Here is a 135518-nt window from a genome sequence, read left to right as displayed (position 1 = left end):
CCCCCTGTATGTCCCTTGCTGTGCCCCAAATAGTTTTAAAGTCCCTATGTCCCCATATAGTAATAATGTCCCCTGCTATGTCCACATATATAAATAATGATTCTGCTGTACAGCCCATATAGTAATAATGCCTCCTGCTGTGTCCCCATATAGTACTATTGCTCCCTGCTGTGCCTCCATATAGTAATAATGTCCCCTGCTGTGCCCTCCATATAGTAATGTCCCCTGCTGTGCCCCCATATAGTAATAATGCCCCTGGTGGCTGTAGTCAACCCCTAGTGGTGTCCTGGTAGCTGTAATTGCCCTCCCCCATCCCCAGTGGTGTCCTGTTGGCTGTAGTTCTCCGCGTATTCTCCGTATTTAGAATTTATGCTGCCCTAGGCACTTTGCATGCTGAGGTGAAACCCCCCCCCAGGCACCCCATCGTGGTGTATGCATGGTGTGTACCCCGTCACGGCTGGCACCCCAGCACCGAATACTCAGCACCCAGTACTACTGAGCGGCATCCCCCGGCTCTCAGTAGTGCTGGGTACTGGGGTGCCGCTCTGCTTGATGCCCGCTCTTCTCATCAAACAGACGTGAAGGAGGTCGGGACGTCTTAGTTTGGGGTCCGCTTCTGTCCAGTATCGGACTGGGGTACCTGGGGCCCACCAGAGGAAATGATCGTTGGTGCCCACCAATATAGAACCAGTGAGACACGACAGGCCGCTGCTTTCCTGGATTCATCTGTATCTGTGACAAATCCTTCCTTAAAAACATTTTCAGTCAAAGTGAAACTCTCAGAACACCCTCCATTTATTCAGCTCTCAGGGTATGCTGGGAGTTGTAGTTTCTGAGAGGACAACCCTTTAATAAATCACTGTATGCAGAGTCTCCTGGTGGCTGCAATCTGTGGGTGACAACCATCAGCCCTGATGGTCCAGCAATACATCTGTCCACACTGTCCTACAACTCCCAGCATATCCTGGGGGCTGCAAACTGTCAGTACATGCTGGGAGTTTTAGTGCCTGCAGCTGTTGTAGTTGGGTCCTATACACTGGATGCTTAGTGGGAGATCAGAATACATATATCTGTGGGGGTTCAGTGTAGGGAAGTGACCCCAGAACATCACTAAAAGGGGATAGGGGGAGATGTTATTAGTGATGTTCTTGGGTCACTTCCCTGCACTGAGCCCCCACAGATCTATGTATTCTTATATGCCACAAAGCATCCAGTGTATAATGCACCTAGGACCCAACTACAACAGCTGCAGGCACTACAACTCCCAGCATGTACTGACAGTCTGCAGCCCTCATGATATGCTGGGAGTTGTAGTGCCTGCAGCTCTTGTAGTTGGGTCCTAGGTGCATTATACACTGGAGGCTTTGTAAGGGATCAGAATACAGAGATCTGTGGGGGATCAGTGCAGGAACGTGACCCCAGAACAGCACTAATAGGGGATAGAACAAAAACATCTCCCCCTATCCCCTATTAGTGATGTTCTGGGGTCACTTCCCTGCACTGAGCCCCCACAAATCTATGTATTCTTATATACCACAAAGCATCCAGTGTATAATGCACCTAGGACCTAACTACAACAGCTGCAGGCACTACAACTACCAGCATGTACTGACAGTCTGCAGCCCTCAGGATATGTTGGGAGTTGTAGTGCCTGCAGCTGTTGTAGTTGGATTCTAGTTTAAAAGTTTGCGCTAGTGTACTGTAGTGACCGCGGGGCTGTGTCAGTACACTACCGCAAACCATACACTGACCTATTTAGACCCCAATGGTACACAGGCTCTGCACACTATAGAAGTGATTACAGTGCAGTTACTAATGACTCACGGGTGACGTCTTCTCCGATTGCTGTCGCTCACTCTTTGCTTTCCTCTCCATCTGGCGCAGCCATCATGAAGACTTCTCCGAACACAACTCAACGGCAGAGGGGCGGGCTGGCTGGCAGGGAGAGAAGCTGGGGGGCAGGGAGAGAAGCTGGGGGGGGCAGGGAGAGAAGCTGATGGGAGCAGGGGGATCGGCAGAGGGGCGGGCTGGCTGGCAGGGAGAGAAGCTGGGGGGCAGGGGGATAGGCAGAGGGGTGGGCTGGCAGGGAGAGAAGCTGGGGGGCAGGGGGATCGGCCGAGGGGCGGGCTGGCAGGGAGAAAAGCTGGGGGGGCAGGGGGATCGGCAGAGGGGCGGACTGGCTGGCAGGGAGAGAAGCTGGGGGGCAGGGAGAGAAGCTGGGGGCCAGAGAGAGGAGCTGGGGGGTGGGCTGGCAGGGAGAGAAGCTGGGGAGCAGGGAGAGAAGGTGGGGGGCAGGGGGATTGGCCGAGGGGTGGGCTGGCAGGGAGAGAAGCTGGGGGGCAGGGAGAGAAGCTGGGGGGGCAGGGGGATCAGCAGAGGGGCGGGCTGGCTGGCAGGGAGAGAAGCTGGGGAGCAGGGAGAGAAGGTGGGGGGGCAGGGGGATCAGCAGAGGGGCAGGCTGGCTGGCAGGTAGAGAAGCTGGGGAGCAGGGAGAGAAGGTGGGGGGGCAGGGGGATCAGCAGAGGGACAGGCTGGCTGGCAGGGAGAGAAGCTGGGGAGCAGGGAGAGAAGGTGGGGGGGCAGGGGGATCAGCAGAGGGGCAGGCCGGCTGGCAGGGAGAGAAGATGGGGAGCAGGGAGAGAAGGTGGGGGGCAGGGGGATTGGCCGAGGGGTGGGCTGGCAGGGAGAGAAGCTGGGGGGCAGGGAGAGAAGCTGGGGGGGCCGGGGGATCAGCAGAGGGGCGGGCTGGCTGGCAGGGAGAGAAGCTGGGGAGCAGGGAGAGAAGGTGGGGGGGCAGGGGGATCAGCAGAGGGGCAGGCTGGCTGGCAGGGAGAGAAGCTGGGGAGCAGGGAGAGAAGGTGGGGGGGCAGGGGGATCAGCAGAGGGGCAGGCTGGCTGGCAGGGAGAGAAGCTGGGGAGCAGGGAGAGAAGGTGGGGGGCAGGGGGATTGGCCGAGGAATGGGCTGGCAGGGAGAGAAGCTGGGGGGCAGGGGGATCGGCCGAGGGGCTGGAGGGGCGGGCTGGCAGGGAGAGAAGCTGGGGGAGCAGGAAGAGAAGCTGGGGGACAGGGGGATCAGCCGAGGGGTTGGAGGGGCAGGCTGGTCAGGCTCCGGATCCCCCCACCCCTGTTTACTTGCCGGCCAGGTGAGCTTCCAGCAGACAGCCTGTTACACACAGGCACGGAAGCTCATCGCAGCAGCCCGCGGTGGCCGAACTTCCTGCTCGGCGCGATGACGTCACTGTGCGCCGCTGCCGAACAGGAAGTCCGGGCACTGCGGGCTGCTGCGGTGAGCTTCCGTGCCTGTGTGCAACAGCCTGTCTGCTGGAAGCTCACCTGGCCCCGAAGGTGACACCGCTAAGCCCCCCAACCCCCCCCCCCCCCCCCGGGCGCAGACATTACCGGTGGGGGGCGGCAGAGGGGGGTTGAAGAAAAAAAAAGGAACAACCTGAACCCGGAACCCTGCTTCCGGGTCCGGGTTGGTGGGGGCCCCTTTGTGGTGGGGGCCCCGGGGCACGTGCCCCTTGTGCCCACTCTTTAATCCGGCCCTGCTGGGGGGCGTCAAGCTCGCTTTCGATGCCCAAAGCCGGGCCGGTGCACAGGAAGAGAACGGCGCCAAGCGCAGGAACCAGCAGTGTTTTGAAAAAAAGGGACCAGCCACCGTGAATTCCGTCCCGACCAGGCAATGTAAAAAAAAGTAAAAAGTATTGCATCTGATATCTGGTATATTTGCTTTAAGTTTGCCATAAATTATACTGCTAAACTGTAAAACAAAAATAAAAATACAATGATGACAATTTGGAGTTGTTTTTTTTAATGAGCTGTTAATTCTGTCGTAAAAATGATATGTTATGTGTAGGTACAATTACAATGATACCCAATTTGTATAGTCTCCATCATGTTTTACTAATTTAAAAAAAAAATTCAACTTTTCTTAAAAAAAGAAATAATTAAATTGCCATTTTCTGATTTCCATAACTTTTTTTTAGAATTTCCCATCTACAAAGCTCAATAGGGGTAAATCATTTGGGCCATGATCTGTAGTTTTTATTGGTACCACATTTGCATCTTTTCGATCACCTTTTACTCCATTTTTTGTGGGATATGATGGGATAAAAAATGCAATTTTGGTATTTAGAATTTTTAATGTTTATGTGATTGACTGTGTGCTTTTGATAACATTAAAATGACATTTTTGGGCTACATTCACATGCTATATAAACTGCTGTTCCCCGTGAACGGCTGTTGTTTAACGGTACCTATGGCCGGAATTAATTATCATGATCTTCATGTTGTTTATACAGCATGTGAACATAGCCTTAAAAGTAAAACAGACATTTCCACATGGGGCGAAATAAAAAATGTTTATTTATTTATTTTTTGTAAAAGGGTGGTGATTATATATATTTAAAAAAAAAACATTTAACACTTTTGTAGTCCTCTTAGAGGACTTCTCTGAGTAATAACTCGATTGCTCATTGGAATCAGTACAGTATTTATTTACTGTACTGATCCATCAGCTCAGCACTCTATTGGTACACCCTACTCCGCTGGCTGCACTGACAACAGATCGGCTCCCCACAATTGTGTTCTCAAGGCAAAGCCACCAGTGTGGGTCTCTTCCTCTCTTGAAGGATGGCATTATTTATATCTCCCTTGATACATATGTTTTTTTTTACTTTTCTTCATGCACATGGTCACATTTCTGTCACTCTCTTGAAGCCTCAGAGTTTCATGCATGGTGTTACTTTTACTCGAAGGATATTTCATCAACATTTAAGGCCCTATTCACACAACAGCAATACTGTCCATTATTGTGGACCCACAACTACGGACACATTGCAGATGTGTATGTGTAGCTGTCTGCATTTGCACTGACCCACTAATTTGAATGGGTGGATCCATGCTGCAGAAAATACTGGGAAGCCATAATATGTACAGATAAGTAAGGATCGATTTTACTCATCAATAAGTACGATACTGTCTTCAATTATGGATCTGTAATTACGCACAGTATAATACTGTTGTGTGAAAAGGCCCTAAGACTATATAATTGTATAGTTACAGAGAAACCTGGGACAGGCTGAGTGGAATCAGAGCTTAGGAGGGGAAAGTCTTCTGTAAATGTAAATTGCATTCTAGATCCCTTTCCCACCACCATTACTTTTGACAGGAAGCAGTCCAGTGGTGTCCCCTTCTCATCCTCCCCACCATGGCCAACGCTAGTGGGCCAATGCTGCTACATGTAAAATTATGTCTTTAACATAGTGGTGTGCATAAACAAATTCTCTATCTATCTGTATATACAGTATACCAGTGTAAGCTAAACTGTTACATATAAATTTGGAAACTTTTAAACTTCTGATTTATAATCTTGTGTAGATACCTGACTGCTGGTTTTATGTGTCATGTGTTTTAAAGCAAAGTATGTGAATATTTACAATCCTAAAATAATTACACTCAGGCTTGGGATAATAAAGAAAGTATGCTTACCAGTCGCTGTGCCCCATAGCGCTCTTCTCTGGCCTTTTCCAGAGCAGCCAGAAGTCATTTTGACCGGGTTTGGTGTATGCCATGGCCAACTTCTCCAGCTGCAATGTCACAGACCGGCTGATGGATTGCCTGCTTAGCCAGTCAGTGAGAGCAGCAGTCTCCTGCCCTAGTCAATCATTGGCTGAGCGGGCGATCCATCAGCCAGTCTGTGACATTGCAGCTGGAGGAGCTGCAGTAGGCCAGCAGCTGTCAGATATTGTTAAAGAAGTGCCTTGGGGACACGGGGACAGGTAAGTATACTTTTTTATGTTCCTGCAGCGCGCTCAGCGGGATGATTGACAGGAAGAGATGCCAGTAACGGACCTCTCTGCCTGTCAATCATCCCCTCTGAGCACGCTGACAGGCAGAGCGCAGTGACTAGATACGAGCGGGGAGCCGCCTACCATGACTACTTCCCAGCTCGTATCTAGTCACGAGCTGGGGAATAAAAGTCATTTTCTCCGTTAAAAAGCACCTGCTGCGGCCGCGGACGGTACGTGCCGGGGCCGCTCCAGGTGCTTTATACAATGCTCAAGGGAGCCATATCAGCCCAAACGGGCTGATTGGTTCCCTTTAAGTAGCACCTTATGCTGTTTGCATAGAGTGACTGACAAGTTACTAGCAGTGAGCTGGCATCGCTGGTCACATACACAGCTCTGTGCAAAATTGTAAAAGGTTTGCTGCTAGTGTATCTTGTGTATGTAGGGTGGGCCCCTAGAATCACTGATAACACTGAAGTAACTAAAATAATCCATCTGAAAAACAAAACCGGGATTTTTTTTTCAGTAGTTACATAATGCAACAGTAGATGTCACTATGGTTCTGTGTTTCACTGCCAGGTATACAGGCCTAGACAATATAAGAGCACAATGGAGTGCTGACTGTCAATGAATTGGCCATTGCTCCCATAACTAGTAACAACATGGGTTGCTTTCTTTCTTTCCTTCTATTTCTGAAAAAGGGTGTGTGGCTTTTCTTTTACAAATGCTGCAGACTTGGTGGCATGATGTCACCTATACAGCCACCATTATAACTTTATAACTCACATAGACACGGTCAGAGCAGCATACAGCTCACAGCATACACAGCTATTAGCATATTTGCTGTGACAGTGGGCAAATTTCAGTTTTCATGTTTATGTGTGTGAAACAGCCATAATAAAGCCCAACACTGCAGTTTGTCAGCATGGGGCCTTTGGTGACATGTCCTCCGTCAGCAGACACTTCTTACAGCAGGAGCAGGCTTTTCTTTTAGAGAAGATTGGAGACAAGAAATGTCAGTGTGGCAGCTGCAGGGGCTCAGGGTTGGTAAGTATAGGTTTTTATTTTATTAACCACTAGACAACCCCTTTAAAATGCCCATACACATTAGAGAACAGTCAGTCGAACTTGTCAATTACAGTGGTACCTTGGTTTAAGCGTAACTTGGTTTAAGAGCTCACAGTTTTTCAAAAATGTGACTTGGTTTAAGAGCATTGTTTTGGTTTAAGAGCTCCCTGTACCGGGTGGGAGCGCAAGTGGGGGAGGGGCATGATCTGCACAGCCTGGTCCCTCACCTTCCAAATCATAGCAGATACACTTCAGTTTGGGGCTTACATGAGGGGACAGGACTGTGGAGGTAATCTCTCCATAGCTGTAACCCCTCTCTCCCCGAACAAAGAGCGCTGCATGTATGTGCCCACATGTGCCCTGCTCATTCCTTCCTGCTCCCTGCAGTCTCCGTCAGCCCTTGTGTTTCCCATCCTCTCCATTACTGTACAGTAACTTATACTATCACATATTCTGCTGTTTCTGAATGTTTGTTTTATTTGTTTTATATGTTATTCAGAATAATAAAGCATTATTTTTGGGGTATGGAACCAATTGTCTGCATTTCTATGATTTCTTATGGGAAAATTTGCTTTGGTTTAAGAGTGGATTTGGATTACAAGCACGGTCTTGGAACAGATTATGCTCGTAATCCAAGGCACCACTGTATGGCTAAACAAGCTGGATACCTAATGTGTATGAGGGCCTGACAAAGAAACAAAGAATGTTGGACTTCAACTGCCTGATCTGGATCCAGTCTTGGGAAACTTTCCCCCGACTGAATCCAGCTTTTCCAGGCCCTCGGGGTGGAGCAGCAGGGAGCAGTACAGCTATCATAGGCAGCCAGCTTATAAGCCGAGCAAATGAAGCGATTTGCTTTGTTTGTAATGCAAATTCACTTATCTGTAGTAAATAAGGAATTATGTTTTACATCTACAGTTATAAAAACACAACATAGTAACAAACAGCATAATAGCACACACCACACTGAATAATTTATTATGTAAACAATACAAACACAATACATAACAAGATCTTTAGTACATTATGTGCTTAACTACATAAATGCCACCACATAACAATCACTTTGCTCTTACTTGTCCTATATGTGTTGTAGTATAATGCATCTTTTTCTTATTAGCATTTTATTTCATAGTTACACACATTATAAGGCTAGGTTCACACACAAAGTTAAATAAAAGCTAAATATGACCATCATTTTTATTGAAAGTAAAACAATATGTGAACAGATAATAAAGGCAGTATTTTGCAAGAGCAGGTTGTAAATAATGGCCATGTTTATTGTTTGGATGGTCGTACTCAAGTATGGATGTTATTCTATACGGTGTGCACTGCCGGCCAAGTTCCCATTGATTTCAATAAAGTGTAATATTACATTGAAAATGTGGCTTGGAGTAAATATTAAATTCAGCCTTCCATTACATTCCACTCTGGAGAAAATAGTTTTTCAGTTAATTCATAAAGTGTCAGAAAGTTATACAGATTTGTAAATTACTTACATTACGATAGTGCTGATATAGCTGCCAGGTGCAGCAAATAGCTCCCCTACCATATCTGCAGTGTCTTCATCAGTAAGGACGGGTTCACACTACGGAATTCTCGCGGACAATGTCCGCGGAATTCCGTCAGCTGTCCGCCCGCACGGACACGCGCTTTTCCACCGCCTCCATAGACACCATTCTATGGGCCGGTGTATTCCGCGACCCACTGAAAGAAGTGACATGACACTTTTTTCAGCGTATAGCGGAATACGTCGGCCCATAGAATGGTGTCTATGGGGCCGGCGGAAAGGCGTCCAGATGTGCGGGCGGGCAGCTGATGGAATTCCGCGGACATTGTCCGCGAGAATTCCGTAGTGTGAAACCGCCCTTATGGTGTGTTTACACAGAGAGATTTATCTGACAGATTTTATTAAGCTAAAGCCAGGAGTGGATTTGAGAAGAGGAGAAATCTCAGTCTTTCCTTTATTACCTGTTCTCTTTTTATAGTCTGTTCCTGACTTTGGCTTCAAAAATCAGTCAGATAAATCTCTCTGTGTAAACACACTGTTAGTGTAGTTCCTAAAAAAAACATCCTTTATTCTGGGACGCAAGGCGGAGACCAGGCCATAACTAGTCACGGCTCTCTGTCAGCGAGCTCTGTGGGGATGATTGACAGGCAGAGACCCATTGGTAGCTTCTTTGGCTGTCAATCATTCCAGCAGAGTGAAACTGACAGGCAGAGAGCCGTCACTAGTTACGGCCTAGTCTCCACCAAGATGACTGTTGCCAGCCTCTCTCCCTGCCTTGCGCACTGAACTTACCAATGAAGAAACCACAGATATATTCTTTGGACAGTTCCTGTCACGAAAAGAGGTGGCAGCAGAGAGCACTGTGACCCGAAAGAATAAACTGCTTCCTGCAGGACATACAGCAGCTAATGGATGGTTCTGGATGGTTTCAGATTTTTAAATAGAAGTAATTTACAAATCTGTATAACTTTGTGACACCCGTTTATTTGATTTTTTTTCTAGGGAATATCCCTTTAGGGTGCGTTCACACGTACACAATCTGCAGCAGATTTGATGGCCCAGAATTGATGTGCTTTGAATCTGCAACTTCAAATCTGTGCCATCAAATCCGCTGCAGATCTGCTGCAGATCCTGTACATGTGAACGCACCCTAAGGCTATGTTCACACTACGTAAATCTACGGCCGTAGTTCTCGCCGCAGAACTACAGCCGTAGATTTGTGGGGTGAAACATAGCATTATTTGCTATGGGATCCCGGTCGGAGCGTACACACATCGTATACGCTGCAGCCGGTTCCCATGCGGCGCCGCAAACAACTGACAGGTCCATTATTTGCGGACGGAATTCAATGAATTCCGCCCGCAGAAGGACCTGGCAGTTCACACAGTGAAGCGAGCGGCTCCGGACGCTTGCTTCACTCTGTGCTATGGGAAGCTCTGATGCGGGCGTGCGCTGATGCGCCCGCATCAGAGCTCCATGGAGGAAAGATCATCCGGCCGGTACTTAAGTGATGATCCGGGCTGAGACTGGCCGTTCCGTGACCCGGCCGGAGTCACGGAACGGCCGGTCTCATACGCAGTGTGAACATGGCCTTAGGGTGCATTTACACGTACAGGATCTGCAGCAGATTTGATGGTGCAGATTTGATGCTGTTATTTAGATCAAATCTGCTAAGGATCTGCTGTGGATCCGCAGCAGAAAATCCGCTGTGATACGGTGTGTGTGTGCGTAAAGCTAGCCTTAGGGATTTTTTTCAAGCAGTATATTGTATGTTTTCCTGTGGCCTGCTTAAGTTCCCCAGAAGTACTCTAGTTTCCATGCATACTATACAGACTGAGGCTAGGTTCACACACAATAAAATAAAAGTAAAATAGGGCCATAAAATAAGAAAAACATATAGCCATTTTTGTTATGTAATAATATTCTACATTAAAGTCTATGAAAAAACAGCGGTCTGTGCACACTGCCATGTTTTGCTTTTATTTTACTGTGTGTGAACCTGGCCTAATAGGTATTCGTTTTTTATTTTCTACATATCCCAAAGTACAGATAACCAAACATGTGCAGAAACAGAGACAGAAAGGTATAGGTGGAGATCTGAGCTATAAAGTCTGAATAATTGTGAATTCAGCTCTAAACTCAGCTCTTTATTCAGATCTTTAACCAGGCACGCGGTTCAGGAAAAGAGTCCTGACTAGTCATCTGGGCAGTGTCCTAGTCACAGCTTTCTGCCTGTCAGCACGCTCTGCGGCCAGGGCCGTATTTACCACTAGGCACCCGTGGTCCGGTTCCTAGGGCAGCACCTTGCAGGGCAGCACCAGGGAGCAGGGGGACAGAAAAAACTAATTTTTTTGTTTTTATTTTTTTAGTTTCCCTCCTCCCGTTCAGACTTGCCAGTAAATCTGGTGTCTTTTCTAGGGGGGTGGGGGGTATGGTGGTATTGGTCAGGTCTGGTATCGCCAATAGGTGCGTGTGGATGGGGCGTGTTCAGGTTGAGTGCCTAGGGCAGCAGCAGCTGTTAATACAGCCCTGTCTGCGGCAGTGATTGACAGGCAAGGAGGCCCATTTGAAGCTTCTAATAGTATTACACAGACATATTTATCTGACAGATTATTAAAAACAAAGCTAGGGATGGGGTTGAAAAGAGGAGAAATCTCAGTCTCTCTTTTACAACTTGTTCACTGTTTAAAGACTGTTCCTGGCTTTGGATTCAATAATCTAATCTCTTTTCTTTTTTTGCAGAAATCAATAGTACAAGTGATTTAAAAAAAAAAAGCCCTGTAATATGTTTTATTAGGCAAAATAGCCTCTTTCTGTACTCAAGAAGCAGTTTCCCAGACTCCCCCCTCACTTTTTATCTGTTTGTTATGAGGCAAATTCATCTTCATTAGGGTGCGTGCACACTACGGAACGACCCGCGGCGGATTCCGTCACTCCTACCCGCACACGGTGGCGTGCATCTCCGCCCGTGCCATAGATACTATTCTATGCATGGGCAGATTCCGCATTTGGCTGAAAGAAGTGACATGTCAATTCTTTCAGCTGAATGCGGAATCCGCCCCTGCATAGAATAGTGTCTATGGCACGGGCGGTATGAGCGACGGAATCCGCCACGGGTCATACGCGGGAATTCCGTAGTGTGCTCGCACCCTTACAGAGAAGAAAGTGAAGACGGGTTCTGCTGTGTCCATTATATCCTATGGAGGGAGGAGAGGTCGAGGGAGGTGAGTGGGCAGAAAGAAGAGACATGAAGGTCAGCTGTGTGTAGACTGTCTAGGCATCGAAAAGGTTCAGAGGTCAGGAAAGGTCAGTGCTTATCTAGGAACTTGTTAAGAAAAGATTGAAAGGTGTTGTGCTGTGCAGGACTGCTATTTCTCTCCTCCGTGCTCTCTTACTCCTCTCAACCCCTCCCCACCATAGAGCATAATGGACACAGAAATCCTGCTTCTCCTGAAGTGAGGGGGGAGGTAAAAAAAAACTGTTTTTCAGTACAGAAGGAAACACTTTTGCTAAATAAAACCAATACAGAGTTTCTTAAAATCGCTTGTACACCTGGAAACAGGTATAAACAGGCAAAAAGTTACACCTGCTCTGGAGCAGGTGTAATTTTTTTGCGCAATTACTGTGCCAAGTGCAGGTCTTGCTAGTTTGTCAAAAGATTTAACAAACATTATCTACACTTTAACCCCTTAACGACGCATGACAACTATACTCACAGCGCGGGCCCTCTCTGCATCGCTCAGGTCCCAGCTGCTATCAGCAGCCGGGGACAGCGTGTATTAGCCGATGCGGCTGATTGCCACTCCCGGCTAATTAGTCGTTTAAATGCAGCTGTAAAAGCCTGTGTGCCCCCTCCCTGGTGTCTAGTGGGGGGTGGGGGGATCTCCCCCTCGTGATGAGATCGCGGAGGGAAGATCCCTTGATCTCACCCAGCCGGGCTTCAACGTCGCACCAACGCTGATCCCGGCTCGGCAATCTATAGATCTGGGCTGCAGCAGACCAATACAGTACTGATCTAATGGATCAGTACTGTATAATGTATACATATACACTTTATGAGAGATAAGTGCAGTTGTATTAGAAGTCCCACAGGGGGACTTCAAATTAATATGTGTTTAAAAAAAAAACTAATTATTAATAAAAAATCCCCTAACCTAATAAAAGTTTAAATCACCCATCTTTTCCCATTTTATAAATAAATAAATAAAAATAAATAAACACATTTGGTATCGCTACGTGCGTAATCACCCAAAATATTAAATTATTACATTCCTGATCTTGCACGGTAAATGGCATGCAAAGCGCAAAGACCCACCAAATTGCAAAATTGCTGATTTTTGGTCACATCAAATACAGAAAAATTGTAATAAAAAATGATTAAAAAGTCGCATATATGCAAGCAAAAACACAGCCCCATAGACCAAAAATTTAAAGCGTTATAAGGATCAGAGTAGAGCAATTTGAAGAACTTTTAATTTTTTAAAAGCCACCAAATAAAATCAAAGTTATACAATTTCGCTACACAAATAATTTTTTTGAAAAATTTTATTGAAAAATTAAGTCTGTCATTGCAAAGTATAATTGCAAAAATAAGGGCTTGTGTGGGTATGTAGGTGAAAAAATACAAGTGCTATGGCCTTTAAAACACAAAGAGGACAAAATGAAAGCGCACAAATTAAAATTGGCTATGTCCTTAAGGGGTTAATAGCACAAGAAAACAAAAACTTAGAACATTGTCAGCAGATAAAGACTACTTAGTCCATCTAGTCTGCCCTTTTAGTATTTTTTTTTTATCTTAGGATAAATATATGTTTATCCCAGGCAGGTTTAAATTCAGTTATTGTAGATTACCAACCACTTCTGCTAGAAGTTTGTTCCAGTCATCTATTACTCTTTCAGTAAACGAAAATATTTTTATGGGTTGTTTCTGACCTTTCTCCCTACCAACCTCAAACTATGCCCCCTTGTTCATGTGTACCATTTTTTTTTAACACTTCCCTCTTGAACCTTATTTAGTCCTTTAAAGGAGGATATTTAAAAGATTTGATCCTGTCCCTTTTTCCCTTTTTTCTAGACTATACAGATTTAGATCCTTAAAGCGACTCTGTACCCACAATCTGACCCCCCCAAACCACTTGTACCTTCGGATAGCTGCTTTTAATCCAAGATCTGTCCTGGGGTCAATTCAGCAGGTGATGCAGTTATTGTCCTAAAAAACAACTTTTAAACTTGCAGCCCATGCAAAACGGAGTATCTGTGCCCTAACTTTGCACCACCCCTCCGTCCCTCCTCCCCACCCTCCTCATCATTAAGAATGCTCCAGGCAGATTGCCTCCTATTCCCCACCTGTGTCAGCCTGGCACATGGGCTGGATCGTTAAGCACCTGTACAATGTTCAGCATATAGAAAATGTTCCAGTGGCATTACTAATGATGAAGAGGGTGGGGAGGAGGGACGGAGGGGTGGTGCAAAGTTAGGGCACAGATACTCCCATTTGGCACGGGGCTGCAAGTTTAAAAGTTGTTTTTCAGGACAATAACTCCATCACCTGCCAAATGGACCACAGGACAGATCTTGGCTTAAAAGCGGCTATCCAAAGGTACAAGTGGTTTGGGGGGGTCAGACTGTCGGTACAGAGTCACTTTAAGTCTTTTCTGCGTTACCTTTCTCAGTTCAATGTAAGTAATGATTATATTCTCCTTTCTTACAGACATATGTAAAGAAATGTCGATGATTAGTGACCAGGCTAATTTGGAAGGAAAACACCTCTATCAACTTACAGGCTGCATACCCACAGCAGGTAACAATACGATAGATAGATAGATAGATAGATAGATAGATAGATAGATAGATAGACAGACAGACAGACAGACAGATAATTATAGTAAGTCCAACGGCACTCCAATTGAAGTAAAAAAAAATCAGGTGTTTAGTGTGATGGCAAACTAATTTTTCAGCCCAGCAAACAGGAGAAGGCAACGTTTCTGTGGCCTCACGCCACCATTTTCAAGTCTAAAGGCCCTATTCCACGGGTCGTTTAGAGGAGTAATATCGTTCGTATTCGGCCGATATCGACCGCTACGAACGATATTCGTCCCGTGGAATAGAGTGCAACGATCAGCCGACATCGTTCATGTCGGCTGATCGTTGCAGTCGCTTGTTTTTAAACATGTTGAAAAACAAGCGACTGATATAGCAGCGATCTGCTGCCGTCGCTCCGTTGAATAGGAGCATCGGCAGCAGACGCTGCTATATCCTATGGGCTGCCCGGAAGATCAGCGATCCCCCGGGCAGCCCCCCCAGCAGCTCCCCGCCGCCCCTCCCGCACTCACCCGCTCGCTGACGCCGCGTTGAATAGCGGCGGCAGCGAGCGGGGAACGAGGAGCAAACGAGCGCTAATAGCGCTCGTTTGCTCCTTCAAACGACTCGTGGAATAGGGGCATAAGTCAGTGAACAATCCACTCATTTAAATATAGGTGATAGATAGATAGATAGATAGATAGATAGATAGATAGATAGATAGGAGATAGATAGATAGATAGATAGATAGATAGGAGATAGATAGATAGATAGATAGATAGATAGATAGATAGGAGATAGATAGATAGATAGATAGATAGATAGATAGATAGATATCGAGAAAATCCGCAGCACACCAAAGTCGTGAAGGTTTGTAGTTTATTCAAATCATAAGTGCAGCAATCCAACAGACGCAACGTTTCGGTGATCACTTATCACCATTTTCAAGCGTGTCTTGTGAGACATTCAAAGGCTTTTTAAAGCCATACAAACAGTGTGATTGGTTTACAAAAAATTGGCAAATACTTTACACATGTGAAAAAAGCAAATCATTGGAAGGTGTCCACGTACTGCCCTCTTGGGGGCGTATTCAATCATATTGGTGATCTTGGGTCACAAGGGCCGATTTTATCCTGCCCACTGTGATGCGTGCATAATTAGTGAGAAAGTCCGTGACAGAGTCCGTGCATCGCACACAGTGAATAATAAAAACAGTGACCACTTGAAGAGAGAGGGTGATAAATCACCGTTAAACTAATAGAGAAAATGTAACTAAATAAATATATGCTTTCGGATCCGGGCTCACCACCTTCTCCAATGTCTGTATAGTCATGTTAGATCATCCGTCGCGTCCTGTGTTGTCATGACGACCGGAGCGGAATGCAGCCAGGAGCTCCACAACAGCAGCTAACTGTGGCAATCGTAGAAACATGGCCCGGGGATACTGCGGTCCAATTAAGGATCGCTGTAAACCCACGTCCCCAGGATTCCGGTCACTTACCCAGGTAAGGGGAGGATCTCTTCATCCCGGAGACAAGGCCAATGTAACGGACCCCTCCAGGTCCTCATTAGGAAAACGCTTCAATGCCGCTTTGTGTGGATTGCTCCAAATTGAGACCTATTGTGCTCCACAGGATCGCGAAGTGGGGGTGAAAATTCATGACATCAGATTCCAGAAGGTAACAGTGAGTCCTGTCCTCCAGCAAAATACTCAAATCTGAGAAAAGAGAAAAAAGGTAAGTATACAATTGTATTAGAATGTTTCACTAATGCTTACTCAGTAACAGTAGGTGGAAAAATAGGGCAAGTGGATATGATGCTCATATTCTTCATTTTAACATCTCATTTTTAATTTTGTATTCAACATTGAGACCCTGTGGGGTTAGGGATTTTAGCCTATAAATCCATTCCAATTCTCTTTTTTTCAAAAGCATATGTCTGTTACCCCCATATTTAAGAGGTGGTACTCTATCTATCGCCATGACTTTTAGGTCACTCTCTTGGTGATTCATGTCTACACAATGCTTGGACACTGGTAGATCTAGTCTTTTTTTACGCACCGAATATCGGTGTTGTCCAAAGCGTGTTCTTAAGTCGTAAGTGGTTTCGCCTACATATATTTTTTTACATGGGCACCAAATAACATAAATTATCCAGTCTGTAGTGCATGTCAAGAAATATCTGATCTTGTAGCTACATTGTGTCTCAGGATGGATAAAGTGAGTACCCTTAACTACCTGCTTGCATGTCACGCAGCCAACACAGGGGAAGCAACCTAATCTGGGGACAGTGAGAAATGTTTGTGTATTATCTTTTTTCTTAGAAACGTCTGATTTCACTAGTCTGTCTCGTATATTCTGGTTACGTCTGTAAGAAAGTAGAGGTGGAATTTGGAACTCACTGATGTTGGGATATGAGTCTCTCAGGATACGCCAGTGTTTCTGCACAATTCGGCCAACATGAGGAGAGCAATCTGTGTACGTTGAAATGAATGGTATACGTTTGTTCGTGTGTACTGATGTTATCTTCTTTTGTAGTAATGTGTCTCTCGGGGTATCTATCACTTTGTCTCTACATTCATTTAGCAATGTGAGAGGATAGCCCCTGCTGTGAAAATCAGTTGTCATCTTCTGAAGTGCTGGTATGAGTTTGTTATCCTCATCAATAATGCGTCTAGCTCTCAACATTTGACTATGTGGCAAAGATCTTATCATCCTTCTGGGATGACAACTAGAAAAATGGAGAGTAGTGTTGGAATCACTGGGTTTTTTATAAATGTCAGTACTTAATTTGTTACCCTTACGTGTAATCATGACATCCAAGAATTGCATATGTGTTTCAGAGTAATTGATAGTAAATTTAATTGTTCTGTCGATATTGTTTAGGTATGTGACAAAGGCTAGTAATTCATTAACCCCTCCCCCCCCCATAGCAGGAACACATCATCAATATACCGCTTCCATATCAGTGCATTCTGAAAATGAGGTGTCACATAGATACTGTGTTCTTCCAAATAGGCCATGACGATGTTTGCGTAAGTGGGGGCGACATTCGCACCCATCGCCACGCCACGTGTCTGTAGATAGACCTTGTCATTAAAGGAGAAATAGTTGTTGGAAAGAACTAGGGTAAGGAGCTGCATGATGAAATCCCTTTCTTTGTTAGTAAGTGTAAGTTGATGTAGAGATGAAGCAATAGCTGTTAGGCCCATATCTTGCTCTATAGATGTATAGAGACTTACAATGTCTAGTGTTACTAAAAGCGTTTTATCAGGCAATTCAATATCTTTTATCTTATTCAGAAAGTCTGTAGTGTCTTGCAGGTATGAGCTAGCCCCCATGGCTAGAGGTCTTAAAACTTTGTCTAAAAAAATGGAAATGTTACTGAGGATGGAATTTCTTCCGGAGACAATAGGTCTCCCTGGTGGATTCATAAGATTTTTATGGATTTTTGGCAAAAAATACAGTAGTGGCATTTTAGGATATTCAACAGTGAGAAAATCTGCTACTTGTTCATCAATAACATTGAGACCAAGTGCTTCCTGCAAGACACTATCTATCTTTCTTTTTATAGTAAACTTAGGGTCACTCAGTAACTCTCGGTACACTTCAACATCACCTAGTTGTCGATATGCCTCATCAAGATATTTTTTACGATCCATGACCACAATCCCCCCACCTTTATCGGCAGGTTTGATAATCAGACTGTGGTCATGGATCAAGGAATTCATGCTTGCAATATCATCACATGTAAGATTTGGTTGAAATACATGTTCAAAAAAATCATTTTCACCCAACATTCTTATATCCTGTTTAATCAGGTTTTGAAATGTTTCTACTGCTGCGGGAACCTGCGGGGGAGAAAAGTCACTCACAGTTCTAAGACCCAAGTTTTTTAGATCAAAAACCTTTTTACATGTAGCAACATCACTAGTGGAGGTTAGTTTAGGTAAATTGTCAAACCAGATAGTCAGATTAACACGTCTAATAAGTCTAGATATATCTAAGTCTAATTCAAACCAATCTGGCTTTGAGCTAGGACAAAAATTAAGACCTTTAGAGAGCAGATTAATATGCTGTTTAGATAAAGGTACAGAAGAAATATTTACCACTACTACTTCTTTTTGTTCTTCCCCATTTTTGGGGTGCTGCTCTTGCTGTTGAGCCTCGTACGTCTTTCTTTTGCAGGATCTTTTTCTATGGCGTCCTCCTCGTCTGGTTTTGGAGCATCTCTGGGGCGCACATCTAAAAAAGCGTCAGAATTATTTTCCGATGTAGCAGGTATAGTATCCCTCTTTTTGTTGTTTTTTTTAAAGTTGGTATTTCGTTCTGGCTGTTCTGTCCACAGATATACTCGTCCCGTCTGATAGTCCAGTGTGTCCCTGTACCATTTATGTTTCTTCTCTTCCTCTATGTCAGATCTGAATTTGGCCAAGAAAGTTTGTTGTTTGTCAATGAATTTATTATAATTTTCCACAGATAGCGTATTCTTGAGCATGCTGTCCACATCAGAGAGTCTCGCTCGTGCTTGATTTAATTGTTTTTGTAAACACTCTACATGTAAAACAATCACCTCGAAAGCATATTTATCAGATATTTCTTCAAATTTTTTTCGAAAAGACGCATCCTCTAGTAGCATGTTTGGTCTCAAACGTGTTCTCATTCCTCTAGGGATGCGTTTCTCTCTGTAGTAGCGAGCAAGAGTGCTAATATGTAATTGTAAAGTCACAGTCCGTTTTGAGAGATTCTCATAGTACCTCTGTATGTCGATGGCGGCAGGGTTGTCCAAGAAGGGAGCATCATCTTCCACCTCTCCCATAATTTTTTCCACTTCATGTATCGAGTAAGCAAATGGATGTGCTGCCGCAGTAGAAATTGGAACAAATTCAGCGTCAGAACATCTGTTCTGTGGTTCCATCTTGGAGGAAATAGCGTGCCTGCTTCGGTCCAATAATATAGATAGAGAAGTGAGCGGCACAGCAGCGTGGATATGGGTGCCAGCGGCCTGGGTCCTGACTTCAGACCGATTGGATATATATCGAGAAAATCCGCAGCACACCAAAGTCGTGAAGGTTTGTAGTTTATTCAAATCATAAGTGCAGCAATCCAACAGACGCAACGTTTCGGTGATCACTTATCACCATTTTCAAGCGTGTCTTGTGAGACATTCAAAGGCTTTTTAAAGCCATACAAACAGTGTGATTGGTTTACAAAAAATTGGCAAATACTTTACACATGTGAAAAAGCAAATCATTGGAAGGTGTCCACGTACTGCCCTCTTGGGGGCGTATTCAATCATATTGGTGACCCAAGATCACCAATATGATTGAATACGCCCCCAAGAGGGCAGTACGTGGACACCTTCCAATGATTTGCTTTTTTCACATGTGTAAAGTATTTGCCAATTTTTTGTAAACCAATCACACTGTTTGTATGGCTTTAAAAAGCCTTTGAATGTCTCACAAGACACGCTTGAAAATGGTGATAAGTGATCACCGAAACGTTGCGTCTGTTGGATTGCTGCACTTATGATTTGAATAAACTACAAACCTTCACGACTTTGGTGTGCTGCGGATTTTCTCGATATATATCCAATCGGTCTGAAGTCAGGACCCAGGCCGCTGGCACCCATATCCACGCTGCTGTGCCGCTCACTTCTCTATCTATATTATTGGACCGAAGCAGGCACGCTATTTCCTCCAAGATGGAACCACAGAACAGATGTTCTGACGCTGAATTTGTTCCAATTTCTACTGCGGCAGCACATCCATTTGCTTACTCGATACATGAAGTGGAAAAAATTATGGGAGAGGTGGAAGATGATGCTCCCTTCTTGGACAACCCTGCCGCCATCGACATACAGAGGTACTATGAGAATCTCTCAAAACGGACTGTGACTTTACAATTACATATTAGCACTCTTGCTCGCTACTACAGAGAGAAACGCATCCCTAGAGGAATGAGAACACGTTTGAGACCAAACATGCTACTAGAGGATGCGTCTTTTCGAAAAAAATTTGAAGAAATATCTGATAAATATGCTTTCGAGGTGATTGTTTTACATGTAGAGTGTTTACAAAAACAATTAAATCAAGCACGAGCGAGACTCTCTGATGTGGACAGCATGCTCAAGAATACGCTATCTGTGGAAAATTATAATAAATTCATTGACAAACAACAAACTTTCTTGGCCAAATTCAGATCTGACATAGAGGAAGAGAAGAAACATAAATGGTACAGGGACACACTGGACTATCAGACGGGACGAGTATATCTGTGGACAGAACAGCCAGAACGAAATACCAACTTTAAAAAAAACAACAAAAAGAGGGATACTATACCTGCTACATCGGAAAATAATTCTGACGCTTTTTTAGATGTGCGCCCCAGAGATGCTCCAAAACCAGACGAGGAGGACGCCATAGAAAAAGATCCTGCAAAAGAAAGACGTACGAGGCTCAACAGCAAGAGCAGCACCCCAAAAATGGGGAAGAACAAAAAGAAGTAGTAGTGGTAAATATTTCTTCTGTACCTTTATCTAAACAGCATATTAATCTGCTCTCTAAAGGTCTTAATTTTTGTCCTAGCTCAAAGCCAGATTGGTTTGAATTAGACTTAGATATATCTAGACTTATTAGACGTGTTAATCTGACTATCTGGTTTGACAATTTACCTAAACTAACCTCCACTAGTGATGTTGCTACATGTAAAAAGGTTTTTGATCTAAAAAACTTGGGTCTTAGAACTGTGAGTGACTTTTCTCCCCCGCAGGTTCCCGCAGCAGTAGAAACATTTCAAAACCTGATTAAACAGGATATAAGAATGTTGGGTGAAAATGATTTTTTTGAACATGTATTTCAACCAAATCTTACATGTGATGATATTGCAAGCATGAATTCCTTGATCCATGACCACAGTCTGATTATCAAACCTGCCGATAAAGGTGGGGGGATTGTGGTCATGGATCGTAAAAAATATCTTGATGAGGCATATCGACAACTAGGTGATGTTGAAGTGTACCGAGAGTTACTGAGTGACCCTAAGTTTACTATAAAAAGAAAGATAGATAGTGTCTTGCAGGAAGCACTTGGTCTCAATGTTATTGATGAACAAGTAGCAGATTTTCTCACTGTTGAATATCCTAAAATGCCACTACTGTATTTTTTGCCAAAAATCCATAAAAATCTTATGAATCCACCAGGGAGACCTATTGTCTCCGGAAGAAATTCCATCCTCAGTAACATTTCCATTTTTTTAGACAAAGTTTTAAGACCTCTAGCCATGGGGGCTAGCTCATACCTGCAAGACACTACAGACTTTCTGAATAAGATAAAAGATATTGAATTGCCTGATAAAACGCTTTTAGTAACACTAGACATTGTAAGTCTCTATACATCTATAGAGCAAGATATGGGCCTAACAGCTATTGCTTCATCTCTACATCAACTTACACTTACTAACAAAGAAAGGGATTTCATCATGCAGCTCCTTACCCTAGTTCTTTCCAACAACTATTTCTCCTTTAATGACAAGGTCTATCTACAGACACGTGGCGTGGCGATGGGTGCGAATGTCGCCCCCACTTACGCAAACATCGTCATGGCCTATTTGGAAGAACACAGTATCTATGTGACACCTCATTTTCAGAATGCACTGATATGGAAGCGGTATATTGATGATGTGTTCCTGCTATGGGGGGGAGGGGTTAATGAATTACTAGCCTTTGTCACATACCTAAACAATATCGACAGAACAATTAAATTTACTATCAATTACTCTGAAACACATATGCAATTCTTGGATGTCATGATTACACGTAAGGGTAACAAATTAAGTACTGACATTTATAAAAAACCCAGTGATTCCAACACTACTCTCCATTTTTCTAGTTGTCATCCCAGAAGGATGATAAGATCTTTGCCACATAGTCAAATGTTGAGAGCTAGACGCATTATTGATGAGGATAACAAACTCATACCAGCACTTCAGAAGATGACAACTGATTTTCACAGCAGGGGCTATCCTCTCACATTGCTAAATGAATGTAGAGACAAAGTGATAGATACCCCGAGAGACACATTACTACAAAAGAAGATAACATCAGTACACACGAACAAACGTATACCATTCATTTCAACGTACACAGATTGCTCTCCTCATGTTGGCCGAATTGTGCAGAAACACTGGCGTATCCTGAGAGACTCATATCCCAACATCAGTGAGTTCCAAATTCCACCTCTACTTTCTTACAGACGTAACCAGAATATACGAGACAGACTAGTGAAATCAGACGTTTCTAAGAAAAAAGATAATACACAAACATTTCTCACTGTCCCCAGATTAGGTTGCTTCCCCTGTGTTGGCTGCGTGACATGCAAGCAGGTAGTTAAGGGTACTCACTTTATCCATCCTGAGACACAATGTAGCTACAAGATCAGATATTTCTTGACATGCACTACAGACTGGATAATTTATGTTATTTGGTGCCCATGTAAAAAAATATATGTAGGCGAAACCACTTACGACTTAAGAACACGCTTTGGACAACACCGATATTCGGTGCGTAAAAAAAGACTAGATCTACCAGTGTCCAAGCATTGTGTAGACATGAATCACCAAGAGAGTGACCTAAAAGTCATGGCGATAGATAGAGTACCACCTCTTAAATATGGGGGTAACAGACATATGCTTTTGAAAAAAAGAGAATTGGAATGGATTTATAGGCTAAAATCCCTAACCCCACAGGGTCTCAATGTTGAATACAAAATTAAAAATGAGATGTTAAAATGAAGAATATGAGCATCATATCCACTTGCCCTATTTTTCCACCTACTGTTACTGAGTAAGCATTAGTGAAACATTCTAATACAATTGTATACTTACCTTTTTTCTCTTTTCTCAGATTTGAGTATTTTGCTGGAGGACAGGACTCACTGTTACCTTCTGGAATCTGATGTCATGAATTTTCACCCCCACTTCGCGATCCTGTGGAGCACAATAGGTCTCAATTTGGAGCAATCCACACAAAGCGGCATTGAAGCGTTTTCCTAATGAGGACCTGGAGGGGTCCGTTACATTGGCCTTGTCTCCGGGATGAAGAGATCCTCCCCTTACCTGGGTAAGTGACCGGAATCCTGGGGACGTGGGTTTACAGCGATCCTTAATTGGACCGCAGTATCCCCGGGCCATGTTTCTACGATTGCCACAGTTAGCTGCTGTTGTGGAGCTCCTGGCTGCATTCCGCTCCGGTCGTCATGACAACACAGGACGCGACGGATGATCTAACATGACTATACAGACATTGGAGAAGGTGGTGAGCCCGGATCCGAAAGCATATATTTATTTAGTTACATTTTCTCTATTAGTTTAACGGTGATTTATCACCCTCTCTCTTCAAGTGGTCACTGTTTTTATTATTCACTGTGTGCGATGCACGGACTCTGTCACGGACTTTCTCACTAATTATGCACGCATCACAGTGGGCAGGATAAAATCGGCCCTTGTGACCCAAGATCACCAATATGATTGAATACGCCCCCAAGAGGGCAGTACGTGGACACCTTCCAATGATTTGCTTTTTTCACATGTGTAAAGTATTTGCCAATTTTTTGTAAACCAATCACACTGTTTGTATGGCTTTAAAAAGCCTTTGAATGTCTCACAAGACACGCTTGAAAATGGTGATAAGTGATCACCGAAACGTTGCGTCTGTTGGATTGCTGCACTTATGATTTGAATAAACTACAAACCTTCACGACTTTGGTGTGCTGCGGATTTTCTCGATATATATCCAATCGGTCTGAAGTCAGGACCCAGGCCGCTGGCACCCATATCCACGCTGCTGTGCCGCTCACTTCTCTATCTATAGATAGATAGATAGATAGAGCCGCACTAGTCTCTAGGGGTGGGTGGCAATACATTCAGTCCTGACAACGGACCATGATAACTTCCAATATAACATATCGTCCACAGCACATCCAGACAGTGTAGTAGATCAAAGTGGATAGTTTATTCTATCAATTCTTCAGATGAAAACAAGTGCAACACAGCAAAACAAATGATACAGGTGCAACGTTTCTGCTTCCTCATACACTTGAAAATAGCGGTGTGGGCCTTAGAAACGTTGCACCTGTATTGTTTGTTTTGCTGTGTTGCACTTGTTTTCATCTGAAGAATTGATTGAATAAACCATACTCTTTGATGTACATCGGGATATGTTGTAGGCAATTTGTTATATTAGACAGATAGATAACAAAAAGAGGCACTCCAATAGATCTCAAAGAAACAGTGACGGATGCTTATTCACCCAAAACCGCAATGTTTCAGCCTGCCATCAAGGCAAAGCAATATATTGTATGTTTTCCTGTGGTCTGCTTAATTCCCCACAAGTACTCTCATTTCCACACATACTGTACTCTGAAAACAACTGAGGCTAGGTTCAGACACAATAAAATAAAAGCAGACTAGGGCCATAAAAAAAGCATCTAACCTGCTGATATGTCCCTAGAGGATGAAGGTTATGGTCCTTTTACACATACAGTGAAATCACTTAATCACTTTTATAGCGAATGGCAAGTGATGATTTTTTTTCTGTTAAACAATAATCAATTAGACAACAAGATAAATCGTTAATCCGATCGTAGTGTGAATATTTGTAATTGCGTTTGTATCTATACAGTGGGAACGATGAGTGTTTACACTGAAAGACTTGAGAACTGTTAACAATGATTTTAAGGGTCAGCTCAAAAGATTCAATCAAAGACATACGAAAGAATTTTCGTTCATAGTTTGATCTTTGCTGCATTTACACCAGAAAATTATCTCTTAAATTGGAATAATTTAGCCCATGTAAAAGGCCCTGAAAGTGTCACTGCCATTATAACTTTCAATAATCTAAATCAACAGTAGATGTGATATAAAGCAAGTTTGCAATTTATATTCATAATTTTTTTGTTATCATGCTGTAAAATAAAGCTATACTTACTTATATCCAGGTCCATGCTAGGGACATATAAAAAAGTTAGATGTGTCTAACCTGATGATAGTTTCTTTTTTATTACGTTTTTTATACATATAATTAACGTGTAATTAAAAAAAGCAATCTCTGCGGTTTTTTTACGCTTTTTGTTCACGCTGCTCACCGTGCGGCAACAATATTGTTTTATTTTATTTTTTTATTTTTTTACACTTTTTAAGTCCCCTTAGGGGGACTTTTACATACATATACAGTGGTACCTCGGTTCTCAAACTTAATTGGTTCCGGAAGGCAGTTTAAGAACCAAGCAGTTTGAAAACCGAGCAGTGTCTTCCCATAGGAAATAATGTAAATGTGATTAATTGGTTCCAGCAGCCACCAATAATTACCTACTATACTCATTTATTACACTGATAAGTTCTCAGTATAATCACTACAGTACAGTACAGAACAGCACTATACTGTACAGGACATTAAACATAAGAAATGTTCATCAGAACCTGCAATTATAGTACAGTAGTCACCAACTCCTCCCCCATCCTTTACTGTATAGCATCCCCCCATCCAAGCACTGTAATGTATGGGAGATGGTGGTGCACTGCCTGTACTACTACTGCACTGTATATGCACTCCAGCAGTCTTATACAGCACTGTACTGTATGTGAAGCCTCACCACTGCTTAACTCGCCAGGTACAACCCACCATCCACGCTAGCAAAAACGTTTGAAAAACTTTCAAAAACCGAGCAAAGTTCGAATTCCAAATACTACTTCTGGGTAAATTTTCGTTCGAATACCAATCAGTTCGAGTTCCAAAGCGTTCGAAAACCGAGGTATTACTGTATTAAATTGAACACACTGATCACTGCTATGCCAAACAGTGTTATCTGTGATCTTCTGATAAAAGACTGAACACCTGACTGCACAAAGGAAAGTAAGGGTACTATTACACGGAACGATAATCGGCCGAATTTGGCCGATTACACAGGTCAACAAAAAAAAAAAAAATTTACTGGTGTCCAAAATATTTTAATGATTTTGGGGTATTCTTGGGGTGCTGATTCTGAATATGCTATCAGTTTTGCCAGATTGGCTCAAGTTTTTTTTCATGTCTTGTTCATTTTTGAAGATTACTTTCTAAAACTAGTTAAAATAAACTAAAATCAACATTTACTTTGTAAAATTTATTGTATTCATGACAATAGCAATAAAGTTAATGCGCGTGTAGCAAATTACGTCTTTTTTTTTTACACATTTCACGAAAATTCTCAAAAACTTGAGCCAATCTGGCAAAACTGATGATATATTCAGAATCAGCACCCAAAGTTACCCTAAATTCGTTGAAATATCTTTGGCCCCCAAAATGCTGTTGACCTGTGTTATCGCTCCATGTAATAAATACAACGATCAGTCGATGAGAACGATCATCGGCTGATCGTTGATATAGGTTTGGACCTATTTTCGTCGGGTGCCGACCGCGCACCGCTACGTGTAATAGCGGTGTGCGACCGGCGACTGACGATATACATTACCTATCCATGTTCCAGGGCTGCTGCTGCGGTCTTCTTCTCCCCGGGTCCTGCGCGCTCTAGTTTCAGAGGTCCCGGCCCGCGGCGGTCCCAGCCTGTGATTGGCTGAGCGGCCTGTCAGCTGACAGGCCACTCTGAAGTTAGAGCGCGCAGGACCTGGGGAGAAGAAGACCGCAGCAGCAGCCCTGGAATGTGGATAGGTAATGTATATATAGTTAAGCAAGGTAACAATGTCTTTGCAGCCCTTGTTTAACAATTATCAGGCCGTGTAATAGGCCCAGTAAACGAGCACCGATCTAGCAGATCGCTGCTCGTTTACAGGTATTATCGGGCCCCCATCGGCCCGTGTAATACCACCCTAAGAGACCTCTGGCAATCACAGCGTTTAATTGCTTAATGGTGGGCAGCCGCACAATCATGTGGCCTGCCATTGAGGGTGAGGGCCTGGCTGCAGATAGCAGCTGGTCCTCAATGGTTATGGAGCGAGCTGAGCTCGCCCCACAGCCCAGGACCCTGGCAGGGCATATATTTCCGCCCTCCTGTGTTAAGGCCCAGGCAGCAGGGGAGTAAATGTATGCCCACGGTTGTTAAAGGGGTTGTCCAGCGAAAATCTTTTTTTTTTTTTCAGATCAACTGGTGACAGAAAGTTATATAGATTTGTAATTTACTTCTATTAAAAAAATCTCAAGTCTTCCCATACCCACATATGTCCTGCAGGAAATGTTTTATTTTCAGCCTGACACGTTGCTCTCTGCTGACATCTCTGGCCAAGAGAGGAACTGTCCAAAGGAGGAGAGGTTTTCTATGGGGATTAATAGAAAACCGAGAAAACCAGAAGTCTATGGGAAAACAGCAGTCTGTGCACACCGCCATATATTTGATGGCCATATTTAGGTTTTATTTTACTGTGTGTGAAACTAGCCTAATGGGTATTGTTTTTCCATAAATTGGTCTTGTGTAGAAAGACATTAGAGCATTAGCCCCATTGGAAAAAATGTTGCAAATATTTGAATTACGAAGGGTCAGATCAGTGCAGTCTTTTCATAGACATAAATAGTAAATATATATTCACACACAATGTGTTTCCACAAATGAAAATAAGTTGTGCTTAAACTGTTCCTGCAGGAGATAGATGGGTTTCTGTAAGCCCCATTCAGACGAATAGAACAGTCACAGTAATAAGCCTGCATAGCTCAATTATAGTATTGCATTACAGTCATTTACAAACAATAAAAAAAACATATCTGATCAAATGATGTGACAGGATGTGTTGATGGAAGAACCATAGGGTCCATTTACACAGAAAGATTATCTGACAGATTATCTGCCAAAGATTTGAAGCCAAAGCCAGGAACAGACTATAAACGGAGAAGAGGTCATAATGGAAAGTCTGAGAGTTCTCCTATTTTCAAATCCATTTCTGGCTTTGGCTTCAAACCTTTGGCAAATAATCTGTCAGACAATCTTTCTGTGTAAATGGACCCATATAAACAGCAATTCTGTATTAATCAGGTCTAATATATTATTGACCTCTATCTATTATCTATCTATTATCTATCTCTATCTAAGTTTTAATTGGAGATGAGCGAATCGTTGATATAAATGAAGCGAAACGCTTCATTTGATCTGCACTCCGCTTCTCAAGCAGGCAGACATCTCAGTGCTGCTTTGCTCCCTGCCACTCCTCTCAGGATGCCAGGAAAAGCTGGATCCAATCCTGGGAAACTTCTCCAGCTTTTCCCCAGCTCCCAGGGTGAAGCGGCAGGGAGCAAAGCAGCGCTAAAAGGCCAGCGGCTTGATGAGTGGAGTGCAGATCAAACAAAGTGCTTTGCTTTATTTATATCAGCGATTTGCTAGACTCTAGTTTTAATCACTGATACATTTAGTTGTTGAAAAAGTTTACCTCTTTAAGAAGATACCATAAAATTCTATATATAGGGAAATTTATGTGACACAAAACAATCTAGGCCTGTCAGCTTGATTTGGTCCCAGATCATGTGACAGCCAGCTGGGAATACAAATACTGGGGACATGTCAAATACCAATGTCGTCTGCAATAATAAAAAGAGGATGTTCAAAGAAAAATCCATGTAATGAACTAGCAAAGAGGAGGAAGAGAATACAGAGATTGGATGAAGAATGAGCCTGCAACCATTAGTTATACAGCTGAATCTCCAGTGGTATATACCAATATCTCATGATTAAACATTGAGTATATAAATAATGTGACTTTTATAAACGTGGCTTAACCTTAGATTTTTTTCCTTCTATTTATTCTCTATCTAGAACTACGACAAAAGCAAGAAATTATGATGAGAAATCAGATGATGTCTGTCAACCCTCAAGTTGTTGTGCCAGTCCAGCAAAGGATGCCAGTTATCCCAACACAGTTTGACTCAAGGCTTTTAGACAGGTGCCAGCATTTATTTGCTCTGTTAATAGCATTTACTAAATTTATTTCTAAGGGCCCTATTACACACACAGATATCTGACAGATTTTTGCAGCCAAGGCCAGGCACAGACTATAAACAGTGGACAGGTCATAAAGGAAACAAACACTGAGATTTCTCCTCTTTTCATATCCATTTCTGGCTTTGGTTGGAAAAATCTGTTAGATATCTGTTGTTGTAACAGGGTCCTAAGGCTATGTTCACATACAGTATTTTTGCAACCAAAATCAGGAGTTTGTTCTCACACTGTTGAAATTTAGTGGCAAATAATTGCTGTTATTTTAAAACAACGGCCGCTATTTGCCATTAAATGATGACCATCCACTCGAATAGTCTGGAGGAAAGAAGAGAAGTGGGGGAACGTGAAACCTTCAGGAAAGTGTTTTTAGAAAAAAAAACTGAACTCAAGAACAAGGGGACACAGTAAGAGGTTAGGAAAGATCAAAAGCAGTCTGAGAAAATATTATGTTACTGAAAGAGTAGTAGATGCTTGGAACAAACTTCCAGCAGATGTCGTAGGTAAATCTACAATAACAGAATTTAAACATGCCTGGAATAAACATATCTATTGTAAGATAGTAAGAAGGGAGATACTAGAAGGGCAGACTAGATGGGCCAAGGGGTCTTTTTCTGCTGACAATCTTCTAGGTTTCTAATTTCAACAGAGTGTGAACATAGCCTTTCTGTGTTTTCAATCCACTCCTGGTTTTGGTAACAAAATGCTGATTAAAATACTGAGCAGAAATCATAGCCTAAGGATAGCTTCACACGTACAGGATTGCAGCGGATTCCACACTGCGAATTCTGCAGCAAAATCCACTGCGATCCTGTATCCTGTAATTTTCTATGGGCTTACATGCTCACAGCTGATTTTTTATTAAGCTGCAAGTATGTTAAGCCCCACTGATTGCTGAGCAGGACATCAGGGAGCCACATAAGCAGTCCGGAGCTCAGACAGGTAAAATATTCACAGAGCAGCGGTGGCTTAAGGGGGACGGGGCTTTACATACTGGCAGCAGAATGGATACTGTACGTGTGAAACTGGCCTAAAGATGGAGTTGTAAAGCAGAAATTACACATGTTACGGTCTATAGTTGGTCAACAGTACATATTTCTTATGAATAGTGTAATGGATATATAGACTAAACAACCTTTCTCCTCCATAAGGCCTCCTTCACATGACCATGAGTGCTTTGCGGACTAAAATAAAAAACATTTTTTTCTTTAGTGACCTGCAAAAAAAAAATCCTTATTTGCAGATCCACTAAAACAAAATAAATGCCCTTGGATATGCTTGGAATGATATCACAAGACTTGGGAACTATCCACAAAAACAGACAGCATACGGATGGAATCTAGATGCTGTCTGCACTTTTCACAAGCCCATTGACTTCTAAATACAAGTCTGTTCCATAATGAGGACTGTTTAAGTGCATGTTGTATTTTTATGAAGGAATAGAAAATTTATGGAACCTGAAAAACATTCATGTCGATTGCCACATAAAGATTAATAGGTTCTATGCAGTCTGTTATTACGGAAAGTATTTGGATAGAAGTACACGACTGTGTGAAGGAGGCCTTACTGTTAGCACCCACTGAAATTAGCCTATGTTAACTTCTTAACTGAGTAACGTGTTCTAAAGTCATGTACTTGGAAATACACAGCTTTATTGTTTCTCTGTAGATGTCATGCCTCCCTTAAAATTTAGACCAGCATTACTTTCTGGCCCATCCACTACATACAATACAAGGCATGCACTATAAAATCTTATACAAAAACGAATGTTATTTTTTATTAGAGGAGAATTGTTACCTTCAAATGATCTGATCATTCCTAATGACACAAGACAAATGCATCTGGCCTCCCACTTTGGATCATCAGTTCCTGGCCATTCAAGTGTCTTGTCCAACAGACCTTTCTCGACTCCAGGTAATTGTATAATGACATTTATGCAACATATTCTTATTCTGTAATAGACAGCTATTTACTGACACAATATGAGATTCTCTTATCATTCTTGAGGAAAAAATAAAACCACCATAAGTTGACTTTAATGTGTAAAATCCTTTTAACTGTTTTCCGCCTTTATTCATAGGTTACAGCAACTTCTTACACACAGAACCTTTGGATTTTGTGGCCAGGAGACAGGAATTATTACAGAAACAAAACATGAACAGGTATTTAAAGGTTTCAGATAATGAAAAATATAACCATTAGTGTTGAGTGGACCTGTCAAACTGTTGGGTTTCGGCAAGGTTCTCCGAACGCTCTGCATTTGATTGCTCGCAGCTGCAGAAGATGCATCCCTAGGGAAGGTTGCTGAACCCGAACACTTTGAGAGGTTTGCTCAACACTGATCACCATTATACAAACTTAGAGAAGTATGGAAAAAGGTGTTATAGAATATTTATAATAGACATATTGGTATAACAAACTGAAACTGGCTCACCTTCCAAGTGCATGACCACAGGACTTCACAGTCCTTGGTGAAAAATTAGAAAAACACTGGAGGGAGGTCAACACTTCTAAAATAAAATTCTGTTTATTGAAGATCCATTAACATTCCATCACAGAATGTCCATTGAAAATATAAAACACACAAAATCTGATGCGTTTCAGGCTGGCTGGACCTTAATGGGATGGCCCTATGATGTAATTTTATCCCCTTAGTGACAGGCCCATTTTGGCTCTTAAGGACCAAGCAATTCTCGTACTTTTTTCATTGCTACCCTTCAAGAGTCATAAAGATACTGTGTAGAATCATACACATGGCAGGCCTGGGGGCCTATACAAGGCCACTGGGAACCCCATGGAGACCGATAATCAGAAGTCAGACCTTATTGCCATACTTTTGATCTGTAAGTAGACTGAATCAGACCCATTACATGTCATTGTAATGGGTTAAACTGAAATTCAAAGCTGATCTAGCGTCACTTTGAATCAGTTTACAGTTAAAAAAAAATCAATAATGGTATTCTTCACAATGCTTCACAATCACAGGATGGTTGGACACAGCATTGCCTCCAGTTATATGGGTTCAGCTCCAGTATTTTCAGAGGCTGCAGTTGCAGAGGAACTTGCTCGTTTAAAGCTGAATAAGGCGATGGGTCCATATGGCATCCATCCCAGGGTTCTTAAAGAACTCAGATCTGTGATTGTTGCCCCCTGACAGATCTGTATAACCAATCCCTGCTAACAGGATATGTCCCCGATGATTGGAGAACGGCCAATGTTATACCAATCCACAAGAAGGGGAGTAGAGAAGAGCCTAGTAACTACAGGCCAGTGAGCTTAACATCTGTAGTAGTGAAAATGATGGAAACTCTTCTAAAAAAGAAGATAATGGATCACCTAATGGTGCGTTTACACAGACAGATTTATCTGGCAGATCTTTGAAGCCAAAACCAGTAACAGACTATAAACAGGGATCAGGTCATAAAGGAAAGACTGGGATCTATCCTCTTTTTAAATCCATTCCTGGCTTTGGCTTCCAAAATCTGTCAGATAAATCTTTCTGTGTAAACGCACCCTAAGAATTAACAATTTGATGGATACAAACCAGCATGGCTTTACTGAGGGCCGATCATGTCAGACTAATTTCATTGATTTCTTTGATTATGCCACAAAAGTGCTGGATGAAGGTGGTGCTGTGGATATCGCCTATCTGGAGTATGCAATAGGGTTGATATTCCTGGAGGTGTCAGTAATATGGAAAATAATTTAGCTTTGCTAGATAAGTGGTCCAAATAGTGGAAATTGAAGTTCAACGTTTCCAAATGTAAAATAATGCACTTGGGAAGGAGGAATCCTCTATCCGAGTATCACATCGGCAGTACTATGTTGGAAAAGACTTCAAAAGAAAAGGATTTAGGGGTAGTGATTTCTGACAGCCTTAAAATGAGTCACCAGTGCAACCAGGCGGTGGGGAAAGCAAATCCTATGCTGGGGTGTATAGCTAGAGGTATAACCAGTAGGAAGAGGGAGATTGTGATCCTGCTGTATAGAGCTCTAGTGAGGCCACATCTGGAATACTGTGTCCAGTTCTGGAGACCTCATCTAAAAAAAAGGACATTGATAAAATAGAACGGTTCCAAAGACGGGCTACAAAAATGGTGGAGGGTGTGAGGAATAAACCATATCAGGAAAGACTTAAGGATTTGAATCTGTATAGTCTGGAGGAAAGAAGGGAAAGGGGGGACATGATTGAAAACTTAAAGTATGTTAAAGGCTTAAATAATGTTCAAGAGGGAAGTGTTTTTAGTAAAAAACTGAGCTCAAAAACAAGAGGACACAGTGAGAGGTTAGTTGGGGGAAAGATCAGAAGCAATGTGTGAAAATATTTTTTTTTTTACTGAAAGAGTAGTAGATATCTGGAACAAACTTCCAGCAGAGGTGGTTGGTAAATCTACAATAACAGAATTTAAACACGCCTGGGATAAACATACATCTATCCTAAGATAACAAGAAAGAAAATACTAAAAGGGCAGACTAGATGGACCCAGTGGTCTTTTTCTGCCGACAATCTTCTATGTTTCTATGTATAGCAGTGTGCAAAATAAGTGTGCAAAAACTCTTCACTTTGCACACAACTAGTGACAAGTCCGAGCAACCAGTCAGGGAACTATCACCAGTTAGTGTGTGTGATCTTCTTTACCAAAATAATGCTGACATTATGCCTACGTTTTGGCTTAAAGTGACTGTACCACCAGGCCCAGGCTGAAGCACTGGAGGCGACCCAACACACTCTTAGTGGGAGGAAACCCCAGCCCCTCTATGATAGGGTTCCATTGATTCTAATAAAGTCATGTCATGGAGGGGTTGGGGTTTCTTCCCACTAAGGGTGGGTCGGCCCGCCTCTAGTGCTTCTGCCTGGGCCTGGTGGTACAGTCACTTTAAAATATTTTTTCACTATTTTCCCCCCCAAAAAAACCTGGGTGCATCTTATCACCAGGTGCATTTTATAAAGCGAAAAATATGTTAATTAGGAAAATCAGTTTACTATTGAGTCTTCTGTACAGAACTATACAGACCTAAGTCCTCCACTCTTTTGTTCCCCTTACACGTTACACAATAGTAATTATTTCTGCTTCCTTGTTGAAGTCCCTTAGGCTCCAATAAAGAGGTAGTAATTTGTGTAGCACACATAGAGCCATAATATTACTGTAATTCATCACCTGCTCCAGGACGCCACAGTTTTAGCTCTGATTCCTACACCAGCTCTTCATTAAAGGTCTGTTTTCAGCCCACCCCTCGGCTGCCATCACACTTCTTTTATATTCATAAAAAAGAACATAAAATATTGCTACTCTAAATCCTAATATTCCACACTGAGTTTGTAATGGGAAACATTGTAAGGGTGCCAATAAGGGTCTAAAACTAATTAAACTATGCACAGTCATTTCCTGTATCCTCAGAAAATTTGCATACATTTAGAATTGTAATAGTCATGCTGGTTTCTTGCTGGAAGGATTACATTCAACCGCAGAGAAACTGTCATAAAAATATCAGCTGGTTCACTTTACACACATATTAAATAATTCATGCAATAACAGTTCCTCATATCAACCTCAGAAATAAATATTAACTTACTTTGTGAGATCAAGCAAAAGTTTTCAATTTGAATCATTTCAAGACAAATGCTTTGTCTAGATATTGCTGTTACATACTTGTTATGGTGCCCCCTACTGTTGTTTTGAGTGTTTAGCAATGTATGCAGTGGTCATTCATGCTCAGTAGCTCAGTCCCATCACCAGGAACCTCTTGCACAAGGGCGGGTGATTTATGTGTGCAGCCAAGTCAATAAGAATCTAGAAGCAACTTTTTTCACTAGCACAAAAAACATTAAGGGTCTGTTCACACGTACAGACTCGCTGCGTATTTATCGCTGTGAGTTTCTTGCACATAAATCCACAGCGATACTGATTGCTATCAAGTCAATGTATGTGTATTCTCGCTGCGTGTTTGGTGCGATTTTTACATGCAAGTTTTGATTCACATTATTTTAACAGGCAAGTTCAACACCACAAAAAACGCGTCTACTTTCATGCGAGTTTGATGCGAGTTCTGTGCTAGTTTTATGTAGCGAGTCTGTACGTGTAAACAGACCCTTAGTGGGAGTTCTGAGGTCAAATGAAAAGCACTACAGAGGGCACATCACAAGTATGTAACATTAAAGTGACTGTACCACCAGGCCCAGGCAGAAGCACTGGAGGTGGACCAACCCACCCTAAGGGTGGGTCGGCCCGCCTCCAGTGCTTCAGCCTGGGCCTGGTGGTACAGTCACTTTAATATCTACACAAGATTTAAATATTTGAGTTTGAAAATGTGTTATGTTTTGAATACTCAATCCAGCAATGTATTTTATGGATGGTTATTTATTTGAATGGTTGCACATAAGATGTTGCATCGTAAAAGCAGGGCCACTTCTGTCATGGGGCACAGTGTATGGCACTATTATAGTCAGAGGGCACAGTGTATGGCACTATTACAGTCAGAGGGCACAGTGTATGGCACTATTATAGTCAGAGGGCACAGTGTATGGCACTACTAAATTAAGTGACCATAGTATGTGGTATCATTTTCTGGGGGCTCAGTATGTGGCAGTATTCAGGGGCACAATGTGTGGCACTCTTCTTTCCAAAGGGCACAGTGTGTGGCACTATTATATTCCCAGAATGTATGAAGCTATGAGGATTTTCTCTAAACACTGTGCTGAAAGCTTTACAAGTTTTATAAAGTTCAATAAATTGTATGGCCTATTAAAGGAGTTGTCAGGGCTTAGAATAATATGGCTGCTTTCTTCGAGAAGCAGCACCACTCCAGTCCTCAGTTTGGTCGTGGGCTTTGCTGCAGAGTTCACTTAAAGTGAATGGAGCTGCACTGTAATACCACACACAACCTGAGGACATGGATGGCACTGTTTTTGCAAAAAAAAAAGTAGCTGTGCTTTTTTAATTCTGGAAAACCGCTTTAAATTTATGATGGGGGGGGCACCTTTTCAATTTTCGCCTCAGGCAGCAGAAAAGCTAGAATCGGCCCTGGGTAAAAGAACAGTTGACAGTATCTTCCCCGGCTAATTCATTTGTGACAAGACATTTGATTAATGATCTTGTTTGTCTTTCATTTTCCATTAAATTACCTGTATTCATTCTGCTCTATAGGATGGATATGGAAATTAATGCAATGTATCACCAGAGAGAGATGGAAAAATCTCACAGAAAAAGTTTTGTCGACATAGACACACCATTTCTCTACCATGGAATGCCATCCAACCAGGTAGCCTTCAGAGGTCGGCAGATGTGTCCAGAAGGCCAGCTTCCTTCAGATTTGTTTGTCCATCGCAATGCCTTGGACATCCTTCATGGTAGCACAATTTTAAAGACCAGTCCATATGCTCCAATAAATAGTTTGCAAAGAGAAAGGGCACGTAGACCAGGAAGAAGAACTGGCAATTCAAAACTTACGGAGAACAACATGGGTATGCCCAAGATCCCAACAGAAAATAAACCCCAGTCTTCACCTTCTGCTACTGAAGAGGAAAAAGAGGAGAAAAAAGAAGATGATACAGAGGCACTTAACAGAGGTATCCAAGGAAAAGTAAATCCCGAGTCTGCAACAGGCAAGACTGTGATGGAAACCCAAGACAACCAGGAGAAGACAAGTAATCCAATTCCTTCTATGTCCAACAGAGGCCGGACTGTGGCCGACAAAGAACTTACCAATCCAGGACCAACATTTGAAGACAGATATATTTACCAGTCTCCAGTTCACCTGTCAACAAGTCCATTCAGTTTTCCAGTAACAATGAATCCTTCGCTTCTTTCAGGTGTGACTTACATTCTCTTGTTTAATAACTTATCCAGTGCATCTATACAAAGATAAAATCAAGAGCACCTGACATTCGTATTTAAGTACAACTATTTAAGTACAAGTGTCCCTTAAATAGTACGAAATGGCTACTTATAGGCACTCTAAATTAGCGAACAGGGGTCAAAGGAACCCCATTCTCTCTAAAAGGTGGGGCCCCAATCTATTAGGTATTTATGGCATATCCTCTGGAATGAGATTAAGCCTTTAAGCTGGCTTTACACAGTGGATGAAAAAGCATCTTTCACTCAACCGATCATACAGTCACACAGAGGACCATAAATGTATTACCGCCAGGTAGCGACCAATGCAGAAAAATAAAACAATGAACTTTTTGGGTTGTTTTTTTAAGACTTTAAAAATGTCTGAAAATGGCAACGTAGCCATACTAGTCATTGTTTCAGAACTTCCTCCCACAATGAAGGTGATGGTAATTTCTATATTTTGGGTATGAAAAGCAAATCAGCAACATACAGTATTGTGTTAAATAAAAAATATTATCAGTTTTATAATACCCCTTATATATTTTTTCTTATGTTTTTAAAGAAGGACATAGCCTTTTTCTGAATAGAGAAGAGATTCCCACTCTTCAGGATATCCACAAATGGTCTTCTCAGGATGTCTATAACTTTGTGTCCAACCTGCCTGGCTGTTCCACTTATGCACAGGTGAATATTTTTGTACTTGTGTTATCTGTGTTGGCTCAAACAGTACATGTGAGATGGCAGCCTATGAATTCATAAGTAACTCATTACTGGGGTAGAATATTTACTCGAAAAACAAATTAAGATTATAATGTAACAAAATGATCACATTTTACAATTGTTTTTCCACTTAGAGGCAACTGGAAAATCTTACAAATACTCTAGTAACTATACATGCTGATCAGCATACATACATACATACATACATACATACATACAAGATCTTGACACTCTTTTCATTTTTACTTGACCACTTTGTATAATAAATCATCTACAAAGAAATAACTTTGAGTGCCCAGTAGCAATTTAGCTATTTATTGAACACCAATATACAATGATATAAAATTAGTTTAAGAATCAAACATGCATTCTCCACATACATTAGCCTGATGGCGAACCCAGAGAATATATCAAAGAGTAATAAAACATGTGTACATGATTGGTTAAATACAAGCAAGGAAAAACCTTCCCATAATGTATAATCCCTGCTTATTCCAAAAGACCTCTACTACTGTACGTACTTTTGTAGTATCTATAAAGTCTTATACCTACATGCAACAGAGTCACAAAACACCACACAAAGTATATTTACCACTGAAAGGTCACACAGGGCGCCACCAGAGAAGCAGGGAGAAATCCCAGAGAAGCTGGTGTAAGTGTAATCAAATTAATGGTAATACATTTTTTGGTGTTAAATAAATGTATAAATTGTTAGGCGATATGCTAGTATAAGTTGAGGTAGCTTTAAAGCTTGTATACACACTGGGAGTAAAATAAGGTCTCATGACCATCACTTGATTATAATCCAGTGTGTAATAGAATTGATGCTTTATTGGTTTAACATGATATAATAATAATAATAATAATAATAATATTAAAAGGGTTATTCGGGTAACAAAAACAATATTCTAAATAATCCCCCTTCCCGATACCACCCTATGTCTAATATTCATGTATAACCGATCTTGCATCCTCCATGTTCTTATCGGCTTTGGACATGTAAAATCCTCTACTCTCGGTCCACTCTGACCACGCTCAGCTCCCTCTCCCCCCTACCTTAGTAGTCACAGGACATGTGATCTCCTCTCTGGGGGCTGGGTTTTCTGTCTATTGACTTGGTAATGTGCTTGACACAAAATTTTTTGCATTAAGCACAGTATCTGGATAGGAGTCGGACCACTTTTTACTTGCCCCACCGAAGGCATGTGGTCTTGATGCACACAAGGGTGAGATGAAAGTTTTTGTATTTTTTTCTGCTATTGACTTAGTAACCCGACCCCAGAAGACATTATCTGCAACATCTCCATGCACCTGTGCTGATTCTATACACTTACATGTGTCCCTGAGCCTAGGTTTCTGTAATATGAAAAGTTATAGTTCTATCTCTGCTTGCTGTCAGCGTATGCAGGCATATGTATCACAGCTCTGTATACTGTAATGGATGTTCTTAGAGTCTGGATTGAACTAGAATGTTTTCATTTACAGTCAGCAAACAGAGATCTAAACCTCCACTACACCCCCACCCCCTGGTAAACAGATGCCCATTATGCAGCACATAGCTTCACCATGCGCACGTCAGCTCTGCTACATCAACAGCTAGTATGGAATACATATTGGGGTGATGTGATGCAAAATCAGTGAAAAAAACTGTTGTGTGTTTACTATGCAATAGTAATGACAGCAATAGGCAGGAAAGAAAGCTAAGGGGGCGAGAACCAATCGGAGACGCATGATGGGAAATGTAGTTTCCTATCTTGGTTATAGATTGGCTTTTAGAAAAACTTGTGACTCAGGAACGGCAGCAGCTAGAAAGACAGGAGATGGCTCAAAATACTCAGGGGGACTTGGTGAGTAAGACCAGCTAGCATTTAATTTTTTTGCTCTTAGGTGGATAACCCCTTTAATAGATGTGGATAGTTAACGTTAACTGTAGCAATTACAAGTCCTCCTAGTCAAAGGTCCAGGCTGTGAAGCGTGGGGAATAGAGCCCCGTTAGGGACCTTACTAAAACTTTGCTTTTATTCAATTAATTAAAAAGTTTGGTACTAAGTTTAACAAAAATATTAAAAACACATACTCCAGTGCTCACAGGTGCATTAAAAATTTTTTTTTGATACTTCAGTTATTGTCACTGATTATGTATAGAATATACCTGGAGCAATAGGGGTAGCAAAAGAAAAACATAGCCCCTAGTGATCTATTATATTATATACACAATCAGGGCAAAAATCACTGCAAAAAGATCCCACCTGTGTAGTCAGGAGACATGAGTACACTACATGTACAAAAAAAACACACTATCACCGAAAACATGTAGACTAAAACTTAACCAATTTTATTAGATATGCATTATAAAAGACAATTAAAAACGTGGTCCAAAGATAGAGGTCAATAGTTAGTGTAGAGCCACTCACGATCCCCTCAGACCGATGTCTGATCTCATGCTGTAGTGCCGAGAAAAGCCTCGGCACTACAGCATGAGATCAGACATCGGTCTGAGGGGATTGTGAGTGGCTCGTTTGAGCCTGTTTTCATTATTGCACTGGTTTGTCGATCGCGACACTTGCAACTTGATGGATAATGTGTATCTTTTCACATATACGGGTTGATATATTACTTTTTCAGTACTTTATTACTCATTGGTCCGACATTGTCCTTAGTGACATTGGAGAGTGGCAGCATTAACCCCGATGCTGACCTGTTTGTTTTTGTCTTTGTTTGGTCTCCTGATGATCCCGGAGGGGAGAAACGCGTAGAGACCGGGGTGGCAGATAGGTGCCACTTTATTATATTTAGGACAGACTTATTGTGGGGGGTGTAGTGTGTCACTGCACAGATTGATAAACACACTACTTTACATATTCCTGTATATAAGTGCTGTATCCTACACTAACTATTTGACCTCTATCTTTGGACCACGTTTTTAATTGTCTTTTTTAATGCATATCTAATAAAATTGGTTACGTTTTAGTCTACATGTTTTCAGTGATAGTGTATACACAATCAGGGCCATTAATATATATAAACGTGCATGAGTACTGAAGTATATGTTTTTAAATTTCTCACCAAACTTTTTATATAATTAAATAAAGGCAAAGTTTAATGCTGCGTTTACACAGAGTGATAATTCGCCGATCATACGATTAACGATATTGAAAGAACAATCAGCGTTTAGACGGAACGATATATTGTACGGAAAACTTGTTTTGCGAACGCTTAAGTCTATCTTGCACATAGGTAAAATCGGTGAACGACTGCTTACACGGAACGATCTGCGACTTTTTTGCGAACGACGATAGTAGAACATGTTGTAAGATTAAAATGAACATTTTCTCGCTCGTCGCTTTATCGTTCGCTGCATTTACACGTACGATTATTGTTCGAATTAGATCGTTATCGTGCAAATTCGCACGATAATCGTTCTGTGTAAACGCAGCATTAGTCAGGTCCCTAAGGAGGGCTCTATTACCCGGGCCCAGGTGTTAGTTAAATAAACACAAGAGAATGAAATTTTCTCTCAAATTACAATCGAGGGCAGTTTCAGATGAGCATTACACAGAAGAAAGTTATGGCCTGGTCTAATGACTAGCATTGAGCAAATTTTTCAGAACAAATGGTATTTTTTGTAGATTTTTAAAAAATTTTAAATTTGTTTGAAATTTGAAATTTTGAGGATTTTCTTTGGTGATTCTAGTGCTGTCAAAGACAGTGGGGGACATTTTCTAAGGAGTCTAATGTGTGCGACTCTTCCAATGAGGATTGGTGAATTTGTTTCAATACATAGTGAATGTATTTAAGAAAAAAGTTACAAAAAAACAATAATTGTGCAAGCATATTCACCTGGTACTGACCAGATGTAGGCCTGCACCTGTTTGTGCGACTTTTTAAAAAGTTGCAAATGATAACTTGGGTGCTAATCCCGGATTATGTGAACTTTTGGTTGAATACTCAAAACAGGCTGATTAAAAAAAAGTTTCATCTAAAAAATATTCGCCCGTCGAATACTGGCTCATATATAGAACTTCAAATCCAATTATTCACCTAAAACCACTTACCATTTAGTGATCACTAGAGGCTTCAAGGATGCACATTTTATCACCGAAATAGACATTGTTTAAGGTCCTGGCCCCCACTGACACAAGTGCCCAATGGGTGGGTTCTTTTGTGCCCAGGGTGTTCTGCACTGAGAATGTTTCTTAGCCCCGCCTCTTAGCTATGACTAATAGCTGGAGCAGTCTACCAACTGGAAGAAATGGTTTGGCCGACAACTATCTAATGTATATAACCAGCTTTAGGTTGAATGTATCTTTATTGCAGGACTACTCACACTGCCCATCAGTGGTGAGGAATAGATCTAACGTAAAAATATGAAAATATATACATAAAGAATGGAAATCAAACAGTAACATATTTACTTTAGCTCATATTAAGCACATGCTAGGTTTGCCTGATAAATGTTAAATCTATACTATACAGTAAAATCTATATACAGAAAGCTTAATAAATGTTTGCTCAGTTCACACTATCATACTAAATCATCGGAAAGTGTTACATGTTACTAAAATATGCAGAATTCAGTGTTGCTTTGAGGAGTAGTACATACATTAGGGATTGTCCAGCTACTTTAGATTCACAGTGAGTGCAGAATAACCAGACTGAATTCAGTAGTGAGCATTCTGTCTGTGAGCTGAGGGAAGCAGATTGCTGATTCACAGTCTAGTGGTGTACCAGATGTACTTCCAGCATTAGTTAATATATCTAAGAGACTTCACTGGCCATAAGAAACTACCTCTGCTGACTACTGTCTAACCAGCAGCAATTAAATATTCACACCCCCCCCCCCCAACCACTTGTACCTTCGGATAGCTGCTTTTAATCCAAGATCTGTCCTGGGGTCCGTTCGGCAGGTGATGCAGTTATTGTGCTAAAAACAACTTTTAATCCAGCAGCGCTGTGTCTAACGGCCGGGGCTTACATTTGTATATGCATTAGGCTGGCACACCCTCTCTGTCCTTCCTCCCCACCCTCCTCATCATTAGGAATGCTTCAGGCAGATTGCTTCCTGTGTGTATAATGAACATGGACTGGATCGTTAATACACCTGTGCAAAGCTCAAACAGCAGTAAATGTTCCTGGATCATTCCTAATGATGAGGAGGGTAAAACTATATTGTATATTATATTGTAACTACACCTGTATATTAGACAGAAGGACACTATAATGAGTGCACAGTAATGGGAACACTCTGGCTCACAGGTAAATAACTTCTTACACATATGCTTTGCAATGGCTGTCACTAACATGAGGGTTCTGTGACTGATACTGTAATTTAGGCACTGTATAATGGTTGTATAATCCGGTACCGGAGATGATTTTGCTATTGGGGGCACTCTGGCTGTCGTTGCTTAGGATTTCTGTGGCCACTGTTACATGTGAAATATGTCTACAATATTTCCACTTCCTCCATATTAATGTGATGTATAGACAAAAAAATTCATTACAGGCACTACTGAAGATAAAAGTAAGTTGGTCAGCCAGGGGACAGATGGAAAGATAGTAACATCAGATGTAGTTTACTGCTCTCAATCAATCTTTAATCTTAAAGGAAAAGTCCAGCAAAATTTTTTATTAAAGTATTGTATTGCCCAGCAAAAGTTATACAAATCACCAATATACACTTATTATGGGAAAAATTCATTTCCTGGATAAAATGGTGATGTCACGACCCGACTCCCAGAGCTGTGTGGGCTGTGGCTGCTGGAGAGGATGATGGCAGGGGGATGCTCAGTGTCCCTCCAGTGCCCTGTGTCCCTCAGTGTCCCCTGCCATCATCCTCTGCCATCTTCCTTTCCAGCAGCCACAGCTACAATACTTTAATAAAAATTTTCGCCAGACTTCTCCTTTAATCTAATCTTTATGACTACGTTATTTAAAGGATTATAAGACTTTTGTAAACTGCATATTAGTAAACTGTTGCATTCTAGGTTTTTAAAGACCATGATATTGATGGACTAACCCTCCCCTTACTGACTGAGGACCATCTCTTGGACACAATGGGGCTGAAGCTTGGACCTGCTCTCAAAATTCGTGCACAGGTAAATGTAGTTAGAGAGGACCTGTAGCTTTTCTTGACCTGTCTGTTTTAGGAAATCCTTGCACTTGCCATGAAATTACAATTCTGTAACATCTTGGGGAGGATTCAAGACTGGTATCTCACAAGCACACAGGCGCACAGGATTTATGTAGCAGAGCGATGTGTGAGTATCGGAGACTGCAAAAATACACATAGTTTGCGCAAATATTTGCAGCCTGCTTGATACATCCCCCTTTTCCTATGGCTGTTCTAAAGAGAAATGTATGACTAAATAGCCAAGCAGGACCGCATTTACAGCTGGTGCTGCACTCAGACTGTGGACAAGTCCCCAGTATACAATCTGTAGCATGAAAATAGGTAATGCATCATTGAAATTAGTCTCTGTCACTAGTTTATGTTGCCTCTAGATCCTTTTGGATGTGTCTGCCATGCACTCATTCACTCCATAGAACTCCATTCCAGAATTAAGTGCATGTGTTTAACATCATGCGGTCTAGCCATACTGCAATAACTACAAAGCTTCCAGATGCTGTCATGTATTTTCCACTTAGTCAGCCATGTACACTCATCATTTAGAACTTGTGGGCTATAATCAGGGACAGCATTATACTCTGCTTAAACAGAGGCAGCCCAGTGGCTCAGTGGTTGTGTTCCATCCTTTAGTTACACTAATATCTGCAGCATTAAATCACCAGCGCGAAATCGGCCGTGTATAATCCGTAGCAAGTGAATAAACTCTTAAAGGGTTGTTCCATGACGTTATTACCTAAAAAAGAAAAGGGAGTGTCAGTTGCTCATGTGCACTTCTAATCCAGTCATAACAATCAAAATGATCTCTGGTGGCTATTAAACCAAATTAATGGTGTGGCAGTATGCACAAGGATTCTTACAGGAAACTCAGGTGCGTACTGCGGAGAAAAAAAAAGTTTTTAAAATAACTGGTGGCAGAAAGTTAGAGATTTGTAAATATCTTCTATCTAGAAATCTGAAGTCTTCCAGTACATATCAACCGCTGTATGTCTTGCAGGAAGCGGTGTATTCTTTCTTTCAAATCTTATATGGTGCTCTCTGCTGCCACCTCTGTCTGTGACAGGAACTGTCTATAGCAGTGGAGAGGATTTACTACTGTTCTGGACACTTCCTGTCATGGACAGTAATGGAAGCAGAGAGCACAGAGTCAGACTGGAAAGAATACACCACTTCTTGCAGGACATACAGCAGCTGATAAGTACTGAAACACTTGCTAGGAGCATTGCTGAGTAATACAACGTCCATCACGATCATTTTCATATAAAATATGACTGAGATAAACACTGTATGACTCCAGATGAAATGAGTGCTGTATTACGTCTCTATATAGAGCTGTAATACTACTGTGCATATGCCCCGCTTGTTCCCCTCTGGCTAAGTCTCTTCTTGCATGCATGAGATGCCTGATTTCGCATTAAACATGCACAACCCAGTGGAGTCCGGGGATACGCTATTATCATGAATATGTAGCAGCTTTGCATAAAAATAACCATCAGCTTTTATCTGCCTTCAAGAGCTGCAGTCATTTTCTAACAATCAGAATTGTAGCCAAACTAAACATAATCCCAGGCCAAGACCTAGTCACCTCTCTCTAGTCCACATTAACTTGCACCAGGTGGATCAAGGTAAACATTTGCTTCCAAAAAACACATTACCCTAAATCATGCTAATTTTTTTTTTTTAAGTAAAAAAGTAAAAAGGTGGTTTAACTGTTATAAGTCACAACCCCATCACAAGAGTGCAAAAAAAAAAAAAGCCTAACACACGTAATAAATATGGCATGTACACCGTTTTTTTATATATGGCAAATCTGAAGTAGTATATAACACATAGTCAAATTCAACCTATAACCCTATGGTGTTGATCCAGAAGAAGGCAGAAAACACTAATGAGGCAGATGCTGATTACCTTATACCGGTGGTGGTGGTGGTGTAATCCTTCCCAACAAATCCTGACAATCCCTGGATCAACATCCTATAAATCTGCCCCATTATGTTGAAAGGCGCCTTCACTTTTACTGGTTTAGTAAGGGGTCAGGTTACACAAAAGATTTTACTCTTCAACAAAGGAAAAATAATCCAGGCCTCTCATTATAAGGTAGTGATTATAATCTTACCTATGAAAGAGGTATAATTAGTGAATTTTTTGCTTGATTTCATGTTCCAGACTGGCTCCTGATAATTCCCCTATATTTCTATTTTGTAGTTTACATACATTCATATCTACCACTGTGGTATTCTCATCTGATTTTCTTCTCTTAGATCTGCTGCCGCCTGGGCAACATATTTCACATGACAAGCTTGCCATTACCTGGTCCTGTGTCATCGGCAGCTCCAGTGCCTTCAGACCAACCACCAGAAGTGATATCTCCTACCACGTGTGGCACCAGTAACACGGCTGCACCCAGTCCATGTGCTCATGACTCTGAGACTATAAGAGCCGCAGATATCGCAGCTGCTGAAAACAAAGAAAATCCTTGTGATTTGTCATCTGCACAAACCGATTTCTCTGTCAATTTGCTAAAAGTCTAAAACTCTACAATCTACTAAGCTGTAGAACAGCCATAGAACGTTCATATACTGTAGAGAGATTATGCTAAAATCTATACCATGATGCCCCTATAGGTAGCATACATCATTTCAGGGTTGCTGGGCAGAGCAGTCGCCTACCATAGTTATGACGCCATATGGTGGGTAATTTGGCAGATTCAATGGATTTTCTATATTGATGTCTCCTGGTGACTACCCATATTATATAATGGTTAGTTTGACATTCTACGTATACTTTTTTTGCTGCAATGTTTTTAAATGTTTTTGTCCCCTGTGTTTTTGTTGTCTTAAATAAAAAAAATTTGGGATGTTGCGAATAAGCAATACATTGTTAATTGTGTGAGTATAATATTCTTATGATGTTATATTTTTATGCATTAATAAATCTATTGCATAATTCACATTTTGATCACAAAATGTCCCCTATGTTCTATAGTAGCCCCAATCTGACACTCTAAGCACTGCAAATATTCCTGCAAACATATTAAAGTGGTTATCCAGTGCTACAAAAACATGGCCATTTTCTTCCAGAGACAGCGCCACTCTTGTTCACTTGTGGTTTACAATTAAGCTCCATTCACCTTAACTCCTTAGCGACCCATGACGTACCTGGTATGTCATGGTGCCGCGGGGGGTGTTCAGAGCGCTCTGAACGGCACCGCTCCCGGCCGCAATCTGCAGCCGGGCAGTGCCTCTATTAGCCGGCGCGCGTCCCGTTGCCGCGCCGGCTAATTAAGCACTTCAATGCAGCTGTCAAACCTGACAGCTGCATTGAAGGGCTTCAGACCTCACGTCCCTGGTGTCTAGTGGGACGGATCTCCCCCCCCCCCCCCCCCCCGTAATGACGCTGATCCCGGCTCGGCAATAGGTTGCTGTGGCCTGCAGCAGGCCAAAGCAATCTATGACCGATGTAATCGATCTTTGCTGTGTATATACACAGCATTGATCTCTATGAGAGATCAGTGCTGTGTATATACAAGTCCCCCAGGGGGACTTCTAGTTTATGTAAAAAAAAAAAAGTAAAAAAGTGTTTTTATTAATAAAAAAATCCCCTCCCCTAATAAAAGTCCAAATCCCCCCCTTTTCCCATTTTATAAATATAAATTAATAAATAAATAAACATATTTGGTATCGCCGCGCACGTAATCGCCCGAACTATTAAATTATCACATTCCTGATCTCGCACGGTAAACAGCGTCAGCGCAAAAAAATCCCAAAGTGCAAAATTGCGCATTTTTGGTCGCATCAAATCCAGAAAAAATGTAATAAAAAGTGATCAAAAAGTCACATATGTGCAATCAAGGTACCGATAGAAAGTACATGTCATGGCGCAAAAAATGACACCTCAATCATCCCCATAGACCAAAGGATAAAAGCGCTATCAGCCTGGGAATAGAGCGATTTTAAGGAACATATATTTGTTAACAATGGTTTGAATTTTTTAAAAGCCATCAGATACAATGAAAGTTATACATGTTACATATCATTGTAATCATAACAACTTGAGGAACATGCATAACAAGTCAGTTTTACAATAGGGCGAATGGCGTAAATGCAAAACTCCCTAAAATCAAAACAAATTCCTTTTTTTTTTTTCAATTTGAAAGCGCAAATAATTTTTTTACAGTTTCGCAGCATATTATATGGAAAAATAATGCCTGTCATTGCAAAGTACAATTGGTTTCACAAAAAATAAGGGCTCATGTGGGTCTCTAGGTGAAAAAATGCAAGCGCTATGGACTTTTAAACATAAAATGGAAAAAGCAAAAGCGCAAAAAACAAAAATTGGCTTTGACCTTAAGGGGTTAATGGAACTGAATTACAAAACCCCACCCAACCTGGAGACAAGAGTAGTGTTGTCTCTGGAAGGAAGTGGCCTTGTTTTTGGAGCACTGAATAACCCCTTTAAGCCTGCTGATTTCAGTCATCTCAGCTGCAATACCACGGTCAGCTTGCAGCTTGTATTGATCTGGGATGATTACATCCCAGTATACATGTATACTGTTAAAGGCTGCAATGCTCATAACACAGACTGCTTCATTAAGGGCCATATTAGATGGCCCTGTAAACATTGTACTAGATGGGTGCTCCCTTAGAGAGCCTATTACACGGCTAGATAATCATGCGGAAGGGCTACACAGACATTCCTTACGTCACAGCAGGGGAATGAAATAAATATTGTAAGAAAGCAGCTGGGAAAGTCTGTCATGATGTGTATATACCAGCAAGGTTCTTCACATATACTGTATAGAAAGTGCTCAGACCAGCATGAGTTGCTTTGTTTATGTTTGTTTTGCACCTGTTTTGCTGCACCTGTACCTGTTGTGCCTAAATAACCATACAGAAGGACCCGTTTGCATGGAAGCCCGGTCACTGTCTCTATGCCTAGTGGACAGTGATACGATCGCAGCGCTGTAATAGCTCACAATATTTATTAAGTGATGTGACGTACTAGGCAGACGAGTGGGTGGACAGATGCACTTGGGGTCTGAGGGGTCTTCTAGAAACATAGAAGATTGTCGGCAGAAAAAGACCACTGGGTCCAGTCTGCCCTTTTAGTATTTTCTTTCTTGTTATCTTAGGATAGATGTATGTTTATCCCAGGCATGTTTAAATTCTGTTATTGTAGATTTACCAACCACCTCTGCTGGAAGTTTGTTCCAGGTATCTTCTACTCTTTCAGTAAAATAATATTTTCTCACATTGCTTCTGATTTTTCCCCCAACTAACCTCTCACTGTGTCCTTTGTTGTTCTTGAGCTCAGTTTTTTTTACTAAAAACACTTCCCGCTTGAACCTTATTTAGTCCTTTAACATACTTAAAGGTTTCAATCATGTCCCCCCTTTCCCTTCTTTCCTCCAGACTATACAGATTCAAATCCTTAAGTCTTTCCTGATATGGTTTATGCCAAACACCCTCCACCATTTTTGAGGCCCGTCTTTGGACCCGTTCAATTTTATCAATGTCCTTTTTTAGATGAGGTCTCCAGAACTGGACACAGTATTCCAGATGTGGCCTCACCAGAGCTCTATACAGCAGGATCACAATCTCCCTCTTCCTACTGGTTATACCTCTAGCTATACACCCCAGCATAGGATTTGCTTTCCCCACCGCCTGGTTGCACTGGTGACTCATTTTAAGGATGTCAGAAATCACTCCCCTAAATCCTTCTCTTCTGAAGTCTTTTCCAACACAGTACTGCCGATATGATACTCGGATAGAGGATTCCTCCTTCCCAAGTACATTATTTTACATTTGGAAACGTTGAACTTCAATTTCCACAGTTTCCACACTTATCTAGCAAAGCTAAATCATTTTGCATATTACTGACACCTCCAGGAATATCAACCCTATTGCACACTTTTGTGTCGTCAGCAAACAGACAAACTTTACCCTCCAAACCTTCTCCTATGTCACTTACAAACATATTAAAAAGAATAGGACCCAGAACAGACCCTTGTGGCACAGCACTTGTAACCAGTCTCTGCTCGGAATATACACCATTAACAAAAACCCTCTGATATCTATCCTTCAGCCAACCACAAATCCACTGAACTATCTGGGGATTAAAGGGGTAGTGCGGCGGTAAACAATTATTCACAGAATAACACACATTACAAAGTTATACAACTTTGTAATGTATGTTATGTCTGTGAATGGCCCCCTTCCCCGTGTCCCACCACCCCCACCCGTGTACCCGGAAGTGTGGTGCGCTATACATACCTGTCACGTGCCAAATCGTCTCCGATCTTCAGTCTGCGATGTCGTCTTCGGACGGCCAGGCCGAATTCCTCCGAGCGTCCTGAGTGCCGGCTGCCTTCTTCAGCATCATCAGATGCTCAGCCGCGATTGGCTGAGCACAGTTTGGCACTCAGGACGCTCGGAGGGATTCGGCCGAAGACGACACCGCTGACTGAAGATCGGAGACGAGTCGGCACATGACAGGTATGTATAGCGCACCACACCTCCGGGTTCACGGGTGGGGGTGGTGGGACACGGGGAAGGGGGCCATTCACAGACATAACATACATTACAAAGTTGTATAACTTTGTAATGTGTGTTATTCTGTGAATAATTGTTTACCGCCGCACTACCCCTTTAAGTCCAATTTTCTCCAACTTCTCTATCAGCTCCTTATGGGGAACTGTATCAAAGGCTTTGCTGAAGTCTAGATAGGCAATATCCACAGCACCACCTTCATCCAGCAATTTTGTGGCATAATCAAAGAAATCAATGAGATTAGTCTGACATGATCGGCCCTCAGTAAAGCAATGTGGGTTTGGATCCATCAAATTGTTGATTCTTAGGTGATCCATTATCTTCTTTTTTAGAAGTTTCCATCATTTCACGCGCATGCGCGCTTCAACGGATCCGTTGAAGCGCGCATGCGCGCGAAATGGCCATCATGTACACGCCTTGAAGGTGGTTTGGCGTCTGCCCGCATGTAAGATGTTTGCACGGACTTTTATTATGCACGTCTTTTGAATAAAGGAGAATATTGCCGTATTCGGGTGAGTGCCCTTATCTTTCTTTCCTATACTTTGTTGGATTACCGAGATACCTATATATAAGGAGCACCCCCAGGCAACCCTACCATAGCCCTCTACGCACAGCAAATACCACGTTTAGAAGCCATTAAATAAGGAGTAGTGCCAGTGACCTCTACAGAAAGTCATTTTCATAATAAACATGAGAGAAAATGCACCCCAAATTTTGTAACGCAGGTTCTCCTGAGTACAATGGTACCCCATATGTGGGCGTAAACCACTGTATGGGCACACAGCGGGGCTCAGAAGGGAAGGAGCGCCTATTCGCATTTCCAGTTCAGATTTTGCTGAAGAAGTTTCTGAGCGCCAGGTGCGTTTGCAGAGCCCCTGTAGTGTCAGCAGAATAGAACCCCCCAAAAGTCACCCCATTTTGGAAAAAAAAAACCCTCAAAGAATACATCTTGGGGTGTGGTGACCATTTTGACCCCACAGGTATTAGAGGAAAGTATTCAAAAGAAGACAGTAAAAACTAAAAAATAGAATTTTTCCAATAATATGTTTGTTTAGTTTGAAATTTCTCAATTTCACGAGGAACAGGGGAGAAAACTCACCCCAATATATGTAACGCAAGTTCTCTTGAGTACAACGGTACCCCATATGTGGGCGTAAACCACTGTATGGGCACACAGCGGGGGTCAGAAGGGAAGGAGCGCCAATTAGCATTTCCAGTTCAGATTTTGCTGAAGAAGTTTCTGAGCGCCAGGTGTGTTTGCAGTGCCCCTGTAGTGTCAGCAGAATAACCCCCCTCCAAAAGTCACCCCATTTAGGAAAGTGCACCCCTCAAAGAATATATCTTGGGGTGTGGTGACCATTTTGACCCCACAGGTATTAAAGGAAAGTATTTAAAAGAAGACAGTAAAAATGAAAAAATTGAATTTTTCCAATAACATGTTTGTTTAGTTTGAAATTTCTCAATTTCACGAGGAACAGGGGAGAAAACTCACCCCAATATATGTAACGCAGGTTCTCCTGAGTAGAAGGGTACTCCATATGTGGGCATAAACCACTGTATGGGCACACAGCAGGCCTCAGAAGGAAGGGAGCGCCAATTAGCATTTTCAGTGCATGATTTTTCTGAAGAAGTTTCTGAGCGCCAGGTGCGTTTGCAGAGCCCCTGTAATGTCTACAGAATAGAACCCCCCCCAAAAGTCACCCCATTTTGGAAATTACACCCCTCAAGGAATTCATCTTGGGGTGTGGTGAGCATTTTGACCCCACAGGTATTGGAGGAAAGTATTCAAAACTAGACCGTAAAAATGAAAAAAATTGAATTTTTCCAATAACATGTTTGTTTAGTTTGAAATTTCTCAATTTCCTAGGAACAGGGGAGAAAAAGCACAAAAAAAATTGTAACGGAGGCTCTCCTGAGTACAATGGTACCCTATATGTGGGCATAAACCACTGTATGGGCACACAGCAGGGCTCAGAAGAGAAGGAGTGTCATTTTACTTACAGGCAATATGTGGGTGTTTACTGTATCCAGGGTGGTTACAAGTAATCCAGGGTGGTTACGGGTAATCCAGGGCACTTGACTTTGGTGACAGGCGTAAAAAAGTGCCGGCACCATTTGGAACAAGCGATCAGTGGTATATAGTATATACCGTTGATCACTTGTACTGGGACCACACCGGGTGGTCACCAATCATTGCCCCATGCTCTCCGTCACCTCCGGTGGTGGAGAGAATGAAGCTTTGATCATTTTTAGGAATCCATCACTATGAACAGAGTCTGTTCACAGTGATGGCGGCGGCCATCTTGGATCAGATGGCCGCTCTGGGAGGGGAGGGTGAGTGACCAGGTCACTAGGGTTAATTCTGGGGACAGGGGGGGACATGTTCTCATCTCCTCTCACTGTGGATTCACGGTGAGAAGAGATGAAAGCGTTCAGCTGCGCTGGCAATGTCTGTTACCGGTGGCCGCCGTTATACTGATAATAACGGCGATCGCCGGTGAGGGGACTTGCCGGGACTGACCCCACACTCTGCCTCAACCCCTCAGCTACCTCTGGTAGCTGAGAGGAGGGGGCTGCGGGCATTATCGGTGCTGGTGCACTATTCTGCACCATCGCCATAAGGAGCTGATGGCAGCAGAATAGAGCCATTAGTGATCGCCGTAAAAATCCGTATCGGCGGTCACTAATAACACATTACATGTATTCTCTGGGTCACTACGGTTACGCCGATACAACATTTGTGTAGGTTTTTTTAACTATTACCGATTTGGCGCAATAGAAACTATCTTCCTAGCAAAAACCCACAAAAACTGTTGCCGCATTGCAAGATCCATAGCGTTCTTATCTTTTACGCGACAGAGCTGGTTTTGGGCTTATTTTTTGTGGGAAGATATGTAGTTTCTATTGATACCAAGTTTTATATGTATATGACTTTTTGATCTCTTTTATGACGTATTTTCTAAAGTGGATTGATAAAATACAGCTATTCTGGTACTGTTTTTTTTATTTTTTTTTTACAGCGTGTGTCGTGCGATATAATTATTGATATAGTTTTATAGATTGGGTCGTTACGGACGTAACGATACCAAATATGTCTATGATTTGTGTTTTTGATCGCTTTTATGTCACGTTTTATTGGGTATGGGGAATGTAATGCATCTTTATTATTAAAGGGGGGCTGGGGGGGCTGTGTTGTGTTTGGTGCACTTTTTTTTACTTTTACACTAGTGTACATTACTGTACACTAGTGTAAAATACTTAGATCATTGATACAATACATTGCAGTACCTGATGTACTGCAATGTATTGTATCATACCTCATGCTGACAGGCAATAGCCACGGCCACCCCTGTCAGCATGAGGCATCTCCATGGAGACCCCGGGGACCTTCATTAGGACCCCGGGATCACCATGGAGACATCGGAGCACCGGACGGCGCCGCGGAACATTGCGATCACGTAAGTGACCCACGGCGCAGTCCGGGATCCACCGGGACCCGTTAGATGCTGCTGTCACGGTTTGACAGCGGCATTTAACGGGTTAAACTGCCCGGAGCGGAGAATCCTCCGCTCCGGGCAGTTACAGGAGGGTGTCAGCGGTCACACTGTCCCCCTTTAACGACATTTGTTATCATAGTTCTCAGTTTGCCCCGGAGGCCTATAGATAACACCTATTTTAATAACAGATCCCTCTTTGGACTGCATGCAAACCCAGAGAGTCTCCAGCTCTTTATATGTATTTTGGATGACAGTCGATTTAAGGGTATATTCACACGAACGGGCTCGCAGCGAGATTCTCGCTGCGAGCCCGTCAGGTCCTGGCAGTTCCCATACACTACATACTTGCTGCGGTCTAAACGACCGCAGCGAGTATGTAATTATACCGCCCTTAACCCCTTCTGCTCCCGCCCGGCTCCCCCGCTGTAAGCATACTTTACCTGTCCTTGCTGCACGGGTCCGGCGTCCTGCTCTCCCGCCCGGCCAATCAGTGGCTGCGGCTGGGCAACACACTAATTGGCCGGACAGGAGAGCAGGACGCCGGACCCGTGCAGCAAGGACAGGTAAAGTATGCTTACAGCGGGGGAGCCGGGCGGGAGCAGAAGGGGTTAAGGGCGGTATAATCGTTTAGACCGCAGCAAGTATGTAGTGTATGGGAACTGCCAGGACCTGCCGGGCTCGCAGCGAGAAACTCGCTGCGAGCCCGTTCGTGTGAATATACCCTAAGACTATCCCTATTTTTTTATACCTTTATCTAAAAAGCAACCAAACGCATCAGAAAACTAAAGGTAACATAACAATCTCCATAATTAGCCCTATATCAACATAAGTGCAGGTTCACATTTCCTTTTAATGGCAACCAATGGTTCAGTACCTTGTGATAAATTTGGGGCTCTTTGTGTCTTACTGTACATATAAAAACACACATGCCATTGCTATATCCACAATCCCGAAACAGCTGTCTGTGGATGGATACATGGCCTTGGTTTTTCCCCTTATAAGGGACACTTAAAGCGACTCTGTACCCACAATCTGACCCCCCCCCAACTGCTTGTACCATCAGATAGCTGCTTTTAATCCAAGATCTGTCCTGGGGTCCGTTCGGCAGGTGATGCAGTTATTGTCCTAAAAAACAACTTTTAAACTTGCAGCCCTGTGCCCAACTGGCATACTGACAAACTGCCATCAGTTGAATTGTGACGACTTGGCACCTTGTGATTACTAAAGAGTGACTTCCTGCACTTTATTTCATAGGTACTGACTGTAATTTATTGACTGTTGCATTTCCTGAGCTTCTATAGGTAAGTGCTTCTATATACACACCATGCAGAAGAAAATATATTCACATGACACAGGGTACAGGGAATATGTGGATGTGACAAGATCAATATCACATTGTCACCTATATGATCCTTAAAGGGGTATTCCCCCCAAAAATATTTTTGTAATCTGTTGCCCAACCATAGCTTTCCATCTTTTCAATATCAATTTATTATGGATTCTGCACAGTTTTGCTGTTAAATAGGTGCATTCACCCCCACCAAACGCATAGAATCATAAAATCTCAGTCCACTCCGACACCACTCAATGCTCCTGGCCCCCACCCTCCGTCTCTTCAATAGGCTGGGTTAGCGCTTCTAACCCGGCTCACTGAAGTGAGGGAGGACACTGACAGCCGCTGCTGATCAATGTCTCCCTTCGACACTGTGTGGCCCCCAACACTGTGCCACCCCGCACAATGTGCCCCCCCCCCCCCCCGTTCTCACCCGCGGCCCTATGCACAGTGCGGACCTCTCGCCACCCCACCCTGTCCAGTGCACAGTACGGCCCCCTCACCCGTGGCCCAGTGCGGCCTGCCCCCCCCCCCCCCGCATGGCCTGTCCCGCCCATTCTCACCCGTGACCCGGTGCCCCCTGTCAAGTGCACAGTGTGGCTGCCCCCCCCCCCCCCGCTCACTTGCAACCCAGTGCGACACGCCCCTCAGTCAAGTGCCTAGTGCGGCTGCCTAACCCGCGGCCCAGTGCGGCCCCCTTTGTTCACCCGCGGCCCAGCAGGCGCCCCCCCCCCCCCCCCGGTGGCTCTCCTGCCCCCACCTTAACTCTGCTATTCCACTGCCTCAACTCTGCTATTCCGCTGCTTCACCTCAACCATGCTATATCTTGTGGATATCAGCTCTGCCATATCTTGTGGATATCAGCTTTGCTACATCTTGTAGATATCAGCTCTGCTACATCATGGACCAATCAGGCATAAGCATTGCATGGTCGGAGATGTAGTTTTCTGGCCGGCGCCATGTTGGATATAGATTGGCTTCTTAAAAAACTTGTAACTATGGAATGGAAGCAGCTAGAAAGATGGAAGATGGCTCAAAATACTAGAGATAAAAGAAACTCAAGCATGCTCAGGTTCCTCCGAACCCAAACGCTCTGCTTTTGATTTCTGGTGGCTGAAGAAGTTGGATACAGCCATAAGGCTCTCTGGAAAACATGGATACAGTCATAGGCCAATACACCATCACTTTAAGAGATGTGAAAACTCCTTTAGGCTGGGTTCACACTACGTATATTTCAGTCAGTATTGTGGTCCTCATATTGCAACCAAAACCAGGAGTGGATTGAAAACACAGAAAGGCTCTGTCCACACAATGTTGAAATTGAGTGGATGGCCGCCATATAACAGTAAATAACTGCCATTATTTATAACAATATAACAGCCGTTGTTTTAAAATAACAGCAAATATTTGCCATTAAATGGCGGCCATCCACTCAATTTCAACATTGTGTGAACAGAGCCTTTCTGTGTTTTCAATCCACTCCTGGTTTTGGTTGCAATATGAGGACCACAATGCTGACTGAAATATACGTAGTGTGAACCCAGCCTTAAAGTGTACCTGTGGTTAGGTACACTTTCAAAATCTAAATAAACAGGGGATGTAAAATAAAGCAAGTCTGCAATTAACATTCATTATTTCTTTTTAAAGGCCCTATTCCACCAACAGATCTGACGACAGATTATCTGCCAAAGATTTGAAGCCAAACCCAGGAGTGGATTTGAAAAGAGGAGAAATCCAGTCTTTCCTATATGACCTGTTCTCTGTTTATAGTCTGTTCCTGGGTTTAGCTTCAAATCTTTGGCTGCTAATCTGTCGTCAGATCTGCTGGTGTAATAGGGCCTTTAGTTATCATGAAAAACACAGCACTTCCTGTGTATAGACTCTTTTATTGTGTTAAGCCTAAACAAAGGAAATCCCGTGTTTCCCAGGTCATCTGAGCGCTCACAGAGAAGGCAGTTGTCATTTGATTGATGGACGCCTGGAGCCGTGACTCTCTGTACTGGTCGGACTTCATGTGTTTAGTCTTATTTTTTCAACCAGCACAAGACTAAAAAGCCACCTTCAGGAGACTGGACCTGGACTTAGATATTTATAGTGCTTGAAAAGCACTATATTGTAATCCATATTCTTCTTCCTTTTTTTCTTCTTCTTCCTCCAGCCATTTTTCTGCCCGTAATACAGCCCGAACCGCTTTGCGCACACACTCCGTTCAAACTGCGTTTCGAAGCCCTCGGCGGTGTGTGGTGTGCTATTTTTCGTTTCGATCGGATTTCTCGTTTTTAAGAAATTTACATTTAAAGACCCCAAATTTCCCATAGAAAATAATGGCCCATTGGAAATAATGGCCACACTCTAACCGCTAACAGCCAATCACAGCACATATGCAAATAGCTGAAATATAGCAGCCAATAGGAACTCTAAGGTCTCATCAGGCAATGTATCACAACATTCACAGTCACATGTCCACTATTGGCCAATAGAAGATGTAATATATGGAAGGTCCTTAATGATTTTGTCTCACTGACATGAGTAAGGTTGTCATGGTAACCGAGCAATGATCTTTACCATTATAAGTACCCAGATCGCTCTTAAAGGCACCCAAGTCACTCTTAAAGGGACCCAAGTCGCTCTTAAAGGGACGAGAGCCATGTCGCACTTAAAGGGACCCAAGTCGTTCTTAAGGGGACCCAAGTCGCTCTTAAAGGGGTGGGACCCAAGTCGCTCTTAAAGGGACAGGACCCAAGTCGCTCTTAAAGGGACGGGACCCAAGTCGCTCTTAAAGGGTCCCATGTAGCTCTTAAAGGGATCCAAGTCGCTCTAAAAGGGATGGGACCCAAGTTGCTCTTAAACGGACGGGACGCATGTTGCTCTTAAAGGGACCCAAGTCACTCCAAAAGGTATTGGACCCATGTCGCTCTTAAAGAGATCCATGTTGCTAGAGCGACCTGAGTCCCTTTAAGAGCGACCCGGGTCCCTTTATGAGCGACCTGGGTCCCTTTAAGAGCGACCTGGGTCCTTTTAAGAGCGGAATATGTCCCTTCAAGAGCGAAATATGTCCCTTTAAGAGCAACCTAGGTCCCTTTAAGAGCGACCTGGGTCCCTTTAAGAGCAAAATGGGTGACTTTAAGAGCGACCTGGGTCCCTTTAAGAGCGTCCTGAGTCCATTTAAGAGCGACCTGGGTCCCTTTAAAAGCTAATATGTCCCTTTAAGAACAAAATAGGTCCCTTTAAGAGCCACCTGGGTCCCTTTAAGAGCGACCTGGGTCCCTTTAAGAGCGAAATGGGTCCCTTTAAGAGCGACCTGGGTCCCTTTAAGAGCGACCTGCTTCCCTTTAATAGCGACCTGGGTCCCTTTAAGAGCAAAATATGTTCCTTTAAGAGCGAAATAGGTCCCTTTAAGAGCGAATTTGGTCCCTTTAAGAGCGACCTGGGTTCTTTTAAAAGCAAAATATGTCCCTTTAAGAGCAAAATGGGTCCCTTTAAGAGCGAATTAGGTCCCTTTAAGAGCAAAATGGGTTCCTTTAAGAGTGACCTGGGTCACTTTAAGAGCGAAATGGGTCCCTTTAAGAGCGACCTGGGTCCTTTTAAAAGCGAAATATGTCCCTTTAAGAGCAAAATGGGTCCCTTTTAGAGCGAATTTGGTCCCTTTAAGAGCGAAATGGGTCCCTTTAAGAGCGACCTGGGTCCCTTTAAGAGCGAAATGGGTCCCTTTAAGAGCGACCTGGGTCCCTTTAAGAGCGACCTGGGTCCCTTTAAGAGCGCCCTGGGTCCCTTTAATAGCGACCTGTTTCCCTTTAAGAGCAAAATATGTCCCTTTAAGAGCAAAATGGGTCCCTTTAAGAGCGACCTGGGTCCCTTTAAGAGCGAAATGAGTCACTTTAAGAGCGAAATGGGTCCCTTTAAGAGCGACCTGTGTCCCTTTAAGAGCGACCTGGGTCCCTTTAAGAGTGAAATGGGTCCCTTTAAGAGCGACCTGGGTCCCTTTAAGAGCGACCTGGGTCCCTTTAAGAGCGACCTGGGTCCCTTTAAGAGCAAAATATGTCCCTTTAAGAGCAAAATGGGTCCTTTTAAGAGCGACCTGGGTTCCTTTAAGAGCGACCTGGGTCCCTTTAAGAGCGAAATGGGTCCCTTTAAGAGCGAAATGGGTCCCTTTAAGAGCGACCTGGGTCCCTTTAAGAGCGAAATGGGTCCCTTTAAGAGTGAAATTGGTCTCTTTAATAGCGACCTGTGTCCCTTCAAGAGCGAAATAGGTCCCTTTAAAAGCTACCTGGGTCCCTTTAAGAGCGACCTGGGTCCCTTTAAGAGCGACCTGTGTCCCTTTAAGAGCGAAATATGTCCCTTTAAGAGCAAAATGGGTCCTTTTAAGAGCGACCTGGGTCCCTTTAAGAGCGACCTGGGGCCCTTTAGGAGCGAAATATGTCCTTTTAAGAGCGACCTGGGGCTCTTTAAGAGCGAAATATGTACCTTTAAGAGCAAAATGGGTCCCTTTAAGTGCGACCTGGGTCCCTTTAAGAGCGAATTGGGTCCCTTTAAGAATGAAATTGGTCCCTTTAAGAGCGACCTGGGTCCCCTTAAGAGCGAATTGGGTCCCTTTAAAAATGAAATTGGTCCCTTTAAGAGCGACCTGGGTCCCTTTATAAGTGAAATTGGTCCCTTTAAGAGCGATCTGGATCCCTTTAAGAGCGACCTGGGTCTCTATAAGAGTGATCTGGGTCCCTTTAAGAGCGAAATGGGTCCCATAAAGAGCGACCTGGGTCCCTTTAAGAGCAATCTGGGTCCCTATAAGTGCGATCTGGGTCCCTTTAAGATCGACCTGGGTCCCTTTAAGAGCAAAATGGGTCCCTTTAAGCGTGAAATTGGTCCCTTTAAGAGCGACCTGGGTCCCTTTAAAGGGAACCATTCACCCCGTGGCCCCCGGCAGAAACTGACATACAGTGACATAAAGGTCAATATACTTACCACATCGCTCCCGGTCCCGTCCCGGATCCCGTTGTTGATACGGAGAAATCAACGATTCTTCATCTCGCGCCCGTTATGGTAATGAGCGCCGCTGGGTCCGAAGTCCAGCCTTCTCCCCGCCTCCGACACTTGATTGACGCCGGGTCCTCTTCCTCCTCGTCTTCTTTCTTCGACAGTCGTTTTTGGCGCATGCGCAGTTCACAATTAAAGCCGCTCCGCAGCTTCACTGTTAACTGCGTGTGCGCCTATTGGCTCGAACACGTATCCTGTTTACCGCGCAGGCGCAGAAGAGGTGACGAGACCATCGCAACGGCGCCTGCGCGGGAATTCGTCAGAAGACTGAAGACTGAAGACGTCAATCAAGTTCCAGGAGGAGTGGATGGGCGGCGACGAGAAGAGGACCTCATGAATAAGTTGGACTCATCCGACCTGGGTCCCTTTAAGCGTGAAATTGGTCCCTTTAAGAGCGACCTGGGTCCCTTTAATAGCGAAATGGGTCCATTTAAAAGCGAAATGAGTCCCTTTAAAAGCGACCTGGGTCCCTTTAAGAGCAAAATGGGTCCCTTTAAGAGCGACCTGGGTCCCTTTAAGAGCTACCTGGGTCCCTTTAAGAGCGAAATATGTCCCTTTAAGAGCAAAATGGGTCCTTTTAAAAGCTACCTGGGTCCCTTTAAGAGCGACCTGGTTCCCTTTAAGAGCAACCTGGGTCCCTTTAAGAGCAAAATGGGTCCCTTTAAGAGTGAAATTGGTCTCTTTAATAGCGACCTGGGTCCCTTCAAGAGCGAAATAGGTCCCTTTAAGAGCAAAATGGGTCCCTTTAAAAGCTACCTGGGTCCCTTTAAGAGCGACCTGGGGCCCTTTAAGAGCGAAATATGTCCCTTTAAGAGCGACCTGGGGCTCTTTAAGAGCGAAATATGTACCTTTAAGAGCAAAATGGGTCCCTTTAAGTGCGACCTGGGTCCCTTTAAGAGCGACCTGGGTCCCATTAAGAGCAACCTGGGTCCCTTTAAGAGCAACCTGGGTCCCTTTAAGAGCAACCTGGGTCCCTTTAAGAATGAAATTGGTCCCTTTAAGAGCGACCTGGGTCCCTTAATGAGTGAAATTGGTCCCTTTTAGAGCGATCTGGATCCCTTTAAGAGCGACCTGGGTCTCTATAAGAGTGATCTGGGTCCCTTTATGAGCAAAATGGGTCCCATTAAGAGCGACCTGGGTCCCTTTAAGAGCGACCTGGGTCCTTTTAAGAGCGATCTGGGTCCCTTTAGGAGCGAACTTGGTCCATTTAAGAGCAAACTGGGTCCCTTTAAGTGCGATCTGGGTCCCTTTAAGATCGACCTGGGTCCCTTTAAGAGCAAAATGGGTCCCTTTAAGAGAGAAATGAGTCCCTTTAGGAGTGACCTGGGTCCCTTTAAGAGCGACCTGGGTCCCTTTATTAGCGAAATGGGTCAATTTAAGAGCGAAATGAGTCCCTTTAAGAGCGACCTGGGTCCCTTTAAGAGCGAAATGGGCCCCTTTAAAAGCGACCTGGGTCACTTTAAGAGTGACCTGGGTCCCTTTAAGAGCTACCTGGGTCCCTTTAAGAGCGAAATATGTCCCTTTAAGAGCAAAATGGGTCCTTTTAAAAATGACCTGGGACCCTTTCAGAGCAACCTGGGTCCCTTTAAGAGCAAAATGGGTCCCTTTAAGAGTGAAATTGGTCCCTTTAAGTGCGACCCGGGTCCCTTTAAAAGCGACCTGGGTCCCTTTAAGAGCGAAATGGGTCAATTTAAGAGCGAAATGAGTCCCTTTAAGAGCGACCTGGGTCCCTTTAAGAGCGAAATGGGCCCCTTTAAAAGCGACCTGGGTCACTTTAAGAGTGACCTGGGTCCCTTTAAGAGCTACCTGGGTCCCTTTAAGAGCGAAATATGTCCCTTTAAGAGCAAAATGGGTCCTTTTAAAAATGACCTGGGACCCTTTCAGAGCAACCTGGGTCCCTTTAAGAGCAAAATGGGTCCCTTTAAGAGTGAAATTGGTCTCTTTAATAGCGACCTGGGTCCCTTCAAGAGCGAAATAGGTCCCTTTAAGAGCGAAATGGGTCCCTTTAAAAGCTACCTGGGTCCCTTTAAGAGCGACCTGGGGCCCTTTAAGAGCGAAATATGTACCTTTAAGAGCAAAATGGGTCCCTTTAAGTGCGACCTGGGTCCCTTTAAGAGCGACCTGGGTCCCTTTAAGAGCGACCTGGGTCCCTTTAAGTGCGACCTGAGTCCCTTTAAGTGCGACCTGGGTCCCTTTAAGAGCGAATTGGGTCCCTTTAATAATGAAATTGGTCCCTTTAAGAGCGACCTGGGTCCCTTTAAGAGCGACCTGGGTCCCTTTAAGAGCGAATTGGGTCCCTTTAAGAATGAAATTGGTCCCTTTAAGAGCAACCTGGGTCCCTTTAAGAGCGACCTGGGTCTCTATAAGAGTGATCTGGGTCCCTTTAAGAGCTAAATGGGTCCCATTAAGAGTGACCTGGGTCCCTTTAAGAGCGACCTGGGTCCCTTTAAGAGTGAAGGACCTATGTCGCTCTTAAAGGGACTGGAGTTAAGTTGATGGGACCCAAGTCGCTCTTAAAGGAACGGCACCCAGGATTAAAGTTAAAAGGAAGTCACTGGTAAAGGGGCGCTCTTTTCAAGCACTATGTATTTCCCTGGAAATGCAAATCTAGTTTATATTCTTTTTTACTTCCATAAACAGCCCTCCTCTTGTCTATGGCCTATATCATGTACTGCAGCTCATCAAGTGAATGGGGGTGGTGAGTGAATTGTCATTATTTTTCCTGTAACTTCTCTATAGCGTCACTTCGTTACATTTCTACTAATCCATTCATTTCATCATCATTACAGATGTGGATCCAAGGACTGAAGATCACTGAACTCTAGGTAAGTGATGTAACAGATAGTTACTATATAATAACATCATGTCCCTCTACACTGCACATATTATAGAACACCGGAAACAGATATAACATCAGATATATACAGGAAGCTCCAAAGAGCCACATGGGGGAGGGGGTCATAATATTTGATATATAATACTGTTTATAATGTATAACTGCTTTTATTTAAAAAAAAAAAAACTTTCTAAGGATGAAGGAGACGGCTCTGAGGATTGGGTAAAATACTAGTGTTCCCTACACATTGTAAAACCCGTAATATTAGGAAAGGATGAGGGCAGGAATATAAATTTAAATCTTACCTTTTGTATTGTTGGCCATCTTCATAAAACTAGGAGCAAGGACTGAAAAGGATAGAGTAAGTGACCTCAGCAAATCATCATATTGTTTCACATGTTTTCACATATTAAACTGAAATGAAATACAGCATGATACTGTTTACTAGAAATCAAACTCATGTAAGAGCTTTCCCTACTGCACAGTTTTTCTTTACTGCACTGAGTACATATGTCACATACTGAATAGGACCTACACCTTAGATTGTGTAGATTACCTGTTATATGTTATTGCTATTTAATCTGACTTTATTATGTTTGCAGGGAGCAGAAAAACATCCCACAAAGCAGCAGCCAGAAGAGGAGAGCATGGCAACCAATAGCGAATGTGGCATTTAACCCCTAGACGACCCTGGACGTACAGTTATGGGTGTCTGGATGTCTGTCACTAGAAGACTCTGGACGTAACTGTACGTCCTGGGTCTCTAGGGAGCTATGAAGAGCGCTCTGGAGCAAGGCGCACTTCATAGCAGGTGGGGCCCAGCCGTAGTGAACGGCCTGGCCCTCACCGTTAATGACATGCTGCAGTGATCGCACTGCAGTCCGTCATTAACTCCTTAAACGCCACGATCGCGGTGCAATCCCTGCATTTAAGTGTAAGTGACAGGAGCAGCTTCTGTCACTTACCAATCGTTTTTCACGGACCGACGGAGGTCTCTTACCTTCCTCCGAGCGGTCCGATCGTCGCTCTGCTGATTGACTCTGCCGCAGGCAGGCTCAATCAGCAGAGCACCTATAACACTGTTCAATGCTATGCCTATGGCATAGCAATAATCAGTGTGTGCAATGTAATGTTTGCATGTAAAAGTCCCCCAGGGGGACTTAAAATGTGTAAAGAAGAAAAAAAAAGTTAAAACGTTTTAAAAAATACCCCAAAGCCTCTCCCCCAATAAAAATTTAAATCACCCCCATCACATTTTATAAACGAAACATATAAAAATAATTAAATAAATAAACATATTATATATCATAGCATGCGCAATTTTCCTATCTATTAAAATATAACAATCGTTTTTGTGAACAGCGTAAACGAAAAGAGGGAAAAAAGTGCCAGGAATACAGATTTTTTGTTACATTATATATTTAAAAAAATTTATAAAAAAGTGACCGAAACGTTCGATCTATGCAAATATGGTATTAATAAAAACTAGAGATCAAAAAACGCTAAAAACGACACCCCATACAGTCCCGTAGGTGAAAAACTAAAACCTTTATAAGAGTCACAATAGGCCCATTTTATTAATAACTAATTGCAAAAAAAAGGATTTCATGAAAAAAAATACATATAAGATAAAAGAATTTGTGTAGACCTGCATATGGTTGTATTCGGACTGACCTACAGAATAATGGTATCATGTCACTATAGTGCATTACGTAGACACAGGAACCCCCCAAACGTTACCATGTTGCATTATTTTTTACAATTTCATTAATTTATATTTTCATAAATAATATTTTAGGGGTTCCGTCATACGTGTTTTGGTAGAATGAAAGACGCCATTACAAAGTACAACTATTCCTGAAAAAAACAAGCCATTACATGGCCCAATAGATAGAAAAATGAAAGTGCTAGAGCTCTGGAAGGAGAGGAGGAATAAACAAAAACGCAAATGAGAGGACACCTGTCAGGTGTCCGACTGGCTCCCCCCACAACATGATTGATCACTTCTGCAGGCGGAGATCTATACTTAAGGCCCTATTCCACGGAACGATTATCGTCCCTATTCGTCCGATATCAGCCGCTACGGATGATAATCGTCCCGTGGAATAGAGTGCAACGATCAGCCGAAATCGTTCATGTCGGCTGATCGTTGCAGTCGCTTGTTTTTCAACATGTTGAAAAACAAGCGACTGATACAGCAACGATCTGCTGCCGTCGCTCCGTTAAATAGGAGCATCGGCAGCAGACGCTGCTGTATGCTATGGGCTGCCCGGACGATCAGCGATCACCCAGGCAGCCCCCGCCCCTCCCGCACTCACCCGCTCGCCGCTGCCGTGTCGAATAGCGGCGGCAGCCAGCGGGGGAACGAGGAGCAAACGAGAGCTGAGAGCGCTAGTTTGCTCCTCTAAATGACCCGTTAAATAGGGCCATTACCCTTGGTAGCTGCCAAAGTGTCTCTGCAAATAGAGTCTGGCTCTAACCTCATCAATCTAACTGATACTAATGTTATAGCGTTGAATGGAACAGTATTAGCAATTTAATGATTGTTTAGAAAAGTTCTTTAGGGGGACTTAGAATGTTTACAATTTTTTTTTTTTAAATAAGTGTTGACCTAAATAAAACACTTCATTATTCCCTTTTCATTCACAAAGATGCTTCCAAACAACTGAAAGAGTTTTCAAACTCAACACTTCTCCCTTTGTAAGGGGCATCTTTATTACAATAGGCTCTGAAATTAAAAAAGAGAAGCAGAAAGAAGTGGATTCTCTCTTGCAGCAAATAACTACCCTGGAATGACTAAGCTGACACTGGTGACCACTGCCCAACCTGAGCTCGGGAGAAGCTAAAAAATCTCCTGTATGCAAAATATACAAAGGCTTTCTAAAATTATCATCATACTCTGTATGCCCAAGGCAATACAGGGGTTCACATCATGTTCTCTTTGATAAAGAAGGTGAGAGACACACATACATGCTATAAAGGATGCATGGGGCAACAAACACACTAACCCACCCTAGATACCCAAGGCACTCTCCAAGAGTTCTATGCACACCTTTCCAACCTACAATAATCGGAAAACCTTCTAACCTCCACAATTAAAATGCGCCTGACGATTTTCTAACTTAAATTTACCATAAATAAGTGAAGCAGTGGCTGAAAACCTTCTTTCTCCTATCACATATCTCTCACATATCACAAAAGGTTTTAATGTCCTACTTAAGGGCAAGCCATGGCCTAAACAAACTTGAGCGGCCCATGTTAAACTGATTTGGAAAGAGTGGAAAGACCCACTCAATTGCGGGAGCTAAAGCCTAATTTCATTGCTCAACCTCAACATAAAAATTTGGGCAAAACTTCTCTATGAGGTTTAGACACTTTATCCCTCTCTTGAATGGCGATGATCAGGCAGGTTTTGTGTTAGGCAGAAAGGGTAGAAATAGTACAGCCAAAATATTCCATGCCGCCCACAGCACTCAAGTCAGCAGGCAGTCATCGGTCTTTCTCGGTATTGATGCTGAGAAGGCCTTCAGGAGAATTAAATGGTCATTTATGACAGCATCTTTAACAAAGTATAGTTTCCTGGAAACTTTCATCCGAGACATTTTTTCTCTTTATGACCAACGTCATGCTAGACTTAAAATAAATGAAACTCTATCTTCTGTTTATAGTATTACAAATCGCACTAGACAGAGGTACCCACTGTCCTGCACCCTATTTATTTTAGAAGTAGAAAATCTGGTTTAGAAAAACAAACAACCCCTGAAGTGACAGGTGTAAATAAAAACTAATAGGGAACTAAAAGTGTTAGCATTTGCAGATGACCTATTGTCCCTCCTCTCGAACAAATGCTCACTTCCTTTTACAAAGTCTCTAAATTTAAGGTAAAATTTTCAAAGTCATATATTCTGAATCTGACAATTACCCCCTGTGACCAATCAGATATACAATGCCTCACCACCTTTAACTGGACTCCTCACTCAAATACTTAGCATTTAGGGTTTTCACGCTACTGACTGATCTACATCAACTAAATTACATTCCCTTACTCACCTCTATCACTAAGCTTAAAAGAAAATGATATACCCCTGATCTCTTGGCTAGGAAGAAAAAATCTTTTAAAAACATACATATTACCTAAAATCTTGTATATCTTGCAGATGGTCCCAATCAAATTACCCACTACATACTTTCAGTCTATTAGAAGCCTCTTTTCTCAATGATCACACTATGCTTATCCAACAGAAGAATAAAGGTGGTATTGGTCTGCCTCATGCGGCAATTTACTACAAAACAATGCACTTAACCCAACGGTTAGATCTCACTTTCCCACTATGCCTCCAACCATCTCCCTCATGTACCCTCATCCGCATTGCCACTAAAGGATTTGGGGATGCCCACACCTGAAAGCTACAAGGCCTCATCCCAAGGTCACGCCGAAGCTGCAGGGCACCTTTTATGTCTGGAAGGGCCTAGTACCAGGTCTGATCCCCTCACCCTCTCCAATCATACTGGCTTTGCTGTTCCCATGGTCGACAAACAACCCTGCCCCCACCTACCTGCCTTTACCTCCTACGATTAGACCAGACACCTATCTCTGCCCTTCTTACAAATACATCTGAAGTAGACAGGGAAAACTCTATGGGGTGCTGGGGCCATGCAATCTGTCCTTTCTACATCTGTCTCATATTAACTATTGCCTTTAAAACTACCGTCCAACAGCTCTCTCTTTTTTAGAGAGCTCACCAACTTTGAAAATCTTTGCTTCCAAATCTCTTGTAAGAGATCTGTCTCTTCTTTGTACCATCTTCACATAACTTCATTGCATTTATCCAGACCAGGTTTTGTTGTCTCCTGGGAAAAGGAGTTGCACGTCTCTCACAGACGTGGAGGTGCACACAATTTTGGAGACGAGATGGTTCAAAACACCTGAGTGGTTATTGGCATGTAGATTACCCCCAACTAACAAATGTTGGAGATGCTTGACAAAAACTGGATCTCTTACTCATATTGTCCCTTTCTGAAAACGGGTTGAATCTGCACTCCACGCACCAGCTCCCCAAATCTCTCCATCTCTATGGACAAAATTGCCTTGGGCTGACCCACCAAAGACTTCAACCCGACTAAACGTAATTTAGCAGCTGAAAAATACCTTATTCTCTTAAGGCCCCGTTCCCACTGAGCAAAACTAGCGGAATTCCGCGGCAGAATTTGCTCAGTGGGAACGGGGCCTAAAAAGGAAACAAACTCTACCACCATCTTTTGCAGATTGGATAAATAAAATAAACCAATTCTGTCACTTTAAAAATATGTCAAGCTGGTCGACTAGGACCCATGACATATTCGCTGAAACCTAGGAGCCTGGGCTGGAGTCTTTCACATCCTGGACTCCACAAATAACTACTCCTCCCGCCAGCCCAACTCCTCCTTTCACACCTCTGACATCTGTTGTCTCAAGTGTTCCTGGTGTACAGGGGCAATAGTCCACCTCCCCCCCCTCCTTGTTCCCTCCCTTATCTCTTTCTCTCCCCTAGCTCCCTACCTTTTCCCCACCATTCTCTTCTACTCAGCATCAGTACAATGTTAATCCCCGGCCCCCTCAGTAAGCAGAAGGGATCCCTCACTAGACCCCAGGGATAAGGGCACACAAGGCATTTAAATGCAGCTGTCAGTTTTGACACCTGCATTTAAATTTCTAATTAGCGGGTGCGGCGATCAGACAGCGCCCGCTTATAGCTGCGGTCCTGGGCTGCAAAAAGCAGCCAAGATCGCAGCGGTTGAGAGTGGGGTCACCACGCAACCACTCTCTGAACCCCCCCATCCACATCAGAACGTAAATTTACATTCTAATGCAGGAAGGGGTTAAAGGTACGCACACAAACACATATATAGTACAGTGGTACCTCGGTTTTCAAACTGCTCTGAACTCAAACAGTATTTTCATGGAAAGTTTGCTTCAGTTCTTAAACTCTTGCTCGTTCTAAAACACTTTTTTGGCACCCAGTCTTGAAGTACAGTAATACCGCTGTGTTCGAAAACATCAGAATTTGAACTGTCCTGCATTTGAATGAAAATGTACCTGGAAGTAACGTTTGGAATTCGAACTTTGCTCAGTATTCAATAGGTTTTGCGAGCGTTGATCGTTGGTTGTACGTGGTGAGGTTAGCACTGGTGAGGTTTCACATACAGTACAGTACTGTATAAGATTGCTGGAGTGCACATACAGTACAGTAGTAGTACAGTCAGTGCACCACCATCTCCCATGCTTTACACTGCTGGGGTGGGGGCCACTAGAAACATTGTCTGAATCACATTTTTCATGGTTTTAAACGGCTTAAAACATAAAGAAATTTCCATATTGAATCAATGATTAGAGCAGTCTGCATATTGTCTGAAGGAATTCTCACCACAGTATTAATAGGTAATAGCTCCAGGTGTCACATTTAACACCGCCACACCAGACCCGACCAATACCGACATACTTTGACTGGATAACACTGCCATACCAGACCTGAATAATACCGCCATGCTGTGACTGGACAACACTGCCACACCAGACCCGACCAATACCGCCATACTGTGACTGTATAACACCCCAATATCAGACCTGACCAATACCACCATACTGTGTCAAGATAACACCGCTATACCAGACCTGATCAATACCACCCCCCGCCCCCTCAAAAAGACACCAGATTTACTGGCAAGTCTAACGGGAGGTGGGAGACTGAAAAAATAAGAACAAAGAAAGTTGTTTTCTTCCTCCTGGTGCTGCCCTAGGCACTGGACATTGGGAGCCTAGTGGTAAATACAGCCCTGCCCCTGTATAGTTTTTTTCCTAAAGCATAATGTATAGGGGACGTCTAAGTTATGAAATAGCTTTCATCTGCAACAAAATAATCACTGTCACACTAGTAATCTCACAACCTCTTAATCTCTAGCTGGACAGATGCCGTCTTCTGCGGCCTGGTACATTAGCTGTCACGTCATATGTCACTCCTTCATAATCACATCTCATTCATTGACAGCTGCTGGATCAGTATAAATAGATCTTGTTGGTCCACATGACAGGTAGGCATAAGCTTACTCATCGTCAGGCAAAGAGGAAATCTAACCTGTTGACCAGAATAAATCAGGATACTTATTGGCATGAAAGACAGCATGACAGCAATTGAACAGTGAGATTGTAGGCTCTGTGGGACACAGTTTGATACATAATAATAATAATAATAATAATAATAATAATAATAATAATAATATTTATTTGTATAGCGCCAACAGATTCCGCAGCGCTTATTTAAATATATAAATACATTAGAGGTTATATATTAAGTTATACAATGAATAAATTAAAATACCAAATTAGTGACCTGCTCTCAAGAGCTTACAGACTATTATGACTGGGAGTAACACGAGAGGCAACAAAAGCTTTATTTGTCAATGTTCCAGTCATTGTACATGGAATCTCTAAGTGCCTATAGGTGACTGGGAAGCCAGTCAAGCCATTTTCTAAGCTCAGATAACAAGGACAGTGTAACTAGCACCAAAGAAGTTATAGAGAGGATGGAGAGGGGATAGCAAAGGGAGACGAGATTACGAAATGTTATAAGCACGCCTGAAGAGATGGGTCTTCAGGGCACCCTTAAAACTGGGGATGTTGGACAGACTAGACTAACAATGACAGTGGTTGTTGTTACGTAAGACTATGGCTAAAGCTTTAATACATTTAGCACTAAATATGGGTATGGTCGTCATAAGCAGTAGGCAGGCGAGGGCAATGGCTGTACACAGAGCTCTAATGGAGGAGATTAGTGGAACTTCTGATCTCTGCCGTTTAACCCTTCACTCTAATCACAGCATTCAAAGGAAATAAAAAAAATGTTCTGGCTCTGTCCTCAAATGGTTAAAAAAAAGACATTTCAAATTATGTCATTTGCACCTTAGCAGGAAACTGTACATTGTTAGCCGCCATAATTCTACAGCAGTAAGCTCACTGTTAGTTACTGAGGAGCATCTGCTTAAAGCAATTGTGTCCTTTGCCCCTTAGACTCCAGGGCACCGGTACAGGACTACCAGCCTTGTTGCATATAGTAATTTACATCTGCCCTAGTAGGCCCAGAAGACTATCACATCCAGGGGCATTGTCTTATCATAAGCAGCACATGTTTTTTCTACATGGGAAGCTCTAGTTTACCGCTATGAGCACCTATGTGTTATATGACTGGACTCTGACTCTTAGAAGTGAAAGCAACCCTCATAGCACAGAACAGTAGCACATTTATGGCAGCTTGTTTCCTGCAAACGTTATCCACTTAGGGAAAGTCAGCCGTATAGCCCCTGTGAGAGTACAGGCAGCCGTAACAAAAGACGGTATAATATAGTAGATGAACCTAGTACAATTATAGTGACTGTACAATTACCAAAGTTACTGTATATTTTAATATATCAGAACGTATATTCTCTTCACAGTAAGTTCCCCTAAAAATGTTAAAAAGCAAAGGAGGTTCTTTGGCATTTACAGGCTGGGATTTAAAACTGAATGTGAATATTCACATGATTCTGCAACGTATACCACGTATATAAAAGCAAACTGGGATGCTGATGTATACTTCCATATACTGGCCCAGGCCTACTGACTTCAATGGTCTGAATGTAGTCAACTAGTCACCATGTACTGCTAATTTCTTAAACACTTACTTGTATTTTCTGGGACTCATAGGCGTGGTGTGCTGTATATAGGTTGCTGACATATTCATGGACTTAAAGGGGTTATCCAGCGCTACAAAACATGGCCACTTTTCCCCCTACTGTTGTCTCCAGTTCAGGTGCAGTTTGCAATTAAGCTCCATTTACGTCAATGGAACTGAGTTTCAAAACTCCACCCAAACTGGAGACAACAGTAGGGGGAAAGAGGCCATGTTTTTGTAGCGCTGGATAACCCCTTTAAAGTGACTGTACCACCAGGCCCAGGCTGAAGCACTGGAGGCATGCCGACCCACCCTTAAAGGGAGGAATTTATTGATTCTAATGGAGTCACATCATGGAGGGGCTGGGGTTTCTTCCCACTAAGGGTGGGTCGGCCCGCCTCCAGTGCTTCAGCCTGGGCCTGGTGGTACAGTCACTTTACCAGCAGAATCGTAATATGAACCCCAGGGGCTTTCCCATCTGACAGTTATCTCCTGTCCTGGGGATTCATTCTCTATGTGAGTGGAGAATGAATGGAGTGGAGGTGTGCTTGGGTAATCCACTGCTTCATTTTAACAAAAGTCTAGGGTTCTCATTCTCAAGATGGCAGGGTGTCCCAGCAGTCCCGCTACGGTCATCTGTTACCCTGTGGTAACTTTGTTAGATGAGAAACCCCTTTTTGAAGGTAACATGGTCCATCTAATTTCCAGTTTACTGCTGCTGAAGTGAATCTGTGGCAGTGCCCCCCGACAGAGCCTCCGAAGCAGATGTGAGCCCCTTCTAATATACCATTTATACCCCCCCACACACAGTCATAAAGTGTGCCGAAGACAATATGGAGTAGAAGACTTGGTTCACTTGTGTATGGAAATCCATAGCCACCCTGGAAGGGAAGCTGGATACAAGAAGCTGGATGCAGGAAGCTGGATGCATTGCACCTGTCTCCTGCCATCCCTAAGGTATAATGGGCCAGTGCCAGCCCTGAGGGCACCATGCAGGACCTCACAACCCACTGGAGGAAAGAACCTCGCATGCAATGTCTTCTGACCTGGCGAAACCACTAAATAAAGCAGCGATTCCGCCTGGCCGGACACTTGTGAGCCTGGGCTATTCACAAGACTGCCTGTGAATTGGCTACAAAGTGTGACAATCAGTACTGGCCATGTGTAAGTTCACACATTGCAGTTTTATTGCAGTACTGCTGCACCACTGCATCACGCATTTCGGTGAAAACACTGCAGTACCAGGACAGTACTGCAATAAAACTGCACCGTGTATGAACACAGCCTAAGGAAACTGACTAAGAGAATGTTTCCCACCCTGTGGCTCCCCAGATGTAGTGAGATTACCACCCGAGCCGCTGGAAGACACCGGTGACACCCTATGCTCGGCATATGCTCGGCTATCAGGCAACGTTCACACACAACCGCTCTGCCCCCAACCCCGCTGTACCGTGAGCCTCGGGGACGCGCACTCTGCCCCCTCGTGGCCGCGCGCGCTCAGTAGTCCCGCCCCCTCCACGTCACCAGACAGGCCGGGGCAGACATGGCGGAGCGGAGGAGACACAAGAAGCGGATCCAGGTGAGCGTGATGGGGGGCAGCGCTCGTGCGCGGGGGGTCGGGGGGCTGTCTGTGTCTCTCCGGTCTGAGGCTGCGGCTGTAGAAGAGGGGACGTTCCGCCGTGTGGCCTGAGGGTGAGTGTGGGGTCTCCTGCCCCCTCCATCACTATGGCCGACACAGGGGGAGGCCCGGCTCAGGGGATCCCACATCTAGTGTATGGAGCCGAGGAGAAGCCGCTACTCTCCATGAGCCCAGTATGAAGCCGTGTATGCGGATGTGGCCTCTGTGCGGATCCGCAGCTGTGAACATCTGGAGGCTGCTGATCCTGCGGGGGGCGGGGGGGGGGGGGAGGAAGACCTGGGGGCCCCGGGGAGAGACCTGTGTGGTGGGGGCCCCGGGGAGAGAGACCTGTGTGGTGGGGGCCCCGGGGAGAGAGACCTGTGTGGTGGGGGCCCCGGGGAGAGAGACCTGTGTGGTGGGGGCCCCGGGGAGAGAGACCTGTGTGGTGGGGGCCCCGGGGAGGGAGACCTGTGTGGTGGGGGCCCCGGGGAGGGAGACCTGTGTGGTGGGGGCCCCTGGGAGGGAGACCTGTGTGGTGGGGGCCCCGGGGAGGGAGACCTGTGTGGTGGGGGCCCCGGGGAGGGAGACCTGTGTGGTGGGGGCCCCGTGGAGGGAGACCTGTGTGGTGGGGGCCCCTGGGAGGGAGACCTGTGTGGTGGGGGCCCCTGGGAGGGAGACCTGTGTGGTGGGGGCCCCTGGGAGGGAGACCTGTGTGGTGGGGGCCCCTGGGAGGGAGACCTGTGTGGTGGGGGCCCCTGGGAGGGAGACCTGTGTGGTGGGGGCCCCCGGGGAGGGAGACCTGTGTGGTGGGGGCCCCCGGGGAGGGAGACCTGTGTGTGCTGGTATAGAGAATAGATGGAGTGAGGGTCCCGCACGCTCAGCGAGCTCTGCCCCATAGAGAATAGATGGGTTCATCCCCTATCCTAAGATGAGAATGACATTTTCAGATAAAAATGCCCCTTTAGGAGCAGTATACAGGTCACACACCCCCTTATCACACGGGAAGATGTGCGCCCTACTACAGTCTTGTTGGCCCCTTTTAGTAAACATTTGTTCCATTTTTTTTCCAGAATGTTATATTGTATCTCCTGTGTGGATAGACAGCCAGATGCACATGCAGGTGTCAGAGTTGTGTATTAGGGCAGGGATTCTCTATTTCAGTCTGGTTTTCCCCTTATCTGGAAAATTTAAAACGATTTATAAGGCTCTGTTCACACCAGGACTGAGAAGTCAGGGGGAAAGTATCAATTCCAGCTACAAGCCTAAAATCTTACACCTATTCTACCATATTAATATTGATCATACATATATATTTATATCCCTTTCAATCAATATGATTGCTGTCAGCTGTGCTGGATCCATCACACTACAGATCATGACAAAGCCTGATCATTTAGAACACCTAGGTAGTGGGATATAATTCTACATTGGGTTATATTCAGACATGGAGAATCCGCCACTAATTTCACAGAGCATTTGCTGTGGAAAAACCACTGTGGATTCTGCTAGCCATTAACTGCAATGACTTCCACTCTTGTGGCAGTATTGCTATGGATCCATAGGCAGAAATCCTGTGATGGCTGTGGGTCTGCATCTGGAGAAGTGATCAGACATGTAATAAATGTTAGGGCCCAGTCTGTGTAATGACCTTACTCTGGTGTTACATTTTGTGATGGATTTCATACAGATTGTACCCCAATATACTAAAGGAATAAAATCTACAACAGTGTGTGTTGCAAACTTGAAAATCTGTACGTTTTTAATTTTCTGCAGGAGTTAAGTTTTTTAGTTTAATATTAAAGTATGTGCCCAGACCAGGCTCTGGTGAACCGTTCCCTGGACGGAGGTGACTGGCAGTAGGAAAGTGCATTGCTGGGTGTGATTCTTGATCGGTGGGGGTCTCAGCAGTGTCACCTCCACAATGTCCCGGTAACAGGCCAAAAGTATAAACCTAGACTAGACAGTCCAAGAATGTGTCTCATATATAACAGTGTCCTAGTCTATGTGATAATCTGGTGCATTTTTAGACTGACTATTCTGTGTTTGCACCATCTATTAGTTGGCTAGCCCTATACTATACTCAGAAAGTTTTGCAGCCTTATTCTGTTTTGTTTAAGTTCAGCCCTCCCTTCCACCATAAAAAACTAAAGTGAAAGGGGTAGATTGACGTTTAAAAAAATTACGTGTAAAGCTGTCAACAACAAAATAATATAAGGGTCCATTTACACAGGATTATCTGACAGATTATCTGCCAAAGATTTGAAGCCAAAGTTAGGAATGGATTTGAAAAGAGAGAAGTTTCAGGCTTTCCTTTATGACTTGATCTGTGTATAGTCTGTTTCTGGCTTTGGCTTCTAATATTTGGCAGATAATTAGAGATGAGCGAACCTCAAGCATGCTCGAGTCCATCCGAACCCGAACTTTCGGCATTTGATTAGCGGTGGCTGCTGAAGTTGGATAAAGCCCTAAGGCTATGTGGAAAACATGGATATAGTCATTGGCTGTATCCATGTTTTCCAGACAACCTTAGAGCTTTATCCAAGTTCAGCAGCCACAGCTAATCAAATACCGAAAGTTCGGGTTCGGATGGACTCGAACCCGAACCCGGTTCGCTCATCTCTACAGATAATCTTTCTGTGTAAATGGACCCTAATGGGGCGGATAGAAGATGAGCACTTCATCTAATCTCCTCCGCCCAGTCATTAAACGACTCCACACCCTGGCAGTTTATCAGCATCCTTATTGCTGATCTAGGTCTTTCTAACCAAGCTGTTGGAAGGTGCTGGGAGCATTGATTATGTGAGGGACCCCCCCACACACATAGCAGACAGGCTTCTGATCTCTGGCACCTGTTGATGAGATGGTCTGGGGGAGCAATCACATATGACGGTCAGTCAGCCCTCTGACTCTTAAGGGTCGCACGTGTGAACGATCGAACGACGAGCGAGAAATCTTTCATTTTGATCTTTGAACATGTTCTTAAATCGTCATTCGTTGTTCGCAAAAAATTCGCAGATCGTTCCGTGTAAACAGTCGTTCACCGATTTTACCTATATGCGAGATAGGCTTAAGCTATCGCAAAATGAATTTTCTCTTTTCGCCCTATGACGGCACCCCTGGAGAGGTCCACCTCCTACTCCCATAGGACAGGAAACAGGATACAGGAAATCCCTGGATCATATAAAGAAGTAAACTCCCCTCCCTCGTCAGTTTCTGTTTCCTGTCCCCATGGGAGCAGGAGCTGGAAGGGCTTTTTTCCCCTTCCCTTCCCTGGATGGAAAGAAGATGACTGGGGGTTACCGGGTAATAACCTACCGGCTTCCCGGCGGCGTCAGGCTCCGAGTGGGGAGCAGCCTCCAAGTCTGGCTTCCTCCCCCGACACCTCCAGAAGTGGGTCCCCGGAGCTCCCCTGGCCCTCCTCGGCGTGGTCCGGTGCCCCGATCCGCAGCGCTGCGTTCGCGCGCCCTGCGGCATGGCTGCTGGTTAGTGCTGGGAGGGGGTTGCTCTGCTGGCCGTGTTCGGCAACTTCCGGGGCCTACGGCCTGCCTCAGGTGGAGCGCCGGGAGGGTGACGTCGTCTCAGCGCGCGGCGAAGGGGGCGGAACCAGCCGGTCATGTGACTCTCGGCGCCAAATTCAAAAGAGCTGCCGAGAAGGACGCCAGGTGAGTGCTCAGTATCTGTGTGCCATCTAAACGCTGATCGTTATAAAAAAATCATTACTTTGAAATCGTTAATCGTACGATTGGCGAATTATCGTTCCGTGTAAACGCAGCATTACACAGTGATTTTTTTAACGACTAACTATAAACTATCACAAATGAGATTGTTTATCGTTAACCTGAAATCGTTCACCATATTAAACAGAACGATGGTTGTTAGATATGATCGTTACTATGATCGTTTATTCCTTCTGATCTCAGAAAAACAATGTACAATGTGCTATTACACTGAACGATTAGTGAAAAAATGCGGAACTTGAGTTAACGAACGTGGAATTACAGCGAACGATTAATGATAATTTTAGGTTCAGATCTAAATCAACGATCAACGACATACTAACGATTTTTCGATTGTTGCCTGCAATTACACAGAACAATTATCGTTTAAATTCGATCTAACGATTTTTCACACGATAATCGTCTTGTGTAATAGGGCCCATGCATAGAATAGTGTCTATGGCACAGGCAGAGATGTGCGCCGCCACGTGCAGGTACGAGTGACAGAATCCGCTGCAGGGCATATGCGGCGATTCCGTAGTGTGCACGTACCCTTAGGGCGGGTTCACACTATGGAATTCTCGCGGACAATGTCCGCGGAATTCCGTCAGCTGTCCGCCCGCATGGGCACGCGCTTTTCCGCCGGCTCCATAGACACCATTCTATGGGCCGGCGTATTCTGCGATCCGCTAAAAGAAGTGACATGACACTTCTTTCTGCGTATAGCGGAATACGCCGGCCCATAGAATGGTGTCTATGGGGCCGGCGGAAAGGCGCCCAGATGTGCGGGCGGACAGCTGACGGAATTCCGCGGACATTGTCCACGAGAATTCCGTAGTGTGAACCCGCCCTTACAGCTTAGTGATGTACAGGACAGTCCTCATGGCAGGCCTTCCAGCTGGCAGTTTCAGCAGGATAATGCTCTCTCACACAGCAAGGGTTCCCTATACATCTCTCTGCCAGATTGCAGCACTTCCTTGGCCTGCCCGGTCACCAGATTTATCACCAGGTCAGCATTAATAAGGAGTCAGCTTTGGCAGAATGTCCAGGCCCAGCTGCAACATCTGTGGGAATATGCGGAGCCGTGAAAGGGTTAATCCTCTGTAGTTCTCATTAATACCTTTTTTTTTTTTTTTCCTTAAATCTAATTTTTCCTTTGGCCTTCCCAACAAAAATAACATTCAGTTCTTTGAGGTTTCAAACCAACACCCTGAGTAAATTGACTCAGTTTTTATACGTTCTTTTCCCATTTGGGATAAGTTATCTTAGCAGTGGGGATGAGGTCAGACATTCTGATGAAGACATCTCAGTCTTTCCTTTACACCGCTTTGGCTTCAAAAACTGCACCACAAACATTTTGTTTAAAGCTCACCTGGCATCATGTGTCCTTATTTTTTATGTTAAGCTTTGGCAACAATCTGCCCCATTCCTCTACTCACCATCTGCAGTGCTCCTAAACTGTGTGGGCATGTACAGGAAGTGATGTCATCTGCCCTCACAGCATGCCTAGTATGGGCAGATTGTAGTAAAGAAAGCTCCATAGTGACTGCAGCACCTATGGTACAGATTATATATCACTCTCATAGGCATATAACTATATATTAGTTATCTAGCACATTACAAAGCCATCTTTCATAATCTAATAAGGGTGGGTTCCCAGTAACTGATCTGCAGCGGATTTCACGCAGCCAGTTTGCAGTGAAATCCACTGAGGATCCCTTAAGGGTGCGTTCACACCTACAGGATCCGCAGCAGATCTGCAGCAGATTTGATGGTGCAGATTTGATGCTGTGTTCAGTTATTTAAATGAAATCTGCTGCGGATCCGCAGCAGAAAATACGCTGCGGATCTGGTAAGTGTGAACGTACCCTAAAGGGGTTATCCAGCGCTACAAAAACATGGCCACTTTCCCCTCTCTTTTGTCTCCAGTTCAGGTGTGGTTTGCAATTAAGCTCCATATGTAAACGCCAATTACCAGTCCACGCTCCTGCTTGCTTCGGGACTCCTGGCATCCTGACCAACTCTGCTGCGGATCAGTTACGTGTGAAGCAATATGGGTGTGTTCACACTACGGAATCCGCTCATGTCAATTCTTTGGGCGGACGGCAGAATCTGCCTGAGCATAGAATGGAGTCTATGGGACAGGTGGAGATTCAAGCAGGAACGAGCAGCGGAATCCACTGGAAGTTCTTTGTGCGGATTGTGTGGACGCACCCTAAAACAGAAATCCTATCCCCAGGAAAGACATGACAGCTGCATTTAAAAGCCATGCAGAGCGCCATCCCTTGTGTCTAGTGGTGGGATCTCCCCTCCATGATGTGATCACGAAGGGGAGATCCCTTTTTTCTGAGCCGGCCTGACGCTGATCCCAGTTTGGCAATCCATGCATCTGGTCTGCTGCAGACCAGAGTAATACAGCATCTAATGGAACGGTGCTGTATAATGCATACTACACTGATCTTTATGGGAGATCAGTGTAGTTGTATTAGAAGTCCCCCAGGGGGACTTCTAATTAATGTGCATGTTATTAATATAAAATCCCCTCCCCTAATAAAAGTATGAATCACCCCCCTTTTCCCATTTAACAAAAATAAATATATTTGGTATAGCTGCTTGCGTAAATAAATATATTTGGTATAGCTGCTTGCATTGTCGCCCAAACTAGTAAATTCTCACATTCCTGATCTTGCACGGTAAACAGCATAAGCCCCAAAAAAATCAAACTGCAAATTGTGCATTTTTGGTCGCATCAAATTCAGAAAAATTGTAATAAGTGACCATGGCGCAAAAAATTACACCTCACACTATCCCATAGACCAAAGGATAAAAGCGCTGTAAGGATGATAATAGAGCGATTTTAAGAAACATTTAGATTTTTTAAAAGCAGTCCGATAAAATAAGTTATGCAAGTTGCATATCATTGTAATCGTAACATCTTGAGGAACATGTGTAACCTAACCTGTCAGTTTTACCATAGGTTGAACGGCGTTACACCCCCCCCAATAAAAATAAAGTTGTGTTTTTATTTTCAATTGCACCACACATATAATTTTCTTTCTGGTTTCGCTACATATTTTATGCAAAAATTTAGCCTGTCATTGCAAAGTACAATTAGTGGTGCAAAAAATTAAGGGCTTGTGTGGGTCTATAGGTGAAAAAATACATCGCTATGGTCTTTTAAACACAAGGAGGAAAAAACAAAAGTGCAAAACTGAAAATTGGCTCAGACATTAAGGGCTTAAGCTAGGTTCAAATTGCTGTTACAACTTACTTTAGGTATAGAGATGTTTGAGCACTGCCCCAGACATCTTAGACCTAGGAAAGAGTACAAGTGTTGTAGAACATGCCATAAATCCTGCTAAATAAACGTATACATATGGGAAATGGCCGGAGCAGTGTCACTAGTTGACTTTGTTCAGGCAATTAAGTCGAATGAACCTGCTGTCAGTTCACCAAGGTATATGTTGGCATACTTACTTTTTTTTTTTTTTTGAACAGGATTCCATCATGTACCATTAATGGAGTGAATACAGTTCCCACTCTAATGGAGTGAACAGTTCGAAGCCTGCCTTAGGGCCCTATTACACGGCCCCATTATGCAGGGGGCTCCTCGGACGATCTTTGGATGCGGGGAGCCCACAGGACATAGCGGCGATCTGGTGCCACCGCTCCTATTACATGGAGCAATGGCAGCAGATCATTGCCAGGCTGTCTGTTTGTGTTTCAGCTGGCATTGTGAATGTTGGCTGATCGTTGTCTTCTATTACATGAATCGATTATTAGCCGTCTTCATGCTGCGTTTACACGGAACGATTATCGCGCAAATTCGCCATGCCAAACGAATTCGAACGATAATTGTACATGTTAACGGAGCGAACGAGCAAACGGCAAGTGTGAAATCGTTCATTTTGATCTTTCAACAAGTTCTCAAATCGTCATTGATCGTTCGCCAAAAATTCGCAGATCGTTCCATGTGAACAGTCGTTCGCTGATTTAACCAATGTGTGAGATAGGCTTTAAGCGACCGCATAACGAATTTCCCTACGATATATCGTACCATCTAAACGCTGATCGTCATGAAAAAAAAATCGTTACTCCGACTTCGTTAATTGTATGATCGGGCGAATTATCGTTCCGTGTAAACGTAGCATTAGTATTGTTCATGTCCTTTGTATAGCAGCAACATAATCCACAGTGTATTACAATTCAGCATACACATAGAGCAAACTTCGAGATAAACTAGGCTGATCATACCCTTATCCCTTATGTTACCCCTTGAACCTGTTAACAGTGATAGGTGCTGATCATTGTACAGTTCCCATTAGCTGATACCTTTGTTAACCCTTAGATCAATGTCAGCCAAGCCCACCAATTTCAGTGGGACCGGCCAACCATCCATTGTTTTTCAGTATTTTCCCTGACAGCAGGGGCCGAGTGTCTGACAGAGACTTAATCCTATCTTCCCATTCAGGTGGTACTATTAAAGGATTAACTTATTTTATACCCATATATTCACTGAGATTGCCTAGCAGTTCATGACTTTGCAGGTGCAGATGGTTTTATGAACAGGAAGAAGCCTGCAGAACACTAAATTATCCCCCCAAGGAAGTGGTAGGTTCACTGTGCATGAAGCTCTGCAGCTTTCTTCTCAGCTTTCTGGCACACAAAACACAGAAAAAGTGTACAGTCACTAATAGACTCCATTAAAACATTAAAAAGGGGTTGTCCAGGGGAAAAAAAATTCTTTCAAATCAACTGGTGTCAGAAAGTTATATAGATTTGTAATTTACCTCTGTTTAAAAAGCTCATGTCTTCCCATACTTATCAGCTGCTGTATGTCCTGCAGGAAGTGTTGTTTGTTTACATTCAGAAACAATGCTCTCTGCTGACATCTCTGGCGGAGTCAGAAACTGTCCTGAGAAGGAGAGGTTTTATATAGGGATTTGCTGCTGCTCAGGAGAGTTTCTGACTCGGACAGAAATGTCAGCAAAAAGCACTGTCCTGAATGTAAATAAACAACACTTCCTGCAGGACATACAGCAGCTGATAAGTATGGGAAGACTGGAGATTTTTAAATAGAAGTAAATTACAAACCTATATATAACTTTCTGACACCAGTTGATTTGAAAGAAAATTTTTTTTCGCTGGACAACCCCTTTAAGTGCTGAGACCCACTCTGATCCTTAGCTATAGCCAGATGAAGCATTCTGTGATGTGCTTCACTCCCTGGCTGACCACTCACTACAACTCATCGCAGGGGACGGGCTCCGTCGGAAGCCCAGCGCGCGCGAATCAGAGATGAGTCCGATGCCCATAGAGAATGACAGGAGCCGTCATTCTCTATGAGCGTTTGTCTAATCTCTGACGTGCGCGCTCTGGGCTTCCGGCAGTGATAGCTCCGGGGAAGGTATAAGGGTCTCTAGCGGGGGGTCGGCCGTGCTCTGCCCCGGCACGGGGGGTGACAGGTTCCCTTTAACTTTTATAAAAAGTTCCCAGCACCCAGACACTCACAGAAAAGCAGGAATGCATGTAAACTTACCGTTTTGTTAATAAACTGCCATATACCATGAACATGTAAGAGAAAGATAACAAAAATGGGGTTTTAGGAATGAATTAAAACACGTAACATACTTCTATTTTACCCCACAGGAGGTAGGTGAACCGACCAAAGATGAAAAGGCGATCGCAAAGTACCTGCGCTTCAACTGCCCATCAAAGTCTACCAACATGATGGGGCACAGGGTTGACTACTTTGTTGGTAAGTGTAATTATGCTTTCTCGTTATAAAAGAGCTCAAAGCTTATACAGTGGCACCTTGATTCTCGAACGTAATTGGGTCCGGAAGGCAGTTTGAGAACCGAGCAGTGTTTTCCCATAGGAAATAATGTAAAAGTGTTTAATTGGTTCCAGCACCCACCAATAATTACCTACAGTATCCATATATTACATTCAAAAGTGCCCAGTATAACCACTACAGTACAGAACAGCACTAAACTGTACAGTGCATTATCTACAAGAAACATTCGACAGAACCTGCAATTATAGTACAGGAGTCACTAACTCCTCACACCTCCGGTACTGTATAGAGTCCCCCATCCCAGCAATGTAACAGATGGGAGATGGTGGTGCACTGACTGTACTACTACTGTACTGTTTATGCACTCCAGCAATCTTATACAGTACTGTACAGGATGGGAGATGATGCACTGACTGTACGACTGTACTGTATATGCACTGCAGCAGTCTTATACAGTACTGTACATTATGGGAGATGGTGGTGCACTGACTGTTCTACTACTGTACTGTATATGTACTACAGCAATCTTATACAGTAGTGTACGGGATGGGAGATGGTGGTGCACTGACTGTACTACTACTGTGCTGTATATGCACTCCGGCAATCTTATACAGTACTGTACTGTATGTGAAGCCTCACCAGGGCTAACTTCAAGTACTTCAAGACTGGGTGCCTGAAAAGTGTTTGAGAACCAAAGGAAACTTTTATTGAAAATACAGTTTGAGTTCCAAGCAGTTTGAGAACCGAGGTACCACTGTATATTACACTGATTAAAAAGAATGTGTGTATAGTGAGTATGTGTATAGGCGAGATATATATGAATATTCCCAGCCTTCATTAGAGAAGAGGTTGTTCAGTTAGCTCAGCCCCTTTTAAAGGAGTTATCTGATAAGAAACCGCATAGCTACTTTCTTTTTAAAAAAAAAAAAAACACCACCACTCCTATGAGCGCAAATCAGTTTTGCTTCTTACAAAGCAAAACAGATCTTCTTTGCTCATCACTACCTAGGGTGACACAACATCCCCCACTTTCCTTTTTTTGTTTTCTCTATTCGTCTTTTGTGTTCTTATTGTGTTAGTATTATGTGCTGTTTATGACTTCTTTTGTTTCAACAGCATTTGATTCTGATATTTCTGATGTTATTCTTTTATCTTTTTGGGTGATGTCTCACCTTGCTAAGTTGATTTGATGATCTAAATTATCGTATCTACTTGACATATAAACTCATTCTCTCCATGCAGCGTCCAAAGCGGTGGACTGTCTTCTGGACTCAAAATGGGCAAAAGCAAAAAAAGGAGAAGAAGCCTTGTTTACAAACCGGGAGTCTGTAGTCGACTTTTGCAACAAGTATGTGCTGCCATCAGGAATCGTGGGTTTTGGTATAGATTTCATGTGGCTCAGTAGCCTCCAAATGGTGTAGATGAGTGCTTCTCAATTCCAGTCCTGAGACCTCACAAACAGGTCAGGTTTTGAGGATATCCCATACAAATGACACCTGTGATAATACCTGATGCACTGAGTATAATTATATCACCTGTGAAATACTTAGGAAATCCTCAAAACAAGACCTGTTAGTGAGGACTGGAATTGAGAAGCACTGGTATTGATCATGCTTTCAGTGGATTGGACTAAGTATGTTGATATAAAGGTGCACTAAATAGAGTCAAGGGCCTTGAACAGCAGCAGCAGGCTAAAGTGAGGTGATTGCATAAGATAAATACTTTGTCACCACGGTAGTGTAACAGTATTTAATTCACTGTCGGAAACAGGGCTATAGTATCCTGTGATGTCCCAGCCATTTTATATAAATGCAGTTGTATAATTATAATTTAAATCATAAAAATATAATTTAATGCAGTATTTGTATTTTCTAAGGCTTCTTAAGAAACAGTTCTTTCATCGGGCATTAAAAGTAATGAAAATGAAGCCAGAGAAAGACGTTAAGAAGGAGAAAGAGAAGGGCAAAAGTGATAGTGCTAAGGAAGAGGAGAAAAAGAGCAAAAAGGATACTTTGAAGGAGGATAAAGCCAAGAAAGATAAAGAGAAGAAAAAAGAAGCAGAAAAAGAAGAAAGTAAAAAGGTAAGTGTACTGAAATCCCTTTGTGGCCTAGGCTTAAAGAATACCAGTGCTTGGACCACTTTAAGGGATTTTCCAGGTTGTGAGGTATTTTCAGCTACAGAGAGAATATTGAAGCAGCTATACTTACCTGCCCTGTTTCCCCACTGCTGCTGGTTACTGAGACATTTTGTTTATATTTATTTCATACACTAAAGTCTCATTTACTTGCCTGCAAAATTTTTCCCTTATACCCCTGTGGATCTGCAACTGCAGAGAAATTTATGTCCAATTGATTTTTATGTACCTATACACATGTCCACATTTTTTGCTGTTCTGCAAAAGAAAAAGGACATGTCCTACAGCAGTCGTCAATTGCAGCACAGACACACCTATAGAAGTCTATGGGATCCGCATTTTTGGGGACGTTAGAGACATTATCTCTGTAACATCTGCAAATAAAATATGGATCTGTGAAAGTATACTGACGTGTGACTGAAGCATTAGTCCCCGAGGGACTTGTATGAGCAGTCATTTAGTTGCTCATACGGATAAATGCTGTACATTCTGGTCTTTTAGAGCTGCACTGTTATAGCACAGCCTGCCTGAGTTCGGCATTGCTGACGTACTGTAAGACTATTTAAAGTGACTCTGTACCCACAATCTAACCCCCCAAACCACATGTATTTTCGGATAGCTGCTTTTAGTCCAAGATCTGTCCTGCGGTCTGTTTAGCAGGTAATGCAGTTATTGTGCTGAAAAAAAACTTTTAAACTGGCAGCCCCGTGCCCTACGGGAGTGGCCTAGATTGTGTATGCATTAGGCTGGCACAACCTCTCTGTCCCTCCTCCCCGCCCTCCTCATCATTAGGAATGCTCCAGGCAGATTGCCTACTGTTCGTCAGCTGTGTCAGCCTTGCACATGGGCTGGATCGTTAAGACACCTGTGCAAATGCTCAGCATGGAGAAAATGTTTCAGTGGCATTCCTAATGATGAGGAGGGACGGAGGGGTGGGGCAAAGCTAGGGCACAGATACTCCCGTAGGGCACGAGGCGGTAAGTTTAAAAGTTGTTTTTTAGGACATCAACTGCATCACCTGCCAAACGGACCGCAGGACAGATCTTGGATTAATGCAGCTATCCGAAGGTACAAGTGGTTTGGGGGGGGGGGGGGTCAGATTGTGGGTATAGAGTCGCTTTAAATGATGCTGACAAATTTGATAGCTGCATCTAAATGGTTAAATAGCCAGCACGGAGTGAAAGGTGGCATGCGGCACAGTAAGTGTCAGGGCTTAGTTCTGCAGTGTGTTTTCTCACTTAAAAGATGACTAAAAAGATTTCTGAAAAAAATCAGCTTTTTCCTTTTTAGTGCATTGATCTAATAAAGGTGTCTTTCTAAATTTTATGTTTTTGTAGGATGAGACTCCTGGAACTCCTAAGAAAAAGGAAACCAAGAGAAAGTTCAAGCTTGAGCCACACGAAGATCAGGTTTTCCTGGATGGTAATGAGGTGAGGTGGGAAGGAAAGGTTCTTAGACTTATAGACTTCAGGACAACTGCTAAATAAGGTTTATTAGAGTAACTTTTCTTTAATCAGTGGGGTTTATTAGATGTCAGGGTAAGGGTGTGTTTACACACATTTATCTGACAGATTTTTGAAGCCAAAGCCAGGAACAGACTATAAACATGAAACGGGTCATAAAGGATTTGGCTTTAAAAATATTGTCAGAGAAATCTGTCTGTGTTAACACACCATCAGAGATGTTCTGGATTATTTTACAATGATCAATTAATCTATGAATAACAGATTCTCAGGAACATTATAAATAGGTTTAAAACACTGCTGTCAAACTGCAGACCTCCAGCTGCAGCAAAACTACAATTCCCATCATGCCTAGACAGCCAAAGCATTAGCTGTCCAGCCATAATGGGAATTGTAGTTTTGCAGCAGCTGGAGGGATGCAGTTTGAAACCTTTTGGTTTAAAGAGTTATTATTCCACCATAGATCTTTATGCTTATACTGAAAGAAATGTGGCCGCTCATGTTTCTCCATTACACCTTGCCCACACATCCATGTGCAGCCTTTGATATATGGTCCGAATAAACACCTCTGTGGCATGACTCCTTGCTTCGTAATTCAATATATACAGTAAGATCCTGAACTGAGAGCAGCACATGGACTGCACACGGAAGTGTGGATGAAGCCTTAAACTCAATGGAAGCTACAGAGACCACCATGTAATATTGAACTCTCTGGAATACAGGTTATAATGGCACATCCTTTCAGTATGGTACAGAAGTCTAAGACCCATTTAATTATAAGGCAGTGTCACAAGGGAGATTGTGGCACTGCTAGGATCCTAAAAGATCGGGAACACAACGCAGCAAAGACCAATTTTACAGACTAGGCCTGATTCCACTGGCTCAGCTGCACACTGTCCCTCTATGGCATGATGAATAGTGTGCTGATCAGTTATAGTCATTTAATGGCTATTACTACAGAACATACAGAAGAATACAGCACTAATCAGATGTAGTCAGAGGTTGGATATTACTACAGGAGACTATAGCACTGATCAGATATAGTCAAATATTACTATATGACAAATATGATACATCATCTAGCTACAACCCATCTGTAAAGTTTGCTGTCCACACGTCTAAGGTTCCCCACCTTCTGTACACAAACCTCTCATTCCAATGCCTTAAGGTCCTATTAGACGAGACGATGGCGGCCTGATCAATAATGTAAACGAGCGCCGATTACCAGGCGTGATTATCGTTCAGCTAGAGCTGCATGGACATCGGTAACAATGTCCATGCAGCCCTGTTGATACATTACCTGTCCATGGACAGGTGATGTATGAACAGTTCATTCAATCGTTAGCCGCCCGCAGCGTATTACTGCTATATGTAGCAATGCGTGTTTGGCAGCTGACGATTGAGGTCTCGACCTAAAGATCGTTTTATCAGCTGATCGTTTACTCTATTACACAGCGATAATTGCCAAATCAACCTGATTTGGCCAATTATTGCTATGCGTAATAGAGCCCTTAGGCCCCTTTCACACATCCATTGTGGACAGAATAATAATCCATTCATTTCTATAGCTGTGATGAGTGCAGCAAAAAAAAAAGTCAAGCCATTGAGCGTCCCATTGTTGCAGCATAAATCCCCTATTCTCAGGGAATGGGTCCATGCGAATGGGGACTGCGGATGAGGACAGCATTGTGTGAATCAGGCCTTACAGCCATCCTGCTGGTACCCATGTTCCTATGTAGCTCAGTGCCCACTGGTGGTAATTTGAGCAACACAGTGCCTCCAAAAATGTGATAAGCAGGTATTGCCTTTAGTGTCCAATAATGCCCAAAAAATAGCAGCGCAACACAAATAATACCCTCTTCCCGTGTGCAGCAGTGCCCCAGAAGAGGTAGTTATCCTGTATCCCAGCAGTTGTACCCCATCGATAAGCAAGTATCCGGTGGATGTGGGGATAAATAACTTTTAATAATCTAATATTTTTCCTTTGTTGCACCCAATAGTTCAGGCTACAGGCCTCTTCCAGTGTTAAGTCATGTTATGTATATTTAGTCCAGGGCTGTAGCCTCAGCAATCTAGAAGATGACATAGATTGGCATGATTATCACTGCACCTGCATTTGCTGGAGACCAGTGCTTTCTTGGCAGGGTTGTAGTGGGCTGCGGCCTATGAAAGTAAACAGCAGGGCTTGGAGCCATTGGCTCTCAAGCTCCGTCACAGTTTTTAACTTTGTGTCCTGGATGCCCAATGCTGACAACTTCTCTAGATATCACTATATTTCGACCCTTTAGAGAAGAGTGTGTTGTTTATTTTTTAAGTAATGTTTGACGATTCTGTTACAACCTCATATCTATAAATACTATTCGGCTATGTTCACCTAACGTATGTTTTCTATTAATCACGGGGGTTGTTGCAAATTGTGAATAATAGAAAATGTATGCTGCATTGAAGTCAGAGGAATCCTGGCTGGAGTGTATACACATAGTATACTCTCCTGGTGGGATTTCTAGAGGCTGCAGAAAAAACTGACACGTCAGTATTTTGCAGCCGCTAATCATTGAATAGCAGCCACACAGAACTGTCAGTTCACAAAATGGAAAGTGCAGCTCTGGCCGCACTTTCCATTGTGTGCTATGGTGAATTGGGGTGTATTCGGGTGTCCCAATCCCAATTCAACAGAAATGAAGTTCATCTGGCAGGTACTGCAGTACCAGCAGGGATGAACTTCACTGACAATGGGCATTCTGTGACAAGGCCGGGTCACAGAACGGCTGGTGTCTTTACTAAGTGTGAACCCGACCTGAAGCTGCAAGGATAAGTCCATATTGCATAATGTCTCATCTTAAAGTGTAATTGTCCATTTAGATGACTTTTCAAGATGTACTGTCCTGTGTGACTACATGAGGAGCAGCGCTATATCTGGCCATTGTACCACTAGTATATGCCATCTTCCCCCCTAGTTACCACCCTGCAAACCCCATCTCTGTATCTGCTTTTCCTATGCTAAGCTGCAGGGTGGATGCAGACTAGCATCTTTGCTGCCTCCTAAATGCTATATACATGCTAAAAACAACATTGTGCAATCCTATCTAACTTTACACACATCTGGCCACTGCACCATTGTCATATTGGTACAGCTTTTATGTAATTCTTTCAAATCCACAAAGGCAAACATGAGTTTCACAGAAGATGCACCAGGCATTCACTCCTGTCATACCTGTGTATTGATAAATGTATGTAGAAACCAGGAGGTTTCCCCCCTCCTCCCTATCAGTACTATGAGCAAGAGAGAAGTACTTTTATCTTAGTAAACTGTTTTATGTTTTGTGCCAATGTGTCAGCATCAAAGGCTGAATATCCAGGTTACAAAGGCTATGTACAATTCCCCCCTTACTTTTACTTGTTCTCTGTGATATCATTGTTCCTTCAGTAATGTGTCTATTAATGCTGGGATCTTTTACATTTTTACATTTCTAAATTCTTAAAATGTTTCCAGGTGTATGTGTGGATATATGATCCAGTCCATTTTAAAACTTTTGCCATGGGCCTCATCCTGGGTAAGTAACATTCATACGCTCATTTTGTGAGTGACTTTGGCACAGGTCACATGTGCTCTGTACTTCTTGCTGTAAGCTCAAGACAGGGTTTTACCCTCATTTGGTCTGACACTGAAATTCTCACAGCATAGTCGGAAATAATTGAGACCCAGGTGATGGGACAGTAAGAAAGGTTTGGTACAGGTAGAGATCTATATGGCATCATGTGTTTCTGCAGCTCTGTCCTCACTGCAGGCCAAAATGTTACTGTCACTTATTCACGTGGTGCATTATAACTGTAAGAGCATCAGGACACATTCACACACATTGTATATGCAGCAGATTTTATGCTCTGTTCAGCTATTTATTTACATTCATTTACACAGCATAAAATCTGCAGTGTATTCAGTACATGTGAACATAACCTTAAACTAAATGGCAACCAAGAAGATGCTGCTTATACTGGTATATAAGGAACAGTAATATAAATAATGAATTTACATCCCAACCAGACTATGGATTCACATCCACTAGATATGTAGTCAATATGTATTGTAGTCCTGAGCACCAACTCATCCACCAATGTATAGGACACATAGAACAGTTTCCCTTTTATCGTGTACTTCTGAAACTGCTCTCTGCACCTACTGATATATCCCTTAAAGCATGAGTCTCAAAACTGTGGCCCTCCAGCTGTTGCGAAACTACAACTCCCATAATGCCTGGACAGCTAAAGCTTTGGATATGGCTTTCCAGGCACGATGGGAAATGTAGTTTTGCAACAGCTGGAGGAGACCCATGCCTTAAAGGCTACCTGCTACTATGGTTCTCTCTCCAGATTGGCGTGCAGTTGCAGCTGACGCTGGAAGATTGGGTTCCCATGGATATGTGCCATGTCCAGTGAGTTCCATGCACAAGCCCTTTTTTAATTAATAGGGCTCATGCATGAAACTCGCTGCAACTATATGACAGTCTTAGGAGAGCACTATAGCCACAGGTAGCCTTTAATAGTCATTTTATAGATGCTTTTGTTCTCTCAGTAAGCCCAAGATTCTTGCTTCTTATCAAGACCCATGGTACTATAAAAGTTGTGACAAAAAGATACACGCTCATAGAATTTCTGAATGCATCAGCCTGATCAATACTTGAAGAGACTGTCAGCTGCAATTCAAGTTCTAAACTGCTGACCCTGTTAGATAGCTGTTAGATCGGGAAGACACAGGTTCCTTTCCATATATTTGTGATTCTGGGATGTAGAAAAATGCTTTTATTATATGGTAAGAAGAGTCAGAGGCTTTCCCAAGTTCCTGAAGTGCAGCAAGCTTTAACACCTTTTTACTCCTCCTGTCCATACCTGACCCTGCCAGGACTCAGCTTTCAGGTGTCAATCAAGCAGGGAGGATGGAGAGAGGAGGCATTCCAGTGTGCAGCTATTCAGGAGCTCAGGAAAGCCTCTCTGACTCCTTGTATCAGAAAATAAAAGCATGTCTCTACATCCTGGAAGCACAGCTGGATATATAAAAGGTACCATGTGTCTCCTTGTTCTAACAGCATCTTACAGTGTCAGCATTTTGGAACATTAATTAGAGCTGACAAATTAATTTTAGAAGGTGGTAAATAGTTGTTTCTGGCAGCTAAATAGTTTTATGGAGGATGTAGTGTCAACACCATGTATTTGTGTCCTAAATGACTGGTATTTACTGCCCTTGATGTAAATGTAAATCTGCTTCTTACCTGGTTGCAGTAATCGCAGTCATTGCCGCCACCCTCTTTCCTCTTTGGCCAGCGGAAATGCGTGTTGGAGTTTATTATCTCAGCGTGGGAGCAGGTTGTTTTGTGGCCAGTATTCTTCTTCTCGCTGTCGGTAAGTTTATTGATCTCTAGCTGTTTTACCACAGACTGCCACTGGATGTCCTCAGTATACACATTTTCTCTGTGCAGCATAGGAAGAAAGAATATTTGGTACTTATCTTTCATTCTTGCTTCAGTAGTTGGAAGCAAGCCATCTGTCATCCTGTTTTCTATATATAATGGTGATGGAGAATATTATATATTCATGTTGGTGGTTGTTGACCTAAGTTGAACCTGAGCTATAATACTTTTATTTACTTTTTTTGGTTGTATACTTTTTGTCAAAATGTGACTTCAACCTGCTTAAATGTATGTATTGTGTAATGTAATGTATTTACTACATTTAGACACTAATGTGCCAAGCTCCATTCATGCCCTATTGCTTAAAGGGTTATGCCCAAGACTTATCCATGTGATAGATTATAAGTATCTGATTAGGTGGTGGTCCAACTCTCTTGTGGATTATAAAAACAGTGATGTGCTCCATTCTGACACACCTTACCTAAAGGGGTTATCAGCATTGGAGAAACATGGAAAACTGTCTTCCAGAGACAGCACAACTTTTTTTTTTTTCCCCCCCAGTTCAGGTGTGGATTGCAATTTAGCTTCATTGACTTCAGTTGAACTAAGTTGCAAATCCCTACCCAAACTGGAGACAAGAGTCGGAAGAAAGTGGCCGTATTTTTCTAATGCTGATTAACACCTTTAAAGGGTTTGTCCTTAGAAAATCTTTTTCTTTCAAATCAACTGGACAGTTATTTTGGTTTGTAATTTACTTCTTTTAAAAATCTCAAGGCTTCCCGTACTTATTAGCGGCTATATGCCCTGCAGGAAATGTTTTATTTTCAGTCTGACACAGTGCTCTCTGGTCGAGACAGGAACTCTCCAGAGCAGGAGAGATTTTCTATGGGGATTTCTATAGAAAACCTCTCCTCCTCTGGACAGTTCCTGTCTTGGCCAGAGATGTCAGCAGAGAGCACTGTGTCAGACTGATAACATTTCCTGCATAACCTACAGCAGCTAAAAAGTATGGGAAGACTTAAGATTTTTTAATGGAAGTAAATTACAAATTTATATAACTTTTTGAGAAAGCAGTTGATTTGACAGAAAAATATTTTCGCTGGACAACCCCTTTAAGGAATCTGTGATATCCACACCTGAAAAAGCTCCATGCAGTGACATGCTGGATTTCTGCGCTGCCATACATCCTTCTTTCTCACTGTCTTATGTAAAGAAATCAACTTATTAGGTTATAATGATGTACTGCAATACAGACTGTATGCAGTTTGAACTTTGCAGTATAGCCAAGCTTTATCCTGATAATGTTTCTGTTTTACTTTTAGCTCGATGCATCTTATTCCTTATTATTTGGCTCTTGACTGGAGGAAGACACCACTTCTGGTTCCTGCCTAACCTAACCGCTGACGTTGGCTTCATCGACTCTTTCCGACCATTATATACTCACGAGTACAAGGGACCAAAGGCAGACCAGAAGAAAGATGATAAACAAGAGTCCAAAAAGCCTGTAAAATCTGACAGTGAAGATAAATCTGACAGCGAGAAGAAGGAAGATGAGACTAAGATAGCTGAAGCAGCAGAAGGATCGGGCACGGAAGGTTCAGGTCCAGAGCGGCAGTCAGACACAGACAGTGACAGGCGAGAGGATGAAGGCTCACAGCACAGTAGCGGCAATGGCAATGATTTTGAAATGATCACAAAAGAGGAACTTGAACAGCAGACAGATGAAGGAGACTGCGAGGAAGAAGACCAGGACGTAACAGCAGAGTCAGAGCTCCTGCCTGAAAAATCTTAATGCAGTGGCCAGGCTGTAGGACTGATTTATGTGCGTACTAAAGAATTTTTCTGTGGAGTGATCACCAAAACATTCACATCTCTTCTCTGTCTTCTATCAGATATGCAGGATAGATAGGGATCATCAAATTCACTACACATATAGAGTTCCAGCTTCAAATATGATGCGAACATTCTTTTGAATCAGTTAAAAGACCAAAATGCTAGGGTCTTCAGCTCCTGCCTGCTCTTAGTGCACTTTCATATATGAGCCACTGGGTTAGATGATGCTTTTCTGGCCTCTGCATGCCGCACATAGTGGTTGGTCTAGTGCATGCAATGCAATATGGTCTCTTCATTTCAGGAAGTGTTAGGAGAATAAAACCTCAGCAGCTCTCTATTGTAGCAAAGTATTTAATGATTAATATATTTTTAAGAGGTACTCTCTTTTACACACATATATATATATATATATGCTTGATCAGGTCAGTGTGTCCTCCACACCTGGCATTACAGTGCTATTCCACCGTTGCCTACTGGAATTCTTTTTTTTTTTTTTTTTTCTTTGAATTTGATGATCCCTATATTTACACATTCATAATCCATCTGTCCCTCTATGTATATTAAAGTTTAGATTTTTTTAATACAACATTTACCTATCATTGACAACCCCTTTTATGTAACAGTTGAGCACACCATCTTTGTTTTACTTTTAAAGCGCAAAAAGAAGTACCGTCTTTCTTCTATCAATGGTACTTTTAGGGGTGGAATCAATCTTTATGCAGGTGACTATATACTAGAATTGTCCAACAAAATGGTTGAATGGTCCGTTCAGGTGTTTAAGACTTCATTCACATATGCAAGTGGTCAGCGTGATCAAACAGTGCTGCAGCTGGAGTGTCTCCCATGTATAGTATTACACGTGTTACATTATATTGCAAATAACCAAACGTCAGGCTCTTCGATGAGACAAATTTATAGCGCACAAAGCAGGACCAGTCCATAGTGGTGCCCACTTATATGTGAAGAAGTCTAAAGACTGATCGCAAAGAGAAAAGGCACTTGTCTAAGTAATAACACAATAGGTTTAAAGTTTCAGTCAAGCATTTTCTCGCAATCATTTTCGCTAATACCGACCAAAAAATGAGGTTTAAAGAGTGGAATATTAGGAAATCCTTGTTTATCATGCTACATTCTCGGATTCAATAGGAGAAGATTGTTTGAAAAGGTTTTCCCCCTAATTTTAATGATGGTATCCTAGGCAGAGACAGGGAATGAAATGGTGATACTGATGTCAAGCTGCCTTCCCCTTCTCTGGTATCAGCATAATGTCAGTCCAGCATTATACTGAGACACTAGTTGCTAGGATACACTGCCTAAGAACTATAGTCTTATAGGGAGTTGTCAGGAAGCACTTCCTTAGTAACCAGTCTGTCTCAGATTACATAGGTGTTCAGATCAAGGCTGAGCTCAGGGAAGAAAACACATGATGGGGCATGGTATACCCATACCATATCTTTACTTAATGGGCGGTTCATTTTTTTTTTTTTTTTTAAGCCTTAATTACTTGCTTGACATCTGCTGCTGCCGCCATTCTGATGCTCACTGTCGCTGATCAGTGCTTCCTGGTCCCATTTGGACATTAAAGAAATGCCTGCTCAGCCAATGACTGGCCAAAGTGGTAACCTGCCTCAGTCAGTGATTGGCTACAGCAGTGGCCTGCCTCAGTCAGTGATTGGCTGATCAAGCTTCTCCTTGTGCTGAGACGGAATCTGGAAGTGGAGATTAGTAGGGACCTGCTGAGCATTGAAACAGCAGTGGCAAGTGAGTAATGGTATGGGGGAGTGTTTGTGAACCCAGTCAGATCTCTCAATTCTTATTGCTATGTCGTCTATAATCTTGTGAAAAATAAATTTGGGTAGAGAACCTCCTAAAGTGCTGTCATCTAATTATAGAAACTTTTAACATGTTGTACAGACTTGGCAAAAGTTTGATTCAGTCAGGGACTTGGTGCTGAGACCCCATAATTTCTAGATTTAGCCAGGAGAAGCGTGTTGTGCTCCATCACTCTCATTGCAGGAGACCAGTTCCATTATAAGATTGCAGGAGTGAAGCTCTACAGAGATGGATTGATTTCCAAACTGGGTAGTGAAGTGCACTGTCTTGCTGTTTGCTTCACATGGCAAGCAATATCTAGAGAATAGTGAGGGATTCAATTTTAAAAAAATTTTTTTATGACCAACACTTTAAGCTGTGTACACGCTGGCCTCATGGCTACCATTCTTACGTGATCCATGATGAATCATGTTTTTTTCTCAATTGACTATAAAAAGAAATGAGTGAACCTCTTTGAATCAGAGCATTTAATTATTGGTGGCCCTAAGGCTGCCTAGAAAACATGGATACAGCCCATTGTATCCATGTTTTCTAGGACTCCCTAGGGCTGCATTCAAAACTTCAGCAACCAATAATTCAATGCCGCATGCTCTGGTTCAGACAAACCCAAACATGCTCGAGGTTCGTTCATCTCTTCTAATAGTGGTTCCACATTACAGCGTGCTTTGCTAACCTGGTGGAAAAGAACAGGCGTGTTAACAGAGCCTTAGACCTGAATCTAACAAAGCCCACTTCTTTCACATCACTTTTTTGTACATTGCATACAAAGAAGCTGATCAAACTGGAACATTACGTCTAATACCAGTTGATATTTCTCCTTACATATGACTTCATATAGGGGACGCCTTCTGGAAGTAAATTGGACAGCCTTGGTATATGTTATAGCTGACCGCAGTCTTTCAGCCTAACAGATCCTTGCTAATCCTCACCTTTACTTGACCAAACTAAATACTGTACTTTTTCTGCCAGCTGGCTAATGTTTCCTTGCACCTTGTAATAGGGGTGTACTTGCTGTTTTACACAAGTTAACTTTATAGAAGAATGTGTATCGCCTCTTTTTTTTTTCTTGTCTTGGTCTTTTATGTCAATCACTTGAGCAGATAATGCAGATGCATTTGCTGGAGAGTTAGACAGTTTGCTTTGTGCTATATTCCCTAATCTTAGTATGATGCCTATAATTTAGTATATGTAGCTCTTATTTGTGTAAATGAATGTCACCAAGCAGGCCCAGATGGTGGAAAAGGAACAGATGGGGGGGATGCGGGGCTTCCTTTTTGAAACATTAACTGTAGACTATAAAAAGAAGTGAGAATTGTTATGATGTATATGTACCAGTCTGCGCACCTATCGAGGCACCGTTCTCAAATGTATAGTCCTGTAAAAGCAAAAAAAAAAAAAAAAATTGCAAAAAAAAAAAAAACTGTGCAAACATTCAAGTTGGTTGTGATTCAATAAACTGTAATATTGGTGGTTGTTGCAACTGTTTGTTAACATATATTGACTGGCATGTGATATGGTTCTAAGTATATGTATATGTATCTGCTATGATGCACAGACATCGCCCCTTTCACATGATACTTAATGTTGCTTTATGACAGGGACAGTTTCTTTTCTTTTCTCAATATCAGAGGCATTACTGCAGGCATGACGCTGTAGTATAAGACAGGGATATTTCACGTCTTGGCATTATATTGGTGGTTTGCCTGTATAACTATTTCCTCTTACAAGGTACAGTACAAAGCGGTGTGTGGCTTGGTTTCCATTGTGTCACCTAGTGGCAGTCATATATGCAGGCTGAATCTGCTTTACTAGCATTAGCCTTTTTATTATACCTTTAATGCCTTAAATTCTATATTTGACAGGCTCATGACATGTTGGTGATTTTTCCACAGTAAACTGTTTTTTTATGCCATAAAATTCTATGTAATGTTAAGGTATACTGGAAAAACATACGGTGCATCCCTTCCATTCACCTGGTAGAGGTGGCCTTTTTTCTTATTTTTGCTGAACATATTGGAAATTGTCATTGGTGTCGAATTAATAACAGACAATGACTGTTCTGCTGTGTGGTCCTATAGGATCCACTATAATGTTAGTCTACTCACTGCTAACTTTTGTATGTAGTGTATTCTGTACACAGACATGTAAACCTTTGCAAATTGTCTTACACTCATTTGTAAAAACAGTGTTCTGTGGTTTAAGATTTCTGAGGGATCTGGACAGATCACATGCTCCAGGCCCACTCAGGATTATAACTAGCCTTCAAGAATGGAGAAAAGTAAATCTGGAAGAGCTTGGCCTGGATCCTGCAAGAGGATTGTAAGAAAATAGATGTTTTCACAGCATAGGTTTGTGCCAACATTCCATGTATGTAAGTATAAGTCAAACTATGCTTATTAAAACCAATGGTGACAAATGGCGTATTTGTATTTTTAATGTGAAATGGGACTTTTCATGATAAACTTGTACATGGAAGAGAGAGTGACCCTTTCTACCCAGACACTGGGTATTCATGGCTACAATATTAGGGATTATTAAGTCAACTCTGTGGTGGTTGGGAGTCAATTTTATGTCTTGTACAGGTGCCTGTGCACATCACCCAAAACTCGGCTGACCCTTCTGGATTAGGCCGAAAATCTTAGTGTCACTGTCGTTTATAACTTTCTGATTCAGCAGGGGATGTGATTTTATATATGTATATATAGCAAGTTTACTTTTTTTTCATTTTCATGCTGTAAAACAAAGCAAAATTACCAGAAATCCAGGTCCAGTCTTGTGCTACCAGTGCCCGCCAGTAGAGAAAATTATGGTTCACACAGGAAGTGCCGTGTTTTCAATGATAACTATATAAAAAATAATAATGAATTTAACTTGCTTTATATTATATTTACTGTTGATTAAGATTTTGGAAGTTATAATGACAGTGACACCTTATTGTATGAGGGGCACCTTGGGGGGGGGACAAGAAGTGGGCATGTTGAATCTCAAAGTCCCTGAACATATGGGCATGTGACATAGAAATTAATTTTTAAATAAAAATTGTATTACCCGTTCTCTCTAGCACCAACTTATGTACTCGGCAGAATATACCTTCCGAGAGTAGAGGAGCTATATAGCAAGTCCTAATCGTATGCAGGCGAAACCATTGTGCATCTGTTGGACATTACTTGCATGCGAAACCATGATTGTGACTAGCTAGCCGACAACTATTACTTCCATAATGCTCAAGCATGTATTCTAAAAGGGGAGGGGTAAATGAGCCACTGCCAGACATCTGCCGCCACTCCTTGAGAAAAAAGTGTCTGGTGATGAAATTTTGGATTGGAAAGAAAAACAAAGTAGAGCATAATGACAAGTGCACATCTATATGTACGAATAAGCTTTATTGACACTGGTTGCAAGAAATTTTAAAAACAATAAATATATATACATACATACCTACATAAATGGGGGATAGGGCAAAATGTGCCACTTAAAGAGGTACTTCTTCGAAAATCTTTTTCCCAGTAATTGAAACGCACTACAAAGTTTTATATAACAATTGTCATATGCTTCAATCAGCTATCTGCCCCCCCCTTCCCTATCTTCCCCCCTCAATCCCCCACCAGGAAGTGAGGTAAACTCATTCTTACCTAATGACTGTTGACCCCAGGCTTTTCTGTGGCAGCCATTTTGTGACAATTACATCATCAAGAGGGAGGTGGGTCTAAACCCTGTTAAGCCAGCCTTCCTTTGTCAGATGACACAGGTTGCTCTGATTGGCTGAACAAGATGTAAGCCATCTAACAGTTCTACAGAGTCAGTTACACCAGAGGAGACAAAGTGCATCATGGGAAAGTCCAAACCAGGAAGTGAAGAAAAAATGAAGCCACCAACTGGAGCTTCAGGGACCTGCAAACATCTGGCAATTCAAACGGAGACAGACTCAGGAGGGATTGTAAGTGTAAAAACTATGTTTATGATTGATTTTTTTTTTTTTTTAATAAATCAGCGCCGGAGTACCCCTTTAAGGATTCCCGGGTATACAGAAAATATAGACAGCATTCATGGATACCTGTAAAATATACAACCTGATGCATGGGATCACAGTGCATGGAAAAAAAAAACATGCATTCCGCTACACTCAGAAGCTTCTTCAGGAGATGACTTATTTATGTGTTATATTTTTGGAGCATAGGATAAAGGGGTTATCCAGCGCTACAAAAACATGGACACTTTCTTCCAGAGACAGGGCTGCTTGTCTCCAGTTCAGGTGTGGTTTGCAATTAAACTTCATTCACTTCAATAGAACTGAGTTACAAACCCCACCCATATTTTGTGAATTAGTGGTGCCCCTGATGATGAAATTCAACATGCTTTAAAAGGATTATCCTGAATTAGAAAACCATGGCAACTACCTTCCAAAAACAGCACCTTTTCTGTCCTCAGTTTGGGTGTGGTTTTGCATCTTAGTTCCATTGAAGTAAGTGGAACTTAATTGTTATACCACACACAACCTGAGGACAGGGGTGGTGCTGTTTTTGCAAAAAAGTAGCTGTGCTTTTCCAATCTTCATGGCCCACCAACAGGCCATGTTTTGAGGATATCCCATACAAAGAATGCCAATCCCAATCCCGCTGCGAGTATGTATTCTCATAGAAAATACATGGCAATGAATATGCACTGGATTTCGCTGCAAATTCGCAGCGTGAAATCTGTCGCGAATCCATTGTTTGTGAAGCTACCGTAAAGAAGAGTAGGTCGTCACTAGCACCCGCTGCAGAAAGTACCTGAAGATATCTGCTGAGATCAGTCTACTGACTACTAGAAGAGAACTGTGTATTTATTCCTCTGCTATGTCTCTTAAGCTGGCCATAGACTTTCAAGTAACTAGGATGAACATTGACAGTAGTCTCCCCTGACCTCCCCATACACATGACTGTTAGGTACAGCCAAATGTTTATGCTTCTTCCATGGGGAGGGGTAAGTTGTAGCCAGAGGTAGTGCAGACATTTCTCTTCCAGAACAAAAGGGTAAGGCCTTAAAATTTTAATGTGGTTATCCAGGCTTATAAAAATATGGCTGCTTTTTCCAGAAAGAGCACCATACTTGTCTCCAGTTCGGGTAGTGTTTTGCAACTTTGTTCCATTACAGTGAATATGCCTAATTACAACCCCCCCCCCCCCCCCCCCCCAACTGGAGAAATGAGTGGTGCTGTTTCCAGAAGAAAGCGGACATGTTTTCTAATCTTGGATAACCCCTTTAACATGTCTGATCCTTGTCTTTACCAACATCAGCTGTCGGTGGAGAGTAGAAGGCTTGCATACACCTGAGGGTATGTACACACTACAGAAAGTTCTAGCGGAGTCCGCGTGGTGGTCTCCGCTCGAAATTCTGCCTGTCCCATAGACTCAATGATATTCTCAAACAATGTTATGATGTAATGCCAGTAGTTGGAATATAGCTCAGCCAGTAATGATACAGTTGTGACACCAGTGCTAACTCAGCAGACAGGTGTGATGGTATACATGCTTTATTTGGTAGCTGGCTATATTGATCCCCAATAGAGATGAGCGAATCGGGTTCATCCGAACCCGAACGATCGGCATTTGATTAGCGGGGGCTGCTGAAGTTGGATAAAGCTCTAAGGTTGTCTGGAAAACATGGATACAGCCAATGACTATATCATTGTTTTCCACATAGTCTTAGGGCTTTATCCAAGTTCAGCAGCCACCGCTAATCAAATGCCGAAAGTTCAGGTTCGGATGGACTCGAGCATACTCGAGGTTCGCTCTTCTCTAATTCCCAATGGTCGGTGATCTGCTGGGTTGTGATGGGTCCCTTGGGCTCTTATCACTGTGGTCCTGAGTGGAGAGATGACCCAACCAGACTGTCGGTACTGCCACCCACAGGAAAGGGAAAATGACCGAAAGAAAGTCTGCGTTCTCAATATACGTATGTCTGTCCACTACCACAGCTGGTCTGTCCTGGACAGGGAACCTGGCTAAGTTCAGCAGGCATGCCTGATCTGTGTGTGTCCTTCTACTCAGAAAATCAGAGGTAAAATTGATTAGGTGACGCTACACTTCCTCTCCCCAAGTGACTATTTCCTACAGGGTGGGTAAAAGTCCCTGTGAGTGGTGGAGAAGAGAGTGTGTAAAGAAAAGGATAGAGATAGGTAGAAGAAAAAGAACATCTCTCATTGGTTAACAGAATCACATAACAAGACAGTAACCCTAGAGTGACTACAGGTGTGCAATACATACATAGTTAGATACACTGACATCTGGTGGTGAAATAATTATTGAATGGCAGCCGTCTACTCAATTTCAAGTGTGTGAACATAGCCTTTCTGTGTTTTCAATCCATTCTTGATTTTGGTTGAAAAATACTGAGCAAAAATGCTGTGTGGGGAAAAAGGGGGACATTGATGAAAAGGCGAAAATGCCATTTTTTGGCGCAAATGGGTTTTTTGGCGTAAAAATATTCGCAAAGGGTATTTAAGTGAAATTTTTTTTCGCATCTGCGCCACCTTCGCGGAGAGGGGGCATTAGGGGAGGTGCGGCCTTTGCATGCGTCACATTTATCATTTTTTCCGTGGAAAAATGATACTGAAACCTGGCGTAGGTTTCAAAATTTTTGCACGGACGGGCTCCACGAGATCCCCTGAGCTCCGGAGCTGCGGGGACATTTTTAAGCTTGGCGTAAAAATCGCCAGACTTCATAAATCTCCCTCATAGCATAGAGTGTGCTAAAAATGGACTACAAAAGAGTGAGAGGTTCTGAATATGCAGGTAAAGTTAGTCTTAGCTCAGTGTGGAGATGGGCGTGACAGAGGAAGAGGGAGAAAACTGAGCTGTAAGTGCTGTGTGTGTCAGTAAGTATGTGTGTCAATCAGTGTCTCTGTCAGTAATGTGTGTTTATGTTGCTTGGGTTAGGTTTGGGTTTACATATATAAGTTTGCATGAGTTGCGTTTTTTTGTCTAAAAACTGACCACAACTGATGTCACAACTGTGAAATAGGAACAGGGTGGAATAGGGCCCTTAGAGAAGGGAAAACAGGTTAGTTAAACCAGAACAAGAATGTACGAGAACAACAATAGGAGTTTTTGCCGCTTCCACAGTAAAAAAAAAAAAAAAGATTTACAGAATGGGGATCGTGTTGCATAGAAACTGGTATGGTTGACTTGTATCTATAATTGGTGGACATAAGGTGTTTAGTCAGGTAACAGGAATGAAAGCTGCACAAATGGATAACCCTTGCCTCAATTATTATCTAAGCTACAGCGCAATACAGTCAATAACATATTAGCTTAGGTTCACACTCAGTAGAATATTAACACCTCCTATTTAAATAATTGTGGAAACCACCTGAATTGTATGAGCAGCTGCTGCATGGGCGTTCTGCTAAGGGCCCATTTACACAGAAGGATTATCTGACAGGTTATCTGTCAAAGATTTGAAGCCAAAGCCAGGAACAGACTATAAACAAAGATCAGGTCATAAAGGAAAGCCTGAAATTTCTCCTCTTTTCAAATCCATTCCTGGCTTTGGCTTCAAATCTTTGGCAGATAAACTGTCAGATAATCTTTCTGTGTAAATGGACCCTTTTATGGTACGTTTACACAGACAGATTTATCTGACAGATCTTTGAAGCCAAAGCCAGGAACAGACTATAAATAGGGAACAGGTCATAAAGGAAAGACTCAGATTTCTCCTCTTCTCAAATCCATTCCTGGCTTTGGCTTCCAAAATCTGTCAGATAAATCTCTCTGTGTAAACGCACCATTAGTTTGTTGAATCTTTCTGAATATTTATATAAGTATATAAATGCCAAGAAAAGCATCTCCATGAATGAAGCTCCTCATACAGTGATGTCCATGGGTTCTAAACTTCAAGCAATTACTGGCTGCACAGGATTTGCATCCAGGTATTAATAATCCTTAAAGGGAGTCTAGCCTCTATATATGTAAATTAGCTTGGTCAGTGCATTGGAGGTGGTCTCAGAACCCCTGATGCACTGCTTTCCCTGCCAGCTAATGGCACTGTTTTATTAATATTCATGATAAATTAGACTGTGAGCAACATCACAGCTTAAACATGGTGAATATTAATGAAGCAGCTACATCAGTGAGTACGGAACTTGGTGCACTAGGAGCAATGAGAACATCTCCAGTGCACTGAGCAAGCTAATTGCACGCAATGTTTACCTATAATCTGCCGTGTGTTGCTGGATAATCAGACTTTGGCATTATTGCCTGGCAGTAGGGCAGTCAGCACCTCCTCATACACAAAATGCATATCCCTAGCCATCAGATACCAAGCCACTGTTTTTGCCTGCTGAAAGAATCTTAACCCCTTAAGGACAGATCCAGTGCCGGACTGGGACGGAAAATCAGCCCTGGCATTTCAGAGCACACGGGCCCACTCGCCATGCGGTGAAAAGTTATGGGACGATGTTATGAGTGCAGTGTAACCAGATGGGTTTATTAAAGAATATTAAAGTGTCTTATTGATGTGATAGGAAGCAATGTATCGTATATGTATAGATTAGCTGGCCTTGTATGGCTATGTGTGTGAAACTCATTATAGTTGTGTGTGTGGGAACCCATATGTATACTCATTCCCTTTTGTAATGGTCAATATGTTCGTGTTAATCAGCTGTAAACCTCCCCAGTAGTGTCAACATTGGTTGTTGTTGTTGTTCAGCTGTCAAAGTCTTGTAGCTGTAGTTGTAAAACCATGTGCCCATTGTGCTTGATAAACATGTACAAGGCCTGGGAAACTTCCATTCATGGTCATCAGTGGTCTACATAGACATTTCTGGAAGCACATCACCCCCACCCAAACTTACTATTAAAGCTGGGGGTATGTAGCTTCTAGTCAGCCTCAGCTAGGACCATGGATGGAAGGTGCCCAGCACCCTGTCATCGAGCAAAATGGGTGTATATTAGTCCATAATATACAATGGGGCTCCCCATTTCATTGTGGAAGGAACATCTATGCATCTGTACCATCTGTAACTGCAGCTAAGTATTGTTTTCTGTAATAAATCTCTTATTTTTCTATAAATCTGTGTGGTTATGGCCTTCTCAGACTATTATCAAAAGCAACCGGTTACAGTGCAGTATGGCTACATGTTGTATCACATGGCCATGACTGGAATTACAGATAATAACACAGTAAATGGGGTCATAAGCTTCTGTCTCTGTACTGTGTAGCGGTGCTGCAGTTACAGGTCGTCACCACTACACAGTGTACAGAGACAGACTTCTTCCGGCCCCGGTCACTGTGCTGAGTGTAACACCACCACCACATACTGACTAATACCACCACATACTGACTAATACCACCCCATACTGACTAATACCACCACATTCTGACTAATACCACCGCATACTGACTAATACCCCCACATACTGACTAATACCATCCCATACTGACTAATACCACCACATACTGTCTAATAGCACCGCATACTGACTAACACCACCACATACTGTCTAATATCGCCACTGTTACTGAATAAAATCCACTTTAAAAAGACCAATATCACCTCATAAAGTTATATAGGGGTAGACCCAGCTCCACAAAGGTTCTGTACACCATATACATTACAGTGCAGTTACATCAGGTGACTCACAGGGGACGTCTTCTCTGATTAGAGTTCCTCCCATTTCATTTTCTTCTCCATCTGCCCTGGGTCGTTAGAACTTCTCTGAGCCACGAATTCACAGAATCTGCCAGACAGACATATTAGGCTCCTCACTCTGGCACCATCCTCATCTTTCTTACATATTTGTATTGGCCCCTTTACACCCTCATTTAGTGGGTAGGCTAACTCTATGTGACCCCCTTATAGTAAATGCTTCCCTCTATGTAGCCTCCTTATAGATGGTCCCCCTCTGTGTATCCCCTATAGTATATGCCCCCTCTATGTAGCCACCTTATAGGTGGCCCCTTGTTCAGTCTTCCATATAGAAGGCTTCATGTGCATCTACTTGAGAGCCCCCCTCTGTGTAGTCCCACTATAGTATATGGCCCTCCTCTCTGTAGCCCCTCCTTATAGATGGCCCCTCTGTGTAGCCCAGTATAGTTGATGCCCCCCCTTTATGCATGTCCCATTATATATGCCTCCATGTAGTCTCCCATATAGATGGCCCCCTTATGTTGTCCCCCTTAAAGATGACTCCCTGTGTTGTCCCCCTTATAGAAGGCCCTCCTGTGTTGTCCCCCCATGTTGTCCCCTTATAGATGCCCCCTTTGTGTTGTCCCCTTATAGATGCCCCCCATGTTGTCCCCTTATGCATGCCCCCCTATAGAAGGCCCCCTGTATTATCCCCCTTATAGATGCCCCCCCTATGTTGTCCCTTTATAGATGACTCCCTATGTTGCCCCCATTATAGATGGCCCCCTCTCCCCCTATGTTGTCCCCTTATAGATGGCCCCCTCTCCCTCTATGTTTTCCCCTTACAGGCCCCCGCTCCCCCTATGTTGCCCCCCCCTTATAGATTAACCCCTCTCCCCCTATGTTGCCCCCCTTAATGATGGCCCACCCTCCCCCTATGTTGTCCCCCCTTATAGATGGCCCCTCTCCCCCATGTTGTCCCCCCATATTGTCCCCCCTTATAGATGGCCCCCTCTCTCCCCCGCCTTTATAGATGGCCCCCTCTACCCCCCTTTTTAGATGGCCTCCTCTACCCTCCCCTGATAGATGACCCCTTCTCCTCTCCCCCCCTTATATATGACCCCCACTCCCCCCTTATAGATGGCCCCTTCTCCCCCTCATAGATGGCTCCCTCTCCCCCTTATAGATGGCCCCCTCCTCTTATAGATGACCCCCTCTTCCCCCCTTATAGATGGCCCCTTCTCTCCCCTCATAGATGGCTCCCTCTCCCCCTTATAGATGGCCCCCTCCCCTTATAGATGACCCTCTCTTCCCCCCCCCTATAGATGGCCCCCTTTCCCCCTCCCCTTATAGATGACCCCCTTTCTCCCCATAGATGCCCCCTCTCTCCCCCCCTTTATAGATGGTCTCTCCCCCTTTATAGATGGCCCCCTCTCCCTCCTTTATAGATGACCCCCCTCTCTTACCCCCCCTTATAGATGGCCCCCTCTCCCCCCCCTTTATAGATGGCCCCCTCTCTCTTCCCCCCTTATAAATGACCCCTTCATAGATGGCCCCCTCTCTCCCCCCCTTATAGATGGCCCCCTCTCTACCCCCCCCCCTTATAGATGGCCCCCTCTCCCCTACAAAGCAGATACAAAGAAAAAAAAATTACAACTCACCTAACAACACGCTCCCCCATCACAACCCAACTGATGGACTTGCCACTCAGCCAGTCAGCGACTGGGGCTGCTCCAGTCACTGATTGGCTGAGTGGGCTGTCTATCAGCCGGGAAAGGCATTCACCCCTGATGAGTGCTTGCAGTTATGTTGTTATGACTAGACTATGACCACCACCTGCTCCTCGGCCCCATCATCTGCCGGAGTGTGGCTCCGCCTGCCGCCCCAGGGACCGCGCTCAGACGCCCATCACCTGACAGGCCGCCACCCCCGTCCCCGTTCTTCTCTTTCCAGCAGGCGCCTTGACATGACATCATGGCGCCTGCTGGAGGATCGGCCTGCTCCTTGCAGGCTGGAGAAGATCAGATGAGCGAGAGGGACCCACTGACTGCAAGAAGGTGAGTATAATGTTTGTTTTTTGTTGTTGTGTGGGTTGTAATTGGCAATAAAGGGGGGGGGCAGTATTATTATAGGGAAGAACATGGGGGGGTATTACTATGGGGCAGAACATGGGAGGGGGGATTAATACTGTGGAGCAGAACATGGGAGGGGGATTAATACTATGGAGCAGAACATGGGAGGGGGGGTAGTTACTATGGGACAGCACAGGGGGGATTATTACTGTAGGGACTTCACAGGGGGGATTATTACTATGAGGACAGCACAGGGGGGATTATTACTGTGGGGACTGTACAGGGGGGGATTATTACTATGAAGACTGCACAGGTGGGATTATTACTGTGGGGACTGCTCAGGTGGGATTATTACTATGGGGACAGCACAGAGGGATTATTACTATGGGGACAGCACAGGGGGGATTATTACTATGGAACAAAGCACGGGGGGATTATTACTATGGGTACAGAGCATAGGGGGGATTAGTACTATGGGGACAGAGCACAGGGGGGATTATTACTATGGGGACAGAGCACAGCAGGGGATCCTATATACAGGGGGCAACCCACTTACCTAGTGACTTTACTGCAAGTGACACAAAAAGTGGAAGTTGTTGTAAAAGTGCGGAGCCTAAGGGTCCTATTACACTGAGCGATTTTTAACGACTAATAATGAACGATTGCAAACGAGATTGTTTATCGTTAACCTGAAACCGTTCACCATATTATACAGAACGATTGTCATTAGATACGATCATTACTATGGTCGTTATTGCAATCATTACTATGATCGTTTATTCCTTCTGATTTCAGAAAAGCAATGAACAATGTGCAATTACACTAAACAATTAGTGAAAAAATGCGGAACTTGAGCGAACGAACGTGGAATTACAGCGAACGATTAGCAAACGATAATTTTAGGTTCAGATCTATATCAACGATCAACGACATATGAACGATTTTTCAATCGTTGCCTGCAATTACACAGAACGATTATCGTTTAAATTCGAACGATTTAATGATTTTTCGCACAATAATCATCCTGGCAGGTTCAGAAGAGATGAATTGTATCTGGGCCAGAAGGAGAGGAAAAGGAAAGAGACGCCTCAGATCAAAGAAGACGTCACCTGTGATTTACTGAATGACTTTTTTTTTTTTGGGGGGGGGGGGGGGGGGCGCTTTTACCAAGATTCGCCCTGTAGTCAAAATTAACTAGAAACGACCCTGCGGCTTAGTGATCAGTCACGGGCCCAGCTATTTCTAGTTAAACCCCTGATGAAGGCTGTGATGTGTTGCTGTGGGCAGTTTACACTAGTGTATATTTTACACCCTATAGCTCATTAGTGTACACAAACAAAAGAAACATTTCTCATTCTAGCAGCCGATGATCGTTTCTTCGGCTGATTGTTCTATTTATTACAAAATGCGATAAGCGATAAGTCTGGAAAAAAATGAAAGCAGGTATATATACGCAGGACCTTCTATCCAATCAAAATCTGTCTAAGAGATGTAATCGGCCAGTGAAGTTCTCATCTGTCGGCTGATTGCAGGCCCCTTGTAAATGATCCAATTTAGCAGTGAAGCTTCCTGCCTGCTGATAATCGCTGTGTAAAGGGTCCCTAGAGATTTATGGTCCTTTTACAAGGAACGATTTATCGTTCGAATTTGCACGATAACGATCGAATTAGAGCGATAATCGTACGTGTAAACGCAGCGAACGGTCAAGCGACGAGCGGGAAAACGTTCATTTTGATCTTTCAACATGTTCTCGAATCATCGTTGATCGTTCGCAAAAAATTTGCAGATCGTTCAGTGTAAACAGTCTTTCAACAATTTCACCTATGTGTGAGATAGGCTTAAGCGATCGCAAAACGATTTTTCCGTATAATGTATCAATCCGTCTAAACGCTGATCGTTATAAAAAAAACATTGTTCATTCAAAATCGTTAATCGTGCGATCGGGCGAATTATCGCTCCGTGTAAAAGTACCATAAGTATGGATAAATATGTTTGTTTGGTATTCATAATTTGACATTCAAAATGTAAAACTGAAATTCAAACATTCAAAGTTTCCGTGTTTGTGGTTGTCATATTTTGCTCTTTAGCATTGTTACCTGTAAAATATGTGACAGTGTAACAGACATAGGCTTATATTAGCTAGATACTGCAGCTCATAGTATAACAATAAGATAGTATTGCTACAGCATGTGCCACTAAAAACACACATTTTACACAGTTCATATGTTTATATTGTCATTTCCATGTCCATGCACTCACCAGCTACAACAGGTAAATGCAATATCTTATATAAAAGGGAAGAGTATCAAGGGAATCCGCAGGCTGAAACTAGACTTGCCATCTGTCTGCAGCTCAGATCCGGTGTTCTCTAGATAATTATGCTCAGATATAATTACCATTTGGTGTTAGAATTACCTACTGACTTAGAGCAAGGTATGCAGTTACATAACAAAGCATTGTACGTGTAGACAACAAGATAATCCATGTAACTCCCTCTTCACACTATAGTTTGACTTCTAATTTGAATAGATTGAGGCAGAGAGCTACGCCTATTATCATTTGTTTGTTTACTAACTAGTCTAGAAATGCAGAATTTTAAGTTTCTGTTCCTTATTGGGTAGAATAGCACTATTCTGCACATCAAAAACTTTCTAATGAAAGGGAGATATTCGGCATAAAAAGAGGAAAAAACAGAATACAATAGAAAAAAGGAGAGAAACACTTTATTGTAGACTAGGCCTAACATTTATTTCCAACAAAAATCTGTAAGTGTAACCATCTATAAAACATCAGTAACATTAACAAACACTGTTGCAGGATCATAAAGCACCACATTAAAGCCAGTTTTACACAACCACAGCACGCAGACCCTCAGTTGTGTTCTACTGAGCTAAACTTGGGTCACAGTAACCTGACCACAACACTCGGATCACCAAAGGTTTTAGTGAAGGAACTTAGATCACTATAAGGTTCTAGGTTTCGTTCATAAGAATCACATAGTGCATAGTAGTTAAAGGGGAACTCCAGGTAGAGGTAAAAATAAATAAATAAACCTGCTGCAGAAGCATATAGCATTGCTAACCTGTCTAGCCCAGTTTTGAAACTACCAAAAATCCATTTGTTTTGGGGGTCTTCGTTCTGTATTGTGTGGCTGCAGTGGTGTAACTACCAGGGTTGCAGCGGTCGCCGCTGTGACCCGGCCCTTCACGAGAGGCCCCCCCCCTCATCAATCACTCTTGTGACCGCAAGCATTGTTTTGCTTGTGGTCACAAGAGTTCCAGTCTTCGTCTGCCTCCGTCTGATGTGCGGCTGCCAGGGGTGTCCCGTCCTATCCCCGGCAGAGCGCGCATCACAGAGCTCCCTGTACACCTGGGGGCTGGGGCCCTGACTTTCGGTACTGGGAGCACACATTAGAGACGCTCTCTGTACCGGAAGTCAGGGCCCCAGGCGTACAGGGAGCTCTCTGATGCGCGCTCTGCCGGGGATAGGATGGGACACCCCGGCAGCCGCACATCAGCCGGAGGCTGCAGAAGGATAGTGTCTTGACGGGGGAACGCGGGGTAGGTGAGCTGTGTGTGTGTGTGTGTGTTTTTTAATCTGCCTGCACGAAGGGGAGAGGGGGAGACATCTATAAGGGAGGGGGAAGAGGGGGGCCATCTATAAGGGGTTGTGGTCATCCCCACCACCACCACCACCACCATTATCCTCCTCCTCACCACCATCATCCTCCTCCTCACCCTATCGCTAAGGGGGGAGGGGCAACATAGGGGGAGAGGGTGCCATCTATAAGGGGACAACCTAGGGGGAGATGGGGCCATCTATAAGGGAGACAACACAGAGGGGGGCATATATTATTAGGGGGTCACAGAGATCAGCCTACCCACTAAATGAGGGTGTGAAGGGGCCAATACAGATGTGCAGTTTGTAGAAAGATGAGGATGGTGCCAGAGTGTGAAGCGTAATATGTTTGTCTGGCAGATTCTGTGGATTCGTGGCTCAGAGAAGTTCTCATAACGGCCCAGGAAGGATGCAGAAGAAGATGAAAAGGGAAGAACTCCGATCAGAGAAGACGTCCCCTGTGAGTCACCTGATATAACTGCAGTGTAATGTATATGGTGTACAGAACCTGTGTAGAGCTAGGTACCTCCATATGACTGGATAAGTTGATAGTGATCTGTATACAATGGATGTTATTCAGTAGCGGCGGTGGTGTTAGTCAGTATGTGGTGGTGTTAGCCAGTATGTGGTGGTGGTATTAGTCAGTATGTGGTGGTATTAGTCAGTATGTGGTGGTGGTGTTAGTCAGTATGTGGTGGTATTATTTCTTACTTGTTATCTGGCACTGTGTTTTATTGGTCTTGGTATACTCGATTTGGTCAGTAACAATATGGTGGTGATGGTTGTGGAGTGGCGGTAATATTTCCTTCCTATATGCTGGTATTACAGGTAATATTGGTCTCAGTATACAGGATTTGGTCAGTAACAGTATGGTGGTAATATGTTGAGCAGTTGTACATAGTACTACAGGATTTCTGAATTTCTTTCCCCTCAGCTGTTCATCTTAGTCCCCCACTTAGGGCTGTGTTCACACATGTTGGAGTTTCATTGCAGTACTGCAGCGTCTTCACAAAAATGATGTGAAGTTGCAGCATCTACTTCTGTCACTCTTTGCCTGCTCAGGTTTAGGCTGGAGGGGCTGATCACTGATGGTAAATCACTCAGGGGGGTGGGAGACAAGATTTAGCCCATTCTCCTGTGACATCACGCTGTGACCCCTGTTTTTACCATGAATAGGCCGGCGCCGACATAAGGATGTCAGTGCAGCGGTCCTTTTGTGAACCACAGCCCGATTCCCGTGCACAGCGCCGGTGTATTCCGGTGCACCGGCGGGGCCTGAAGCACTGGAGGCGGAAAGCCCCACCCCCAGTGAAAGGTAACTACCTTCCCTCTATGACGCAGTAGTACAGTCAGTGTTCCCCTCCCAATGGTGGTGCACTGACTGTACTACTACAAGACTGCATATGCCCTCCAGCAGTCTTATACTGTACTGTACGTGAAGTCTCACCAGTGCTAAACTCACCAGGTACAACCCATGATCAACACTTGAAAAAAAAAGGTTAAAATACCGAGCAAAGTTCAAGGTCCATGCACTTCTTCCGGTAAATTTTCATTTGAATACCAAACAGTTTGAGTTTGGAAGCTTTCGAACACTGAGGTATTACTGTAATTTCTAAGGAGAGACAGTAAACATGTACAGATTTTTAGGACTAGGTGGACGCATTTATTCTGGGAGAAGCAGGATCATAATCTACTTCCATTAATTAAATATTTTTCAGAAACACAAAGAGGGAAAAAATTATATGTACACAAAAATGACAAACAATGGAGCGTGGAAGGCAAAGATATAGGTAACGTGTACATGTTTTACCTTCTTCTGTGTACAGAACATGACAAGATGATAAAGACAAAAAGATTAATTCCGTCACCTGGGGTTACCTGGTGAGATTGTGGCTGGAGCTGAATCATTGGCTTTGCCCTGGGTGCAGCTAACTGAACACAAACTACAAGGATTTCTAGGAACAGCGGATGTGATCATTACAAACCATAATTACAATTGCACATAGGGCTGGGTTTGTGTCTCACATTTAGATTTACATCTCTTAATGTAAAAGCCAAACATGTCCATAGGCTTTTAATGACAGGCAGTCCTTTTGGCCTCTGTCTCACTGGTATGTCGATTAAAAAGGATGAAATAATGTGGTACAATTAGCTATTCCATCCAATAGGATCCTTTAAAAAACATATTCATTAAAGAGATGCCATAATAGCCTATGGGTGGGGCAGGGTTTATGTCGCATTTGTGTTTATTTTCAATGTACATCTTTCCATTGAGTTACTTTATACAAAAATAATTTAATATAAACATTTTGCCTGGAATGATATATCAATATGATGACAGGAGCAGGGAGAGCGTTTTTGAATCTTTGCAGGACTATGAGGAAACAGCGGCTCGGGCAATGATTGAGTCCACTGCAGAGCTTACCCCTCCGTAGGTTCTGTGTTTACAGAACACCGGAAGAAAGGCCATATTACACGTATTGATTATCGTTTAAGGCTATGTTCACGCTACGTGAACAAACGGCCGTTCCGTGACCCCGGCCGGGTCACGGTACAGCCGGTACTTAAAGAGAACCAATCATGGCCGAAATTAAAAATTTTTTTTTTTGCTAATTAGCTGTAAAATGAAGTTTTATTAATATTTGTAAATAGTCTTAATTATTTTTATAGCTGCGTTTTTCAAATATACACACTTTACTTTCCTGTCTCGTGCCGGCTCTTTTGAAAAGAGCCGGCGCGAGACAGGAAGCTCCCGTCATGCAGAGCTGCAGCAATGCCGGGGGCGCCGCCATATTGATGACGTCACTTTGCGTTCCACCGCTGGAACGCAAATGACTAAATTAAGATGGCGGCGCCTGGCAGTGGACAAGAGGATTGGGTAAAGTGTCCGCTGCCTTGGGGTCACCTTTGACTCTGCCCTGTCCTTTAAACCACATATTCAGGCCCTGACCACCTCCTGCCGCCTTCACCTTAAAAATATTTCCAGAATCCACTCTTTCCTCAACCCTGACTCCACCAAACTGCTGGTCCATGCTCTCATTATCTCCCGCTTGGACTACTGTAACATCCTCCTCTCTGGCCTTCCAGCTAACTCCCTTGATCCCCTCCAGTCTATCCTTAACACTGCTGCCCGACTAATCCACCATTCCACTCCCTTTGCATCTGCCTCTCCCCTCTGCCAATCCCTCCACTGGCTCCACATTGCCCAACGTATTCACTTTAAATTGTTGACCATGACATACAAGGCAATCCACAACCTGTCCCCTCCGTACATCTCTGACCTGATATCCCGCACGCAACCTTCGATCCTCCAGTGACCTCCGTCTCCGCTCCCCCCTTGTTCGTACCTCACACAACAGCCTCCAAGACTTTGCCCGAGCCTCCCCCATACTCTGGAACTCGCTACCCCGACACATCCGTCTCTCATCCACCATCAAGTCCTTCAAAAGTAACCTGAAAACCCATCTCTTCAAACTAGGCTATAACATACAATAACTCTGCATCACACTTGAATGGCTGCACTTTACCTCCTGTTTCTCTCCCTATACCCTATAGATTGTAAGCCCTCACGGGCAGGGTCCTCTTCCCCCATGTACCAGTCTGTCTTTTGCCTTCATGTAATGTTTTCTGATTTTGTATTGTTCCTGCCTGTTGCCTATCTATTGTATAGCGCCCTGGAATTAAGGGCGCTTTATAAACTAATAATAATAATAATAATAATAATAATAATAATAATAATAATAAATATAAGATACAGACTGCAAAGGCAGTCTGTATCTTCATAAATAGACAAAATGAAGATACAGACTGCCTTTGCAGTCTGTATCTTATACTTTACCTAATCCTCTTGTTCAGTACAGCAAGGCCGTCCGCCGCCATCTTGAATACGTCACTTGCGTTCCAGCGGTGGAACGCAAAGTGACGTCATCAAGATGGCGGCACCGGCCTTGCTGCACCGGAACAAGGGGATTAGGTAAAGTATAAGATACAGACTGCAAATGCAAATCTTATACTTTACCTACTCCTTTGTTCCGGTGCAGTAATGGCAGCCGCCGCCATCTTGATGACATCACGCTAGAACGCACCGCTGGAACGCAATTGCGTTCCAGCGCGACGTCATCAAGATGGCGGCGCCCCAGCATTACAACACCGAAGAAGAGGATTAGGTAAAGAATAAAGGCAGAAAGAGTAAAAGGCATTAAAGAGTAAAGGCAAAGGCAGTCTGTATCTTCAGGAATAGACTTGGGGTATGTGCACACTGAGGAATTCTCGAGGAATTGAAGCAGAAAGTTTTCAGGCAGAATTCAAGCAGAATTTAAGCCCCCCATTGACTTCTATAGGATTCCTCTAGCAGATCTACAGCAGAAAATTCTGCTCGGAAATTCTGCAGTGTGAACAACAGAGCAGAAAACCCATTGAACACAATGGGACTTTGCTCTGTACATATTTTACAGGAGGAATTTCAAGCTGAATTTCAAGCTGAATTCCTCGCCTTTTCCTCAGTGTGCACATAGCCTTAGGAAGAGAGAACCTTTAATAATAGGGACAGTGATTTTTAGGTGATAGGTTCTCTTTAAGTACCGGCCGGGTGATCTTTCCGCTCGCTTCACTGTGTGAACTGACAGGGCTTTCTGCGGCCGGAATTCACTGAATTCCGGCCACAGAAAACTGACCTGTCGTTTTTTTCCGGCGCCGCATAGGATACCGGCCGGAGCGTATACGATGTGCGTACGCTCCGGCCGGGATCCCATTGAACATAAGGCTAAATTACACACCGCAAAACTACGGCCGTAGTTTTACGTAGTGTGAACATAGCCTAAAGATTTGCTGTAACGATCGATCGCTAGCGCTAACTATATTTGCATTTCCAGGAAAATACATAGTGCTTGAAAAGAGCGCCCCTTTACCAGTGACTTCCCTTTAAGAGAAACTTGGATCCCATTCCTTTAAGAGCGACATGGCTCCCGTCCCTATAAGAGTGACTTGGGTCCCATACCTTTAAGAGCGACTTGGGTCCCTTTAAGAGTGACTTGGGTCCCGTCCCTTTAAGAGCTACATGGATCCCTTTAAGAGCTACATGGATCCCTTTAAGAGCGACTTGGATCCCTTTAAGAGCGACCTGGGTCCCTTAAAGGGACCCAGGTCGCTCTTAAAGGGACCCAGGTCGCTCTTTAAAGGGAATCATTTCGCTCATAAAGGGACCCAAGTCGCTCTTAAAGGGACCCAGGTCGCTCTTAAAGGGACCCAGGTCACTCTTAAAGGGACCCATTTAGCTCTTAAAGGGACCCAGGTCGCTCTTAAAGGGACCCAGGTAGCTCTTAAAGGGACCCATTTCGCTCTTAAAGGGACCCAGGTCGCTCTTAAAGGCACCCATTTTGCTCTTAAAGGGACATATTTTGCTCTTAAAGGGACATATTTCGCTCTTAAAAGGGACCAAGGTCGCTCTTAAAGGCACCGATTTATCTCTTAAAGGGACATATTTCGCTCTTAAAAAGACCCATTCTGCTCTTAAAGGGACACATTTCGCTCTTAAAGGGACATATTTAGCTCTTAAACGGACCAAGGTCGCTCTTAAAGGGACCGATTTTGCTCTTAAAGGGACATATTTCGCTCTTAAAGGGACCCAGGTCGGTCTTAAAGGGACATATTTCGCTCTTAAAGAGACCAAGGTCGCTCTTAAAGGGACCGATTCTGCTCTTAAAGGGACATATTTCGCTCTTAAAGGGACCCAGGTCGCTCTTAAAGGGACCCATTTTGCTCTTAAAGGGACCCAGGTTGCTCTTAAAGGGACATATTTCGCTCTTAAAGGGACCCATTTTGCTCTTAAAGGGACATATTTCGCTCTTAAAGGGACCCAGGTCGCTCTTAAAGGGACCCAGGTTGCTCTTAAAGGGACCCATTTTGCCCTTAAAGGGACATATTTTGCTCTTAAAGGGACCAAGGTCGCTCTTAAAGGGACCGATTTTGCTCTTAAAGGGACATATTTTGCTCTTAAAGGGACCCATTTTGCTCTTAAAGGGACCCATTTTGCTCTTAAAGGGACATATTTTGCTCTTAAAGGGACCCAGGTCGCTCTTAAAGGGACCCATTTTGCTCTTAAAGGGACACAGGTCGCTCTTAAAGGGACCCAGGTTGCTCTTAAAGGGACCCATTTTGCCCTTAAAGGGACATATTTCGCTCTTAAAGGGACCAAGGTCGCTCTTAAAGGGACCGATTTTGCTCTTAAAGGGACATATTTCGCTCTAAAAGGGACATATTTCGCTCTTAAAGGGACCCATTTCGCTCTTAAAGGGGCCCAGGTCGGTCTTAAAGGGACCCATTTTGCTCTTAAAGGGACATATTTAGCTCTTAAAGGGACATATTTTGCTCTTAAAGGGACCGATTTATCTCTTAAAGGGACATATTTTGCTCTTAAAGGGACACATTTAGCTCTTAAAGGGACATATTTTGCTCTTAAAGGGACACATTTAGCTCTTAAAGGGACCAAGGTCGCTCTTAAGGGACCGTTTTTACTCTTAAAGGGACATATTTCGCTCTTAAAGGGACCCAGGTGGCTCTTAAAGGGACACAGGTCTCTCTTAAAGGGACCCAGGTTGCTCTTAAAGGGACCCATTTTGCCCTTAAAGGGACATATTTCGCTCTTAAAGGGACCAAGGTCGCTCTTAAAGGGACCGATTTTGCTCTTAAAGGGACATATTTCGCTCTAAAAGGGACATATTTCGCTCTTAAAGGGACTCATTTTGCTCTTAAAGGGGCCCAGATAACTCTTATAGGGGCCCAGGTCGCTCCTAAACGGACCCATTTCGCTCTTAAAGGGACCAAGGTTGCTCTTAAAGGGACCGATTTTGCTCTTAAAGGGACATATTTCGCTCTTAAAGGGACCCAGGTCGCTCTTAAAGGGACATATTTTGCTCTTAAAGGGACCAAGGTCGCTCTTAAAGGGACCGATTTTGCTCTTAAAGGGACATATTTCGCTCTTAAAGGGACCCAGGTCGCTCTTAAAGGGACCCATTTTGCTCTTAAAGGGACCCAGGTTGCTCTTAAAGGGACATATTTCGCTCTTAAAGGGACCCAGGTCGCTCTTAAAGGGACCGATTTTGCTCTTAAAGGGACATATTTTGCTCTTAAAGGGACCCATTTTGCTCTTAAAGGGACCCAGGTTGCTCTTAAAGGGACCCAGGTTGCTCTTAAAGGGACATATTTTGCTCTTAAAGGGACCCATTTTGCTCTTAAAGGGACATATTTCGCTCTTAAAGGGACCCAGGTCGCTCTTAAAGGGACCCAGGTTGCTCTTAAAGGGACTCATTTTGCCCTTAAAGGGACATATTTTGCTCTTAAAGGGACCAAGGTCGCTCTTAAAGGGACCCATTTTGCTCTTAAAGGGACATATTTTGCTCTTAAAGGGACCCATTTTGCTCTTAAAGGGACCCAGGTCGCTCTTAAAGGGACCCAGGTCGCTCTTAAAGGGACATATTTTGCTCTTAAAGGGACCACGTTGCTCTTAAAGGGACCCATTTTGCTCTTAAAGGGACATATTTCGCTCTTAAAGGGACACAGGTCGCTCTTAAAGGGACCCAGGTTGCTCTTAAAGGGACCCATTTTGCCCTTAAAGGGACATATTTCGCTCTTAAAGGGACCGATTTTGCTCTTAAAGGGACCGATTTTGCTCTTAAAGGGACATATTTCGCTCTAAAAGGGACATATTTCGCACTTAAAGGGACCCATTTTGCTCTTAAAGGGGCCCAGGTAACTCTTATAGGGGCTCAGGTCGCTCCTAAACGGACCCATTTCGCTCTTAAAGGGGCCCAGGTCGGTCTTAAAGGGACCCATTTTGCTCTTAAAGGGACATATTTCGCTCTTAAAGGGACATATTTTGCTCTTAAGGGGACCGATTTATCTCTTAAAGGGACATATTTCGCTCTTAAAGGGACACATTTAGCTCTTAAAGGGACATATTTCGCTCTTAAAGGGACACATTTAGCTCTTAAAGGGACATATTTCGCTCTTAAAGGGACCAAGGTCGCTCTTAAGGGACCGATTTTGCTCTTAAAGGGACATATTTCGCTCTTAAAGGGACCCAGGTGGCTCTTAAAGGGACACAGGTCTCTCTTAAAGGGACCCAGGTTGCTCTTAAAGGGACCCATTTTGCCCTTAAAGGGACATATTTCGCTCTTAAAGGGACCAAAGTCGCTCTTAAAGGGACCGATTTTGCTCTTAAAGGGACATATTTCGCTCTAAAAGGGACATATTTCGCTCTTAAAGGGACTCATTTTGCTCTTAAAGGGGCCCAGATAACTCTTATAGGGGCCCAGGTCGCTCCTAAACGGACCCATTTCGCTCTTAAAGGGGCCCAGGTCGCTCTTAAAGGGACCGATTTTGCTCTTAAAGGGACCAAGGTCGCTCTTAAAGGGACCGATTTTGCTCTTAAAGGGACATATTTCGCTCTTAAAGGGACCCAGGTCGCTCTTAAAGGGACCCATTTTGCTCTTAAAGGGACCCAGGTTGCTCTTAAAGGGACATATTTCGCTCTTAAAGGGACCCAGGTCGCTCTTAAAGTGACCGATTTTGCTCTTAAAGGGACATATTTTGCTCTTAAAGGGAACCATTTTGCTCTTAAAGGGACCCAGGTTGCTCTTAAAGGGACCCAGGTCGCTCTTAAAGGGACATATTTTGCTCTTAAAGGGACCCAGGTTGCTCTTAAAGGGACCCATTTTGCTCTTAAAGGGACATATTTCGCTCTTAAAGGGACCCATTTTGCTCTTAAAGGGACCCAGGTCTCTCTTAAAGGGACCGACTTTGCCCTTAAAGAGACATATATCGCTCTTAAAGGGACATATTTCGCTCTTAAAGGGACCCATTTTGCTCTTAAAGGGACCCAGGTCGCTCTTAAAGGGACCCAGGTCGCTCTTAAATTGACATATTTTGCTCTTAAAGGGACCCAGGTTGCTCTTAAAGGGACCCATTTTTCTCTTAAAGGGACATATTTCGCTCTTAAAGGGACCCAGGTCGCTCTTAAAGGGACCAAGGTCGCTCTTAAAGGGACCCATTTTGCTCTTAAAGGGACATATTTCGCTCTTAAAGGGACATATGTCGCTCTTAAAGGGACCAAGGTCGCTCTTAAAGGGACCGATTTTTGCTCTTAAAGGGACATATTTCTCTCTTAAAGGGACCCAGGTTGCTCTTAAAGGGACCCAGTTTGCTCTTAAAGGGACATATTTCGCTCTTAAGTTGACCCATTTTGCCCTTAAAGGGACATATTTCGCTCTTAAAGGGACCAAGGTCGCTCTTAAAGGGACATATTTCGCTCTTATAGGGACCCAGGTCGCTCTTAAAGGGACCCATGTTTCTCTTAAAGGCACATATTTCACTCTTAAAGGGACCCAGGTCGCTCTTTAAGAGCGAAATGGGTCTCTTTAAGAGTGAAATATTTCCTTTAAAGGGACCCAGATCACTCTTAAAGGGACCCAGGTTGCTCTTAAAGGGACATATTTCGCTCTTAAAGGGACCCATTTCCCCCCTCAAGGGACCCAGGTCGCTCTTAACCCCTTAGTGACCGCCATGCTGCCTTTTCACGGCGGCCACTAATGGGCTTTATTCCGATGCGTACGCCTTTTAACGGCGGGCGCATCGGAATAAATTACCGCCCGGCGGCGGCTGCAGGGCGAGTGATCAGCGGTCAGTATGACCGCTGACACCCTCCTGTAACTGCCCGGAGCGGAGGATTCTCCGCTCCGGGCAGTTTAACCTGTTAAATGCCGCTGTCAAACCATGACAGCGGCATTTAACTGGTCCCGGTGGATCCCGGACGGCACCGCAGGTCACTTACATGATCGCGATGTCCCGCGGCGCCGTCCGGGGTCCCGATGTCTCCATGGTGATTCCGGGGTCCTAATGAAGGTCCCCGGGGTCACCATGGAGATGCCTGATGCTGACAGGGGTGGCCGCGGCTATTGCCTGTCAGCATGAGGCATGATACAATACATTGCAGTAGATCAGGTACTGCAATGTATTGTATCAATGATCTAAGTATTTTACACTAGTGTACAGTAATGTACACTAGTGTAAAAGTAAAAAAAAGTGAAAAAAAGTGAGCACCAAACACAACACAGCCCCCCCAGCCCCCCCCCAATAATAAAGATGCATTACATTCCCCATACACTATAAAACATTACATAAAAGTGATCAAAAACACAAATCCTATACATATTTGGTATCGTTACGTCCGTAACAACCCAATCTATAAAACTATATCAATAATTATATCGCACGACACACGCTGTAAAAAAAAAATAAAAAAAACAGTACTAGAATAGCTGTATTTTATCAATCCACTTTAGAAAATACGTCATAAAAGAGATCAAAAAGTCATATACATATAAAACTTGGTATCAATAGAAACTACAGATCTTCCTGCAAAAAATAAGCCCAAAACCAGCTCTGTCGCGCAAAAGATGAGAACGCTATGGATCTTGCAATGCAGGGACAGTTTTTGTGGGTTTTTCCTAGGATGATAGTTTCTATTGCGCCAAAGCGGTAATAGTTAAAAAAAACTATACAAATGTGGTATCGCCGTAACCGTAGCGACCCAGAGAATACATGTATTATGTTATTAGTGACCGCCGATACGGATTTTTACGGCGATCACTAATGGGCTCTATTCTGCTGCCATCAGCTCTTTATGGCGATGGTGCAGAATAGTGCAGCGGCACCGGTAATGCCCCAACCCCCTCCTCTCAGCTATCGGAGGTAGCTGAGGGGTTGGGGCAGAGTGTGGGGTCAGTCCCGGCAAGTCCCCTCACCGGTGATCGCCGTTATTATCAGTATAACGGCGGCTACCGGTAACGGGCATTGCCAGCGCAGCTGAACGCTTTCATCTCTTCTCACCGTGAATCCACAGTGAGAGGAGATAAAAACATGTCCCCCCCATCCCCAGAATTAACCATAGTGACCTGGCCACTGACCCTCCCCTCCCTGTGAATCACTGTGAACAGACTCTGTTCACAGTGATGGATTCCTAAAAATGATCAAAGCTTCATTTTCTCCACCACCGGAGGTGGCGGAGAGCATGGGGCAATGATCGGTGACCACCCGGTGTGGTCCTAGTACAAGTGATCAGCGGTATATACTATATACCACTGATCGCTTGTTCCAAATGGTGCCGGCACTTTTTTACGCCTGTCACCAAAGTCAAGTGCCCTGGATTACCCGTAACCATCTGGATTACTTGTAACCACCCCAGATTACCCATCACCACCCCAGATTACCCGTAACCACCCCAGATTACCCGTAACCACCCCAGATTGCCCGTAACCACCCTAGATTGCCTGTAATCTCCCCAGATTGTCCGTATCCACCCCAGATTGTCCGTATCCACCCCAGATTGCCCGTATCCACCCCAGACAGCCCATAACCATCCCAGACAGCCCATAACCATCCCAGACAGCCCATAACCACCCCAGATTGCCTGTCACCACCCCAGAATGCCCGTAATCTCCCTAGATTGCCCGTAATCTCCCCAGATTGCCCGTATCCCCCCCCCATAGCCCATAACCATTCCAGACAGCCCGTAACCACCCCAGATTGCCACAGACTGCCTGTAACTACCCCAAATTGCCTGTAACCACCACAGATTGCTCGCAACCACCCCAGATTGCTCGCAACCACCCCAGATTGCCCGTCACCACCCCAGATTTTCCGTCACCACCCCAGATTGCCCGTTGCAACCCCATATAGTCAGTGAACACCACCAGATTGCCCGTCACCACCCCAGATAGTCAGTGAACACCATCAGATTGCCCATCACCACCCCAGATAGCCAGTAACCACCGCTAGATAGCCAGTAAACACCCCAAGATTGCCCATAACCACCCCATACAGCCAGTGAACACCCCAGATTGCCCGTAACCACCCCAGATTGCCCGTAACCACCCCAGATTGCCTGTGACTACCCCAGATTGACCGTAACCACCCCAGATTGACCGTAACCACCCCAGATTGGCACAGACTGCTCGTAACCACCCCAGATTGCCCATAACCCCACCAGATTGCCTGTTGCCACCTCAGATAGCCAGTAAACCCCCCGAGATTGTCTATTACCACCCCAGATAACCAGTAAACACCCACATATTGCCTGTAACTAAAATGACACTCCTTCTCTTCTGAGCCCTGCTGTGTGCCCATACAGTGGTTTATGCCCACATATGGGGTACCATTGTACTCAGGAGAACCTCCGTTACAAATTTTGGGGTGCTTTTTCTCCCTTGTTCCTAGTGAAATTGAGAAATTTCAAACTAAACAAACATGTTATTGAAAAAATTCAATTTTTTTCATTTTTAAGGTCTAGTTTTGAATACTTTCCTCCAATACCTGTGGGGTCAAAATGCTCACCACACCGCAAGATGAATTCCTTGAGGGGTGTACTTTCCAAAATGGGGTGATTTTGGGGGGGGGGGGGGGTTTCTATTCTGTAGACATTACAGAGGCACTGCAAACGCACCTGGCGCTCAGAAACTTCTTCAGGAAAATCATGCACTGAAAATGCTTGGCGCTCCCTTCCTTCTGTGGCCCGCTGTGTGCCCACACAGTGGTTTATGCCCACATATGGGGTACTGTTCTACTCAGGAGTACCTGCGTTACATATATTGGGGTGAGTTTTCTCCCCTGTTTCTCGTGAAATTGAGAAATTTCAAACTAAACAAACATGTTATTGGAAAAATTCTATTTTTTAATTTTTACTGTCTTCATTTGAATACTTTTCTCTAATACCTGTGGAGTCAAAATGGTCACTAAACCCCAAGATGAATTCTTTGAGAGGTGCACTTTCCAAAATGGGGTGACTTCTGGGGGGGTTCTATTCGGCTGACACTACAGGGGCTCTGCAAACGCACCTGGCGCTCAGAAACTTCTTCAGAAAAATCTGAACTGGAAATGCTAATTGGCGCTCCTTCCCTTCTGAGCCCTCCTGTGTGCCCATACAGTGGTTTATGCCCACATATGGGGTATAGTTCTACTCAGGAGTACCTGCGTTACATATATTGGGGTGAGTTTTCTCCCCTGTTCCTCGTGAAATTGAGAAATTTCAAACTAAACAAACATATTATTGGAAAAATTCTATTTTTTCATTTTTACTGTCTTCTTCTGAATACTTTCCTCTAATATCTGTAGGGTCAAAATGGTCAACACACCCCAAGATGTATTCTTTGAGGGGTGTACTTTTTAAAATGGGGTGACTTTTGGGGGGGTTCTATTCTTCTGACACTACAGGGGCTCTGCAAACGCACCTGGCGCTCAGAAACTTCTTTAGCAAAATCTGAACTGGAAATACTAATTGGCGCTCCTTCCCTTCTGAGCCCCGCTGTGTGCCCATGCAGTGGTTTATGCCCACATATGGGGTATAGTTCTACTCAGGAGTACCTGCGTTACATATATTGGGGTGAGTTTTCTCCCCTGTTCCTCGTGAAATTGAGAAATTTCAAACTAAACAAACATATTATTGGAAAAATTCTATTTTTTCATTTTTACTGTCTTCTTTTGAATACTTTCCTCTAATACCTGTGGGGTCAAAATGGTCACCACACCCCAAGATGTATTCTTTGATGGGTGTACTTTCCAAAATGGGGTGACTTTTGGGGGGGGTTCTATTCTGCTGACACTACAGGGGCTCTGCAAACGCACCTGGCGCTCAGAAATTTCTTCAGCAAAATCTGAACTGGAAATGCTAATAGGTGCTCCCTTCCTTCTGAGGCCTGCTGTTTGCCCATACAGTGGTTTACGCCCACATATGGGGTACCATTGTACTCAGGAGAACCTGCGTTACAAAATTTGGGGTGCATTTTCTCTCATGTTTATTATGAAAATGAGATACTTTAATCTTAACAAATATATTATTGGAAAATTTCTATTTTCCATTTTTTTCCGGCCTAATTGTGAATACTTTCCTCCAGCCCCTGTAGGGTTAAAATGCTCATTATACCCCTAGATTAATTCTTTAAGGTGTCTAGTTTCCAAAATGGGGTCACTTATGGGGGTTTCCAGTATACAAGCCTCCTAAATCAACTTAAAAAAAGAACTGGTACCTAAAAAAATCAGTTTTGGAAATTTCATGAAAATTTGATAATTTGCTGATACATTTCTAAGCCCCGTAACACCCTAAAAAAGTGAAATATGTTTACGAAATTAAGCCAGAATAAAGAGGACATATTGATAATGTGACTTACTAACTAATTTTTGTCATGTGCCTTTTTTTTTAGAAGCAAAGAATTTCAAAGTTCGTAAAGTGCAAAATTTTCAAATTTTTCATTATATTTTGATGTTTTTCACAAAAAACACAAGACAGTGACCAAATTTTGCCACTAACATAAAGTACCATATGTTACGTAAAAACAATCTCAGAATCGCTAGCATACGTTAAAGCATCACTGAGCTATAAGCGCATAAAGTGAGACAGGTCAGATTTTGAAAAATGAGCCTGGTCATTAAGGCCCAAACAGGCTTGGTCCCTAAGGGGTTAAAGGGACCAAGGTCGCTCTTAAAGGGACCAAGGTCACTCTTAAAGGGACCAATTTATCTCTTAAAGGGACCCATTTTGCTCTTAAAGGGACATATTTCGCTTTTAAAGGGACCAAGGTCGCTCTTAAAGGGACATATTTCGCTCTTATAGGGACCCAGGTCGTTCTTAAAGGGACCCAGGTCGCTCTTAAAGGGACATATTTCTCTCTTAAAGGAACCCAGTTCGAGCGAAACGGGTCTCTTTAAGAGCGAAATATTTCCTTTAAAGGGACCCAGATCACTCTTAAAGGGACCCATTTCGCTCTTAAAGGGACCCAGGTCGCTCTTAAAGGGACATATTTCGCTCCTAAAGGGACCCATTTACCCCCTCAAGGGACCCAGGTCGCTCTTAAAGGGACCCGGTTCGCTCTTACAGGTACTTAGTTCGCTCTTAAAGGGACCCAATTAGAGCGGCTTGGGTCCCTTTAAGAGCGACTTGGGTACCGTTCCTTTAAGAGCGGCTTGGGTACCGTCCCTTTAAGAGCAGCTTGGATCCCGTACCTGCTACATGGCTGCCTCAGCTTTGCTATTTTACTGACTGACCTCTGCTACTTATAATGTTAAAGAACATTGCTCGGTTACCATGACAATCTTACTCATGTCAGGGAGACAAAATGGTTAAGGACCTTCCATATATTACATCTTCTATTGGCCAATAGTGGACATGTGACTGTGGATGGTGTGATACAATGCATGACGAGACCTTAGAGTTCCTATTGGCTGCTATATTTCAGCTATTTGCATATGTGCTGTGATTGGCTGTCAGCAGTTAGAGTGTGGCCATTATTTGCAATGGGCCATTATTTTCTATGGGAAATTTTGGGTCTTTAAACATAAATTTCTTAAAAACGACAAATCCGATCGAAGCGAAAAATAGATAGCACACCACACACCGCCGAGGGCTTCGAAACGCAGTTTGAACGGAGTCTGTGCGCAAAGCGGTTCGAGCTGTATTACGCGCAGAAAAATGGCTGGAAGAAGAAACGGAAGAAGAAGAAGAATACGGATTACAATATAGTGCTTTTCAAGCACTATAACTAGCAATTTTGTAGCGAACGATTCTGAGGTTCTTACATTCACTGATTACTGTTATGAACGATTATTTTTACGTCATTATATGATTGCTAATCTTTCCTCAGGACAACCCACACAAGAAACAAATAAATCTGCAAACGATTTATTACACGAACAAATATGCAAACGATCAGCGAACTACCACCACTAATTTTTCAACATGTTGAAAGACAAAAATGAACAATTTTTCATTCTGTACAAAAATGGAAACACCAACTGTGCTCACAAATAAGAATATACTAGCACCTGCTAACGTGGCTATTTTGATAAAAGTATTGCTATAATACACTTTTATAACAAGTGTACCCAAAAAAATTCCTTACTTACATGCACTCACGACTACAGACAAATAGGATCCATTAACCAGTCAGCAACATGCTGAAAATTTGTATTAAAGTATTGTATTGCCCCCCAAAAGTTATACAAATCCCCAATATACACTTATTATGGGAAATGCTTATAAAGAGCTTTTATCCCTGCACTTACTACTGCATCAAGGCTTCACTTCCTGGATAACACGGTGATGTCACGACCCAACACCCAAAGCTGTGCGGGCTGTGGCTGCTGGAGAGGATAATGGCAGAGGGATGCTCTGTGTCCTTCCAGTGCCCTGTGTCCCTCAGTGTCCCCTGCCATCATCCTCTCCAGCAGCCACAGCCCGCACAGCTCTGGGAGTTGGGTCGTGACATCACCATGTTATCCAGGAAGTGAAGCCTTGACGCTTTAGTAAGTGCAGGGAAAAAAGCACTTTATAAGCATTTCCCGTAATAAGTGTATATTGGTGATTTGTATAAGTTTTGGGGGGCAATACAATACTTTAATAAACATTTTTGCTGGACTTCTCCTTTAAAGAAAGCATAAAACAGGTATGACAAGGGGTCAAAAGGTTAGAGTGATTTGTAAAGTCACAGTGACATACTCGGGGGGGGGGGGGGGCTTTCTACATAATGCGCAGAACATTTGCCATTTAACCCCTTCATGACCAAAGGTTATGCTGTTTGGGGTTTTATTTTTTTGTAGCATGATCTCTAGTTTTTATTTGTACCATATTGGTGTAGATGGGATTTTTGTATCGCATTTTATTCATTTTTCCTGATATATAATATGGCAAAAGAATGCAGTTCAGCATGCAGGAACAATATCATTACAGTGGTACCTTGGTTTAAGAGTAACTTGGTTTAAGAGCGTTTTGGTTTATTAGCTCACAGTTTTTCAAAATTGTGATTTGGTTTAAGAGCATTGCTTTGCTTTAAGAGCTTCCTGAACTGGGTGGGAGCGCGAGTGGGGGAGTGACATGGCCTGCATAACGGGGTCTACAGCACTGTACTCTGACCCAGGAAGTCTCCCTCACCTTCAAAATCATAGCAGATTCACTTCAGGCTGGGGCTTATATCAGGGGACAGGACTGTGGAGGTAATCTCTTAATAGCTGTAACCCCTCTCTGCCCGGACAGAGAGTGCTGCTATACTGTGCCCACATATGTCCTGCTCATTCCTTCATACTCCATGAAGTCGCTGTCAGCCCTTGTGTTTCCCATCCTCTCCATTACTGTACAGTAACTTATAATATCACAGATTCTGCTGTTTCTGAATGTTTGTTTCATTAATTTTACATGTTATTCAGAATAATAAATTATTATTTTGGGGTGTGGAACCAATTGTCTGCATTTCTATGATTTCTTATGGGAAAATTTGCTTTTGTTTAAGAGTGGATTTGGATTACAAGCACAGTCCCGGAACGAATTATGCTCGTAATCCAAGGCACCACTGTATATATGAATAGTTTGGGCAATTCCACACACTACGATACCAACTGTGTTTTGTTCTTTTCTAAGACATTTGTATTTGTAAAATGGGAAAGGTGGGTGATTTTAACTTTAAAGCGTAACTGTCACATTTTTTTTTATTGTAGAAATCAGTAGTATAAGCGATTTTAAGAAACTCTGTAATAGGTTTCATCAGCCAAAAAAGCCTCCTTCTGTACTCAAGAAGCAATCTCCCAGCCTCCCCCCCTGACTTCTTATCTGTGCATTATCAGGCAAACACGTCTTCATTACAGAGAAGCCAGTGAAGACGGGCTCTGCTCTCCCCATTGTAAGCCTATGAAGGGGGGAGGGGCTGAGGGAGATGAGGGAGCAGGAAGACGTGACATGAAAGTCAGCTATTTGTAGACTCTCTGGGCACCTAAAACGCTGAATTCAGGTGTCAGAAAGGTCAGTGCTTATCTATGAACTTACTGAGAGAAGATTGCAGGGTGTTGTGCTTTGCAGAAATCCTCCGTGCTCAGCCCCTCCCCTCTCCATAGCCACATAATGGAGACAGAAATCCTGCTTCATTTGATGTGAGGGGGAGGCTGGGAGATTGCTTTTTCACTACAGAAGGAAACTCTTTTAGTACATAAAACCTATTACAGAGTTTCTTAAAATTGCTTGCACTATTGATATTTAATGTTTTCAGAAAAATGACCCTGAAATGACAGTTGCGCTTTAACTTGTTGGGGGAGGGGCTTTATTTTGTAAACAATAATTTATTTTGTAAACAATAATTAAATTGATTATACTGGTCAATTCTATGCTATTGCAGAGCACTGATCAGTGAAATAGTCTCTCTGCTACTACCAGTGGCGTAGCTATAGCGGTCGCAAAGGTCGCAGTTGTGACCTGGCCCGCCAGTGAGAGGGGCCCGGGCAGGCCCGCCAGTGAGGGGGGCCCGGGCAGGCCCCCCTTGCCACTCAGTGTCATTCTGAAGTCACCCAGTGTCATACATTGACACTGTTTAGGAGCGCAGCACTGTATCACTGATTGATGGGGCCCTGCAGCTCCTCCCAGTCGGCTGCGTCCCATCAATCAGTGATACAGTGCTGCGCTCCTACTCACAAGATAAACTGTCCCCGAATGATGGATAAAGGCCCTATTCCACCAACAGATCTGACGACAGATTATCTGCCAAAGATTTGAAGCCAAATCCAGGAACAGACTATAAACAGAGAACAGGTCAAAAAGGAAAGACTGGATTTCTCCTCTTTTCAAATCCACTCCTGGGTTTGGCTTCAAATCTTTGGCTGATAATCTGTCGTCAGATCTGTTGGTGGAATAGGGTACAAACACACACAGCAGATACGCAGCAGATTTGATACTGTGTTCAGTTATTTAGATCTAATCTGCTGCGTATCTGCTGCGTATCGCAGCAGTAAATACGCAGCGTATATGCCGTGTGTGTTTGTACCCTAAATCTCCTCCCAGCCTCTCCAGCAACTCCCCGGAGCACCACTGACCTGCCGACCCTGATAGGACAGGAAGAAAGATCACAGCCCACACTGTGAACGGGATCAGGTGAGTGTATTTGTTTGTTTGTAAGTAAGTACAAAAGGGGGGATGCCGTTGCCTCTGCTGTGCCTCATGAGTCATGGCTGGGTGGGGGGCCCAACTACTGGAGGGAAGCTAGCTGGGGAATATCAACAGAGAGCAATTGCCCAGGGTTTTCTTCTCCCCTGCAGCTGCAGACATTTGGTCAGTGTCTGCATACATCCCCTACCTCAGGTCCGGACAATGTGCTGCATCACTGGAAGCTTCTCAGAGGTTAGGGGGATGGGAGATTTCTTTTTATGGTGTGTTCACACCTACAGGATCTGCAGCTGATTTTCTGCAGCAGATTTCATTTAAATAACTGAACACAGTATCAAGTCTGCTGCAGATCTGCTGCAGATCCTGTAGGTGTGAACGCACCCTTAAGGTGAAACAGGCAAGAAATGGTTAACATTTGCTTCTGACCAAAGTTCAGGCTGCCTGTTCTACCTTAAAAATCCCCCTCCCCTCAGCTGAGAGAAGCTCTGGTGTTTGCAGCACATGGACAAGACCCTGACAAGCCTCCTCTGTTTCCTGGTCTGCCGCATCTATCCGGACAGAGGGGATGGGGATGGGGATGTATGCAGCTCCCTGCCTGCCATCACATCTACAGACCCCTCCCTGCACACTGCTCTTTAGGAAAGGTATGTATATATGTGTAAGGTGTGTGTCATGTGAATACTGTGCATGTGTCATATGTGTATGCTTGTGAACTGTACAGGGGAGATTTATCAAACATGGTATAAAGTGAAACTGGCTCAGTGGCCCCTAGCAACCAATCAGTTTCCACCTTTCATTTTCCGAAGAGTCTGTGAGGGATGAAAGGTGGAATGTGATTGGTTGCTAGGGGCAACTGAGCCAGTTTTACTTTACACCATAAGGGGAATTTATCAACAATTTACACCTTTTTTTGGAGTGGAAAAGTCGCAAAATTTTGAGTAACCGCATAGCTGCGCAAAATTTTGCGACTTTTCCCCAACATAGACTGATCATGCCTACTTCAGCTTACGCTGAAAGTAGGAATGATTTATCATGTGCGACTATCTAAAATAGTCACACATGTGTCGCAAACTCACTCCACACTAGAGGTGGTCTATTTCACCACCTATACTGTGGAGCGAGTTTGCTCCGTGGGTCGGGTGCAGTGCACCCGGTCCACGGAGTGTAAAGGGTTAAGTAGTGATGCAGCAGCATCACTACTAACCCCCTGGGGCTGTACAGTAAGGAGGGGTGCTTAGCGCACCCCTTATATACCTTATATGGGGTATTTCTATAAACTGCAGAAACCGGGCAATAAATATTGGGGTGCATTTCTCTGCTAATAGGTTTATCATTATGAAAGATATTGGATTACAATAAAATCTCTGCACAGAAAATAAAATTTTTCAAATTTCTTACACACTTCGCTTTTATTTCTGTGACTCCCCTAAAGGGTTAAAAAAAATTCTGGATGTGCTTTTGCAGAGTTTGGGGGGTGCAGTTTCTGAAATGGGGTGCTTTGTGGGGCTTTCTAACATACAGGCCCCTCAAATACAGTTTGAACCTGAACAGGCCCCTAAAAATATCTGATTTTGAAATTTTACAGAAAATTTGGAAAATTGCTGCTAATGTTTTAAGCTTCCTATTGTCTAAAAAAAATGAAATATAGTTTAATAAATGCCGCCAACATAAAGTAGACATGTTGCTAATTAGTAAGGGATATAAGGGAGCGCCTAGTGAATTTCAACGCCTCCGTTATATTTGGTCATTTTTGACCGTACCACTTCAGGTTGGCAGAGGCTCTGGGGTGCCAAAACCTAAAAAACACCCCTAAAGTGACACCATTTAGAAAACTGCACCCCTCAAGGAATGTAACAAGGGGTGCGGTGAGCATTTGGACCCCACAGGTGCTTCGCAGATTTTCAGAACAATGTGGTGTAAAAAAGGAAAAATTCTATTTTTTACACTAAAATGTTGTTCTAGCCTTCATTTTTCATTTTTACAAGGGGATAAAAGAAAAAAAAAAACACCAAACATGTAGCGCAGTTTCTCCCGAGTACAGAAATACCCCACATGTGGACATAAAGTGCCAAGCGGGGGCAGGATGAGCCTCCAAAGGGAAGGAGCGCCAATTGGCCTTTGCAAGCTGGATTTTACTGGAATGGATTTCAAGGGCCATGTCGCATTTACAGAGCCCTCGTGCTGCCAAAACACTGGAAACCCCCCACAAGTGACCCCATTCTGGAAACTACACCCCTCAAGGAATCTAACAAGGGGTTCAGTAAGCATATGGACCCCACTGGTGACGGGCACAAATGTGGAACAATGTGACGTGAAAGGGAAAAATTTCCATTTTTTTCACTTTCACGGCACAAATGTGGCCGTCATCAAGGGGTCCATATCCTCATTGCACCCCTTGTTAGATTCCTTGAGGGGTGTAGTTTCCAGAATGGGGTCACTTATGGGGGGGTTCCAGTGTTTTGGCAGCACGAGGGCTCTGTAAATGCGACATGGCGTTCATCATTTATTCTGGCCACATCCAGCCTGCAAAATCCAAATGGCGCTCTTTCCCTTCGGAGGCTTGCCCTGCGCCCACATGGCGCTTTATGTCCACATGTGGGGTATTTACGGACTCGGGGGAAATTGCTCTACACATTTTGTGTGTTTTTTTTCTCTTTTAACCCCTTGTGAAAATGAAAAATTTAAGGCTAAACCAATATTATAGTGTAAAAAATGTAATATTTCATTTTCACGCCATATTGTTCCACATTTGTGCCCGTCACCAGTGGGGTCCATATGCTCACTACACCCCTTGTTACATTCCCTGAGGGGTGTAGTTTCCATAATGGGGTCACTTGTGGGGGGGTTCAACTGTCTTGGCAACACAGGGGCCTTTTAAATGCAACATGGCCCCTCAAAATCCATTCCAGCCAAATCCAGCCTCAAAAAGCCAAATGGCGCTACTTCCCCTTGGAGGCTTACCCTGCAACCGCATGGCGCTTTATGTCCACATGTGGGGTATTTCCGTACTCAGGGAAAATTGCTCTACACATTTAGTGTTTTTTTTTCTCTTTTAACCCCTTGTGAAAATGAAAAATTTAAGGCTAAACCAACATTATAGTGTAAAAAATGTAATATTTCATTTTCACGCCATATTGTTCCACATTTGTGCCCGTCACCAGTGGGGTCCATATGCTCACTACACCCCTTGTGTGTAGTGGTTTTAGTGTTTTTTTTTTTTATCTTTTAACCCCTTGTGAAAATGAAAAAATCAAGACAAGATCAATGATTTAGTGTAAAAATTAAACATTTTTTACACTAAATGTTGGTCTAGCCTTGATTTTTTCCTTTTCCACAAGGGGTTAAAAAAGAAAGTGAACACAAAACGTGTAGGGTAATTTCCCCTGAGTACGAAAATACCCCACATGTGGATATAATGTGCCATATGCCCAGAGGGCAAGCCACCAAAGGGACAGAGCGCCATTTAGAGGCTGGAATGAAGGATGGAGGCCATGTCGCAATTAAAAAGCTCCTGTGCTGCCAGGACAGTAGAAACCCCCCACAAGTGACCCCATTATGGAAACTACACCCCATAAGGAATCCAACAAGGGGTACAGTGGGCATATGGACCCCACTGGTGACGGGCACATAAGTGGAACATGTGCCATGAAAATAAAAAATAAATTTTTTTCATTTTCACGGCCCAAATGTGGCCATCACCAGGGGGCCATATCCCCACTGCCCCCCTCGTTAGATTCCTTATGGGGTGTAGTTTCCAGAATGGGGTCACTTGTGGGGGGTTTCTACTGTCCTGGCCGCATAGAGGCTTTGTAATTGCATCATGGTATCCTCTAATGGGAATGGCGGCCATACCTATTTAGCTGGGGAAAAGGGACAATTCTAATTTATTTATTTGGGGTATTAGGCCAATTATTTGTTTATAAGGTTGAAAACGACAGATGTCCATCAAATTCAACCTGTGTTGATCCAGAGGAAGGCAAAAAACCCTCGTGAGGCAGACGACAGTAGCCTCATCACAGGGGAAAAATTCCTTCCTGACTCCATAATGGCGATCAGAATAATCCCCGGATCAACGTGACCCCTGAAATAGGAATAAGGGACAGAATTTAGAACTCCAGTGACGTGTGGTACGCCTTGAAGCGATCCAGTATGCAGAGGCCGGGGTGATCAGGACAGGTGGCACACTGGAACATGGTGTCCTTCCTGATCCCCCTGTTATGCCACACTCTGCATTTCTTCTGGGGTCTCGCTTTCTCCAGTGTGGGGGACGTCACCTGGAAAATGTTGTCCTGGTGCGATACGGGGTCCTTCATATCCAGAAGCGCTGGGTCCGTTCCATGGCTGCTAAATATTAGGGCTTTATTACTGCTTCTGATATTTTCGGATCGTGCCGCAAGCTACAGTAGCTCGGGCAGCGAGGGACCGGAAGAGGGGGTGCTGGTATAAAAGTTATCCCCGTACGGGTGGTAACCTTTATCCAGCAGTGGGAAGATCAGTTCCCGAACGATCTCCCCACCAACTCGGAGGATGGGGGGGGGGGCATCTGGGGGCTGGATTTGGGTGTCCCTTCCTTCATACACTCTAAGGGTACGTGCACATTGCGGAATGGCGGAGGATAACCCTTTGTGCATTCCGCAGCTGGCACCCGCCGGCGGACTGATGGAGGCGCGCGTCTCCGCTCGTGTCATAGACTCCATTATATGCACGGGCGGATTCCGCCCTCTGTCCAAAGAATGAACGTGTTCATTCTTTGGACGAACGACAGAATCTGCCCATGCATAGAATGGAGTCTATGACATGGGTGGAGACGCGCGCCTCCATCAGTCCGCCGGCGGGTGCCAGCTGCGGAATGCACAAAGGGTTATCCTTCGCCATTCCCCAGTGTGCACGTACCCTGGATCTGTAAGTGTACCCTGAGGTACGCTCAAAGAGTTTGTAGAATTTCACGCCATACCGTGATCTCTTATTGGGACGGTACTGGCGGAAAAGACGTGTCTGGGGGGCAGCGTACGCTACGCAACCCCCCAGACACGTCACTGCATGATGAGGATGATGAGGATGAATGGAGAAAAGAAGGACCCCCCCATTCATCCTCACTGGCTGTTTCGGTGTCGGAGCCAATAATAGCGTATGCGTCCGACGCCGAAAACACCCTGGGGGCCATCTTTATAGGATTAGTATATGGGGTATGTAAATGTGTAGTGGTGTAGTGTAAAACTTTATTCCATGTAGTGTAGTGTTTTTTACGCGTCCCTACGCCAAGAAAGGAGCTGCTGATAAACTGCTTATCAGCAGACAGTGGCGGTAGGATATTGGGGGTAAAAATGCCCCTACGCCAAAAAGGAGGAGTTGCTGATCAGCGGCGCACTTATGTGCGATGCTGATCAGCACTCAGCGGCGTTAGGGCGCAAAAAAAGAAAAAAAAAAATTTGGAAAAAAAATAAATAAATCTTTTTAACCCAAAGCAACTGATCAGTGAATGATATTCACTGATCAGCCGCTAGGGGGCAGTAGAGCGACGCTGCCGGAGATTGCCGAGACCCGCCGAACCCGAGGACACGAGCGTTTCCGAAGATTTCCAACGCTGGACGACCGAACCCAGAAGTGAAGCGAAGAAGACGCGAGGACGGTGCGGACCGCAGATCTTCGCTCCGGACGCCCAGATCAGGTGAGTATGGTACACCTGCACCACACACACCTGTTCTGCACCCCTC

At 43.5% G+C, this 135518-nt stretch overlaps 2 protein-coding genes and 1 long non-coding RNA gene across 5 annotated transcripts; 2 read left to right on the top strand and 1 right to left on the bottom strand.

The window, feature by feature from the left end:
• Nucleotides 1-14092: 14092 nt before the first annotated feature.
• On the top strand, nucleotides 14093-46608 carry SAMD7 (sterile alpha motif domain containing 7). Its single transcript, XM_069975223.1, has 8 exons — nucleotides 14093-14168; nucleotides 28956-29082; nucleotides 30919-31049; nucleotides 31216-31297; nucleotides 36281-36945; nucleotides 37533-37654; nucleotides 43675-43785; nucleotides 46076-46608. The coding sequence occupies exons 1-8, from the start codon at nucleotides 14093-14095 to the stop codon at nucleotides 46343-46345; spliced, it is 1584 nt and encodes a 527-aa protein (XP_069831324.1). The 3' UTR covers nucleotides 46346-46608.
• On the bottom strand, nucleotides 44353-73150 carry LOC138795730 (uncharacterized). 2 transcript variants are annotated; one of them, XR_011363664.1, is made up of 3 exons: nucleotides 73061-73150; nucleotides 46125-46268; nucleotides 44353-44550 (listed from the first exon to the last, which is right to left on the bottom strand). It is a non-coding gene; the product is annotated as an uncharacterized lncRNA (long non-coding RNA). The 2 variants fall into 2 exon arrangements; XR_011363665.1 differs by lacking the exon at nucleotides 73061-73150 and adding an exon at nucleotides 63365-63397 and having other exon boundaries at nucleotides 46125-46271.
• On the top strand, nucleotides 55115-97959 carry SEC62 (SEC62 homolog, preprotein translocation factor). 2 transcript variants are annotated; one of them, XM_069975222.1, is made up of 9 exons: nucleotides 55115-55160; nucleotides 63013-63048; nucleotides 82727-82835; nucleotides 84117-84222; nucleotides 84751-84955; nucleotides 86347-86439; nucleotides 89966-90026; nucleotides 91750-91869; nucleotides 93200-97959. In XM_069975222.1, exons 3-9 carry the CDS (start codon nucleotides 82805-82807, stop codon nucleotides 93667-93669), a joined length of 1086 nt encoding a protein of 361 aa, XP_069831323.1. In that variant the 5' UTR covers nucleotides 55115-55160; nucleotides 63013-63048; nucleotides 82727-82804; the 3' UTR covers nucleotides 93670-97959. The 2 variants fall into 2 exon arrangements, with proteins under 2 accessions (XP_069831323.1, XP_069831322.1); XM_069975221.1 differs by lacking the exons at nucleotides 55115-55160; nucleotides 63013-63048 and adding an exon at nucleotides 73222-73322.
• Nucleotides 97960-135518: the final 37559 nt, after the last annotated feature.

Source organism: Dendropsophus ebraccatus, chromosome 6, assembly GCF_027789765.1.
Source record: "Dendropsophus ebraccatus isolate aDenEbr1 chromosome 6, aDenEbr1.pat, whole genome shotgun sequence".
In the NCBI taxonomy this organism is placed as follows: domain Eukaryota; kingdom Metazoa; phylum Chordata; class Amphibia; order Anura; family Hylidae; genus Dendropsophus; species Dendropsophus ebraccatus.
Note: the sequence above shows the minus strand (reverse complement) of the source record. Positions and strands in the feature narration are given on the sequence as shown.

Coding starts and splice junctions, on each gene's coding strand:
- SAMD7 (XM_069975223.1), top strand. CDS start 14,093: ATGTCGATGATTAGTGACCAGGCTAATTTGGAAGGAAAACACCTCTAT. Junction 14,169..28,955: donor AGGCTGCATACCCACAGCAG/GTAACAATACGA, acceptor TTCTCTATCTAG/AACTACGACAAAAGCAAGAA. Junction 29,083..30,918: donor GACTCAAGGCTTTTAGACAG/GTGCCAGCATTT, acceptor ATTTTTTATTAG/AGGAGAATTGTTACCTTCAA.
- SEC62 (XM_069975221.1), top strand. CDS start 73,287: ATGGCGGAGCGGAGGAGACACAAGAAGCGGATCCAG. Junction 84,223..84,750: donor GTAGTCGACTTTTGCAACAA/GTATGTGCTGCC, acceptor GTATTTTCTAAG/GCTTCTTAAGAAACAGTTCT. Junction 84,956..86,346: donor AAAAAGAAGAAAGTAAAAAG/GTAAGTGTACTG, acceptor ATGTTTTTGTAG/GATGAGACTCCTGGAACTCC.